The following is a 103462-nucleotide window of genomic DNA, read 5'->3' as shown; positions in this document are numbered from 1 at the left end:
GACATATATATGTATGTTTTACCTCTGCATTAATCCAGGCATATGTGAGGTTGACTAGCAGGTAACAGTTGTCTTCGTAAGGGTGCCATCCTCGAGGACAATATGAAGCTGATCTCTCTGAAAAAAAAAAATGACCAAATGACAAATTTAACCATTATTTAGAGACCAGATGGACGCTCAGGTAAATCTCTAAAGATCAGTGTTTGAAAACAGACATACTGTACAAACATGAAACTGCTTTACTTTTTATCAAAAGATCAAAAGAACATTTTTAGGTAACACAGTGCACAGATTTTGTCATACATGGGTCATCAACAGTGCAGGGAGCAGGGAGGGAACACAGATTGTTTTTTTATCAACTGTGATTATTTTGTGGACATCTGTTTCTTCTTGCATTTTAACGGTTTGTTAAATCATATTACTGTTGTATATGGTGTCCTGCAATGAGCTTACGTGGAGCGATGTCCCTCAGTATATCCTCCAGTGCAACATCTGCAGCAACAAAGACACGATACGATGCTATAAATACGTTTGGTGTTCAGGAGACGCTTATGAGAGAAGTCATGATCAATGAGGATGAACCCTCTGCTCATTATTGTCCTCAGCTGTTATATTTGTTGTTAATAGACTCTGACCTGGATCTGAAAGTTCAGCTGTCTCTTCCTGCACATCATCTTCTTCTGAAACAAAGTGAGAGTGAAAATATGACTGTGTGGCCTGAGTGCCCCATATCCCAAAATGTCCCTACAGTTCACAGACCTTTAAAAGTTTACATAGAAGACAGAGTAGAAATCAGGCAAGTAGACACTGACCTGAGGCAACAAGTTCAGCTTCCTCCTCTTCCACATCTGCTACTGCCACAACTGAGAGGAAAAGAGGAAACAATCATTACTGTTAAAGAAACAATCCACGACCTCACTATAAAAAAAAATATCTGAAGAGTTTCCAAGTATCAGCAGTGAGCTGGGATCATAATTAATGTTTGGAGGTACTGAACACATGCAGCTGTAAAACTCAGCATGTTGCTCTGACTGCTGTGCAGCTGTAGACACTTTAAACAGAAGGCACTGAGTGACAGGAGGTCAAACAGACACTGACCTGGATCTGAAACATCAGCTCTCTCCTCAGGAACAACATCTTCCACTGGAACAACTGAGAGGAAAGACATTTTTTATGTGTTAATGACAAGAGGTTGTTGTCAATATTTCTTCTATCACTATGACTGATAGATAATAACAATAATAATAATAATAATAATAATAATAATAATAATAATAACAATAATAACAATAACAATAATAATAGTAATAATAATAATAATAATAATAATAATAATAATAATAATAATGTTCAAGAGACACTGACCTGGGACTGACACATCAGCTCTCTCTTCTGGAACATTTTCCACTGGAACAACTGGGAATACAAACAGTACAATTTGGGAAATGTGGAACATGATCAATACTTGTAACTACAGTCCCTCATCTTCGGGAACGTGCCATACTGCATCAACAGAGCACCTTTAAAATATGAATTTTTTTGTAACTCAGGACACTTTAAGACATGAGAGACTGTCCCTACAAGAAAATAAAGAACATCTGTTGTTTCTTCAAACACAGAAAATCATCCCATGTTTACATTTTCCTGACAAAAACCTCTTGTGATTGGTGGTTTGTTTCGGCATCACTTGAGACAAAACTTTGAGTTTAATCTTGACAAAAAAATTTTCTGAACCAACCGTACATCGGCCTGAAGGGCGTCAGATCATATGAGCTGGTTTTTGGGAGACACTGACATCATATTTCGCTTTGAAGTTGTTTGTTGTTTGGAGTCTAATGATGACTTTACCTGCTGCAGTGCTGACAGAGAGTGTGACACAGAGAAGAGAGAGGAGCAGCTCAGTCTTCATGATGAACATGTTGAATGTCTGGAGGAAAATAGAGAACCAGGATTTGCACTGTGTTGTGTTCAGTGTAACATTTTCTGAAAAAACTGATGACTGTACAAATATTAGTTAGTTATTAGCCCAAAGTTACGGCTACACTTGAAGGCTGAAAAGAGAAAGCGATCAGAGGGGATGAGAGCGTTTAGAAATCTGAACAGGTCTTACCTGGTTGAAGTCAGCGTCAGCTATAATGACCATGAAAGCTTGCTCTGCTCTTTATATACTGTCTTTCAACACAGACTCACCTCAAGTGTCAAGTCCTCACTACAATCACCGGAACAAGATAAGAGCTGATAAAAAAGGTTTTCACCACAGTTTACCTGAACTGATCGAGGTTGTGTTTGTGTGGGTGTGTGTGGGTGTGTATGCGTGTGTGTGTGTGTGTGTGTGTGTGTGTGTGTGAAAGAAGGTCAGTGTATATAGTTGAATCACTGCTTTACACAATCCGGACTGCTGGGAAACAATCCTGTCATTTCATAAAAACATCCTCATAAATAACAAACTTACTGTAAAATGAAACAATGACAAGAACAAGAGCTAGGACCATGACTTCCTGTACGAAAGTAAGAGCAACAAACTGTTCAGAAATTTCAATAGAATAAAATGTACTATATTAAAGTTTTATGTGATGCAAAGAGAATTTCAACAAATATAACTAAAGTGCTTCTCAAACACATTACCTGCCATAACTTTAAGGTTTGAATAGCTTGTTTTTGAGGTGTTGGTAACTTTGAACAGAGCCTCGGTAGCTGTTTCCACCTGCTTGGGGTCTTTGTCCTGAGCTATGCTAATCAACTCCAGGTGATCCACATGGCAATTTTCCATCCATATTTAGAGCATTTGAAATTAACTTCTAGAAAATAGTCAAAAGAAAACAAAATGTGAAGTATTATATGTTTCCATCTACTACTGTGGTGTGAATATGAGTTCAATTTTTGATGGGTGGAGCTAATTCTGCAGTTGGTCCCATTAAACCATTGCAGAAAAAGACAGAATGAGATGGCATCATTAAAAGAGCTCCAGTCAAAGCTCAAGCAATGGAAAACATGATGGAAATATGATTTCTGTTTGTTTCATGTGTTAATGTGATGAAGGTTGAAGTCTCCTCATCGCTGCACACAGATCTGATGTTTTTGTCTCTTCAGTGGAAGCCTAAGTGACATTCAGGTCACATTCTTCAAGAATTTCCAGGGTTTTCACTCTGTTTTTTTATTCACAAATTGAACATGATGAATAGAGACAGATGGATGGAAACACTTCCAGACATGAGAGTGTTGCTGTATCTCATACTCTTAGTTGTTTCTCAAAATGTCTTTTAATCATTTTATGGGAAACTGCAGTGGTTTTCAGCCTGGGCCAATTTTACATGGCTGATTTTCTGATTATGGCTCATGGTTTTATGGTTAACTTTGCCCTGTAAGAACCTCTGTTGTGTCTTTGGTAAAAGAGGGTACATCAGGGCAGGCAGCCTCTTGAAGCTCTCCAAGTAGACTTCAGTTTAAAGGAAAGCATGTTAAACACCACAGTGTATTTATAATAGACTACATGGGATGTGCTCAAAAAAGACTTAAAGACTGAAAAAAGATTTTCAGTTGTTGCATTTGCTTTCTCCTCTAAATGTTGCCCAGTAGACTATTTTAGTAAGGCCAGTGTGTCCTGTGTCTCAGCTACCTTTGCGAATCAGGACAGTGTTGGACTCAGTGGGCCTCAATTGGACAAAAGGACAAATGTGAACATGTTCATGTGTTTAGTCAGAGGTTCTGACTCACTGTTTCTTCACTGAAGTCACCCTGCAGTAAACACTGCAGTGCTGCAGAATACACCTTCATTTACGCTACATTTACAACCCCTTCCTGCTCCTGCATACTGTGCTTTGATTCAAAGCAATAAAGTGTTTGTGGTGTTACCTCATGCTATGAAGTGTAAGTGTATACACCCTGCCACTCCCTGCAGCTGACCTTATTGGGTCTGGCCGCACGCTGTGTCCCTCCTCTGTAGCCACAGCCAGTAGCTAGCTCTCTCTGCCTGCTCTGCTAGCTCCTTGAAGGCCCTCTGCAGACTTGTGCCCGTCGTTCCAGCAGCACGGAGAAGTCGGATCGCCGACCTGCCCACAAAGCCCCCACACCCAACTTTTACCAGGTGGGTGGACATGCTCCAGCCTGCCTTTCTGCACTCTGCAGGCAGATTTATGTACTTGAGCCTCTTGGACTCATGCGCAGCTGGTATTCCTTCCTCCCAAGGAACAGTCAACTTGATATTGAAGACCTTCTTGGCACCTGTGGACCACATCATGATGTCTGGTCTTAGAGTTGTCTGCATGATCTCAGTTGGAGAGACCAGCTGCTTGCCAAGGTCAATGTGCATTTCCCGTTCCTTTTTCAGGAGTAAGCAGCGATCTTATTTTGCTCGCTGCCAGCTTCTGCTGGATCTCTCCTGGTCTGATGAACAGAGTGCTTTGTGATTGGCTGTCATCTCAAGTGACAAGATGTGCTGGAGTTCTGCTTTGCATTTTCAGCACAGGGGACACTTGTTTTTGCTCCCGAACCATTGGGAGAGGTTTTGCGAACAAGGAAAAGTATCATATGCTGCCCTCATTTCTCATGCTTCCACGTAGGAAAGCTACGTCACAAGCACCACCCATAGCAACCCATGCAGATAAATTGGTGATGTCTGGACACACAAATCCCATCTGATTCCTTGCAAATAACAGTACAGATAGTCCATCTTAAAGGTCTGATCGTGGAAGCAAATCTGATTTGCCTTCAGTTTGAACCAAACCATGGTGTAAAGATGGTTCCTGGTGAGATATTAAGTAAAGTATATAAAGTATATAAAATATCAGTGAGACACGTAGCCTTTGAGTAAAAGAAGATTTGTTGAGGTTGTGTGCCCATTTCACCGATTGTGTCATTATTTTTGTCCACACAGCTTTCCACAAAATCATTATCAAATGCACATTTAGAAACTTAAGTTTACATTTTTATGATTGATGGATTTTACCATTCTTTTTATTTTGATTCAAGCCATCATTTCTCTTTTAATGATTTTTTTTCATTTTAACATGAATTGTAGAGCACTTTGTAAAGCCTGTTTCAGTATGAGCTCTAATGGAATTATTTATCACTCCTATGATGATTACTGATGATTGAGATTTTGCACAAGAACACAATGATGGCTTGTACATACAAGTGATGAATTAATGGTACAGGCCTACAAATAACCACAGCTGTATGTAATGACTGCTGTTCAGAACAGTTGCATCACAATCACACACATGTGCCCAGTTCCACAATGACTGAGATTCATGAAACAGAATTAGTGTGACTTGAATCGGATGAAAAGAATTTCTGCCTGCAGTTTTATCTGAATCTATATTTTTTTAATCTGGCCCCTGATTTAGACTCTGTATGTCTCTCAAGATGCAAATGGAAGTTTATACCATCCCCAGACCAGCAGAGGCATTTATCTGCAAGACTGCAATGCAGGGAAATTTTCATTTCCCTCAGCTTCAAACTCCTATTGCACTTTGAACCTTGTGAATTTCTTTACTCTGCAGCCAGTAGCTCTTAGTAGCATATCAAAGGTTTTATTTTCTGTGATCTTTCATACCACTTGTAGCACCAACACCATGGATGAAAGCATTAGTCCTGAGCCGTTTCTACAGCACATTTGTTGAACTGCTTTGATAGAAGCCTGGTAAACAATGAATTCTGCTTTCTGAACCACGACTGTTGGTGACTTTCCTCTGTGACAACTCAAGTTACTCTCCAGACTACAACTGGACTTCAGCAGTCACTGAGTCACAGAGTAAAAGTGTGTTGGAATTTGGGTCGATGAGCAATTGACTGTTAATTGATTATCATGTGACTGAACAGGTGAACATATTTCAGAAAAGTGGTTTCTTCTATAAGAGTAAAACATGTTTTTGTGTGATGTCCCAATCACGTCACAATGGTTGGATGACACTGCAGGTGTTGGCTGCTTTTACTGAACTTCCTGTTTCTCTCGTCGTGCACCTACAGCCTGGAATAACATGCAGAACAATCTAAAGCTTACCTCATGTTTATCCTCCAATTTCAACTTTTAATCCCATTTGTTTTATTTCACTTCTAGCTGGACTTGTTTTCGTTGATTCGTCTGCTTTAAATATTAATTCCATTATTAACTCATCATTACAGTTTCACTGATTTGGCTTTGTAATTATGCTTATTAACCATGCTTCCTTGTTGTGTTTCTTGGTGTCCAGGATCTGTTCTTGTTTTTTACCCAGCGATACTGTGAGATCTCCTCAAGTTGCCAGTGGACCATTCCACCTCGCCCCTCTCAGAGTGGTACATTCCTTCCCGGTGGAGTGGCGCAGCCGCTGCTCCTCTGTGGATGTGGTTCCAGTAGTGAGTTGAGTTACTACCTTTGTCTTTGCTCTTATGTGCGTCCATTGAACTGGAAGTACTTTATGTCACAGATTAATACAGTCATGTTAAGTTAAAGTTCATGTTTGTGATGCGGACCTTCACCTGTGCAGAACTTTTGCGTAATTGTACTACATTCAGTGTGTCCTATCAATCATTTCATATATCAAAGCTATATGTGATCATATTTAATCTAATAACATTACACGCTGTTTGCATTGGTTCTATTTCTAGTTTACCCTAATATTTAATGATTCGTGTAAGGCATATAGCTGCAATGATATTGTTGAATTCTGCCTACCTTGAGAAATAAGCTGTTGTTTGTTTGCATTCTTCCTACATTTATTTCTTTCACACACACATACAAACACAGAGACCCATGTGCAAACCTACACACATAAAATAATCTATGCAGACACCCTGTCAGGACTTTTTTTCAGCATTAAAGTTGTCTTCAGTGCAGCCTCTGCACTCTTCAGTGGTGGCTTGTGATTCCCTGGAACCCGAGTAGATGGAAGCCGCTGCCAGACCTTCTTTCTTTGCCAACATAAGATAAAAGATGAAGGAATGATGAATTTAACACTTGAATCAAAGTAAACATCGTCCTCGTGGTTCCTCCTTTAGTCGCCTCCTTGTGTCGCAGCGCCCTCTGCTGACCAAACGTCTTCACAGCACAGCGCTGCGTGAGCTGGAAGCGTCCAAACACTCCTGCTTCCTGCGTGCGCTGTCCTCTCTCTGTACTATATTTGACGTGTTGGTGCGACAGGGAGTGAGAACAGAACGAAGTCATTTTTTTTTCAGTGCTCCTCAGCCTATATAGCAATATCCTCTCTACCAGGATTTGTTCACAAAGTGGTGATCCTCGCTCCATCCTCGCTTGTGAACGACTGAGTCTTTCCAGGATGCTCCTTTCATACCCAATCATGATACTATCACCTGTTACCAATGAACCTGTTTACCTGTGGACTGTTCAAAATAGGTGTCTTATGTATATCTTATATGTCAAACAGGATTAGCAAATGGTCACATTCAGTTTTATTTATGTTTTACACAGTGTGGGAGCTTTTTTGGAATTAAGGTTGTAAAACCACACGGAATTAAAAATGAAATAGAGAATGGATTTCTACTCATTCAAGTTTTTCCCTGAAAATATTGAATTTAATGACAGAAATTCGAAAGAAATCACAGAACTATGTCATGTGTCTTAAAGCGCTTATGTAAAGACTTCTAGGATTAAAGATATTTCATGGATGAGATGACAGGTGTGTCTTCCATGGAAATGGGTGACTTCCGGTCAGATGAGCGTAATCCAGTACTCACATTCCTCAGCGGGTATCTTATTTGTAAACAAAGTTTGTGTTTTTATTTAGCTTTACTTTGGGTACCTAAAAATGAATGATGTTAAAGCAAACGCTTTCAACATCTTTTATTCTGTTGAAACCACAGTTTTACCGTGTTTTGCATTGTGGGCAAATTTTTTTGTTCCAGTTCGTTCTTTACATCCCTTCGATAGCTCAGTTGGTAGAGCGGAGGACTGTAGAGGCTGGCACACTGAAATCCTTAGGTCGCTGGTTCGAATCCGGCTCGAAGGAAAGCTTTTTTGTCATGGTTTTCGAGGTATTCAAAAACTCTTTCGGAAGACCGTCCCATTAATTACGTTCTGCTCTTTAGGTTTGCCTTTCAGTATATTGTCATAATTTATTAATTCTCAGTCATCAACTTTAGAGAAGTGTTATCATGATGATGATGACGATTTACAGGCCTGCACAAAATCCTGCCACCTGTGTGTACAGCTTTGTCCATGGCTGCTACAATTAAAACACAACGCTGACGTTTCATTCATTCTTTATTTTTTTCTCGTATTAATCACTCATACTCCAGCAATTATTTTGCAATATTTACATTTTGCCTTTTTTCATCAGTTTTAATGCTTTCTCCCATACCAGCGCCTATGATCACCCCTTCCCCATCCCCCACCCCCCAAAAAACAAAAGAAGGCCCTGATACACTGATGTTTGGAGATGATACTGCCTTCAGAAGGGATGAGAACTGGTGATGGGAAAGAAATCCACATTTAAAGAAGGGACTAAACTGAAATTCTGAGTTACTATTCATAGCTGTTTGATCCATTGCTCAAATAGTTTTGGACACTGCACACCATGGATCAAAGCCTTGAAATCAACCATTAGTCTCGTGCAAAAACACTTGGGCTGACGTTAGTGATTCATCTTATGAGCCGTACAATAACAAAATCATGGCCACATCAAACTCAATTCATCCGACTCAGCAAGTCATGAGAAATAGTGATAAAACTGGTCATGACATTTATTTCAGTTTCTCATTCATTGTTTAGAAATCAAAGCCATACTTTTAAAGACAAAAAGACAAAGTAAAAGCAACATAAGGGACTTACAGATGATATGTAGAAAATGAAAGTACCTCAGAGAAGAGCGAGGGTACCACAGTTTGACTTGCTACCAGAAATTCATTACATTTCCCACTCAGATGAAAGTCTATCAAATTCCTCCTTTTCCAAAGAAAAGATGACGCAAATCAGCTTAACTCCTGTACAGAATAAAAAAAACGACATCGTATTTAACGACACTGTCCTTGTAAACCAATTGTAACAAATGTAAAAGGGCATTATTAATACAACATAAATGTAAAAAATGAAAAAAGGCAATTTACTCTATGATAGTGTCACAAAAAATGCTATTAAAAAGCAAAGGCGTAACTATATTTCACATTAAACACAACATTATAAAGAAATTGCAGTACAGAGAGTACCATCATCATCAGAGCTGAAGGACGATGTGATTCCCACAGAGTACCGAAAATAATACCCTAAACTGGGAGCATGTTGGTAATAGAGGTACACAGATTCTCTTTCTCTTTCTCACACACACACATACACACAGATACGTCTTGTAACGTCATTATAGGGGGTCATTTACAGACCCAACTCAGAGACTGGGCAGTGAGTTGATTATCAGTCAGGAGGGGTAGAGATAAGAAGAGGTGTTGAGATAAGACGCTACTTTTTCCTCTACTGAAGCCGCAGATTTAAGGTCTCATTTTGTGCATCTTTTACAATCTGAATTTGCAGTCACACTGTTCCTCTGGCACAGGCGCAAAATAACACTCCTCATGGTATTTTGTCCTAAAAAAGCTGAACTACAACAATATTTATTGACGTAATTAATATCCTCACAGGAATTGCAACATCCTTACATTGCTGGTCCTCGATTGGCCGACACAGCGGCCCGTGTGATTTAAATGAGGTCAATCCAGAGTAAAGGCCTTCTGGTTCAGATGCTGCAAGCTGATCTGATTGGATGGATTTCATCTATGCTCAAGTGACGCCAGCCAATCAGGAGCAAGTGGAGTTGTGATCTGTTTCCTGTAGTTCCTTTAAAACTGGATTTGTGGACTTGAAGTTTAACATCCGAAGTAAGGAGGAGGAACGTTTTAGTCCTGAGGAATTAACAATCCCACACTGGCCAACTAAAATGGATTTGAATATTGAGGGTTTTTTCTTCTCCTCAGTGGTACTGTGTGTTTGGGAGGACCAGGCCATGGCCTCTGTTTCAGGGTGACCTCTTGTCCTCTCCCTCCCTCCCAACCTTCCAACCCTCTGCCCAATCTGAGGGATTTTCTGGCTGTGAGACGAACCCCAGGCTCTTGGTTCATATCTTTTGGGTTTAAGCAATGACAGTGAAGCTCATTCAACTTGAACTAAACACTTAGGACTTGAAGCAAATCCTCAGCACTTAATTCTGGGCAACCCCAAAAATGCTAATCAGCACACATTTTTATTTTCATCCTCATTTTTTCTCCTGTAGACAGGATACAACAGCATTTGCATTCACTGAACCCACATGAACAGTCAAAAGGGAGAAAAGTAAGAAAAATAAAACAAAGATAAGTAAGTAAATACTGGTACCTGTGTATCTAAGGTTAATTTGTACCACAGTGGCTCAATCGTAAGACTCCAAATAGGCCCAAATGACTCAGCCTTTGATTGGTCTTTTGTCATTTCACACTCAGGCATAAACATACAGAGCCCCTTTCTCCAAGGTCATATAAAAACTCATCAAGTCAACAGTAAGAGGTAAAGTATGGAATGATGTTAAATGAGGATTATAGTAACAACGCTAAAAAAGTAACACATGGGTAACTCATAGTAATATTTGGATTTGTTCCAGGATCTTGCAGGCTGAGGTGCAGTTTAAAGTATCACCACAAGAGGGAGCAACAGCACTAAAGTTCAACCGCCAGCAAGCAGGTGGTTTGAACAAAGCCAGCACACAGTCATTCTGTCCTTCATCACTCTTGGTTTCTTTGTGTTCCACGTGATAGCTAAAGTACCTGTTAAGTACAAGTTAATTTTACTCTACTCCTATCCTAGACAACATTCATACACCATCTTTCTGTCTTTCTGCTCCATTATTCCTGCTCCCCTTTCTCCTATCCCCTCCCCCACTGCTCCAGCTCCTTTCTCTCTTTGTCTTTTCTCTCCCAGTTTTCATTAAACTGCTCTAAAATCTTACCATCTTTTCTTGGTTACTCTTTACCCAGTAAAGTAAACTTGTTTTTGTCCTAAACATTAGTACCGATTCATTCTCACTGCTCGACATTTAGTACCTGGCTGTGTATTGAGTCTTTAACCATGAGTGCCATCAGTCTGTGTGGCTTGTCTTTCTGTGCTGTAGCTTCCTCAGACTGCCTTCTACTTCTGTTGATGTGCTTGCTTGAAAACTGTGAAATTTGGACAGACTCGCACTGACAAGCGAACCCAGCGCGGTGACTCAATCACCATCTTGAAAAGTGGTAACCTCTGAAAAACAAAATCAATGTTGTCTATAACCCGAAACGTCCCCCCGCACCCCTTTAAGTGCTGGCAAAGAGAGTGTGTCTCTGTCTAGGGCCTCCTCTTTTTCTCTTCCTGCTGCTGCTGCTTCTTCTTCTCATGGGTAGGCCCACCTCTTTCCCTCTACTCCTCGTTCTCCCTGTCACCCCTCACTACTCTCACAGGGATGTCTCCTCTGCTGCCCTGGTTGTTTTTCTGTTCACTTTTCCATCAGTCCATCATCCTCTGTGATGCCCTGGGCTCGGAGCTCTTCCAGGACATTATCGAGGTGTCCGGGGTCGGGGAAGCCATGGCCCGTCAGGTTGGAGCCAAACTCGGTCTTATGGTGGACCTTGAAGACGGGACAAAAACGAAATGAAGTGAAGGTGAAAAGTAACCTGATGTGTATCACAAACTCAGTCAGTCAAAAAAAAAATTTGTTCTGGAGTTACGGTCTTTTTATGCACCTCGTTCCAGATGACGGTGTCAGACTCTCCTGTAGTGCTTGAAGTACCAACTGAGAAGATCAACCTGCGGTCCCAGGCTACCAGGAGCAGTCTCAGTACCTGTCGACAGTTAGGGTAGAAGTAAGAACAAAAGGTACATTTGAAAAAATCCTTTAAATATACACCTGGATTAAGAATGAATATACGCAGGTTGTGGGGTGTCTTGTTCTTACCTTGCGTCCTTTCTCGCTGTCTGGGAGGTAGCAGTGTCGGGGAAAGCCTCTGGCAGTGAAGGGCTTCCCTGGGTTTGGGTGCTCTGGTCCCTGAAAGCAAAGGGAGAGGATTTTTATTTGCAGGTACTCATGCTGATCAAACCAACTGTGACCATGTAACACCACATGAGAATAAAACAAAGCGTGTTGTACCTGAATGCCTGGTGGTATGTTGTAGATGATGCGTATGGTTTTGCAGTCAAGATGTCCCGGTAGAGAGTGAGGGATGACGTGGTACTCCATCTTCCCTGCCGGTTGGTTGCCTGTCTTTACGCCGTAGATGGTTTTACAGGTGGGACACTGAAGACTGAGCAGAGAGAACAAGACTGAGTGATTATTTGCTAAAAAGATGAGAGACAGTGAAGGGTGATCTCCTCTCTGTCGCTAACCTACCTGCCGTCCTTGTTTCCATTATTATACATGGCCACCAGACACTGGAAATGGTACTGGTGTCCACACTGTGCTAGTCGCCCGACCGACTCCGCCCGAGACACAGGCCCCACTCCTGGACCCTTATATCCAGATGGACCCCCCAACGGCTCCATACAGATGGTACAGTCCTAGAAAAGACGAGGAAGGGGAAGAAAAAGAAAACCCACTGTGAAAACCGAATCCGTTTATTATGAGACCCACACGTGTCACATGAATTAGCACTACGAAAGATACAAATACTGTTCATACCTCCTCTGGTGGACTTTTTACTTTCTGAAGGTACTTCTTTACCACCTCCTCTGGAGTTTTCCCTGCAGACAGACAGGACAGGGAACAGAAGAAGGTGGAGGATGAATGAAGCTGTTGATGTTTGTGTGACACCTGTTGCCAAATCATTTCTTCAACTGACAGCATGGATGTAGCTCACTCAGCAGAAAAAAAAAAAACAGAGAGGCCTTGGTCTTCTGTGGTTGGTCTTGACTTGAGTGCTTACCCTTGCGAGCCTGTTTCTTGGTGGTCTTCCTGCAGCAGTGGCCAAAGCCTGGCACAGGTTTGATGTCGCTCTTGCTGACAGGTGGAGGATGCAGCACGAGTTTAGGAGGCCTGGTCAGACACACGGGCAGAGCGGCAGCACTCATCAGGATACCTGTGATCCCTGAGACACAGCAGAAAAACACAGTCTGGTTAAAGGAGAAACCTTTTTCTCTCCGGTTTCTTGTAAAATTCTCTAAAGATTGAAGTTTTTTCTATCTGCGACCAGTAACAGCTGGTTAGTGAGTACATGGTCTCACCGGCCAGTGCAGGATGAACAGGACTGGATCCATTGAGGTTCTTCACGGGGACGGTGGGCACACTGCAAGGCAAGACACAAACTATTCACTTCAGTGAATTCCTACAGCGACTGTCAGATCCATCAGACACAAGGGGCTGGCAGATATCCACCTAATAAACACTTACTTTGAAAAACAGATGACTGTCATTTTCACACTGAGAGGTCACAGTTAAGAAAACCGAAATTCCCACAAAGGCAAAAAAAAAAGAAAAAAAAAAGACAATAAGTAGATGAGACCGGCTAAATAAACAAGTGTCCTGTCAAATCTTTGTCTTATTCTTACGAGACGTCCTCTTTCTGTTACGTATCTGTCCCGCTAGCTCGCCTCTCCTCTGTTTGTACCTCCCTGTCCGACAGTGTGTGACTTCATCCAGCAGCTAGAGAGCGAATGAATAACTGCGCCCAGCAGTGTGTGTGTGTTTATGAGAGCTAATCCATGGAGTTTCCATCTGCTCAGTGCGCTCAAAGTGATGGACGTCACACAGCTGCTTGCTGGGGATTACCTGCCTCGTCACAAAGCCCATCATCATCATCATCATCATCATCATCGTCATCATCTGAGTGACAAACACACGTCTCACACACACACAGACTCAATCATTAACAGAACTTTACAGTTTCCAGTGTTTGATGAAAGTGATTTGCTGATGTTTATTCGGACATTTGAGGCTTACTCATAGTAATACACATTTCATGCTAAGTCTGGATATTCAAAGCATGCTGGTGGCCATGGTCTGAGTGTTGCAGGTTATGCAGTGTATGTGGCTCTGTGCATTCACAGTTTTTCCCACTGAAACTCTGAAGGCAGGTGAAAAACTATTCAGCTGTCAGCTGTATGTGCCAACACAGCCGTTCAGCTGGGGTCAGTGGCAGGTTAGTCCATTGTAGACTACACTCATAGACCTGGAGGGTCCTCAGGCTGTGGAATTACAGTCTTCACAGCACTGGACTATCCTTTGTCTTCCAGACATAAAGCGACTGCTGAAGGGGAGGAAATAAACGCACATGCTGAGGATGTGTGCAGTGTCTGATGACAGATCAGCTGTTAACTACAATCACAGACTGGTCAAAAAGAAATGTGTCAGTGTTGCCACGTAAGCAAATAAGATCAACTCTTATCAAGGGTGGAATGAAGCTGTGACTCGGAACACACACAAACACAGAAAACCTGTGAAGACAGGTGCATTCAAAGTAGCACATCCTTCAAGACAGATTAGAAGGAGCAGTCTCCACGACAGGCCTGCACTACACCGAGCTAATGAAGGGGTCGCAACCGAACCCGTCTTATCATTCAACCGCAAACACAATCACTCATGCTAATAGACTGTAGGCGGTGTGACAGGCAGCTGGTCTGAGTGCAGCGATGATCTGCTGTTGGTTTAGCTTTAACAGGCTTTCTGTCAGTGCACTAAGCTGCTTTCACTTAACCCCACTCAGCAACACATGACAACATGTGAGTCAATGACTCACTGGGATGCGTTTGTGTGTGTAAGTCTAGTGTGGGTTAGGGAAAGAGTACGAGAGAACGACTTTGTGTGTGAAACCGGGTGTTACTTCACACACTCGGAGAGAAAAAGCAAAACATGAAGTGCGAGTAGAAGAAGAGTAAACATACAGAGTGAGGGGTAAACAACAGAAGTCAGTGATGTAATCTGCCATGTCCCACATATACATACTCCTGTTCTTGCCAAACAGCTGATCATTCATCTCTCACCAGTAATGACACATTGCACATTCATGAATAACCATGCTTCATATTGTACAGTCATTATATCAAACGGGGGAATATTTCCCACACCTCGATACTAACATTGGCTAATGGTTGACTGGTCGTACTGAAGTAATCTGGCACAGTTTGTCTGTTTTGCCAAGCTCATTTCTCCCATGTTTCATTGCGCCATAAACCCATTTTTCATACACACAGGGCTTTAAGGATACTGAGTAACCAGCCGGTTGGAAAAAGTAGGCAGCCTGGGCTCTGCTGTGAAGAGTGCAACGTAAATAAAGATCTGCCATCATTCATTCATTCATTTATTTATTAAGCCCATAAAGGTGTGTGTGGTGTATGTGGGAAATGCAGCACTTTCAGTGGACTTTTTCATGCTTATTGGCACAGCGGCCCTGCTGCTGTCGCTGATGTTTTCCAGTGGTGTCTGAGCAAGAACATCTAATGAGCACGTCCTCTGTCTGTGGACTCAATGCAATTCTGAATGTCTCTCATCATCAATTATTTTGTTAATATTAATCAAACACTGAAGACGACTCTCCGCTCTCTACTCAGCAGGACACAACCTCTCATCTGAGTACGTGCACACACAGTCATAGAGAGCGAATGACTGGCAGCTTTCTCCATCATCATGCTCATAGAGTTTTGACGTGGAGGCAAGTGGTCATCAAATGTCTCAGCTATACACCTGTACAGTTTTGTGACTGCATCATGCACGGATCTGAAGCACGGCCGACAAAGAGTCAGCTCTACCTGTCACCAATGTGGAGGCTACTGACAGCAGACAAGTCTTTTATGTCCAATGATTGTTTCAGACTGTACGACATCAGGCCAATCACAGCCCAACCCGACAGTCAAAGGGCATCAGGAAAATTAATGGGTGAAAAATGGGGGGCAATGAATTGTTTCATCCCGTGCAGTGTATCACAGTGGACGGCAAGCACCCAAGTTTCAACCAAGTATCAAAAATGTGGCTGCCAACACATCTTAATCACATCACATTTCCATCTACGTTGCTCCGATTAGTCCGAGCTTCGCTCTGTAATACCTGCGCTCTGCTGTCGCATGCACTCAAAGTAGTTTAAGATCTTAAACTTGTCAACAAAGACAGACAGACAGCTTCCTCTGTTATAAACAGGCTGCCTGCTGATGACGGATGGGAAACACCTATATTAGACCTGTACTGGATCGAGTCAATGAGTGATGATGACAGTGATCTCACACACAAATACACACACATACTAATCACTTGTTGCCAGTGAGCGGATATATTAATATTTAATAGGCTGCTGCGTTAGCAGGGAAGTCTTTACAGTGTGAGGTAAGAGAGAGGAGAGCGTTGAGTCAAGTCTGATCCTCAATAAGCTTCATGTAGCTCATTAACACACTTTCCTGCTGCCCTACTGATGTGCTGATGATACACACACACACACACACACATATACACACACACACACGCACGTACATACGTACATGTATATATATGTATACAGATACATATATATACACACACAGCCCGAGAAACAGGAAGCCAGGCAGCTCTGATGGAAATAAAAGCAGTGAAGAAGAAAAGAGCCAGAGATTCTTTTAAAAAGGAAGATCCCGTGAGGGGGAAGGGCCTGAAGGTGACTCCAGTATCTTGACCCCCTGCCACCTCAAACCCGCCCTCCAGCCCTCCCACCGGATCACACACTCCCTCAGCTTTGTCTCAAACACTCCCTCCGACCCTCCGTCCCCCTGCTCCTCTTCTTCCCCCAGGCCCAGATGGACATCAGCTGGACTGATTTAGACACCAGACAATAACACACTCCCACACATTCTCACACACATATTGTCACACGCACATAAAGCAGCACCCACAACCTCACACACATTCCTATGGACTCACACACGTACTAATGATGTTTCAAGCAGCCTTAGTGAAAAATAATGTGGCAGAAAGTGGCAGACAGGTCTGCTGCTGTGGACCGAATGTGTGACATTTCTGAAAATCATACTAAATTTTAAATGTGAGCTGGGAGTTTGTTTTGTTGATCACCAGAGAAGGCTGTGCATTTGCAGAATGGAAGATGACAGGGTTGACAAACAAAATGTGAAAAAACAGCGGACAGCAATTCAAAAGTGGCTGTGGATTCACCTGAGTGAAACTCACCAAACTTTTTCTGAACATACTGAGGGACAGCAGACAGTGGAGACTGTTACTCTGGGAACAATTTGTCAAAGTCATACCTGTCTGTCGAGGCCTGTGTCACAGCTGATATGTGTGTCTTTCTAAACTTGTCTCATTCTTCTCATTCTCCTCATGCAGTCAAGGATGTCGGTTTTGTCCGAGGTTTCAGTCTGCATACATCTCTGTGTGTCTGTGCTTACAGCTCCCTCTACAGGCCACACATGATCCAAATAAGACTCAGAGCTGGAGTCTGCAACCTGTTGGTGAAGTGAACAGGTGCCACCACATCCTCATTTCTGCTGCTCTGGTCTGATCTCTCCCACTAATAAGTCAGACCTCCTCTCTTTCTCACAGCCCTTCCTGCTTAATTTGCTTTTCCTCACTAGTCTGTCTGTGCAGCCCCCTCCCGTCAACACACCAGTTTCTCCCCCCACTCATTCATTCCCTTTGTCTCGTTCCTATAATCCCCCACTGGAGAGAGAGTGACAGCACACATTCTTCACTACGTCTCCCCTTAGGACTGTCAATATTTACTTTTACTGTGTGTGAGAGAGAAGGACAGTGTGTGTGTGTGTGTGTGTGTGTGTGTGTGTGTGTGTGTGTGTGTGAGAGAGAGAGCATATATTAAATGCCTTCACAGCCAGGCATCTGTGTGTGTGTGTGTGTGTGTGTCTGTGTGTGTGTGTGTGTGTGTGTGTCACCTCCATCTCTCTCTGTCTAGTGTTGGCCTGATTTCTTGCACCACAGTGTGATCAATCTTTGACAGTTTGCTGACTCGTTTCTTTGTCTTGCACCACCCCCCACCCAATTCCCATAAGCCCTTGTCTTCGGTGTTGTCTGAGTCTCAGACTGTCTACACACACACACACACAGACACACACGCACACATTAATGTATCTGCAGACCCCCTCCTCCACTCAGAATTGTCTGAGGCTAACAACAATGCTGACTGGACCAGTACTATTGTCTACCTCTTCTCCATTTGAAAAATATTCCCATTATGAATATACTGCTCGATCAGCACTGGCATCTATATGATGGGGTATTCCACCACATCCACCCCCTCTAAAAACCTGCCTTCCCTAATAAATGCTATGCGCGTAAGACTATAGTTAAGGCATCTTTACTAACTAGGAGAGTTAAAACAGCACAAAACTCTAAAGGACACTAAAAGGAAGCCGAGTCAGAGAGATGAAAAGATTGAGAACTTGTGAAAATCCAAAAAAAGACAGTAGTACAGAGGAGTAAAGGAGAAAAAGGGACTAAATGGTAAGCAAAGAATACAGAAAGGGCTGGGTAGAGGGGGAAGGAGAAGAGAGCAGAAAGAGGAGAAAACTAGTGGAGGCTCAGCATTGTGCTGCTAATGCAGCCCAGACTTGGGTAATCCAACAAAGGTTACTGTGGAGACCAACAATGAGGTTCTGAGGGGCCCAGGCTGCTGAGACGCGACGGGAGAGGAGGGAGGAGAGGAGCCAGGGAAGGAGAGGAGGGGGCAGGGAACAAGTGACGGGGTTGAGGGAGGGGGATACTGCCAAGAAATCTACATCTCAAAACCATCTGACCTTGCTTTCAGTTTGAAAGTGATTGTGTGCCAGAATCCCATTTTTCAGCCTCTGGAGCTGAACTAAAACTGAAAATGCATCACTTCCTGTGCAGCAGCAGGCTTTTCACCAGAACAGAAGACATACACCTGCTCTAAACCAACAAACCGGTCAGCTTTCATGAAATGGCTTTAGTCCCTGTTCTGTGACATCATGGAACTTTGGAAAATGTCACTATGAAATCTAGTTTTTCTTTCCGGTGTCAGTACTGAAGGATCTGTTTGAAGAAGCTGAGCTGTGACTGGAAGCTGATTAAAATCAGCCTCTGTGGGTAAATGAGCAACATTTTCCTTTCCTCGGCTTGACTGTGAAGCACGGGGAAGCCAGAAAAGACAGCGTCAGTCAGCAGCTGCAGGGTTAAATTAAAGAGCCAAAAACACTGAGTCTACAGTCACAGCTCTGCACTTCAACACAGGGGTGCTTTCAGCTGAATGCTGACGCTGCATGGCAACACGCTCGAGTATGTTTACAATGTTCACCATCTTAGTTTAGCGTGCCAGTATGGTAACATTACCTCATATGCCTGAGCCGGTGGGACTGACATTGGTTTTGCAGATAACTGGTCATTAAGTAGTTGACAAATTGAAATTCTGCCTTAATGGGGATCACAAGGGTAGGGTGGGCTTTATCCTCAGACAGACACAGACAGACATAACCATCCACAGATCAATACAGCAAGCATGAATACATGGTTACAACAACTGAATCCAAGCAACTTCTTGAAACAGACCCTCTTACACTGGATATCAGGGACATGCAAGACATCAGGAGGAAATATATTAACAGGGAGGGAGTTAATAGTTAATAGACTGAGCTGGAAAGTTTTAGCTCAGAACAAAGTCAAGAGAAAAAAATAGTAACAGTAGTAAAAGAGAGATGATGGAGGAGAAGAGAGGAGGTTAAGGGCTAGAGAACAATTAGAAAAGAAGCAGGAGTTCAAGGGTACTTGGGGGGGAAAAAGAGCCAGAGAGTGTGTTAAAGCTGAGGGGAGAGCGGTGGGGGAGGAGTGGGTGAGGCTCGCAGTTTTTTTTTTTTTATACAGCTCATTCACCCCCAGGCCCCACATTCACAGTCATTTGCTACTCGTCAACAGTGTCAGTGGTTAAATGTCTTTGTGATTGCAGTGTACTACTTCTAACACTGTCGTGCCAAAACAAGAAGACCTCAAGCTGCACTGGAATACACAGGATCACATGACTGAAGTCGACAGCAGCTGCAGCCTTTGGAAATACACCTGACTGGACTTAGTTTGAGGTACACTGCTGGCACTGAAGACAGGGTTATCTTTAAAGTGCTGTTTTGGCATCTCACCATGATTGTTCCCCATAATGAGATTCTCATGGTTACTCGTTTGCACATTTATAATTTTTGTTTGTTCACCTCTTAACATTTAAGCAAGTTTCAATTCAACAAAAGAAAATAACATAATTGTAGACACATTCTTCTTTGCGTTTCCTGAATGCCACTCACACAGAGGATCAATAACATATCAATGCATCGTGCCGACTGTCAACAAAATGCAAGCAGATGCGCAGTGTTGTGTTTTCCAAGAGAAATGGACAAACAATTAGCGGTTTGTTGAAGTGAAAGGCAAGCCAGTGTGATCAAAAAAAGGCTAATCTCGGGTGTCATTGCAGCTACAAACATGCTAAACAGCATTAAAGGTAACGCTCTTCAGTGGAGTTTGGATGTCCAACAAACAGCTTTCACAAGACCACATTCTGACAGAGACAGTGTTATTCAGGCAAGTTTGTGGTGAGCGTGCTAATAGCTAAGACGCTGAAACCTCATTTAAGAGGAGCATTTGTGAAAGGAGAGCCTTGTTGCTGCTGTGGAGCGGCTAGCATCAGACAGAATAAAATTGTTTCAAAGTGTCTGTGTGATCTTGCCTTCATGGTGGACGTTACCAAGAACCACTCAGAGCTGAACCTCAAGCACCAGCAGCTTCTCAACTCTCTGCTTTCAAATGTGAAATCATTTGAAGTGAGAGTGCAACTGGAAAGAGGAAACACTGTGCAGTTTCCTGCTCTGCAAGAACAAAAGCCTGCACTGACATCTGGATGTGGTGCTGAGGGTGAAACTCCAGGGATTTGGTGACAGGTTTCAGATCATTAAAAAGGTTAACAAAAGGAACTGAACATATTTGCTGTTTAATGTGGAACCAGCTGCTGTTCTGACAGACTACAGCACAAAATCACTGAGCTGCAAAGCAACGACCTGCTGCTACGAGCAGCTCTTTTCAAACCTGACTCTTGCTATGACTCAGACGCCTCACCAAAGAGAAGCAAAAAAAACCCCAAAAAAACTCAGGTTTCCCAGTGTCTCTGTCATCACGCTGACAGATCAACAGTAGAGTCATTTCTGCCACTCAGTAAAAATTAACAGCTTACAGTTAACATTATGTGATAAGCACAAGCAGCTAAACACTGTACGGTGTAAATATGAAAACATGTTTCACAGTTTACAAGTGGATTGCTGCCTAGCATTAGCTATAGATTTAACTACAAACATACAAAGAGTTTCTCAGTTGCTGTGAGATCTGACTTGCCACTTATTTGTATTCAGCATTCAGTAATATTCAATTTACAGTGATGCTGATGGGCTTGCACCCTGTGTTAAAATCTGAAAGGACGCTTTAATCTTACTTATCGATGTGTTCAGGGGATCGCAGGGAGCTTCTGCTTCATTCAAAAAATGTGTGTATATTTTATATTTGTATATTTTTTAAACATTTTGTCTCCGCCACAGAAACACGAGGCAACTGCTATGATAAGGTTGTCTGACATTCATTGACAGCAGTTAATTATTGGTTTGATTGATGGTTTACGGTGTCTAATAATGTGTGTTTGTATTGATAACTGCTGGTGGCTCATCAGGCTAATTATCAGCTGATTGTCTCTAACGGCAGTATGCAGTAAATGGTTTCCCTTTGTGTGTGTTTTTAGACTACTTTCCTAAACATATTGACATATTGTGGCCACATAATAGCGAACATGTCTCTGTAGCCTCCCCTTGAGAAGTTCCTCATCAGTGTGTTCAATGTTTGACATGAAAAAAGTTTAGTGACTGCTCTAATTATCTCAGAATCAAACGCTAATAGTTGCATGGGTGCTGAAACTTGTTCAGTTTAATCTCGATCATCGTTAGCCCATTTATAGACTGGATTTTGTAACTGAAATATAACAATAGAAATGAATGAGTTCTTCACATTTAAAAAGTCAATCAGACAGCATTTTGTCCATAAGTCAAACATTCAGGTTATGTTTGAATATACTCAGAACTGTTTTAAAATACGCTGACTCCTGATTGTTGATTGGATACCATTGTGTCTTCAATATATGTAATCATCACTTATTGTTTCTGCACCCTTTGGCGACCTACATTTTTGCTGCGATGCCCCAATAAATTTCTATTTCCAAAAAGCAGCCTTGCCCTGAAAATGGCTTCATTCCAGGCCTGCAATCATCACATGACTCCTGATCTCTCCACAGTGGCTTCCAATTTGAGATGGTTACGTGGACCCCTAACAGAGCTGCCCTCTGCTCAGACCTTTGCACTGTGCATACCGCTGTATGCATAAAATAGCTTTAGAGAGGGGGAGGTACTGCTGACCCATGGCCTTCACATTCGTTTTCTTGTCCTCTCCCACAATCCCTCCTTCCCTCCCCTTCTGCTCTACAGATGCCACTTCACAGATGGATAGCACACAGAGGGCTGTGCTGCTGACTTCTGACACAGACCAATGGGGCACACACACACACACACACACACACACACACACACACACACACACACACACACAATCCAAGTAAACAGGTACAAGGTCAGTTCATAGCTTCAAGTTTGGCCTTACTTCCATTTTGATGACGATTCCGTGAATTGTCATTAATCTACTTTTATTGTTACTTAACATGCATTTGAGTCTGCGTTTCAAATCCTACGATCACTTCAGACAAGCGAGTTGAGGGTCGTGAAGACTGAATCTCATTTGTCTCCCTTAAAATTCTTCAGTCTTCTGCCTGCTCATCTGTCACCTCATGCAGCATCATTCACTTTTGCTCAATACACCAAACGCTTAATTAAAGAAATGAGCAATTCGACCCGTGACAGGTCTGAAACCCCAACATGTGACCAGAACAACAACATATACAGAACAGAAATTTCCAATAGGAAGGACTGTGAGTCACACTTCTGAAGTCACATCACTCACAGTCAGTGCAGAGTAAGAAATGACTCATTACAACACCAACAATTATAGTAACACCTTCTGACGGGTGTCACAAGGGTTGTATGCACAGTTCACATGTGGTTATGTGTGTATGTATTAGTGTTGCATGCCCAGGCGTGCATATTCGTATGAGTGTTTCTGCATGTTTGAACATGCAAGTGGGCATGTGCAAATGTCAACGTGCTGATGAGCAGTTGTCAAGAGCATTTCTCACTGCATGTCTGTACAGACTCTGTAAATGTTTGTGACTGTCATAGGGCTGCGCAATATGGGAGAACAGCCAGTATGAGATACACTTTGTATACTGGGATGACAATATGAGATGCAAATACATGTTCAGGCTCAGCCTCTCATATTTTGAACGCCTACAAAAGACTGTCTGCCTGCTGTGTAATTAAATGACTTAAACATCTAATGAAAAAATAATAGTCAATCCAGTCAGCTATTGCTTGCACCTTGTTCTGATCTCTCAAATAAAAAAAGAGTGCCACAGAACGTTGGTCTACATTTAGACGTAGACCAACAGTTGATGACTCTAAATCTGAATTTAGAAACAGCAAAGTGGAGCAGGAGCTTTAGGATGTCGGCTGTTCTGATCCTGCAGCTCCTTGTGATGTTGACTGTGGGAATTCATATTGCAGTCAAGATAAAAATATGGTAACTGATGCAGCCCTGAACTGCACCATCATCACCTTCATCTACCTGACACAAGGTAAATGTAAAAGGCCTTTAATGCAGCTACTGGTATTGCTTGTGTCTTCCACAGTCAGAGGTCTTGCTGTGTGTATACTTTATTTACTCACCCTGATGCTATGAGCGCTCTGGACTGGGCCATTGCAATCCTCTGTAGCGCTGGTCTGCTCAGCCCAGCTAAGCTCGATCTCTGTGGCAACGGGGCATGGCACACTGTTGCTGCAGATGATGGCGTGCGCTGTGGCTTCATCACCAATGGCGATGGAGAGGGCACAGGAGAGGGGGGCGTGGTCACGCTGTTGGCAGGGGAAATTAATGTGGCTGTTGGCACCGATTCATTGGCTGACGATGAAGAGTGCTTGGCCGGAACAGACGGAGGGTTCAGATTCGGGTTGGATGTTGGAGGCTGAGGAGGTGGGAGGGATGGTGGAGGCGGCCTGTTGAAAGACGAGGAGATACCCAGAGAGGAAGTGCCTGCAGTGAGGGCGGCCAGCGACTGAGCAAAGAGCTGTGCATTCTTTCGCGGTGAGGCGGTGTTTTTGGAAATGGCGAGGCCGTGTGGCAGCGTCTGATAGTAGTTGGAGTTTGAGTTTGAGTTCTGCTGCTGTCCTCGTCCCAGAGTGGCTGATTTGGATGGGCTCAGAGGTTTGGAGATGGTGGGTACTGAGTTCTTGGGCCGCTGCATGGTAAGTGAGCGTCTACCTAAAGTCTGTATCCCTACTCCTACTCCTCCTCCCCCTGCTCCTCCTGTATTGGTCTTCACACTAAGGACCAGCATACACTGCTGGCAGGAACAAGGCTGACCCAGTCCAGTAGCCGGTAAGACCCCATTTGGGTAGAGAGAGCTTCCAATCCCCAAACTGGTTCCCGACACCCCAACACCCAGCAGGGCTCCTGTCAGGCCTCCACCTGCTCCTACACCTCCTCCTTTGGGTACTGGTAGAGGACCAGACACCAAAGGGTAGGCCATGTCAGCACGTCTCTGGATCCTCCGACACCTCTGGCTCTGTCTGTTCACCTGAAAAAGGACAGATAATAACATTAGGTTCAGCCACTTCTGACTGCTAGTTCATTATGAGGTCATCTCATTAGGAGGACACTGCAGCTTCAGAGATACATATCACTGATTTGGTAACAGAATTAAAGATATGGAAGAGTTTTCAAGTTGCCTTTGTCTTTGATGGCCATGTAAAGGATTTAAACACACCTGTGTCATGTTCTTAAAATCAATGAGATAGCAGAAGCCAAGAGGTGTCAGGTCAAGGCAGGGCTGCTGGCGGTTGTGGGCATTCTCGATGGCGATGGCCACCTCCATGTCGTAAGGCGTCCACGTACCCGCATCGTTCTCCCACTCCCACTGCCAGCCCTGACCCGGGGCCGAGCCTGGGTCATAGAAACTCCTCCGCACCGGACGGATGGTTCCTGAAATAGAAAGAGGAAGAAAAAGAAAAATGTGTGTTAATTAATTACTTTGTCCCAATAGGTTTACTCAATAGTTAACCAGGAGCCTCTCCACCAGATAAAAGACACAAGGTCTTCGAGGCAGAGCAAAGCTAGTGCGGTGGGAATACTGTACAACTGAATACACACATTGTGTAGTAATGCCAGTAAAACCAAGAGATCAAGAGACAACAAAGGGATAGACCTGGTGAATGAACTTTGCTCTTTGGTCTCTTAACCCCATCATATGGGGTTAAGAGCTGCATCCTGTACAACCAGAGGCTCTGGGCAGACTTAACCTGCAGGTACAGCCTGCAGGTCAGAGAAGCCACATGCACACTGGCTAAAACCACCACACTGTCACAGAAAAGTCTGAGTGAGAAAGTCAATGAATGAGGCTGCTCCGCTTCAACAATTAATATTTCCTTGATGTTCAAGAATATGCAGATGGAGTCTGCTTTTATTTACTGAGTTACATGTTCTCTGACTGAAGTCACTTAGGCTATATGCAATATTCTCATTCTAATAAATGGACTGAATGGTAACAGTAAATGCACTGATTGAACATTTGGGGTGTGGATTCGCTCTTTGCTATGATGGCTGAGGGTGCTGACAGCATCATAGCACATATTCCTCTTTTCCGTTCAACTCTTCAGTGAATCCTTAGAACACTGGAACGAGAACAGATTTCTTAGTGTGATATCTGAATTTTCCACTACCTCTAAATAAACAGGCTGCTTGCAGAAAGAACGGAGACACAGAGGGTCCGAAAGAGGGACTTGGCAACATGTGTATGCCACAAATAATGGTCATTAAGGAATGATGCAGCCTTTCTAAGTCGATGCATGATTTTCATTAAAATACTTGGATGAGTGGTTTTAGCAAATCCACCACAATAACGTCACAAAGGGAAGGGGGATGCCAGCCTTGTGATCCTGGGCCCTGCAGCACACTGAGTTTGATATTTTGAGGAGCACTTATTCCATTCTGCTCTTTATCTCACATTCATATACTCGGATACGTGTGTCTTCACTTTCACCACACTTCAATATTTCACTGACTACCACACTGCTAATAACCATCTAAGCACACCAGAATACATCATTAAAAATGCAAATATATAACCAGAACACAACAATGTCTCTGTGTCCCAGCAGGGCAGAGGGGTGGAAGGAGGGTCTCCAAACCAACCAACCAGAAACTACCTTAGTCTCCAGGGGTTACAGGCTATTAAGTCAATACCAGGACAAGGAGAGGAAGCCGTGTGTGTGTGTGTGTGTGTGTGTGTGTGTGTGTGTGTGTGTGTGTGAGAGTGACTGAGAGACTAGTACAAAGAGGTGATACTGGCATCAACACACAGACATCAAAAGGATGGAGCTGAATGGACAGGGGGCTGCATTTGTTTGGTGTGGACAGGGACAGAGACAGAGAGGGAGTGAATAAATAAATTGAGATATCACATACTGTATTGTTTGTTGTGTCTATAGTTGTACAGTAATTCATTTGCTGGAGGAACACCGAAAAAGAAGATCCTAAGTATATGATACAGGAAGAGACAGACAAATATACAGAGGGGCTCTCAAATGTGTGAGACAAAGACAAAAAGAGTGTTTGTGAAAATGCATGATCCCCTCCTCCTCTGCTCTCCACTTGACCCGCTCATTACCACGAGAAATTAAACCTCTCTCTCAAACTGCAGAGTGAACGAGTTCGTACACAGTGAGACAGACAGCAGACTGCAGTCAAGCTGCACTGCTGTCTGTCTGCTTTCAGGTCCAGGCAGGAGACAGCGGCCATTTTTCAGAGCTTACGTGATGCCACAATGCTGTTTCTTTAAAGTTTGCTTAAACTACAATGACACTGGATGCCGACTGTGTCTCATTGTTTTACACTATTGAAATTCTTCAAAATGACTTAACTTTGACAGCAGAGTAAATAAAGCACAGAATGGTTCATTTTTGCTCATTATTCTCAATCTGCTATGATGTGCAGACTTCGGTCTTTTAAATCACATCGCGTCTTTTATGCTACTTCACCCTCAGCGAACTACTTCACCTGATGGACCTGCTGTGGAGACCCCATCTATTGCAATAACGATGTCCACCCCAAGAGGACAAAACCACATGGGTGCTCTTTCATAATCTCTCCATTATGCTAATAATAAAAGAAATAATGTGCAGCATTATTGATCCCTCAAGGGATTCTCTTTGTGCATGCATGAATACAGCAAGAGGCATAATGGGAAAGGCAGCTGTTTGTCCACAAAGATGGTCAAATAGCATCTGTGCATTTGGTGTGTCTTTAAGCTTTATCTGTGCTGGACTCTCTTAAACAGGCCAAGGTCTTATCACAAAGAGGACAACCTGCCATTGTCTCTGAACGTGGCATCAACACTTGCAATGAGGATGCTTGCATGTGTATGTACACATGGGTGTTCTGTGTATTATCGGACGCTGCTGATTCATTTTCAGAGAATGAACACAGTGAGTTAAGCTTCCAGCCTACAGCAGAGATGCGGTTGTGTTGGCCAATGCACAATAGGCATAAAATAGCCTACAAATAGCATTCGACATTGAGATTGTCGATTTAGCATGGTAATGCACAACAAGGTTGCAAATAATTGAGGCAATCAAGAAGATTTAGCGAAGACTACACCTGCTCCACCGAGCTAGAGCTTAATGATTTTAGCCGACAGAGGATAACAGGCTGTTCGTAAGCTTAATAAGCTTCCTGTAATGATCATCTCCCCTTAGAGTCCTGCTCACATGGTCATAATTCTGGTGTTTTTCACAAGAAACATGAGGCACAATTGCTGAACTTAACTGAACATTTATTTAACACTGATGTTCTTGTCTGCATTGTTTCTGTTGGTTTTATGGACTGCTGTGTAGGATTTAGGGAGATCCATTGGGAGAAGTGGAATATAGGATTGATAAGTATGTCTTCATTCATGTATTATCATCTAAAAATAAGAATCGCTCTGCTTTCACTATGTTAGAATGAGTTCTTAATATCCACAGAGGGAGCGGGTCTTTTTCCACTGAGTCCCCCATACTGCACCACCATGTTTCTACAGTAGCCCAAAGAGGACAAACCAAACACTAGCTCTAGAGAGTGCCTTGCATGTTTTCAGCAGCCACTGTAGGTTCTCTTACATGCTTGGAATGGGAGGGGGGACATGAGGAGCATTCAGGTGGTTCCAATCTGCAACCTCACTGCTGGATGCCAGCGAGTCAACACACTGGGCCTTTAAGCAGATCTGCAGTGCTCTCTCTGCAGTGCACTTATTTTAAATGAAAAATCTATCAACGAAATAAATGTCCACAGGTAATCAAAAAAACATGAATGAAAAATTAAGTTTCAGTGCACTTAACAACAGCATTTATCAGCAGACAGCAGCATCTCCCCGGTTTCTGAGAGACAACGAAAATCTGGAAAGTAACATAAATCTATAGAAAATAAATAAACAATATTAGTGCACACAGAAGAACCAAGCAGCATCTGTTTTCAGTCCCACTGAACATTAATTTAACGATAATGTATTATTCACTTGAACGCAGAAAAACATTTGAAAATAAAAAATGTGCATTGTCTTTGACGTGTGTCTGAAAACGCCAGATCAGCCCTGATGTCTATCACTGAATGTCTTTATAAAATTCAGTGTTTGTGCTTACAGTTACATTCATTCAGTCATGGTAGGTGGCAATTCAGAAAAAAACCGGCAACAACTTCATAACCCAAAGACTCCTCTCAGTCTCCTCCAAGTCTCACCCTCAACTGTTCTCCCTTGAAGCTGCTGAGCACAGGAGACTGGGCGTGTGTCTGTGTAATTGTGTGTTTATGGGAATGTAGGTATGCTCAGGTGTGTCAGATAAAAGGAAGCCTTACTGGCTCTGACAGTAACGGCTGTAGGAACGAGTGTTTCTGTGTTAAACACAAATTAGTGTGCCTAACGACGCAGCAAATCATTTAATACTGCTGCTCTCTCTCAGCACCACACCCCTTCAACATGTTTCCTGTTAGTCCAGGATCAACACAAGGCGGGCTGCTGCTTTCAGATGTCACAGCTGGAATCAAGTGCAACAAGTCTGGGTGTGGCCACAGCGGATTTCTGTGTCAGACCTTCTGTGTGTTTTGGGAAAAACAGCCTGTTTCTGAATAAGCTTGACAAACAGACTTGTGTCGCAGTTGTATAGTTTAAATGTAATCTACCACTTTTATCAATATTCAAATGTACGCTGAGGATAAACGGGCCTCCCGCCACGGCTGAAGCACTCAAACTCCAGCAACAAGCAGATTTATCTATATGCCAGCAAGATGGATCTGGAGATGGCAAATTAAACGAGCAGCTCCTCGACAGTAACTATTTCACTTTTAACCAGCACAGAGGCGACGTGCCGCTGAATACATACACTTAACAGCCGCCTCGTGTAAGCGAGCACCTGCCTCGAGCATCCAGGCATCCATGCATGAATTGTTATGCAGTATGTGTGGTGAAGAGCTGGAGGCCAAAGTAAACATGTGAAATACGTGCGAACATCAGAGAGCACACGCGAGAGAAATGAAAGTGTGTGAAATGTATGAGGGGGAGAGAGAGGACAAAGAGGCCTGAGGCAGGTGGAGAAGGAGACTTGCCATCTGGTCTTTATTGTTCTCTACCACTGCTGACCCCTCCCTGCACGCACGCACACACACATGCGCACACACACACACACAGCTGCAGACTGACCACCAGGCGAGCACATGTTAGGGTGGGGTCATTGTTCATGCATGGCGGGAAGGTGTTGGTGTCCCTCCTGCCTGGAGGTCTTTCTCAACACCACTCAGCCACAACCTAATGACTTTGCTTACATTAACTCTGAGGTAAAAATCAATGGATGCCATCTGAAGAGTGTCCATTCGCTGTGTAGGTGTGTACATGTTCCTGAACGCTCACTGTTAGAACATCGCCACTGAAGCTGGGAGCTTTCATGTGTCAAACACGATGGTCCAGACAGTCACAAACGTTGCTGTAAACTTGTGTCTCAGCAGGGGAAAACACTGGAAACAGAAAGTTAGCGACAAACAGGAACATACACAGTCAACTTGTGATCCTCAAACACTTGTTGATCGTCCCAGTGAGGTTAACCACAGCAGGTCAAACCTCTAAATCTTGTTCAGGATTGTGCTGTGCTTACTTATTACCACGCAGTTCAGTTTTGTTCACCGTGAGCAGCGCAGATTGGATTCACTGCCAGCCGGAGGTTCATGAATCATTCACTTTTGCATAATATCATCAAAGCAAGCACAAGACGATGTTGAAGTCAATGATTCCACGATTTACAGGAAGTCAATCTGAAACTCTTTTTCTCAAAAGCAAAAATACCAAACAGCTTCTCCAATCTGAGAATCCGGTGCTTTTCTTCGTCGTATTTGATATTAAACTGAAAATCTTTGTTCCTTTTTTACTGTTGAACAGACAGTATGTGTCACCTTTCGTTCATTCTAACAAGTATTTTTCACTATTTCAAGAATTCTAAATACCAAAGAATTAATCAAGAAGAGAGAGAGTCCACTAATGAATCAATTAAAATCATTTGTTTTTAGAGTTAGAGCGATCACACAAAGTTCCAGTGAACCAAAAACAGCAGGTTTAATATCAAAGACCGTCAGACATGTGGAAGGAAGCTCTATGACGGGTTCATCTGCAGAATGCCAGATATCTATTTTCATAAATCATGTTTTTAGTGTGCACTTCTGAAACATCCTCTGTCAAACACAGATGTCCATACAGACGGATGAGTGAAAACACATAATGAATGCATATGCTTCCAAACAGGGCCAGAGGGCTCACTGAATGAATCCATGAGCATGAATATGCTGTCAGCCATATGCTGTGGCCTTCGCAGCCACCAGACCGCAAGCCAACTCAACACCTATGGGAGTGACAGTGCCTTCTGCTGCTCTCATCAAAATACAAGGGGCAATTTTTCAAGGACGAGGGTTCATCCTCCCAGTGGAGTTCACAGTGGCCGCACACCCTTCTGCTGTTCTTTCAGCCATTTGTACATACATTTCTAATTCTATCCAAGAAAAACGAAGGCCAAATTTGAGAAAATACCATTAGTTGGCAATGCAGGAAAGACAATATGTTGGTATTTTAATGAGGTCAGACCTCAAAAATCTATATCTAATGAAACTGCTTTGTCAATGGAACTCAGTAAGCTTCTTATACAATTGTAGAGAGACGTCTACCTCTGGAGGGACAACCTGGACAGTGGACCATCCAGCTGCTATCACAGTCACAGTGGTGAAAACAGAGTAGGGAGGAGCACTTGATGCATCAGTGAGAGGAGTGAGAGGGGTGCCACGAAATTCGACACACTGGACATTTTCCAGACTTCTACTCCCCACACACACCCACACACTCATACTCGTTCTGGGCTTCCCTGCCCATGCGACTCTCCTAAATCAGCCACGAATGTTCACCAGAACTTTGTGACCTCATGCCTTTGTGACTTAGCATCCACCCATCAGAGGAATAACAAGCTTTTCCTCACCATCTCTGTCATGTTTTTTTTTTTTTCTCCGTTTCTCGCCCCTGAAAGCTTGGCGTGTCCCAGTTTGAACCCAGAAGGATTTGTGTCCTGACCCGGACCATGCCCGAGGAAAATCGGATGAAATTGCTGCTATTTTACTCATGATAACTTAAAGCACTTCTCGGAAATATTCCTTGACCTCTAGCTCCACTTCTCCACTCATCATCCTCAAACGGCCCTGAGTCCCCATGAGCAGCGCAGGGATGAAGGATGGGGGATGGTTGTGAAAATGATTCAACTGATATATAGTACGTGGGTCTCTATCGAGGTTTAGTATCGAATGTCATTTTTTCCCCATTCAAACTTCTGCTGACGGTTTCAAGCTTCAAACGTCTGTTGTCACATTTTCTAAAATCAACACCCAAAAAACTTTCTCAAACAAAATCCTTAATTTGAATGAAGTGATTAAATGAATCAGGCATTTGGTGAATTCTGACATCTGGAGTTACTGGAAACTGGATGACATGAGTCACATGAAACACTCCTCCACAGCCACCACTGGAATCTATTTCTACAAACAATCTAACACTGATAGTGTGGCCTAATCTTTATCTGCAATTGTACAGAAATAACGGGGTTAGACAGAATGAACAGACATAAAACAAAAGCACTCAATGTCAGAGTTATACTGAAGCTTTGAACCATTTGGTCCAGCCCCACCAGCAACAGAGAAGCTGAACCAGTGGGATCATTTTCCCAAAGGTTACATTGAGGAGGAAGAGGAGCCAGAGGACAAAGCAGGAACGCGACAGAGGAGAAGAACATGGAGACGGAAACAGAGAGGACAGAAGGTCAAGCTGGCCTGGAACCTTCTTTATCAACCTCTCTCACACAGTCCCATCTCTTCCTCGGCTTCAGATTCTACTTTCCTCTTTTCTTCATCACCAACTTCCCACTCCCTTCCTCTTTTAATTTGTTTCTCTTTCTGTCTGATATCATCTCTTCTGCTGATGTCCCTTTTTCTTCTTTTCTCCACTGACTTCAACTTTTGTTTCTTTCCTACATGAGCTCAAACCCTCTTCTTTGAGTTCCATCCATCCACAGCTGTATTTCCAAATGTTGGGACAAATTTACAGCAGCTTCTGGGATTGAGGTGTGTTTCCATCACTGGTGTGGAAGTGAATAAGTCTTCCTGGACAGAAAAAAAACAACAACCTTCTTCATCCTCCTGTAGAACTCGCTACTTAGCTACACCCATTATAAAACGTGACAGATAAGTAGCGTTTAGCATGGATAAAGAAGCAGCTATTCAGGTTTTTTGTCAACTCTTTAATAAGTCATAAAGGTAGGCGTGTAATGGTGCAGACTTACCCCAAACTAAAAAAAAACAGTAGCTCCTACAGTTCCCATAATGCAGCTCACTAGACAGACCTTCCCTGCCTTCTACGAGTCCACTTCTTTCAGTCCACACACCTGCAGTTTGCACCACAAACCACGCTTTCTGCTCCAAACGTTAAAGTCTGAAGCCCAAGCAGAGATAACCCTGATGACATCATGGAGGTTATTTTGCTTTAGTGTAGAAAGGTCCCTCCAGAGCCACAGTAGACAGTATACCAGTGTTTTCATGGGCTGAGCAGTACTCCTCATGACAGACTGAAGCTCATATGTAAAATCAGAGGAGAGCACCATTTCTGTAACTGTTGTGAAAAACGCTGCCTGCTTCAGCGTCGACTGAAAACGGCAGACCGGCGGATACATCACTCGCGATTGATTGGTCGGGGCAAAACAAAACAAAACACCTCCTCCCTCCCAACCACACACAGGCTAACATCGCTTTCTATCTAAAACTCACACCTTCTCCGGCACCGCTGCTGTCTTTTCATGACCATTCCTTTTTGTTGCTTTTCATGTCTTTCCCTCCTTGTGAGCCCCTCTAAACCCAATCACATGAGAGTCATCAGCCACAGGTAATCCTCTGTGTGTGTGTGTGTGTGTGTGTGTGTGTGTGTGTGTGTGTGTGTGTGTGTGTGTGTGTGTGTGCGTGTGTAGATTTGGTGCTTATGCCTCATCAGAGCTTCACAGTTATGGATTCGATCTGGCTATGGGCAGAAACTGTGGCTGCTCTGTTTTGAGGGTGTGTTAGGGGTGAGTTCAGCTTTGTTTTTGGGCTGTTGAAAACGAAGGAACTCTCTAGACTAAGAACTTGTGAGGCAATCTGTTGCTTCCTGTAACTACAGTGAGATGCCTGATACAGCAATGAAGCAGTGACAAAAATATCTATTGTTGTCTTCACATGCTTTCAGACACAATTTATCTGCAGACTGTGTGTGTGTGTGTGTGTGTGTGTGTGTGTGTGTGTGTGCGTGTGCGTGCGTGCGTGCGTGTTGCGGTGCAGGCAGTGAGCGGTGTCCCCCCGGAGGCCTACACAGTAACCCAACACGCAGAGTTTCACAACATCAGCGCAGAGAGAAAGGGCTGCGCTCTGACCCTCCACCCTCTTCATCGTCTTTTCTCTGGGTTTCCTTCCCACTGCTTCCTTGTGATTTATGATGTGACCGCGTAGAACACAACAGACCAGGCAGCCGCCAGCATGCTACCTTCAAGTTAAGTTCAAGTTAGTTCTTCCAATCAAGAAACAGAGTGATTTAAATGCATTTGTAGAATAAAAGATGCTGAAAGATAATCATAATAACAGTAACACGCTTTAGTTCTGATCATTCTGGAAAACTTTTCATGGATCTGCCTCGACAGCTGGATGCAAAAAAAGATCCTGATTAAGACCAAAACCCATCTTTAATGTGCAGTGTTATAAGCCAAATTATCCACCATCATCCCACTTATCTAGATGAAAGTCTTCACACAAGCCTTCATCCTTTCATTCTCCCCTGTCATCTTTTTTTCCAGTCACATTCATCTTCCTCCTTTCTACATCATGATTTTGAAGCCGTCTCATTCTCTCATCTTCTTTTCTTATTCTCCCTCCAGTAATATCCTTCCTTGCTGTTTAACTTCCTGCTGCCGTCTCCACACTTTGTTCACCCCTCTCCCCTCTGACTTTGTCATGCCGCCTACTCTCTTCAGCCCTCTCTGTCTTTCTCTCTACTTTGTTTCACCTTGAAAGAGTCCAGTCCCCTGAGTTTTGGGTTCAGAGTCAATTTTCAGCTTCATAGAGTGTGAGAGAAAGAGGGTGATGGAGGAGAAAAGAGAGAGATAGTGAGAGACAGATCAGGTGGACCAGAGGACGTATGACATAAAGCAGAGGCTTCACAGCGAAAGAAGTTGAGACCATAACTTTAATGGTAGACGACAAAGAGAAAAAAAAAAGTATCCACACCTCCACTCCAGGAAGCACTGGCTTTGAAACAGCACACATTGATGTAAAGTCACATAGTTCTTATTAAACGTTGTGCAAAATCTACACTGATACAATTTACATAAACATAACTCTATGCGTTACATTAACGCTCAACTTGGACTTCTTTCTGAAAAACAGTACTGTGTTTCTAACAATAACAGACTTGTGTATATATATTTAAATTGTTATTTTATATGCTCTTATTTTAGTAGATGTGTCATATTTTAGTAGATGTGTCATGCACCAATTTCACCAGAAAAAATTCCTCGTATGTGTAAAAGCATTCTTGGCAATAAAGCTTTTTCTGATTTCTGATTCTGATTTCTTCTTCTCTGTTAAGTTAGGAAAACAACAGTACATGTAAACACCAGCACAGTCAAATCAATTATCACAAAACAATGTCTACCTTGATCTCCAAACTACCGATAAAACAAGGAATCTGTGTGTGTGTGTGTGTGTGTGTGTGGATGTCCTCCTTCACACATCTTAAGAACCGTTCAACTGATCCACTTCACACTTGGTGGGTGTATTGCTGGGGGCGCAGGGCCATGAAGATTTGAATTAGGTACAAATTGGGCACTCGACACATTCAGCATTAATATATTTTGAATATATGCGTGAGGTTTGGTGAGAATTCAGGGCTTCTGAGTTACTGTTAATGCAAAGTTTTCTGACTGCAGCAGCTTCAAATTAAACGCATTAAACTGGCAAAACAGGGTGAGTTTTATGAAGTAGTCAGAGGAAATGCAAAATGTTTGACACTGACCGCTACTGCATCAAAATGTGTCTAAAACGAGCTCATTTTTGTGAACCAGCTGCTGTTGGCAGACTAATGCCGTGTGCATCATCTGATCAGATGATGGCAGCTCACACAATGATTGAAGAAGGGTCAATTATTTGACTTTTTTTATTAAAACATTTCTGAAACTGAAATCTTAAGAATTACAACTTTGACACTCTCCCTCAAAGGCATTGGTTATACCTAACAAGGTGCCAGCTACTTTAATGTGCTGGCACAGTGGTTATGATGCTAACATGAGCTACCGTCAATGTATGTCAGACTATCATCTGTGACATAACTCGGGACAGCTATAGCCTCAACATGAATTCATTAAATCTATCAGTAGTAATGTAAAGTTAAGCAATTAGCTGACAAAAAGTCTGGAACTGGTGACATATTGTATTTTTGTGTGTTTTTTTTTGTGTGTGGGTCTGCCAGCTGCATCTAGAACTGTGCTAGCTGCATCGCTTTGCAGGTCCATGACATTGAGAAGGCTGCAAGCAGCAATACACGAGAGGCCAAATAATCAGCCCACTCTGAACAGGCACGTTTTGATCTGGTGCTGCACTATTAGAAACTAAAGAGGAGTGATGAAGTTTTACAGCCGTTCCAGAGTCATACTACCATCGTACTTCTACAGGAACTGATGAGTCAGCAAGCTTTCCTACAGGCAGCACGTTCGCATGCACGTCCGTAACAGTCACCCACTGCTCTTGAAGCTGATTTCTTAAACCCCACATAAACACAGAAACACAGTTTTCTAAAGCTATGCACATGATAAGAGCACCTGCACGACAGACTTCAGACTGAGGTTGACAGAATTCATCAGTCATGCCAAAACACCACGTGAGTTACAGCAAGAGCAGACATTAAAAAACCCACCAGGAAGCATCTCATACAGTATCGTGTAAGTGTGGATTTAATGTGGTTTCCTGATAAAACCTGAAGGTCTCTGTAACCATGTGTATGTAAATGCAGTCAGTGTCAATGTTTGGTTCCACTCTACGACTCTAATACCCCTTTATTGTCACCACAATCCATCCCCTCCCCAGCGTCTCTGGAGAGTAACCCATCCAAAACCTGCCCCCGCCTCTACCGTGACCCTTATGCCCCAGGGCATTGTGGGGGTCTGGGAATGTGTCTCCTTCAGCAGGACCAGCTGGGACAAGAAGAGCAACATGCTGCAGGAGCAGCAAAGACGCCCTCAAAGTTTGAAAAACACCCCTCAAACAAACTGATGACAAGTCAGTCTTTAACGTTCCTAAGAAACAAAAATACATTTAATATAATATATAAAGCTGAGCCCCTCCTCACATTAGCTGAAGTCCCTTCTCAACTCCTGTCTCATGCTAAACTACAGAAGACAAATCCAACCTCAAACCCAATTCAAGAGACTATTCCGTCTTCCGTCATAAGCAACCATGGTAAATTTCATATGTTGCTGGAACGGTACCTGCTGGTTCTCTCTGAATTCATATTAAGGGCTCGGCAACAATCATATGCTTAATTTGACTTCCCTAATATGAATATATTGCATATAATATCAGAGGGATTCTGCTCAGAGGCTCAGGAGCTCTCCTCCGACCACACCTGACAGTGCAGCACGATGGAAGAATTGAGAGGGACCTGGGGGGAGGATAGAGGGCAGCCAGTTCAAAACTGTACATCTTGTTGCTTGCTGTGTTAAAGTGGTAAAATCAGATGTCCTTCTCACAGACTCTAATGCTCCATCAGTATGCAAGCCCCAAGAAGACTGAGCGAGCCTGTCTGACAGGCCTAAAGCCCCGTGTGCAGCCGCTTCATTTCCAAGTGAGAGAAACCGAGTCGGAGACACGTTACAAATACTTTTGTAAAAACCTGTCAAGCTCTCTACTCGGTATTGCTTTGGCATCTTCAGGCTAAATGCATTATGGAATGCACTTTTTGAACCTGTATAACTCTGAATATGCATTCTTTTAAATACATATTCAGTGCGGTCTTACTGAACTCACCGACGGTGAAGCTTTCAGAATATGCCAGTACTGTACTTCAAGTGGTCAGTTCATCTAATTAAAGAAAGATGAGAAAAGATGAGCTGAGCTGATCCAACACTAACAGCTGATGGGCTTCAAACATTTGTATAATATGCAGATGGGAGATTTCAGAACTGAAACTAATGTGACGTGATCAGAAAGACCGTATTTCTCGACACACCGGCGTGCAGAGTCAGTGGGAGAAACAGTTTCAGCTCAGAGCTCCACTAATTCATCTGCTCCTGATGTTTGTGTGGCTTGAAAAGACATTATCCTGACAGCTGGCCGCCCAGCCGCCCTCAGCAGAATCCCCTCACTGTTCAGGCAACTCCCAGGACTTCACCTCTTGAAAGAGGACACTTTAACAAACACAAACCAAGAGTGCAAATTACTGCACTGTGAGACCTTTTCCAGTCGTCACCTTTATACGTGCAATCATGAGATTCACTACAAGTCACAGTTAGGATGCGGTATTAGTGTAACTATTAGTGTCACAGTTTATGGGACTGCCCAGACAAAACCTCCTTCATCTTTCTTCCCTTCATCTTCTACTTTACCGACCTTGCAGCAACCAACGACATCAGACCTACCAACCCCTCCCCATTGCCTGCAAGGTCTGCTCTGCTTCTCAACACCCTCCAACTTTCACCTCCTGTGTGTGTGTGTGTGTGTGTGTGTGTGTGTGTGTGTGTGTGTGTTTGTCACAACCAAGAAACACATCTGTTCAACAAAATCCAACAATGGTGGAGGAGCGAAAGTCAGAGAGAGAGAGAGAGAGAGAATACAGACTCCTCAATTATCTCACTCCTCCTGCAACAACCACTCCCACTCCTTCCACAGCACCCCCTCTCTCACACACACACACACACACACACACACACACACACACACACACACACACACAGCTTTCTGTCTCTCCCATGTCAAAGCCAAAACCGAAAGGCCCTTGGGACTTTTGCGTATTGACGAAACTACACACTTGCACAAGAGAGTGGGAGAGGAAGGGTGAGAGACCCCGGGGAGAGGGAGACAGAGGGGGGACAACTGGAGTGAACTCTCTGCTCATTAGGCCTTGAAATATTCCATTCTTCCCACAGAATCAAGGTCTCTCATTCTTCGTGTCAGGAGTGTGGAGCTGCAGCTGCTCCACGCCATCATACTGTTGAATCTCAACACAACACAGCCACCACACACATGCACGCACGCACACACAAACACACACACTTTCTTTGCGTGTCGGATTGACAGAAGGTCCACCATACTCTAAACTTTGAAAAGGGACTGAACCAATACTTGAGTTTACTGAGCAAATCAAGGGATTACAACGACTGTGTAGTCAAACAGAGTTTGTGTAAAAACCAAACTAGCAGCTATTGTGACGCTGCTTTCTCGTGTTGTTGTTGGCTTGTAGTCACCGATGTCATTTCCAATCAATGATCTTTTGACCTTCTTTACACACGTACATTCTATAATACGCCATAGTACAAAAAGGCAATATTTTCCTGCCTCGAGAACTCCATCCAGCCTGTATGCTGTGTTACTGCTGAGCAGAGGTGAGGAGAAAAACTAATTCAAGATAGTACTTTTAGAGAAATTCATTCTCCATAACGCCTCTGCATATTTCAACAGACTGTTCTGTGCTGACTTCATCCTCAATGTTACCTAAAAACTCGATGCTGTGATCTAAATATGAGCAGAAAAAGAGTGTGGCCACTTTTCTCTAACAATTCAAAATTAAAAGGAAAGCGTGTTTCCTGGTTATGTCACGGCTTCGTTTGCAAACGTGATGACTGTTACACCCCAACAACTGCAATTATGACAAACTGGACAACAAACAACATGCTACCTGCTTCTCCCATAACTCAAACTCCACAGTGATCAATGTTAGTTTGATTTAAAGGCATAACTGATCATTTTCAACAAATCCATCCATGCTGATTCCTGCCTTTGCTTTCTAATCAACCCCAAATCACAAGCAGCACCTCCTCTGTGCATACTGTACACGAGCCGCTGAGAACAATCCAACTTTAGTGTAGCTACACTGAAAATAGCCAGATGAGCCATTTTACATTTAGACTAAAATCCGAGACTATAGAAATACAAAGTGCTTTACTGTGAAAACACAGAGTGGGTGTCTCTTGCACAAGACCCAAATAACCTTGCCTGGTCAACATCTGGTGGACAACAGCAGCATCACAGGGCAGAGCAACTCAATCTCAAATAACATTCGCAATTTCTGATATCAGGGGTTCAGTCAGCAGAGACTACACTTCTGCACACACAGCATGGAGACACAGCGGTGAGTTTTTAGGTCAACAGTGATTTAAGGCGTGATTGTTGTTAAAAAGCCAAGACTGATGAGCAGCAAACCCACAGATGCCTCAGAAGCAGACTGTTAATGGACAACACCTGAAGGTGCTGCGATGCCATTTCAAAGGCAGTCATAGCACAGTTTTATGTCTCTGATCCCTCGATAAAACACCCAAACATGACAACTTCGTACAGTGCCAGCACCTTCCCCGTCTTACCTGTGTCCTGTCTGAACTGGTGCATGGACTGGAGGTCTATGATGTACGGCGAAAGCCGGCTGTCCACCTGGCCGAGGACCACGCTCCCTCCGCGGGGGTCGCTGCTCCGGATGGCCGCCTCGATCTGGTGGGAGACGGCGGGGCTGTAGGGCCGCCACCGACCGTGTTCGTTCAGCCATTCCCACACCACAACGGCAGAGGCCAGGAGCATGTTGTTACTGTTGGCCCTGGAGAGAACAGAAATGATGAAATACCAAGAAAACGCTCATTTGTTCGCTGGAAGTATCGCTCAGAGATGAGTGCAGAGAGTTTGGCTGGCAAAACGCAGCCTGTCTACTGGAGGCAGAGGCCAGCCTCACAGCAAACAGCAACACCATTCCTTTTTCATTTCGATCAGCTTTAATCTGGACCTTTCCGGGGGTCTTTCCCCCCGTGATGAATGAGTAAAGGCAGACTGGAGCCCAGAGTGAAAACAAAGCCTGGTTTTTTAGCTTACATGGAGCCGCGGCTGAGCTAACGCCGGCAGAAAGCCACACATTCTTCTACAAAGACCCGAGCTCCTCGCATGGCCCAGCGGAGAAGGAAACCACGGTCCTCGCCCGTCTGCCTTCGCTGAAACACCGCAACACGATGTTAAAACAGTCCCCAAGTGAAAAGACAGTGAAGCGGCCTAAATGTTGTGATATATAAAGGCTGGTTCTTGCTCCAGACACACCGATAGCTCCTCCGGCGGGTCGCTCCTCTCCACCAACGGCCTCACGTTCACGGTTCTTGCCGTCGTGTCGTGGGGAAAACGCGTTTAAAAACAAACGTTTCGGTTCTTATTTCTTGTACAGGATGAATTAGACATGGCTGCACATAAACCCCGACCGAACCAGGCTCGGTGGGACACGGATAGCTCCAGCCAGTGTGTGTTTTCCTCCCGTAGTTTGGGGCGTAGCAGACTGAAATGTTGAGAAAGTAGCGCAACCTCAGTCGTAACGACTCTCTAACCCGGGTCACATCAGAACTAACCCGTGTCACATCAGAACAGGTTCAGCTGGTCTGCATCACGGGAACACAACACTGGAGAGACCTAAAAAGCAGTGTGACTAAAACACTGTTCAATATGCATTCGATGCTTTTCTGTGTTTTCACATTGATTTTAAAGCGATTGGACACTTTTCCGTACCCGTCGTCTATCAAGTTGTGAGTCCAGAGCTGATCTAAGAGCAGTCTCACAGCGCTGACTGTTCTTTCTTAACTTGGCTCATATGGTGTGTTTAAATGCCATCTTCACCACTGCGCTCAAAGCGTCGGCCCGACGTCAAACATTACCTGCTGATAGGAACTTCTGGGTCCGCTCTCTTAGGCCAAGAGACTCGTAACAAAATCCCGGATCCTCACAGACCTCCTCCTGAATGAAATCGACCCTTTCGTCCTGTAGGCTCCACCATGGCTCTTTCTTCCTCTGCCTCCAGCCCAGGTGGTCGCACAAAGCCAAATCCCCCTTCTTTCTTTTTATATAAAAAAAATACAAAATCCAAACAGAAGAATTAGATCCCTCCCTTACAAATTAAGGGCAGGAAAATATTACAGCCATGACGCGTTGATTTAAAACTGCCATGTTTTTCCTAATGCTATCCTTTGGCGTCCATCTTTACCCTATTCAGGAAAAACTTTGAGTGGGGCTGCAGAGGGGACTAGGAGGACAACGGCCCCCCGGCTCCTGCTCCTCACCACGCCTAGGAACCCCCCTGGTGATGGTGGGCCGACAGCCAATAGAAAGAGGGGCCCCAAAAACATTTCAAGCTAAGGGTCCCCCTGTTGAACTAAGCAACATCACCGTCTTACATTTAATATGCCTTCATTTAACCTATTTGATATACCTTTCTTTGAATTTTGTCTATTATTTTTCGCCATCATTAATTATAACAATTTCACACTTGCGTAGGTGAAATATGATTAAAGACATGTTGTAATTCTGGTAGTTATGTTGTAATGACTCAATTTTTCTTGAGATCTTGTTCAAATTCAGTGGCAGGCAACTTCTTTTGCTGAGTCTGGTGTCAAGATTGAGGCGTTTGCGACGCAGGAAGTCTTTTCGAAGGTGGTCGCATGCTGCCACCTGGTGGACATATGAGGAATGTCATCTACTTTGTCGGCAGGTTCCAGTTGAAATAAAGAAAGTAGAATGCAGGTGTCTGGGTAGTTCTTGAAAGCGCTTGTACAATCTAATGTCGTCAGTTAATGCCAACAGATGACAGGTGTGCTTGTAACTTTATTATTGTGCCGTTATCTATTGACAGTTCAATATAGGCTCTTACGTCGCCCCGCTGTGTTGGCCTTCTCCTTAACAATAACATAAAAAGAAATACCTCGCAGCAAACGTGTAAGAACACTTAGTAACCTGTGACGTCGACAAAGAGACACACAGGCTCCATAGCTCAGGGGTTAGAGCACTGGTCTTGTAAACCAGGGGTCGCGAGTTCAAATCTCGCTGGGGCCTAAACGTTTTTCATTCATCGTGGTACCTAGCGGAGGTTTTTCGTGATCGATAATTTAGCTATGACATAGCCTTAATCCTTTGAGAGGGCGCCAATGTCTCTTTCCCCAATAAACGCTGTCAATGCTGACAAGTCAAATTTGTACAGACTTGTTATTCCAAATAATTGCTGTTACTTTAAGAACACCTTTTCCTGTTCTAAATGGTTTATGCGAATAAAATACAAATGTAAAGTTTTAGAAGTGGGCTAAGCTACTGTTAGTCTTGAAGTTGTCCTTTGTGGGTTGTCTCAATTGAAATGGTGCATTTTTGGAATGGAAATAAATAGAAAAGAGGACGGTAACAAGCTGTACCAATTCTCTGCACTTGCAATGTTAACACTAGCAAACATATCATAATATTAAGTATTTACTCAGGTTATTCAGTAAGAGCAAAAGCTTGTTAACTTTCCCACTGGTAAGGTGGTGTTTTATTAAGGTGAATGTAAATAACTACAAATCAATTTTGACACATTATTCTCCTTAGCGGTCTCTGGCAGCGCAGACCAGAGCATCGAGTATCGCTCTCTAATTGTATAGATACTCACGACTTTGTCAGAGCCCGGATAGCTCAGTCGGTAGAGCATCAGACTTTTAATCTGAGGGTCCAGGGTTCAAGTCCCTGTTCGGGCGGTGAGCTTTTGCATGTACACCGTTTCTCCTCTCCAAGATTAGGCAAAAAAAATCAAAGTGAATACAAAAAAGGCCAAACGTTTTTAGTGGTTTATATACCAAAATGGCAGCTTTTCAACTCACACTTTGTATATATGGTCTTGCAAAGCTTATAGTACTGGACTTATTAGCACATGTGAATATGTTCAAAACAAAGTTATAACTCTTCAACACTATTCAGTCTACAATTTGACCCTACATTGACACTCAGAAGAAAGATGCAGATTTCATTACAGGTCCTTTAGCAACAATAACATGCACAAAAGAATACAATTAATATAATACAAGAAAGAGCAGGAGTGACCAAAACCAATCACTAAACAAACTGGTCAGGAGAGCTGGCTCTGTCCTGGATTGCCCTCTGGACACCACTCCACTCTACAACTCCAGCATCATTCAGTGTAGGGTTGTGTTGATGTTGTTCTCACATCACAACATCAAAAACCTACTTTTTGCAGTACACCATTATTTATGTTAACATATGCTAATATTATTCTATTTTTATAGTCTTCGGTCTATAATTTGCAGAGCCTCCACAGTTGTTTTTTTTTCTTTTTATTGTCCATTTGTTCTACTTTTTTTCTATCTCTCGTTTTTACTCTTTCCCAGCATTTACAATTTCCCAGCATGGAATGAATTACGTTAAGTCATTGTATTGTTAAGGTGTAAAATGCTAGTAGGATTCCAAGTTTGCATGGTTGACTGACCTCTTGTGCACAAGTGGTACTCTGCTCACTGTGCACTGAGTTGATAAAGAATAATTAATAATTTGGGACAGTAAAGAGCATATTTACCTTACAAAAATAAAACAGCCCAAAGATTGGTTCACTTTTTTTTGTTTTGTTGTGTTTTTTTTTTTTTTTTTATTAGAAACATCTTGTCGGCCAAACTGAACCTTATGATGAGCAGACTTTGGCCCATGGGCCTTACTGTGGGCAGCCCTGTACTAGAAGCAACTGACATCCCTGCATCGACCCCATAGACAGAAAACATTGTTTATGTATTGTTGGAAGCCGTTTCATCTTCTTTTTAGGTGTTGTTTGCAATATGGTTCTCACTGGTAGTCTGCTTGTTTGACTTGGTTTTCCAGTGGGTGATGCAAACAGCCAGCACCAGAATCAGCAGTCCAAAACTCACAACCATACAGTACCAGTGGTGAAGGAGAAACCAAGGCGGACCTGAAGATAAAACTGAAGAATAGAGAGAGACAAAATGAAGATGAGGCTTTTGTTTGACTTTTTTTACAGCTATCTGTGAAAGCTGTATTTAATGAAATCAGATTTCATTCTCAGATAATGACACTTTTCCTGAAAATAGCTGCTCTGCATTTCCTCTGGCTGTATTATGAAGTATATTATGATAAGTGTTGAGGGGGCCATACTCTTAGCCGCACTGCTACTATATGCTGCTAAGTTGTGCTTAGCCAAAAGTCACCTTTTTGGATTTGCAGTTTGGGAACTGCCATATAACTATAAAACACAATGTGAACTGCCCAGGTCAAGAGAGGAGTATGTTTGCTACAGCCTGAGGATGCCTACACCTACAAGCCAGATGGCTACTATGAGCTATAGAAGGATGCATGCATGATACAGACTGCAAATGAGCCATGGCCATTGCACTACATTCTTTCAACAAGCAATTGTGCATGACAAAAGAACAAGGTCTGGATTGCCTTAATCACATTCTGTACATTACCTTTGAATGGGATTGGTGTATAAACATATCTGATGAACTTGTGTCAGAATTACCAGAGTGCAAAATATATTCTCTTACCCTGAAGCGTTGTTCCCCTTCCAACTGTTAAATGTGTGTTCACATTAGCAATACAGTAGTACATCCCAAGGTCGCTCTCCTCAACAGTAGTGATCCTCAGTGCCAGAGATCGGTTCATCAACCTCACTGAGAAACGAGGGCTAAGCTGAAACCCTGAGAAAAAGGTTGCACTCAGTTGAAGGCATATCAAATAAGACTAGCTCTTGTGTAATTAGAACTTGCAAAGCTGTTCCTCCTCCCAAACTCAGTCAGTCTCCTGGAAACAGCTGCAGGTATGCCAAACCCCAAACTGCATTTTCGGAGGAGTCAAGTGACAAGCTGCTATTTGTCCAAGCTTCCAATCAAATCCTCAATCATCTCTGGTCTGTGGCACCATCTTGACTTTTTGTTATGAACTGAGATGCATTACAAATTTGCCACTTCAATAGTTTGATGTAGTATGCAGGTTACTTATAAATTTTATACTCACTACAGCCTTAGTTCAGTTGAGTGTTGAACTAGAGTTTAGAGCAAATCAGCATTTGAAATCATGAATTACCTTGGACTGGTTTTCCTTCTCTGAGGCTAGCACAGAGGACCACCGTGGGAGTGAGATCTGGTTGATGCTTAAGCCATGTTGTATCATAAAGGTAGGAGATGTTGCAGCCCAGTGTGACTGTTGAACCGAACAGGACATGTTGGACCTCAGCAGCAGGCACAAACGTCACCCAAAACCCAGCCATGGTGATAAACACTAGAGGGCGGCAAATGGACAGTAACTTTAAAAAAGTATGCTGAGTTTAATCTTTGAAACATTTGAAATAGATGTGGATAGCACTATACTGACATAAAAAACAACATTATTAAGTAGGGCTCAGTCTGGGGATATCTCTCCTGGATCCTTTAAATTTCATTTTACTCCTAGTCTACAGTCTACAGCTATGCTAACCCATTTTAACAAAATGTTAGTGGTGAAAAAGAGAAAAAAAAAAGAAAATCCACTTGAAATCATTATCTTACTTGATAGATGGAAAAACTGTCCCTGCCATAGTTGGCCCTCGTATTCTATGAACTGTGTTTCATTCTCTGTCATCTGGTCCTTCTTACACTGTAATTTTGTATGTCCTTGGGCTGGCCTGGGTTAGCCTACATATTAAACATATAATATAATACATGTATAATATGTAACCTGTTATGAGCAACAACAAAGTCTTGCATCCTGATATGGGGTTCTTCTGTGTTTAATCAACACACTTGATTACCATGGTTGATCAGATTTTTTTCGTTATGTTGCCCAAAGCTCTGGATCTCCATTCCTAAGTATTGTAAAGTTAGCTAGTCCAGCCTTGTCTTCCCCTTCTTTATTTTATTGGAATCTCTTTTAGAAATGATATAATAATAAATGATTATTATTACGTTACCATCAACGTGCTCTTGTTTAACATTTGTAATAACCAAATAGAGAAACAGAAAACTGAGCCATCCTGTTGCTACCACCATAGTCAGAACAAACAAATCAAGCTATGACTGCGTCATTGTAATCCTCACTCGCTCTCTCATGTCTCTCTCCGCCTGCCGGGCTCAAACTTCATCTAAGAGAAGTGAAAAGTCAAATTTCCTCAACTATAAATCAGTTATTTTCTGACTGGCTATCCAAAAGTATAGGATATATTTACTGCTCACCAACAAAAATTGTCGTAATCCAGAAAGACTTCATTTTCCTTCTTCTCATCTTTGAGGGAGGTGCTCTTATGGTCTGACCACAAAGACTTCCTTTTCAAATGCCAAGCCATAGTTACTTCTATGTTTTGACCAAGTCTCTTTACCTGTAACATCTTTCAGTTCGGCTATGACACAAGTTTTCCATTTTGCCAAGCTCCAAGCAGTAATAATTTCATTTTAATCTTTTGCTCTTTTTAAATTATCTTCGTTGTTCCATCTATGTAATTACTTTTGGATTGCTTCACTTTTTTAAAAAAGTCACGTAGATTTATCTATCATCTTTTTTGTATGAATTAATCTCCAATTGTCTTATTGTCTTGATATTTACTGTCTTAGGGACACATGTAATGAACAGAAGTGTGCTATGGGAAGTAAAAACCACAAATAACAGGTAGTGTAAGAGCACCTCTGAGAACAGAACTGCAAAACATGTCTCTCTGGTAAATTATCCCAATGTGTATTGTGTTCTAGTTAGAGAACTTATAGTTTAAACATGCAACATGTAAGAATGTGAATTAATTAATTAATGTGTATTAATCACTTTGAATTTGCCAGTGTGTGATTGATTGTAATGTAACTTAAAAATGAAATCTCCTCAGTCTTTCTCTGTTGTCTGCAACAGCCTGTGGACTTGAAATGGATTCTGCTAAAATCCAAAGGACATGACATTTTGCACAATCCTTAGTGCTTTTCTTCTGCTGAAAACTGTGCAGGAACAGCCAAGTTAGCTTAGAAATAAGTAATGTCAACAAAAAACAGATCCACCACAGTCTAACACTAAGTCCAAAGTCAAAGCTAACATTATTGCATGTAATATATATTGATATTGTGGTTTTAGCTGGCTAATGTCAGCTAATATTAGCTTATTTGCTAATGTGGATGATTTGCTAGCTTGCTAACATAGCAAGCTAGCAGAGACTGGAATATCTCAAACCAAAATGAGCATCATATCAGATACCTACTACCATTATTACTAGGCCTACATGAAGGAAAGTCCTCAAAACCCATAACACATGATTGTGCAAACTTTCTGAATTTGGTTACAAAATCATTGCAGATGGACCAACTTAATATGAACCACAACTCTCACCAGGTAGGTGAGACAGGTCGTAAAACATGAGAAAATATTGTTACCTTACCTGTGGAAAAATTAAAACAATGCTTGAATTCTGTCTTTTTAAAATTACATTATCAGGTTACATTTTGTCTACTTCAGTATTGTGACAACCCAGCTTGTCTAGGCTGCTATATTATTTTCAATGAGAAAGAAAGAAATACTGTCCTCCAATGCTAATAAACAGTGCTTGCAAGGAAGTGAAAAGAACAGTCTTGAAATGTATGAATGATTCATATTATTTAGTAAGTTTGCCAATAAAACAAACACATTTTTTTTAAATAATTATCATTACTAGATAATGTCTTCTAAAATCAGGTCAAAGACCTTTCAAATGCCCATTATCCAACTTACTGCCAAGTGCCAACCATTTCTTTTCCATCAAGCTTTGGTTCAACTAAGTCTATAGGTTCTTGACCTTACTCACAAAAAGCTCCTGAGCATTATCAATCTACATTTATATAACATTAGAATCTTCCTGTTTTAGTTGAAGGCATCAAGTTCAATTGACAATTTGCACAAATGCGTTGAAATTCAACTTTGTCCAGGACAACAGATAACAATGAAGACAGACAAAAGGCTTCATATTCACAACAGAAACAAGCACAGAACAAGTTCAGACAGAAGAGCACTGCATTTCTGCAGCAGCCTTTCTACAGTCAATTGACTCAGCTTCTTTGGTCTATCATTGAGGCAGTCATTTTCCCATGAAGGCTTATAAGCTCTCCCCACTGCCCTGCAGGAACCAACTACCTGACTTTGATGAGAGTAGATCTTCTGATTCTGATTCATGTCTCATTGAAAATATTAACTATACTGTTGTGGTTTGTCTGCATGTTGATGTCACTACTAGGTTAAAGGGTTAAATCACTGTAAGGGGTGAGGAATCACAGTAATATTTTCAGAGTTTTATTCACCCAAAAATTAAAGAAACTGTTCTATAAAAAAAGCAACAAAGAGGTCAGTTAAACAGGACAAAGCTAAAAAAAAAAAAAAAGAGAACTGAATGGAACTGAACTGAAGCGGTCTAACAAAGACAAAACTAACCTAACAGACTGACCACAAGGGGAAATTATACCATGGCTGATGAAATAATATTAGAAACAAAAGGGGTAACTCAAAGACAAACACTACCAACAAACTGCACAATATAACAGCCAAAACATTTAGTCTTTCAGTATTGATATGTTGATAATGAAATATAACAAAGGTACCAAAAACTAATAAACTATGAATAAATAAATAAACTAAATCTTGAACCAAAATTCACCTTCCCCCCAGGCACTTGGTATAGTCTGACTGCTCACTTCCTGCTCTACTACAAGGTATAAGGTGTAAGTGTGTGTGTATATATATGTGTGTGTGTGTGTGTGTGTGTGTGTGTGTGTGTGTGTGGCCATGTATCATTATGCTTACGGTAAGTGTCCAGGAAATGAATGTAAGTTCACTGAATGTCCAAAAAAAATGATGGAAACACAATTGTGTGTGTGTGGGTGGGTGTGAAAGAGAGCGAGTGCAGAAAGGTGACAGACATCTAAATAAGTAGCCGAAGCCACCAAAGCAAAAACAAGCAAACTTTTTCCCCCCCACTTACCTTTGATTATAGTATCTAACCATGGTGATTGTGTTTCTGAGACATCTTCCTTCATTCCATTATAATGGAGGTAGAAAATAGACCTTCTTTGTGCCGTTCCTGATCACATCTTAAGTTAAAATTTTAGAAATGAAAAATTATTTGAAAATGGCAGGACACAACTATGTAGTAATAATAGTACTACTGCTCCTAAGACTAATCGTAATCATATTACTAAAAACACTTATTTCTTAAAAAGTAATTACACTGCGTTTATTATTATTATTATTATTATTATAGATCAGTGGCAGACATATCATCATCATCATCATCATCATTATTATTATTATTATTATTATTATTATTATTATTATTATTATTATTATTATTTATTTTATAAAGACTTAATTTCCCCGGTGTGGAATCAATAAAATCTTATCTTATCTTATCTTATCTTATCTTATCTTATCTTACCTTTATCCTGCTTCTTATTACCAGCTGTTACTGGACGCCTAATGACGTAGGAGGTTAAAGGTCACTCAGCGACGACAACAACAACACGGAGTTTCATGCTGGTTAGAGGAGCATGAGGCGAACCTGAACAGCTGTGCTTGTTGTTGCTGGTTAGTTGACGAAAGTACAACAAGAGCAATGACAGCCATAGTTGTTTGTGTATAAAAGCTGCTTCTCTTTCAAAACTATCGGACTGCGAACTGAGATAGGAGCAGCTGGATGAAGAAGCGTTGACAGGTGAACCGCTAGCATTAGCATGTTTGTTGGCTGGCAAACCAGCTGTCACCGTGATATTAGCTCACATTTGCAGCACTTCTAAGCAGCGGGCGGGTTTCCCTGAAAAAGAAGCAGTCTAACAAGCCAGCAGTCATGTTGTGGCCATAATGTTAAAGTATTTAAAGTATTTAAATTAGCCTCTACATGTGCTGTCATGTTCAGTGATGTTGCTCTGGCTGCCAACTGACTAACTAGCATGCTACCATGAGAAGTTAAGCTAATGTTAGCTCTCTCGAAGCATTTGATACTGAGACGTCTCTATCTTGAATAACATGAGATAAGTAACAGTTGACGCTTCATAATTTCAGACAGGGCTTAGAGCCGGTTTTCAAGGTCTGTTTTGACTTCAAAGGTGTAGCTGTGTCGTGTGTTTCCAACACAACTACGTAGTGAAGCCTAAGCTAATGTTAGGTTTTGGGTGGGCCGAGTGTTTTGAGCTTAGACTAGGTTAACCCAAAGGTTTCTCAAACATGTTTTCAACACGGCTACTGTAGCTTGATTTGGTCTGCTGTGTTTAACCACAAGATATTGCTTAGATGGCGGGTCAGCTGTTGACAAACTGTGGTCAAAGACCTTCAGTAGATCCTTTTGAATAGTCTGGAGGTCTTCAAATATAATGATAACCACTAAATTCACTTTAATCAGCAGGATGACAAAACAAATGAAGCTGAAATCACAGGTTACTTAATCTCTCTTGTACCACTGTCACTTCTGCATGTACAGTCAGTGCTCTTATACAAACAAATAAAACAACAAATTTGCTCATTGGAATAAAATGGGTATTTCTAGGATAATAAATACCAGTTATCATACACTGATGTTGGATCGGGTAATATGGATAAAACTCTTCCATCACGTACGTTTTCTGGAAATTCCAATGAGAAAGTGATATTATAACACAGTGGAATATCTGTTTTTCACATATCTGACAAATCAAGGTACATATAACTGTAATGTTTCTGTAATATCTAACTATCAATGTAGAGCAGGTTACAGGCCTGTTGGTCGCATATTGCTCAGGAGATGTGGATTTATCATTGTCGTACAGCAGTGCTGCATTCCTCATTGGAGTGAAAGTGCTAATGAGCCTCTGGGTGAATGAGACACAACAGACTGACTGCAGTCTCTCTTTCAGGATGGCAGGAGTGTTTGACATAGACTTGGAGACTGAAGACATCAGTGATATAGAGGTCTGTATCCCCCAGTCAATGACAAGACTACTGCTGAGCAGTTAATAGCTGAAATACTCAAATATATAGAAAATATAGAAATAAAAATCACTTGATTTGCCTCAGTACAGCTGATTCCTGTTTTAGGCACATTTTGATTGCATAATAATTTTCTGTGGTAGATGAAAGGCAAGCTTGGATACGTCACCATGAACACTGTTTTTCTTTGGCTTGTTCCTTATATGTAGGATGATGTCTGTGATTTCACTGTGGCAGAACCAGAGATGTAAGTTGAATTTACCGTTAAATCTAACAAAAAGGATGCTAGTCAACTACAAAAATTAATCTATATGTCCTGCTATTTTTCTGTGTCTTGCTCATCCCAGTGTTCAGACGGAGGAGGTGGAGTTGACCAGTGAAAGTGTCAACAGAGACAGTGAGAGAGTAGGACCTGACTGCTTTGAGCTTCTTACTGTGCTGGGAAAAGGAGCCTATGGAAAGGTGTGTGTGTGTGTGTGTGTGTGTGTGTGTGTGTGTGTGTGTGTGTGTGTGTGTGTTGGGTGTGTTGGGTGTGTTGCATTACTGATTGCACTACTTTTGCTTTACTTTCACCAAAATAACCAAAGATTTACAACTAGTTTTGTTATGTTACGGTTGTATTACAGTTTGTAATAATAATGTTGTCTCCTAGAGCCTCAGCATAACCTGATCTTTACGGTAATGTTAGCTCACCATATGATTGCTTTTGTTAGGGATTTTGCTAACAAGCTTCATCAGATGCGTTTTTCCGACTTGCATCTCTCATGAAATAGATTCACTCGTATTTCTAATGTTTGCGGCTGTCTGCACCGGCTCTGTGCAGGCTCACACCTCAGCTGTATTTGTTCTCTCTAGTTAGTTTTATTAAAAGGTTGACAGTGTCGTGAGCTGTTGAATGCTTAATAGCCAGCAGTCACTATTTTCTCAAAATCTTGTCAGCAATGCAGCATACTACTTTGTTAAAGGTGATATGTTATGTTATATTACATTACATCATACTTTTGCAATGCATTACCCCCAATTCTAACGTTTGTTTAAGATAACATCTTTTCCTGAACTCAGTACACTCCCTCTCTTTCCACAGACTTTTTCCCTTGTGTTTTTATTCATAATTGTTTAGAATAATAGACCCTAGAAAACAATACAAAGTAATATATTAATTGTAAACCTGCTTTAAGTTGTGTTGAAGTTTAATATCAATTGAACAGAAGGAAAAGAAATTATCAGCAAGGTGTTGATTCAATTTTCTGCAGCAGCCAATGTTGATTCTTAACAGGGTAGGTTTTTCCTTGGAGATACGTCTACTGATAATCATTTACTACTACCACAGATACTGTAAACATTATGCCATGATAACAACTGTTTGTGTATTTTTTTATTTTTTTTGTCAGGTTTTCCAAGTGAGAAAGGTTCAAGGTGCTCAGACGGGGAAAATATTTGCCATGAAGGTCCTGAAAAAGGTACTTTGTCACAGCCCACAGCCTCCACCTAAGATAAAGCATAGTGTTAACAGTACATGAAGTTATTCATCTCTTTCCTTTTATTCTTTATGCTTTTCCACACCATCCTTTATCTTATTTGTTCTGCTATTTTCCCCCTTCTTTTTCACTTTCAAAACTCTACTGTACTCACTAATTAATTTGTTCTCTAGGCTAAGATTGTGTGTAATGCTAAAGACACGGCCCATACACGAGCAGAGCGGGAGATCCTGGAGACAGTGAGACACCCGTTCATCGTGGATCTACTCTATGCCTTCCAGACTGGGGGAAAACTCTACCTCATACTGGAGTGTCTGAGTGGTAAGACAGGCACTGTCTTTTAGCATTTATGGCCATAAGTTTGTTTGAAGAAGAAGAGGTGAGAAGAAGAGGTGGATGGAGAAAAAGAGGGATGAACAGAGAAATTGATGCAAACTTAATTTTCTAATGCCACTTAGCTGATTAACATACTTATTGTTGTTTATCACCAGGAGGGGAATTGTTCATGCAGTTAGAGAAAGAAGGCATCTTCATGGAGGACACTGCTTGGTAAGTACTCCTACAGTAATGGGTAAATGCTTGTACACTGTTTGAAAAACCAGTTACACCTGCAACTTAGCTTTTTTTTTAAGTTTAGGTCAGATAAGCCTGCCTTTTGTTTATAGTATGGACTTATTTATGTCTGTGTGTAGTTTCTACCTAGGAGAGATCACATTGGCCCTAGGCCATCTCCATTCTAATGGGATTATTTACAGAGACCTCAAACCTGAAAACATCATGCTCAACCACCAAGGTAACGCACCACATGCTAAAAATATGATCAATACAGGACATTGTTATCAAATGTTGAAATTTAAGGCTGTTGAAAGTCACACTTTTACTGTCTAAAAATGCAGAATAATCCTAAATACATCTGAGAGGGTTGATGGAACTTTTGGCTTTCAGAATTCATATGTGATCTGACATGTGACCTTATATCACCCCCAAATATTCCCCATTTGAATGCTTCAGTTTCTGCCCTCATGAATGTGAGCAGTGTGTGCTTTGTTTGTGTTTCCTGTTCTTTGTTTTGCATTGTTGAAATATTGAAACATTTTGTGTGATGGTGTTATTTCCTCTTAGTTCTAATATAAACCACAGATTAACCACGGATAGCGTTACTTCATTCTGTGTTTTCTTCTTCAAGGACACATCAAGCTAACTGACTTTGGCCTCTGCAAGGAATCAATTCACGATGGAACTGTTACACACACCTTTTGTGGCACCATAGAGTACATGTGGGTAATACTGCATTCACTCTTAACATAAACACACATCTACAGTTCACACACACACTGCCACACTCCATCTGTGTCCACCTGTAAAACCGGTTCCTCCTATTTTCTTGTTCATCAACCGTTCTATAGGAATAAGAATGTGTAATGCTCATGTTGATGCAATAGTATCTCTTGTATTATAAGATACAAGAGATACTAACATCATTTACACTGAACAAAAATATAAACGCAAAAATTTTTGTTTTTGCTCCCATTTTTCGTGAGTTCAGAAAACTAGTCAGTATCTGGTGTGACCACCATTTGTCTCACGCAGTGCAACACATCTCCTTCGCATAGAGTTGATCAGGTTGTTGATTGTGGCCTGTGGAATGTTGGTCCACTGCTCTTCAATGGCTGTGCGAAGTTGCTGGATATTGGCAGGAACTGGAACATGCTGTTGTATACACCGATCCAGAGCATCCCAAACATGCTCAATGTTGCTCAATCATGTCTGGTGAGTGTGCTGGCCATGCAAGAACTGGGATGTTTTCAGCTTCCAGGGATTGTGTACAGATCCTTGCAACATGGGGCCGTGCATTATCATGCTGCAACATGAGGTGATGGTCGTGGATGAATGGCACAACAGTGGGCCTCAGGATCTTGTCACGGTATCTCTGTGCATTCAAAATGCCATCAATAAAATGCACCTGTGTTCGTTGTCCATAACACACGTGTGCCCATACCATAACCCCACCGCCACCATGGGCCACTCGATCCGCAACGTTGACATCAGCAAACCGCTCACCCACACGACGCCACACACGCTGTCTGCCATCTGCCCTGAACAGTGAAAACCAGGATTCATCTGTGAAGAGAACACCTCTCCAACGTGCCAGACGGTTACGACGACGAACTGCAGTCAGGTCGAGACCCTGATGAGGACGACGAGCATGCAGATGAGCTTCCCTGAGACGGTTTCTGACAGTTTGTGCAGAAATTATTTGGTTATGCAAATCGATTGTTGCAGCAGCTGTTCAGGTGGCTGGTCTCAGACGATCTTGGAGGTGAACATGCTCAATGTGGAGGTCCTGGGCTGGTGTGATTACACATGATCTGCGGTTGTGAGGCCGGTTGGATGTACTGCCAAATTGTCTGAAACGCCTTTGGAGGTGGCTTATGGTAGAGAATGAACATTCAGTTCACGGGCAACAGCTCTGGTGGACATTCCTGCAGTCAGCATGTCAATTGCACACTCCCTCAAAACCTGCGACATTGTGCTGTGTGATAAAACTGAACATTTCAGAGTGGCCTTTTATTATGGCCAGCCTAAGGCACACCTGTGCAATTTTCATGCTGTCTAATCAGCATCTTGATACGCCACACCTGTGAGGTGGGATGGATTATCTCGGCAAAGGAGAAGTGCTCGCTAACACAGATTTAGACTGATTTGTGAACAATATTTGAGAGAGAATGGTCTTTTGTGTATATAGAAAATGTTTTAGATCTTTGAGTTCAGCTCATGAAAAATGGGAGCAAAAACAAAAGTGTTTGTATTTTTGTTCAGTGTATAAACTTGAGAACATAAATGCAGAATTGTCTAATCTAATTTTGTAATCCCTAACCCTACAATTGAACCATTTTACCTGGCCCACACACCTCATACATTTTCACAAATTTTTATGTTTGTATACGTCTTCTTCTCTGCCAGGGCTCCAGAGATCTTGACCAGGTCAGGTCACAACAGAGCAGTAGACTGGTGGAGCCTAGGGGCCCTGATGTACGATATGATGACGGGATCAGTAAGTTAGAACTGTGTGAGAGAATAGATAGTGATGGTAGTTTCCACTTTGTTCTCTTTAATTTTTGGTTCTCGTGGTGTGTCATGGAAAATAAGACTGACCTGCCGGTCAAAGAAAAACTGTTTGTGAGCAAACAGCTCTATTACTGAGAACAGCCTGGACAACGTTACGCCTTCCAATCCTTAAATTCTGATTGTTTTCCAAAACTCCATTTGAACGCTTATGTCATTATGAGAATGCAGACTGAGGAGACAGTTTTTCTAGACTTCACAGTCAAGGGGACATCCTTCAGCTTAGGTATTGTATTTAGGAAGAAAAAACGTGAGGCAAGGAGTACTTACATCACATGTAGACTTTCAGCTGTTGCATTGGACTGTTGCCATCTCTTTAATCTCATGTTAAATAGCACTGGTAGTTCTGACTTGAACATTACTGCTATATTGTGGCCTCAATTACTCACTGTACCCATTTTTAAAATCCACAATACAAACAGTGCAGTATTTGTTTATTTTTACTAAAATGCAAGAATATGATAAGAATCTTTAACATTTGGAACTGTTTAACGCCATGAATAACTGTGTTACTGTATCGTTGAACAAAAGATACAACATAGGCTTCATAACGCTCTGAAGGCAAAGTTCAAAATGATTCTTTTGTCTTGAGTAAGTCTTTGTTAACATATCTCAAGTAACAGAAACTTTAAATCAGTCAGAGAGTTTCAGACCAATGTCCTATCCAATCCAGCAAATTTGGAAAGCTGCTGTGTTTATTTCTTATATGATTTTTTTTTAAGTAATTCAAGAAAGAAAAAATTGTAATTAGGTTGATATTAAAAAAACTAGAAGGATGTTGTGCTACGACCAAATAATCAGAAAAGTTTGTGGACTATGTTTTAGCACATAATAACAGCAGTAATCTATTAGCGGGTACATTTTTCTAGTGCTAAGACAAATATGCCTGTAAAATAATGCAGTACAACCCAACATGGCTTATTAGTGAGGCTGTTTGTCTCTAGTGTGGTGATGTACATCCCTACTTACAGATTAGAGAAGCCAGCAGTTTTGATCTCTGCTACCAACTACTGACTCCCTTTTGTGATTCTCCTCTAGCCTCCGTTCACAGGTGAAAACAGGAAGAAGACCATCGATAAGATATTGAAGTGTAAACTCAATCTGCCCCCATATCTGACCATTGATGGCAGGGACCTCATCAAGAAGGTACTGTAACATACACACAAAAACACAGACACAGATGATGTTCAGATGATGCTTCAGAGTTTTTTGTTATTTTGCTGCATTTTTGTTTTCACATAAAACATTTTGTACCTTTTTTAATCACCCACAGACAATATTCAGAGTAGATAGCAGTAGATTCTTTTTGATTTATGGAAATAGCCTTGAGTCATTTTTATTCTCAGATGATATTTGACTCTACAAAGATCACATTTTCAAAAGCGCACATATTCAAAAATGAGAAATTCCATTTGCCTTCATCAATCATTTATCATTGTCTGTGAGACTTCCACCCTTCCATCCACTCTGACAATGTTTTTGATACGCTTTTTCTTCTTCATATCCACCATTCATGAGTTTCCCCTTTGTGGAGCTTAAAATGCACTCGGCCTCATTTTACCACGGTGTGGTAATCTATGACCACACTACAAAATAAAAGATGGATGCTAACAAGTGTGGAAATTATGAATGTTCTGTCAATTGTGGTATGTACTGTGGGTCTGCAAAAGGTTGCAGATGCATGCTGATGACCAAAATAAAAGTATTCTAGATTATTCAACCTCTGTATTTACATCTTCATTTGAAGTCTGCTTACAAAATAATGAAGATCAAGATAAAATCGACATTAAATTTAACATCATCACATAGTAAAAATCAGAAATGTCAAACTTCATTTGACATAATGCTATATTTAGGGCCTCCTCCTCCTCTGATAAAAGCATCTGTCTGTCCCTCTCTATTTTACTTGCATTATTTTCTAGGTATGAAATCAGAAAGAATATTCTCAAAATTATTAGATTTTTAAAAAAAAAAACAAAAACCCAATCATGAATCCTTATAGTGACCTAACTCCGTCTTTTTTCAGCTGTTGAAGAAGAATCCAGCCCAAAGACTTGGCTCCAGTAAAGCAGACTGTGCTGATATCCAGGTAACGCACTGTGATAACTCTGTTTTCACCAGTGAAATACTGAATATGGCAATAGTGATACATTATATACAGAATGCAGTAGGAGGTATGGCATGAATACAGTGTATACAGGCTCTCAACGAGTTGCAGAGAAGCTGTTTCTCATCCTGCTGCTCCTCCCAGTGGAGAGGAAGGCAAACAGTCTGTGGCTGTGGTGATGCAATGGGTAGCTTTCTCCACCCTCTGCAGTGCTGGCAGAGACAGAGGCAGAGTAGCTGCTCTGTCTTACTCTAATGCAGTTGCAATGATGCTAGTGAAGTTTACCAGAATCTGAGCAGATAGTTGAACCTTCAACCTTGTCAGGAAGAAGAGGTGAGTATTCTTGACCAGGGTCAAAGTGTTGAGCATCCAAGAGAGCTTCTTGGAGATGTGGACACTCAGAAACCTCTGTCCTGTTGATAAATGGTCTTTCTGATGTCCACAACAAGCTCTTTGGTTTTCTTGGTGTTGAGGGTCAGGCTGTTGTGCTGGTGCTGAAATTCCTCCCTGTAGGCAGACTCATTGTTGTTATTGATGAGGCCAGCCACAGTTGTGTGGTCTGCAAACTTGACAATGGTATTGGAACCATGTACAGATGTGCAGTCGTATATGAAGAGGGAATAGAGAGGACTCAGAATACACCCTGAGGGTTTAGGAGGTGTGTTTGTCTAACATAACAGACTGCAGAGCGCCGTGGAGATGGCGTCCTCTGTACATCTGTTCTGGCGATTGGTAAATCAGGTGAGGTTGGATGAGCTAGGACCAGCCCCTCGAAGCTTTTCATGACTATGGGAGTCAGTGCAACAGGGTGTAAGTCATTCAGGCATGATGGAGGTGGTGTTGAGCTGCTTGGGGTACAAGTTGAAGTTGTCAGTCAAGATTCTTCGATCAGCTGCCCAGCACAGGGCCTCAGCATGCATTCAGGGCCAGCAGTGCTTTAATGGTGCTCAGTGCAGGACACATGTTGATGGAGGTGGATAGTGAGGGGCCAGTGGTCTGCAGGGAACACATCCTTGACCGTAACATTATTGTGACAAAGACAGACGAGGTGTTAAGTGCCATTTAAGGATTTGTAATTTACACTATTGAGAGGACGGTGACAGGTATGATACTGCTTTTAGGTGAGGAGAAAGTGTAGAGTGAGTGGAAAATTGACTAGAGGGATATGGTTGAAATGCTGTCTAAGTATAAATAAAACCAGACTATTTTTTAAAAAAAAAAAAGAAACATGGATTCACAGTTCCCCTGGTGTCCAGGGACTATTCATTCACCTGAAAATGAGGCCCTTTTGTTCCACTGCAGAAACATCCATTCTTCAGACACATCAACTGGGATGACCTGCTGAACAAGAGAGTGGAGCCGCCATATAAGCCACAGTTGGTAGGTCATTATGTTATCCAGTAGCTTGTTAAGTTAATATTATTCTTGTTATTGTGGGCTAGTAGAGTTTGTTCTCAAACACTGCTCTCATTCTTTTCTGACTTCTTTTCTTCTCCTGTCTTTCTCTCTGTAGCAGTCGGACGAAGATGTGAGCCAGTTTGACACCAGATTTACGAGACAGACGCCAGTGGACAGTCCAGACGACACATCACTCAGCCACAGTGCAGAGCTCGCTTTTGCTGTGAGATACTTTTCTACATCAGACTTATTTATTTATTTTTTGTTTAGTTTATATTCAGGCTCCAGAAACAATACCCTAGTGAAAATGAAACCTCAAATTCAATTCCAGTAATTAATTAATACCTTATAGTAAGTGCACTGTTATCCTCAATTAGGAATGTGTGGGATTAGTTAACCAGTCAATCAAACATTGCTAATGTCAGTCTGCACCAGAAATACTAGTCAGCTACACTTGTAATTTTTATTATATATATATACAAATTTAAAATACAGGATAATGTGCAGTGTACAAAATGGTCATCTGGGTTGCCATTATCTGGCAATTAGATTGTTTTAACCGGGAAAATCTGTTGATGTGAAAATATTCTGGCTATACATGCTGTTATCCCCCCTGCCTCTCAGTTAGATGTGAAACTACATACAGAAGCGAGAGGGCGGCTGGACATCAAACTCGGTGAACTAAGCTGTAGTGTAGTGTGAGTTGGTAGTGATTGTTGGAGCAGTGGAAAGACAAACCAAGAAGGATTGTTAAGTTTTATTTTGTTTCTGTCGAGTTTGAGTGTGTGTGTTTTGTGGTGGTAAAATTAGTGTTTCTCTTAATGGAGTCTGGTGACTTTGGCAAGAGGATTATAGTGGATGTTTTTGGTTAAACAAAAAGGATTTTACTCTGTCAGACACTTAGACTGATAACCTGCACCTGTCAGTGGCAAAAAACAGCACTTTGGACTTACAGTGCGTTCTGTAAGTATTCACACCCCTTCACTTTCCCCACATTTTGTTATGTTACAGCCTTTTTCCAAAATGGATTAAATTCCTTTTTTGTCTCATCAGTCTACACACAATACCCCATAATGAAATAATAAACCCCATAATGAAATGATGGCAAAGTGAAAAAGGTTTTTTAGAATTTTTTTGCAAATTTAATTAAAAATAAAAAAAACTGAAATATTGCATGTACAAGTATTCACACACTTTACTCAGTACTTGTTGAGGCACAATTGGCAGCGATTACAGCCTCAAGTCTTCTTGGGTATGACGCCACAAGCTTGGCACCCATTCTTCTCTGCAGATCCTCTCAAGCTCTGTCAGGTTAGGTGGGAAGTGTCGCTGCACAGCTATTTTTAGGTCTTTCCAGAGATGTTCAATCGGGTTCAAGTCACACAGTGAAGAAGGTTTTTTAGAATTTTTTGCAAATTTATTAAAAATAAAAAACTGAAATGTTGCATGTACATAAGTATCCACACCCTTTGCTATGACACTCAAAATTGAGCTCAGGTGCATCCTCTTTCCACTGATCATCCTTAAGATGTTTCTACAACTTGACTGTAGTAAATTGATTGGACATGATTTGGAAAGGCACACACCTGTCTATATATATGCTGTTGACAGTGCAAATCGGAGCAGAAACCAAGCCATGAAATCAAAAGAATTGGCAGTAGACCTCAGAGACAGGATTGTATTGAGGCACGGATCTGGGAATGGTACAAAAAAAATTTCGCAGCATTGAAGGCCCCGAAGAGCACAGTGGTGTAATTCATTCGTAAATGGAAGAAGTTTGGAACCACCAGGACTGTTCCTAGAGAAGTCTTCCAAGACACATGGACTGACATAGAGTGTGATTCATAGTTTCAAGTGGCTCTTATGTACAGGTTTTTTTTCAGACAGTGTTTAAACTTATAGATGCAATGCTGACTAGTCCAACTTTAAATGGAAATAAGCCATATGGAACATTCTTAGTTTTACAGTGACCTTATCCATCTATGACTGACATTGAAGAAATTATCATTTTCCAACAGGGTTTCACCTACGTTGCTCCATCGGTCCTAGAAAGTCTAAAGGAAGGCTTTTCATTCGAACCTCGAACACGACCTGTACGGCGACACAACAGCAGCCCACGCACACCCATCAGGTAACACACAAAGATATTTTTTGATTCTCTGTCAGTATCTTTATGTCTTAATTTAGCTGTTATGTAATCAGATGAAATAGCCATGACTTAAGGGACAGAGAACTTCAAACACTATTTTACAGTCGTCCTTGCCAAAAACACTAGTATTATGAGTAGGATGTCTTCCTGGGATCCAGAATTATCTGAGAAATATTTTAAGACACCTTAGGTACAGGTGCAAATATGTCACAACAATAAACACCCACACAAAAAACAGCAAACAGCAACAGCAAATCACACAAAACCATACAAAAATATGAAATCAAACCTGTTAAGCCACATGTCAACAAATGTATCATTTATCACCAGGCACCAGAACACCTTTAGTGTACAAAACAAATTGCATTAGATGTCAATAAATACTGTATCACACCAGGTGGTGCATGAAGTCCTTGATTTATTAAAATAGATGAAACCTTTTTTCTTTTAATTATAATGACATACAATTAATGCTAACCATAACCACAATCTATAATGACATCAGCCTTAATTTGATTGCATTATTGTGCATATACGGTTTGTACTGTTCATCACATGCAAGCCCCCAGCCCCAGTGCGACCACATGTGCCAGCAATCAGTCAGGGAACGCATGCATTCAGCATATATATCAACATATATATTTCCAGCATATCAGCTCAAGGTCTTTATGGGTCCAAAAACTTATGTCCGAACCTGAAAAGACCGGGAAATGTGCTACCTGCAACCAAACTGGACCTGTCTGTTGTTTGGAACTGTGACCCAGACCCATGCTGATCTAAGTTGTCAAAACAAAACTTTAACGTCAGTGGCCTTTCTCCCCTGTGCCCGGCCATGACTCATATTATCCATCGTCCTCCTTTTTTATTGAATTATGCCCTGCTAGCTATGACTTTATTAGCTCCTCTGGAAATGTTGGCTGTGGAGGTCTTGCTGTCATTTTTAAAAACGTCTTTAGATGTTGCCCAATTGCTTTTAAATACTTACCTTCTCTTTTGAGACATTTATGTTCAGAATTCACGGCTCAGATCTAATCTGATATTTGTAGTTAGTTACCGCCTGTTTTACCCAAATCCAGATTTCCTGCCTGGAATCTTTGATTTTATGTCCATCATTGTGGTAAATTATAGTGGAGATTTTAAACATCATGTTGATGATTTCTCAAACAGATTTGTAATGAGTTCTTAAGTATTCCAGTCTTTTAATCTTGCTCAACATGTGTCTGAGCCAGCTAAGGCCAAACCTTAGATTTAGTTTTTACTCTGGGCCTCAATGTCAGCTCTCTTATCCATGTTCATCCATGAGTGCTGTTATATCCTAGTAGCCCAAGAATTAGAAATGATTTAGAAACTTTAAAAAGTCTTATGGAGTGTCTCTGAAAGACTAAGAAGATAAAGGTTATGATAAATAATTTCATTTATCTTCTTTCAACCATCTCATATTTCTTACAGCTTGTCAGTCTTTTTACATGTCTGTGCCAGCTGGAGGCATTATGTCTTGGGGTTATCTATCTATCCGTCTCTCCGTCCCATTCTCATTAATGCGATACCTCAGGAACACCCTGAGGGAATTTCTTTGAATTTGGCACAAACGTTCACTTGGACTCAAGGATGAAGTGACTAGATTTTGGTGGTCAGGAGAGCTCCAGTAGCTCACCTGGTAGCGCATGTGCCCCATGTACTAACAATGTACTAACAGTGTGTCCTCACCGCATCATTACCACATCCCCACACATTCGGATGCTGAATTGGTGACACTAATTTTGGGTGCCCACCTTGAAACTGTGCTGATTCTATAGATCTTCTGTGCTGCTGGGATGAGGAGGTGTGTGAAGCATCCTCGCTTTACAATTTATAGCTTCTTTACAGCAGCATCCATATTTGAAGCATTATAGTCCACCACAAGCTCATTGGTTCTGCTGATATTGATCTTCAGGTGATTGTTGTTGTACCATGTGATGAAGCTCTCCGTCAGTCCTCTGTACTCCTCTGTAAAAATAGTCTCTAAGTGAAGACAACACGTTTCTCACTGGAGATTATTCACAGGAATAGTGATAACTTCCATTTTGCCCAAAAATACACTTAATACCTTTCATCAATTCCTTTAAAGTCTTCACTACATATATTATCTGAGTCTAGACAGACATGGCTGTAAACTGCAAGTTGACTGGTTTTTGGAGGTATACAACTACAGGGTGGTTATTCCAGTTCTTTGTCTATTTCTTTCAGTCCTCTGAAATTTTCCCCAGCTGGACCCTTCAAGTCCAGTATTGATGGAGAACCAGACCTTTTCTCTCCAATCATTTCACCAGCAGTTCCAGTTCCTGTATCACTGGAAAATGGAGCTGCCAGTCAGCCAATCAGGACGCCTGCAAGGAACAAGAAACAGAAAGGGCATCGGAGATGAGGCAGAAATCATCAGAAAGCCAGCCAAGGGTCCAAGACCTTGGTCAGATTCACATTTTTATAGTATACAATCAACATTGACGCACAGACCTGAAGTGTTTTGTTTTTGCTAGTGTCATGCATTTCTGAAGTGGTTTAATACATACTGTTTTACATGGGGCTTACTGTTCAGGACTTCCTGTTTGTGATATTAACTACCTACAGGTAGATCTCTTTGCACCAGGTTACTGGATCCACATGGAGTTTTCATGCTTTGACTTTTTGAAGGCACATTGAAAAACTTCAGTTTTATCATTTGTCTCAAATGGACATTGTATTGTGTAAAGCTTTATGTTTCAGCTGGCTTATGTCTGCACTTGTATTTCACACTGTGGCACTAATATATGGGAAACAATGACTTGTATAACACTATTTTCTACAAAGTGCTAGAAAGAGGGTAGAACCATAGATTTTTCTCCACCAACTCACTGAATTCATCGTCATGAGTCAAGGTTAGGTCAAAGATGGATTCATTGGTAACAGTTTTCCATTTTGTATGTACATGATTGTACAATTACAGCAAAGAAAAGCTGTGATGTCAAGTGTTTTGGGTTTCATTAGTTTCAAAGTTTAATGAGTTCATCAGAGTTTGTGCAAGGAGGTCAGCTATCACAGGCACACTTCTTAATTACACAACTGATGAAGGATCACTTGATTGAAAACCTGATTCTTTTCCATTGTGGAACTGTGAAACTGACCTTCAGCTGTCAGGTTATCAAGTAACTTTTGACTCCACAAGCTTAAAGTATTGTTGGACTGCATCATATAGAAGTCCACTGAATGAAATGCTATATTGCACACGAAGATAATGTATTCAGTGATGTCAGATTTGATCCTTAGTGATAATTTCTGTCTGAAAAAATGCTGACATTCATCAATATTTGTCATTTCTCTGAGGTTTCTTAACAGAGTCTTCATGTTTTCTGCCAAAGCTTTAACACAACCTATCCTCATATTGTACAAACGGACCAATCACACTTCAATAGAGTGCACTTAACTAGAGATATGCTGTATTTATTCATTTGAGTGAATACAGAGGTTGTAATCTTCATGAAAATAGCCCTTGTATGATATAATTAATATAATTAATACAATGCACTGTCAAAGCAGGCTGTTAAAAGCAGTACTCTCGCAAAATAAATGATGATATTGTATAAAAAGAATATTTTGGGGTACAGAACAAACCTATTTTCACACATAAAACTTAGGTTAAATAGTATTGTCCTAGACATTTTCAAGTGTCATTGCCCAGCATATCCCATAAGGGGTGAGGCCGCATTAAGTTACTGCAGGAGTTCTCTGCCAAACACCAATGCAGCACTTGGATGGATCACAGAAGGTTGATTTGATAGCAAAAATCTTTCAGATTTAGATTTTTTTTTCTCAGAATAAACGATTTATTGATTGAGGTAAATCAAACCAGATCCTGATCCATGTCACTGCAATGGCAAACGAAGAATCTACTGATCACGTGTTCAATATTACATCAATAAATAATGAAATAAGTAACCATATGAATATATGCAGACAAAATATGTTGTAGAACCATGAAATCGTGAAATATTTCAATAAACCTTTGGCTAAAATAGCAGCATGCTTCTAGGATGGTAACGGTCACCACTCTGAGACCACATTTGGATGAATATACATGAAATTTTGTAAGGGTGAACCCTAATGATTTTTTTGATCCCCCGATTTCTCCTAAGAGCCACCAACAAGTCAGTTTCCACCTATCCAGGGATGCATCTTGACATCTGCTTGATGAACTGTCAGAACGTTTTATTCAGACATTCGTGCATTTCAGAGGATAGCATTTGTGGTTTTGAGTGAAGTGTCAGGACAACTAGTGGATGGATTTCCATGAAATATGCACACACAGCATAAGCACAGTTTAGTGATCCAAAAACTTTTCATCTGGCACCATCTTCAGGTCAGAATGTTACTACTACTACTGCTACATTAGTCTTTGCTGTAGTGCAGCATCACCAAGCTGCTAGCATGGCTTTAGACCTGTTAACGCACATCTGTGTTCATTGGTTGTCTGCTCATTCAGACAGTAAATGGCGTTATTGGAATAAAACAGACTTTGGAAGAAGAATGACCAGCAAAACACTTCTTAACAATGATCTTTATTTTTAAGCATTTATTAAGTGATTCAGATCATTATGTAACATTTTTTAAATTCATATGATTATTTCATAACATTTATTTAATACTGAACACATTGTGTCTCCAAGAAAATCAAGCTGCCTTTTTCTTTTCTCTCAAAAGGAGATTGATGTTTTCCTGCTCCTGTTAGCAGGACTCCCGTGCTCACAGCAACGGGAAACTGACATAATGTCAGACCAGTTCTTCTTCCACCAGCCTTCCTTCACGAGCACTGGATAAAGAGTCTGTTCATGCTTGATGCTGAGCTGTGAACAGACAGCGTGTCTCACCACTGTGTGAATTATTCTATGTATTACAGAGAAATGGGTCTCTTCACACTGCAGTTTGTTTCTGTAATGGCACTGTAACCATATAGTGATGACGAAACTGTGGTACATCATGAATTGTAAAAAAAGTATTTCTAATGCAAGATCAAAAAGACAGAGGGCTCTGTTGTTTTTTTGTTTTTTTTTTGACTCATATCCCAAGTTATCACACTCATCATGAACTTTGCACCTGGAACATCTGTGAATTGTATTCAGTTTTCTATATTTATTTGCATAATGAATAATAATTGTGGAGCGATAGGTACAGGGTTGGGAAACTACACCTCCAAAGTTCATGGGAAATTTATGTTCTAAGCATTGAATTCTGAAAAATCTAATGAGTGGATTAGTTTATTTTTGTGAGGGTTGCAGATTGTTTTCTTTTTTGTGGTGTTTTCCTTTCAACTGATGAATGTGTAATGAATAAAACAAACAAACAAAAAAAAAACCTTTGTTCATTGCTGAATTGTATTGAGAATTTTATTTATTCAGCTTTTAGATCAATTTTGAAATGGAAACATTTCTGATGGGTGGATGAATACTTTCAGTCCAAAGAAAATGGAGGTTCATCACAGCACACATTCTTTCTAGATTTCCATCAAGACAGAGGGTCTAAAGTCACAGTGGGTACCACATGTAATAACACCACAAGTGACGTTCTGCATTTCTTAGTTCCCAAAGCAGTGACTGAGCCTTTGAAGGCAACAGTAAAAAACATTAAAAATGAGCACCTTGTCTTGTTCTTAAAATCCCCACTTTTGATCATGATCAAAACTTGATCACATTTCAATTACTTCCATCTTCTCAATACGATGGTAGACATCACAAATCTTCATTTAGCTGTTGCTTTTATCCAGACTGACTTTGTTTCAACAATAAGGAATACAACCCAAGATTTCATGAATCACTTCTGTACATCGAACTTCATTAAATATGCTCTCTTGCTTCAAGTGCTACATTTAGAACAATAAACAAATACAAGATGGGAGAAAAAGTTTTTTCCAATTTGCAGTATGAACAACTGAGTTTCTGAGAATGAGCTGCAGCGGATCGCACAAACAGGTTCACCAGCTAGGAGCAGATGTCGTGGCACATGATGACGAGCCTGGACCAAAACCTGCATGGAAGGTGAAACCTCAACAGCAGGTTTTGACAATGATGGCAGTGAAGGACAGTCAGTCAGGTCCCTCGGAGTCCAAGCCGGGAACACCAAAGAATTCTCAGTAGTAATGGAGAGGTCATGAATGTGAGATTTCAGTCTTATCAGGATTAAGCTCCAGGTGGTGTGCAAACATCCACTGTTCTGTATTTACTTTGAAACATTTTTTTCATTAACTTTACAAATATTTTTAATATGCTCTACAAAGTCATTGCACCTTTAGGTACTTATCAATACTTTAGATTAACATCAGATCATATGACTATGTGTACTAATCCCTTCAACTTGATGGAGCATTTTGGTGTCTTTCAGTTCATTGTTTTGATTGTACGGCCCACAACATAATTGTTTCTGTTCACTGTGATCCCAGTGTATGCTGTTACTTTCAGAAATCAGAAATCACAAAAAGCTTTATTGCCAAGTACGATTTTACACATACAAGTAATTTGTTTTGGTGAAGTTGGTGCATGACACATCTTCTAAAAATAAGCTATTAAAGAAGTAAAAAATTTAACAATATAAATATAAATACACAAGTCTGTTTTTTTTTCTTTTTTTCAGAAACACTGTTGTTTCAGAAAGAAATCCAAGCTGAGCGTTAATGTAACGTATAGAGTTGTGTCTATGTCAATGTAACAAGATGAGGCAGAGGTGGAGTGTGAAGAGTGTCGGGGGGGTTCCAGGCCTTGTTGATAAGGCTGACAGCAGACGGGAACAACACCAGACTCAGCAACAGACAGACAAAGTAAGCAAGTAGCTGGTGAATATAGTAGAGAATTTAACAGCTTAGGGGCCAGAAAACTTGAGATGCCGTCTTGTATTTAGTCAACTAGCAAGCTAAAACTTATTTACTAAAGAAGGAGGTGACTATAGTGTGGCGGTTATCTTCTGGAACCTCCAACGAAGTGATTTGATGGGCTTTGATTGGATGTGATGTCATTTACTTTGATGTTGATTGTCTTCACATCACTGGACACTTCTTCTTTGAAGCCCCCGGCTGATGACCCTGCAGCCTGCACAATGGCACTGTCGAAGGTGCGACAGGCAGAAACGCCAAGCAGGCAAAACCACCACCTGAGCTTATATCTTCACATCACTGGACACTTCAGGCAGAAACGCCAAGCAGGCAAAACCAACACCTGAGCTTGTATCTTCACATCACTGGACACTTCTTCTTTGACGTTCTCATTAAACAGGAAGCCCCGCATGTAGTGGCCACGCACTGCATGCTCCACTGCGAGGCACTTGTCGCAAAAAGGATGGATGACGAGTTGAATCAGGTACTAAAGGAAGTTATACAAGTAGTGAATTTTATTAACTTTGATGCGATACGATGTGATTGATGTAGTTTGATGGTGATTGTTTGGTTTCAAATCACAGCAGATCACTTGACATCACTGGACATTTCTTCTTTGATGTTTTATGAGGCTATGTCATGTGATGAGCTTTGATGTGATGTCATCTTCTTTGATGTTGATTGCTTGATTTCAAATCACCACAGATTACATGACATCACTGGGCAGGTCTTCTTTGATGTTTTATGAGGCTGTGTGATGGGATGGGTTTTGATATGATCTCATGTGCTTTGATTTTGATTGTTTATTTTCAAATCACATCATTGGATACTTCTTTGATTTTTTATGAGATTCTGTGATGTGATGAGCTTTGTTGTGATGTCATCTGATTTGTTTTGGTTGTTTGTTTTCAAATCACATCAGATTACCTGACATCACTGGACGCTTCTTTGATGTTTTATGATGCTCTGTAATGTTAGGATCCTCTTTGACGATGATACTTTGGTTTCACATCACATCACATCATATCACGTTACAGTTCATCACACTCCATCAAAATGCGCTGTGCTGTCCTGTGATGTGATATGCTTTGATTAATGTGAGCAGTCCATATGGGCCCAATGAGGAATATATGTGGACTAAGTGGACATGGGCTATAATTTGGTAACACTCTGTGGGCCCCATAAGGGATATATGTAGGCTGAGTGGGCATGGGCTTCATCTGGAAAACACTCTGCATGTCCCATATGGTTTTAATAATATGGGTCCCATATGGGAACCCCAGGTGGGCTGACTGTATGGGTCCCATAAGGAATGTATGTGGGCTAAGACGACATGAACAGGAACCAGGTAACATTATCTGGGAACCATATGGTTTCAGTAACATGAGCCCCACATGGGAACCCCATGTGAGCAGTCTGTATGGGCCCAATGTGGAATATGCCTCCAACTTTCAATCCTAACTCTATATCAGTGTGAATAAGGGATATAATATGTAACGCAACAATAATTTTTTCAATGCTCTCTGGGTCTCTGGGACGCAGCTTCAAAATCACTTGTTCTTCCAGGAACCAGTGACATCACTAGGGGCTGAAATTGGGATAGGTTGGTACCTTGAAACCGAGGGGTGTGTCTAGTGAATTTCAGCCTCTTGCCCCAAGGCTTTCCTGAGCTTTGTCTGTGGTCTCTTCACAGACCAAGGCCCGTTGTGTGGATGTGCCAACATCAGTTCAATTACAGTGAAACTGATCAGATTTGAATTGATGATTTTGCTGCCGAAATTGCTATTAGAAATTGAATGGTGTCAAGACACCAGTACTGATGCAGATGCACAATTACAGTAACAGAGTGCCAACATCGCTGTGACTGTTTGTGGAGGATTTACCTAAACAGACAACAGCATATAAAGTCCAGCTACAGAGCTGTGAAAAACATTTGGGACATTCGTGCTTTGGCATGGTATGGGACAACTGGGACAAAGTGTGAGTGCGCCCTAAAATGCCTGTTTTTCTTCTTCTTCTTCTTCTTCTTCTTTTTGCTGGGTCTGTTTTGTGCTGAAGCAAAAACACACAGGACCAACTCCGCCGTATTTGCCTCCTCTCAGGGATTGATTGTGTGCAATTTTTGGTGTTGAAATCATGCTAAGGAGCCTATTAGGGTAGGTGCATTTAGATGCATTAGAAGATCTTCATCACAAGTAACAAACTAAAGCTCATACATTAACTGAACGAAGATTATGAAAATAAAAAAATATATTTCTCACTAAAAATTTCTTTATCAATTTGCAGATCACATTGTGGGGAAAAAACACACAACACAAGTAAGCAACAGTTCTGTGGGGCAGGAGCACCCATGGAATGGCCAGGTAGCGGCATGAGGATGATTGCCTACAACAGCAGAATATCCTTATGCCACTGGAATAATAGATAGTAATAAAAGACTTTTTAAATTCTAAACTTTCACAGTAATAATTTTATTTCCTTACTAGCTAAAAGATACAGCCTAATAGAGAAGAATTAATTTAAAAATAACAACAACAATAATAATAATAATAATAATAATAATAATAATAATAATAATAACAATAATACCAATAATAACAATAGTGATTATAATAAAATCTATTGTTTCAAAAAATATCATTGTTTAATTTTTTAAAGTCAATTATTATTATTTTTCAGGAAAAAGGCAAAGAAAACAGGTTAAGGCTTTAAATTTAATTATGTTTCTTAAAAACACACTTTCAGAAGATGGACTCCTGTCAATTTTCTCTTGCGGCTGTCGTGGCCCAGTCTCAATCCAGTGTCACCAAGTGTTGTGGACTGTATTGCTAAACGCTACAGAGAAGCTCGTTCATACCATGGAATGACTCACCTCAAGGATTGACAATTTACAACCGGAGGTGAGGGATTTGAGAGCATGTAAGTGTGGGACTGAGTGTGGCGGTCGCAGCTCCCCATTTCCTGGGGCTTGTCAGCAGAGCCGGGGGAGTTTGTGCGATTGTTGTGAGTTTGGATGCAGGTCCACCTCCAGGGACTTCCGGATGGACGATGGCATGAAAGGCTGGTCTCTGCAGCACAGGCTCCAGGGAGGATACGGCGACAGGGAATGGTCTCCGCGTGAGCGTGGGACCTGAGACACCACTACTGGCTTCTCACCACGGTGGCTGGATGGCGAGGGGCCGAGGGGGCCACACTTGGCAGAGGAACGTCAGCTGCAGCAGGGAGTGAGGTTTCTATCTCCCTCCCAACGATCATCGAGACCCGGATGCCAGTGAAATCACAGGGCCAAAATGACAACTCTCCAGTAGCAATTCCGGACTGTGATGTCGGCACGTCAAAGGCTCGTCATGCCTGTGATGTCGCCAAGTCAACGGCTTGTCATCCCTATGATGTCACCACGTCAATGGCTTGTCATGCCTGTGATGTTGCCACGTCAATGGCATGTCGTTCCTGTGATGTCGCAACATCAAAGGATAGCTGCTTTGATGTCACCACATCAAAGGCTATGGACACCACCAAGCAGCTACCTTGGTAAAGGACCAACGACGCAATTTCAGTTGTCCAATGTCACCACATCAAAAGCTTGTCATGCCTTTGATGTGGTGACATTTAAGCCAGCTAGCCTTTAATGTGCCGGCATCAAAGGCATGTCATCCTGTTCATGCGTGCACATTAAAGGACTGAAATCAAAGGATACCTGGCATTAATTACAAAGACTTACTTTGATGTCACCACATAAAAGGCATTATCATGCTTTGTCATGCTTTTGATGTCACAACATGAAAGGCTAGCTGGCTTTGATGTCGCCACATTGAAGACTTGGCATGCCCTTGATGTCAAGATATCAAAGGATAGCTGGCTTTGATGTTGTCACATCAGCGACATGTCATTACTTTCATGTTAGCACATCAAAGGATAGCTGGCTTTAATGTCGCCATCAACAGCTAGCTGACGACATCAACGGCTAGCTGATGTTGATGTCGGGACATCAAGGCTGATGTCGTCCCTTTGATGTCACAACATCATTGATTTTCATTGTTTCTTTTCAAATCACATCAGATTCAATGACATCACTCGAAATTTCTTCTTTAATGCTTTATGAGGCTCTGTGATCACTGGACACTTCTTCTTTGATGTACTCTGTGGCTCTGTGTATTGATAATGAAGAAATGACCACAACAATGAAGCAGGGTATAATAACGTTGCTTCCCAAGCCAGACAAAGACCACCTTTTACTGGACAATTGGAGACCGATAACGCTGCTCAATGTTGACTATAAAATCCTCTCACTAATTTTTACCAGACGGTTAAGAAAAGGTTTAAGTGAAATCATAAATGAAACTCAAACTGGTTTCATGACTAATCGTCATATAAGCTGCAACATTAGGTTTATTCTTGATTTAATAGATTACTCTGAATATGTTGATTCAGACGCTTTAATTTTATTCTTAGACTTTTATAAGGCATTCGACAGTGTAGAGCATCAATTTTTATTTAGATCACTTCAATCTTTTGGTTTTGGTGACATGTTAGTCTCCTATATCAAAATGCTCTATAAAGATATCAGTAGTTGTGCCATGTTATTCCCCAATACTACCAAAAGATTTTCAGTTTGCAGGTCGGTCCGTCAAGGATGTCCCTGCTCTCCATTTCTCTTTCTTATAGTTGTTGAATTGCTTTCAATACACATTCGACAGAGCAACGTCTTTCAAGGTTTAAAGATATTTGAGAGAGAGATTAGGATAACTCAGCTAGCAGATGATACAGTATTATTTTTGAAAAATAAACAACAAATAGAGACAGCACTTAGGATAATAGACACCTTTTATAATGCATCAGGTTTAAAACTTAATTAAAAAAAATGTGAAATATTATGTCTATGTAACACCAAGGAAACCCTAATGTGTAAGATTCCAGTTAAAGAAAGTGTTAGCTTTCTTGGAATTCACATTTCTAAAAATCTTAATGATCGTCAAATAAAAAACTTTAAACCCAAAATACAAAAAACTAAAAATATATTCAATATGTGGCTTCAAAGAGAATTATCTCGAACTAGGAAGAGTTCTTCTAAGTAAAGCAGATGGTATCTCTAGGTTTGTATATCCTACTCTCTCTCTCTTTTTGTCCAAGAGCCTCTTTGTAAAGAAATAAATAACACCTTAATTCATTTTGTTTGGAAAAACAAAACCCATCAATAAGAAATGTTTACATACTATTGATATATTCCAAGAACTATTTAGAGAAATGTAATTTACCTTGCCTGTTCATTTTAGAACAAAAAGAACAGGCATTCTAATGGTAATTGTTTCAAATCACATCAGAGCAATTAATTTGATGTTAATTGTTTGGTTTCAAATCACATCAAAACACATGACATCACTGGACACTTCTTTTTTGACCTCTGTCACTCTTTGATGTGATTGGCTGTGACGCGATATCATGTGGTTTTATGTTGATTGTTTTCAAATCACTTGACAGTTCTCTGTGCTTCTATGATGTGATGAGCTTTGATGTGATGTTATGTGGATTGATGTAGTTTGTTTTGTTTCAAATCACATCAGAGCACATGACATTAATGGACAATTCTTTATTGATGTTCTCTGTGGCTCTGTGATCTGATTGTTTTTGATGTGCTGTCATGTGGTTTGATGTTAATTGTTTTGAATCAAACCACATCAGAGCACATGACATCACTGGACACTTCTGTTTTTATCTCTGTGGCTCTATCATGTGATTGGCTTTGATGTGATGTCATTTTCTTTTAATGGTAATTGTATTGATTTAAATCACATCAGAGCACATGGCATCACTGGACACTTCTTTGATGTTCTCTGTGGCTCTATGATGTGATTGGCTTTGATGTGATATCATGTGGTTTGATGTTCATTGTTTGGTTTCAAATCACATCATAAGACATGACATCACTGGACACTTCTTTTTTGATCTCTGTCACTCTGATGTGATTGGCTGTGATGCGATATCATGTGGTTTTATGTTGATTGTTTGTTTTCAAATCACTTGACAGTTCTCTGTGCTTGCATGATGTGATAAGCTTTGATGTGATGTTATGTTGTTTGATGTAGTTTGTTTTGTTTCAAATCACATCAGAGCACATGACATCAATGGACAATTCTTTGTTGATGTTCTCTGTGGCTCCGTAATCTGATTGTTTTTGATGTGCTGTCATGTGGTTTGATGTTATTTGTTCTGATTCAAATCACATCAGAGCACATGACATCAGTGGACACTTCTTGTTTTTTATGTCTGTGGCTATATCGTGTGATTGGCTTTGATGTGATGTCATTTTCTTTTAATGGTAATTGTTTTGATTCAAATCACATTGATTTGGCATCACTGGACACTTCTTTGATGTTCTCTGTGGCTCTGTGATTGGCTTTGATGTGATATCATGTAGTTTGATGTTAATTGTTTTCTTTCAAATCACATCAGAACACATGACATCACTGGACACTTCTTTGTTGATGTTCTCTGTGGCTCTGTGATCTGATTGTTTTTGATGTGCTGTCATGCTGTTTGATGTTGTTTTGATTCAAATTACATCAGAGCACCTGACATTACTGGAATCTTCTTTTATTGATTGCTGTGGCTATGTCATGTGATTGGCGTTAATGTCATGCCATGTCATCTACTTCGAATGTTGATTGTTTGGTTTCAAATCACTTGACAGTTCCCTGTGCTTCTGTAATATGATGATCTCTGATGTGATGTCATGCGGTTTGATGTTGATTATTTGGTTTCAAATCACATCAAAAGACATGACATCACTGGACACTTCTTTGTGACCTCTGTCACTCATTGATGTGATTGGCTGTGATGCGATATCATGTGGTTTTATGTTGATTGTTTATTTTCAAATCACTTGACAGTTCTCTGTGCTTCTACGATGTGATGAGCTTTGATGTGATGTTATGTGGTTTGATGTAGTTTGTTTTGTTTCAAATCACATCAGAGCACATGACATCAATGGACAATTCTTTGTTGATGTTCTCTGTGGCTCTGTGATCTGATTGTTTTTGATGTGCTGTCATGTGGTTTGACGTTAATTGTTTTTATTCAAACCACATCAGAGCACATGACATCACTGGACACTTCTTTTTTTTTCTTTCTTTTTTTTTTTTAATCTTTGTGGCTATATCATGTGATTGGCTTTGACATGATGTTATTTTCTTTTAATGGTAATTGTTTTGATTCAAATCACATCAGAGCACATGGCATCACTGGACACTTCTTTGATGTTCCCTGTGGCTCTGTGATGTGATTGGCTTTGATGTGATATCATGTGGTTTGATGTTCATTGTTTGGTTTCAAATCACATCATAGGACATGACATCACTGGACATTTCTTCTTTGATCTCTTTGGCTATGTGATGTGATTGGCTTTGATGTGATGCCATGTGTTTTGATGCTAATTATTTTCTTTCAAATCACATCAGAGCACATGACATCGCTGTACAATTCTTTGATGTTCCCTGTGGCTCTGTGATGAGATTGGCTTTGATGTGATATCATGTGGTTTGATGTTCATTGTTTGGTTTCAAATCACATCAAAGGACATGACATCACTGGACATTTCTTTTTTGATCTCTTTGGCTATGTGATGTGATTGGCTTTGATGTGATGTCATGTGGTTTGATGTTGTTGTGATTCAAATCACATCAGAGCACCTGACATTACTGGAATCTTCTTCTTCTTTGATCGCTGTGGCTCTGTCATGTGATTAGCTTTAATGTCATGTCATGTCATCTACTTCGAATGTTGATTGTTTGGTTTCAAATCACTAGACAGTTCTCTGTGCTTCTGTAATATAATGATCTCTGATGTGATGTCATGTGGATTGATGTTGATTATTTGGTTTCAAATCACATCAAAACACATGACATCACTGGACACTTCTGTTTTTTTGTTTCTTTCTGGCTCTATCATGTGACTGGCTTTGATGTGATGTCATTTTCTTTTAATGGTAATTGTTTTGATTCAAATCACATCAGAGCACATGGCATCACTGGACACTTTGATGTTCTCTGTGGCTCTGTGATGTGATTGGCTTTGATGTGACATCATGTGGTTTGACATTACTGGAATCTTCTTTTTTTTGATCGCTGTGGCTCTATCATGTGATTGGCTTTGATGTGATCTTATTTTCATTTAATGGTAATTGTTTTGATTTAATCACGTCTTTGATGTTCTCTGTGGCTCTGTGATGGTATTGGCTTTGATGTGATATCATGTGGTTTGATGTTCATTGTTTGGTTTCAAAATGTAAATATACTGTAAATATAAATAAATGTAAATAAATGTTGTGCAATATTGCAGTAGTGCAGATAAAATGTAAAGTATTGGTGTTGTGAGGTTGGTGGATTAACTTTTTAAGTTGCTATTGTATAGTGTGATGCCTCGTGGCAGGAATGATTTCCTGAAGTGGTCCTTGTGACAGCAGAGCTGGAGCAGTCTATTGGAGAGGGAGCTCCGCTGTCTGTCCACAAGGTGGTGAAGAGGATGTTCAGGGTTATCCATGATGGCTAACAGTCTGTCCAGTGTCCTCCTCTCCACCACCTCCTCAACAATATAGCCTTCCTGATCAGTTTGTTCAGTCTGTTGGTCTTGTCGGCTCCAATGCTGTTCCCCCAGCACACTACAGCAAATAAGAGTGCACTGGCAACAACAGACTGGTAGAAGATCTCCAACATCTTGCTGCATATGTTGAATGATCTGAGCCTCCTCAGGAAATAGAGTCTGCTCATCCCCTTCTTGTAAACAGTGTTGATGTTAGTTTTCAATCTGTTGTCAAGGTGCACTCCGAGGTATTTGTAATCCTCAACCACTGTGACATTCTCCCCCAGAATACGCAGTGGTTGTGTGGTCGTCCTGTTCCTTTTGAAATCAGTAACCATCTCCTTGGTCTTGGCCACATTAAGCAGCAGGTGATTTCTGCCAGACCATTCCACAAAATTGTCCACCACTGCTCTGTATTCCTCCTCTTGTCCATCCTTTATACACCCCACCACCGCTGAATCTTACGAAAACTTCTGTAGGTGGCACACTGAGGAGTTGTACTGAAAGTCTGAGGTGTACAAGGTGAAGAGAAAAGGAGACAGAACAGTCCCCCGTGGTGGTCCTGTACTACTTTCCACAGTCAGGTAGTCAGTAATCCAGGAGATTGTGGTCACGTCGACTCCCATCACTCGCAGCTTCTCACCCAGGAGCAGCGGCTGGATGGTATTAAATGCACTGAAGAAATCGAAGAAAGTGATCCTCACAGTGCCACCGCTACAATCCAGGTGGGCGTGAGCACACTGCAGCAGGTGTATGATGGCGTCGTCCACACCCAGATGGGGTTGGTAGGCGACCTGTAGAGGGTACATTGATGATTTCACCTGCGGTCGGAGGTGGGCCAGGACCAGCCTCTCCAGCACCTTCATCCTGAGCGATGTAAGGGTGACGGGTCAGTCGTCGTTGGGGCCAGATTTAGATTTCTTCTTTGGAACAGGAACCACTCAGGACATCTTCCACAGCACTGCGACTCTCTGCAGGCTCAGGTTGAAGAGGTGACCCAGGATCACCGACAGCTGGCTGGCACAAGTCCTCAGGACTCTGGAACTAATGCCATCAGGTCCAGCAGCTTTGCCCAAGTGCAGCTTCTCCAGCTGTCTTCTTACCTGGCCCACAGTCAGGTAGGGGATGGTGCTAGTGGAGGGGGTGCTGGAGTTTTGCCTCCAGCTTCCTCCTGTAGGCATCTCTGCTCTGCCTCAGCTTCTCCCTCAGCTCGTGTTGCACACTCCTCAGATCTTTTTGTCCCCTGACCTGAAAGCTTGTTTCTTCTTGTTCAGGAGACTTTTCAGTTCAAATGACACAATGAATGTCTTTCAAATGACCAAACATAACAAATTAACCTGCAGTTATTGGTCAGATTGGTAGGATCTTTAGGAATGTGTGCAAAGCCTGAATTTCCAGCTGTACCACCTGGAAGGCCTCAACAGATGGTACCATGACTGTGAAGCTGCATCTCTGGCAATCAAACCTCTGTCACTGCTCAGCTACACAGGGGACCTCGTTCACTGAGTCGACATCTACAGTGTGTACAGTGTAAACCTGCTTTTTACACTGGTAAGTTTTCACTTTCTATCATAATATGTTTTTTTTTTTTTTTACTTATCCATAAATTAGAATAATCCTCTTTCAAATTTGTTGAAAGCTAATTTTCCTCTTTGTATTCTTGTCTGTCCAAGGGGAGCTAATTGGTATAGATTACCTATACTGACAGGAACAGCACTGCATGATGTAAAATCCTGATTCAGAGGAGACTGACAAGATGCTGAAGGACGTAGGTGCAGAAGAGGAATGGGTAGATGAGGGCTTTGAAGATATTGGCTTGGACCACACTATCAGGCCTACTGGACCTGTCCTCTGGCCAATCAGCTGTCACCTGGGCCTGGTTCCGATATCACTCCAGCAGCATCTGAGCAACAACTAATAATTATTCCTGTCACGTGGTTTTATCACACTGTCAGTTAATTTTCTGACAATTGTAAAATTTTATTGTATCACATTTTCCTGATTGTGCATGAGTGCACAAATATGCCACCACCATCACAGCCCTGTGGTAGACCCTTCTGCCATACAACAAGTAGTGAGTGGCATAGACTGCACAGCACCAAGTTTGGCTAACAACAGGATGACTGTGTTCTAAAGAGAAACCTGAATTTACACCAGGTGTGGAGAGCATGACACGTTGTGTCTTAGGATCAACAGGATCCCTTGCCCAAGTGCCAGTCTGTTATCTGGTAGACTCTCTTTGTCAAACTCGATAACATCCATAATAGCCCCCCAAAAAAACAGGGCAGTTATGCCCTGACAAGATGGACTGTTGTCTTTTGATTCTCAGAGACTACAGCAAGATCAGGTGGCACGGTGGCATGGTGGCAAGACTGTCGCCTCACAGAAGAAGTTCACCTGGGGTATCCTCCCCCTGATTCTTCTTCTTCTAAAAATCAGACAGCTGATCCTGGGTATTGGTACAGTCATGCAAAACACTACTCTGCAGTTACATATGTAAGTGTGAGAGAATTGAAGTGTATGTTATGTAATAAATTTTAACTACATTTCTAAAGCAGTACTTTTCACTTATGTCTACTAAGCATATCTTTAAAATCAGAAGTCAAGTAAAGTTTTCCTTTTTGTAAACTCAACAGATAATGAAAAGAAAGGAACAGAACAGTGTTGTAAATCGTTCCATGTTGTTTTCAAGCATGCAAACTCAGTCATGTAGACAAGGCAGTTGCATCATTGTAGTGCTTTCAATACTAAATCCATTAGTGGTTAATTCAATTTTTCTGAAACAAGTAAAAATATGAATAATTCTTTAATGTATGCTAGTCGGAAATAAACGTGTGTGTGTGTGTGTGTAGTTACATGTGTAGGTGTGACCACTGGGTCTTACAAATAAATAACTAAATAAAACGTAGTGGAATTTTAGCTTCCATATTCAGTAACTACGTCCTTTAGAGCAGAAATACACATATCAGTACCATGTTTTCTTTTAAAGCCAGGCTGATTATCAGTGGTGAGAACAAACATTTCCAATCTTGTTAGCAGGCTTCTCTCCAGCACTTTAGAAAGAATACTGGCAAGGGCAACTGGTCTATAATTATCCATGCTATTTAGTTTACCAGGTCCTTAATGACAGGTTCTAACAATACAGAGGTGATAGAATGTAGAAGGACACGATGAACTTTGAAACAAATATATATATATATATGTGTGTGTGTGTGTATATATATAGATATTTCTTTCGCACACAACAAACACTTCTCCTTGGATTAAAAGAAAAGACAGTGAAAAATATAGTACATTGCATAACAAACATAAAACACAGGTAATAATGTTACTGAAAGTGTACTTACCTTATTGGGAGAGATCAGATCAAAAACTTTCTCTTTCTCACAGGCTGCATCAAAATAAGCAGCAGTATAACAAAATGCACCTCTATGTAACACACAAACCAGCAATTCGCCAACACTAACCCACCTAGTGTGAGCGGATCCATTGCGGAATATATGATCATAAATCATGCAGATATCCAAACCACTTCTTGGACCAGTGACGTTTTGAACGTCATCTGTGACGTCACTCGCCCTCAATGACTTGCGCTTCACTAAACACTTCTGGGATTTCTCGACACACGCTTCGAAGTCGGCACAGTACATCCCATCACTATAAATTATACATCAATGATGGAACTATGGCTAAACAAACAATTAACAAACATGGTTAAATCTGTAAGCAATGTGACAGTGATGGTGATAATGGGGACCATTATCACCATCACTGTCACATTGTGACCACATAAATGGTGTGTTCGCACCCACTTAAGTCAGAATCATGAAGGTCTAGACAGGAGAGTGTTAGTGTTTAAAGCTGTTAAAGCTGCAGCATGTTGCTTATCCACAAAATCATTCCGTCCAGGTTAACTGTTATGGATCTTGTTCTCATGTTTACAAAACGGCTTACTAGAGGCATGTTATATACAGCACATTGTTCAATACCATGTGGATTTTAACAGTTCAAATCAACACCTCAGAACTTCCCCTGGTAATTCAATATTATTTAACAAGATGTCTGTTACCATGGAATACCTGTTCATCTCCTGAGTTGAATTTGTCCAATCCAACTTCCCTGTATTTGCATTAGCTGTGACACTTTTGCTTAAAGTGTTATGGAAGTTCTTGATTGCTTTACAAAAAATGTGTAACCCAAACATCATAAAAACCTTGGCTACACTACCTTGGCTGAGGGACGATATTTGGAATTTAATGAAAGAGAGAGACAACACACTAAAATAATCTCTAAAAACAGGACTCACTAGTGACCGACATATCTTATTACTTAATGATAAAGTTGTTAAACAGATTTGTAAAGCTACAACAGATTTTTTTTTATTAAAATGATAAATGAAGCAAATGGAAATGGAAAATTGATATGGGAAAACATAAACAAGTTAATAGGACGAAACAAGAACAAGAAATCCAATGATGCACAGCTCCAGGTGAGTGGTACTCTAACGATTTGGACATTATTGTCCGAATATATATGGGGTAAGGCGTATTCTGGGATGCATTTATTCCCCTAATATATTTGAAGCCTCTTTGTATTCCGAATTGGTGGCTGATTTGTCTTCTAATACATCATCTCATAGTTTTGGGTGGGGACCTGAATGCCAGTCTGGAGCCAGAGCTGGACCAGTGTCCTGTGAAATCCACATGTCCATCTAAAATGGTGGTAGCTACAAAGGTGCTAGGCATTATTTGAATTAATTTGACGCCTGGAGAATATTCAACCCAAAACTGAAGGACAACACCTTCTTCTCACGCCCACATAACCCATTCTCAAGGATTGATTATTTTTTTTACCTCAAGGCAAGCATTGGATAGGATTAGAACATGTAGTATAAAGTATGTAGTATGATCATGGTATTAAAATTGTTGGGGATCTGTTTGAGGGTGATAAATTGTTGTCTTTTGAACAAGTAAGGGCCAAATATGGTGTACCATCTCAACATTTCTATGTTTTCACCTACCTTTGCTGTCATGTATGTTCTCTGTTCTGTGTCTGCTTTAAAAATTAATTTAAAAAAAAAAAAAAAAAAACATCACTCCACAGACTCAGCCATTTGTTATTTTTATGAGAATATCAAAGGTTCAGTAGACCAGGATGGTTATGTAGGAGCTGTTTTTTTGGACTTGAAAAGAGCGTTTGACATGATAATCCATGATATACTTCTCTCTAAATTGTCATATTATAATATCTCTAATGGTGCCCTCTGCTGGATGAAATCATATCTGTCAAATAGAACACAAGCTGTATCACCTTACCTCGGCTGCTCAGTTGGGGTTCCACAAGACTCCATACTGGGTCCAATTCTGTGTAGCCTCTATGTCAATAATCTACCCAAGGTCTGTCCAAATGTTAAAGCACAACTATATGCTGATGACACAGTATTATATATACATGCAAAATCAAAGCAAGAAGCTGCTGCAACACTGTCTGCAGCTATGGTACCCATATCCCGCTGGCTCAAAGAATCAAAGCCTGTATACACACTATGATATTTTTTCACATAACTTATTGCTGTACAACCTGGTCACACACAAGAGCAAGCATGTTAAAACCCAGCAAGACTCTCTTTAGGAAGACAATCAAAGTTCTGGATAGGAAAGCTCCTCACTTCCATTGTTGCAATATTATAAAGAATAACATAACATATAACATTCTCAACATGGACAGTTACCAAGCCTTCATGGATGCATGTCTTGTTTTTAAAGTTCAAAAGGGGCTTGCACCACCACCGTTAAATGATTTCATAAGGAAAAAAACAATAATGGGATAAATACTAGAGTGTTAAGTAGGGGAGTAAATTCAGTCAAATCGTGGTGTCTGTAAGAGGTACACAATCCTGGAACAAGCTATCGGTACACATCAGGGACTGTGACAACTATCTGACATTAAAAAAAAAAGTCAAACAATGGTTAAAAACAAACCAGTTATGCACTCACACATAATACAGGTTTCCTTTCTGGTGTCCTTTCCCTGCCTTTTAACTTACGTACTGTATCAAGTCCATGATCTTAACTTCTTGCATGAGCATCTGCTGCACAGTAATTAAACCAAGAGTTTATGTGCCAAGCTTCACTAATACAAGTAAAACTTCTCAGGCAGGAACATTTTGCTGAATAAAATAAGACTGGTGTCATTACAAAACTGCAAGTGTTTTTTCTTTCTTGCTTTTTTTTTTTTTTTTTTTTTTCAAATAATCAGTTGTTATCTGACAACTCAGAATTCAAAGCCCCAGTGACAAAAGCACAGGTTGAACCACTAGTCTATAGATATTTATGATTGTAAATCATAAATCTCTGACCCAGGGGCACTAAAACTTGTCCAAAACTTAAAATCGATGGTGGGCCATGGATCAAAAGGAAACACCTGTTGCATTAAGATACAAAATGGTAGTAAATTCCCTTAATTGACTGACTTTCTGCACAAATGTCACTCAGCCCATATGCTCAGATAGTGATAATGATAATGAAAAACAATAAGGATCCTATATATTAACTATTCCAAAGTATTGCCACTCCATCAGGTACTCTACTCTGGACTATTGTTGTGCTGAGATCAGCAGACTCCCCAGCACCATGAAATTAATGTATTGTGTTCAGTTTATCCAGGCCTTGTTTGTCAAGCCAAGTTGCATCTCTTGAAGGCACAGGATGTGACACTCTTCAAGAAGTACCAAACTGCCACACATCTTGTTTTATCTGCAGCACTGTCAGGCCACATACTTTTTATGATGCAACTCGGATTTTACTTTTCCTCTTTGCTCCATAGAGGAACTACTGCCTGCTGATCTCTGTCACATCATCATGAGGCACATTACTCTTCTTTGAGCTGAGGTGTCCTTCTGGACCTAGCAAGACACCTTTAGTGCTTCTACGCCGGCATATGTCTTGTAATAGCTTCAGACTAAAGACCCGGTTAGCCAAAGCTGAGACTGTTACTTTGTCACATTCAGCAGTGACATAAAATGAGCTGGACCTGCTATGTATCGACTCAGTCTTTCAACACACAACCTCCCAACCCAGCATCAATGCCTGGATCAAACTTAGGTGCAACTACACTTACCAACATTATTTGACACCTTGCATATTTCAGTGCCAAGTCTGATTATGCCAGTCTTCTTTCGCTCATGTCATGAGTGGAAGAGTTTTCAAGCTCTGACTTCCAGCAACATGCTTGCCTCACCACCATGCTCGATGTGGGAGACCATTTGTCCTCAGATGCGATACAACAGAGCCAAAGCTGTAGCTGTTAGCTGCCCTGGATTGTCGGTGGTGTTGCTGGTTATTGTTGACATCTGACCGTTGGCCTCAACATCAACGGAGTGGATGGTAGGAGGGCTGCATCACTTCATCATAGCAGTCAGCTGGTCATCAAGGATGATATTCACCACCCTGAAATTCTCTCAGACATTTGTTTTAGTTTCAAGGGTTCTTTTTCAGACAGCACATGGGGAGGGAACTCACCCAGGTAGTGCCAGGTAAGGCTTAGTACTTGCTCTTACACTCATTAAGCACTTTCAGGTATATTTTATGCTGTTGATATCTTTTTGTGCACTGTGTGTCCCCAGCAAAACAATGTCATTGGGCCATTCAGCAGTTCTTCTTCCACTTTACCTTCATTAGCTCTGAATATCACCAGTTTAAATTTGAGAGAATGCAGCACCCACAACACAGTGTTGCATCAGCTGGCATCTTAAATATTTTTAACATGTCCTAAATACTTAGTGACTTTATGTCCAAGATTAATAATTACTGTATCTACAGCAGATACGGTAAATGCAGTCATACGCACCTTCAAGGATAAGCAGCCTGACTTCACTGACCTTTACTTACTGATTAGCAGCCCATTTGTTTAATTTCAAAACAACCGAAATCAGCAGGTGCTACTGAGGTCAGTGACTCATGTCATTGCCACAAAACACAAACAAGTCATCCTAAAACACTAAATGCAAACCTCTAATTTTCACTTTCACTGGCCAATTGCTGCTCAAGTTCACAAACATACTGTCCACTGAACTCAAATCACTGATACTGTATTTGAGTGCTGGTTTGGGTTTCTTCTTGGACTGTTTAAATTCCTGGGAGAAATACAGCATTTCAACAGGGTCACAGTGACACTCAAATGCATTTTGCTTTCAACAGCTTCTGGGAACTACTTCAACAAACACTGATAAAATGAGATCTGAATGCAAACATGCTGATTACTTTATCACATGCAATTTATCACAAGTACACATCAGGCTGAAATGCCTTGACATGATGGGGGACTATAAAACCAAACAATTTAGGACATCCCTGTAGAAAACGATCTCTCATTCACTACAACCATTACAACCAGGTAAGGCTTTTTACTCTCTTCTTCACCTCATCTGAACCATAATATGGATTGAAATGAATTTCAAGTGCTGAGAACTTTTCTTCAATGGCAGGAAGGTGTTATTCATCACCATGAAGTCGTCTCTTGTCCTCTGTGTTCTCCTGGGTGTCGCTCTTTCTGTCAAGGCTGCATCATGTATGTAAACTGGAAATCCCTTACATTAGTCTTGTACATAAACTCCCTTATCTTGCTCTGTTCCACACAGCTGTGTCTATAAAACAAACACAAGTTTGGATTTAGCAAGAAAGCTTGAACGAACATCAGATTTTCTTCTGCAGAGATACAATTCTCCACATGCAGCTCCAATTACAGTTCAGTGCAGTTTTAAAGCTGCACCAATCAATATTCACGTGATGATCATATTGCACTAATACAGACTTTGATTCTTTCCTTTGCAGTGCCTCATGCTGTAGAGGCTGTCACAAACCCAGTCACTGTGACCGAGCCATACAGCGACACCACTTTCACACTGACCACTGTTCAAAGTACATCAACCTCACCATTGACAACAGCTCAATCAACAACAACAACATCAAACTCTCTCTCACAGAGCCAGATCATGTGTCCTTCTGGATGGGAAGTGTTCCAAGGACGTTGCTACTACTTTGTGAATGAGGGCATGACTTGGCCTCAGGCTCAGGTAAACACTGAGACAGCAGCACCAAACACACACTGTGTAGAAAACCCAAGGTTAATGATGTTATTATTCATTATTGTATCCTTTACATTAATTTCTTTGACACAAACACTGAATGTATTTTACATTACAATGCTAGATTAGAGCAAGCCATTAAAGCCACACTACAGCATGCTGATTAGTTTTCCATTTTTTAAGCCACTGTTTTCCATAAATGCTAATTATGGAAGCCAATTTCCGCCATGAAAAGTAAAAAAAAAAGTAAAAAAAAAAAGACTAAAAGTAAGGATAAAATTTGCTAATTTTTAATTCATAAATCAAAATTCCGATTGATAATTTGGTCATTTTGAATTTGATAAGAATTCTCACTATCTAGTAATTTGAACCTAAGAAGCCATAATTTTGACCCCAATGACTGGCTTGGCTGGTCAATTATTACATTTATTATTATTATTATTATTATTGTTATTATTATTATTATTCCTACTCAGAACTGCGTGTGCACAAAAATATTTTGAAGTATATGCTTCAAAATATTTTAAATTGTAGGTTACTCTCCATTTCAGACCATACAACTGACTATTAATTTTGCAGTCTTGTGCAATTACTCTGGCATTGATTCTGTACTTTCCATTATTATCTATTTAAATATTATTCAATTATTATTCATACTGTAGTTATATAGTATATATATAGTATAATGTGATTCACATATTTACAGTGATCACTTCAATAACTGCACACAGCTGATACAACAGTTGAATAATTGTTAAATCAACATAATAATAACTAAAATAATTCCACAATATAATGGCTAATGGTCTAAAAATTTTCTTTGCAGTTCTATGGTCTGAAATGTTGAGTTGCCTATAATTCAACATATTTTGAAATCAGCATCTTGCTGTGCACATGTACATTCTAAGCTGCAGTGCAGCGCATGAATTGTCATTAAAATAAAGTAAAACAATGAGAAATTGAAAAATTGAAAGAATCTAGATAAATCTTATTTGTCTACAGTAGGTGGCAGTAATGCCCCATATTTGGCTCCAATCTGCCAGTGAAACACAAAACAAGGAAGTGAGCAGCCAAATTAGTGGCTAGCCTTGGCATGGTAGTTACGAGCTGAGCCAGTGCGTCGTAGGTTAGGTGAGTTACTACCTTGGATGAATGAATAGTCAGCTTCTCATTTTCCATCGCTGGCCCAGATCAGTACCTGGCTTCAACAAGAACAAAGCCTCTACCGACTTCTCAGTATTCTTAAATTTGTCCATTATCCTATGCCATTGTGTCACACCAGGTAACCAACATTTTCCTGGGGCACATTGAGGTTATTTCCTCAGCTTGGTTTGTCCTGTGTGCCGCAGTGAAGGAGAGGTGCAGTAAAGAGTTGGTGGCAAGAATAAGTGCATCTGAGGTGGTCTACTGCCTGCCTGTTGCTACACTGAAGTAGCAATAGAAGTCACCAGAGCGATATATCATGTTTCCAGTACAGATGAACCTTAGAAAAAGACAATGTTTTTCGTTGTGGTTTAGTGTGTTTTCACTGGATAATCGTGAGTGCTTGTTTTAATCCCACAACTGACCACCATCTAAATTCTATGCCGGGAATAGTCTTTCTATATTAAACATGGCCTTGGCCATGCGCACATCAGAGAGGCCCACTTTAATGTTTCTTTCTGTCCCTCTGTCCTCTTTTCCTCCACCAGTCGAACTGTGCCCTGCTCGAATCCATGTTGGTCTCCATACACAGCGCTCAGGAGTACAGTTTCCTCCAGCAGCTCAGCATCAATAATGAATATCTAAATGCTTGGCTGGGCGGTTTCTACTTACAGGTACAATCATGGTGTAATATTATTAGCCATGGAGGTAGTAATCTTCAGCACCACAGAGAAATAAAGCCATTAGAGACAATCGAAAGAAAAAGCTAAATTGTTTAAACAATTTCTGGAATATCACCATCATCAAGTTTTGAGATGAATTCCAGATGGAGGTGATGACATTTGATGACTTATGATGTGAGGGGAAAATCAGACAATTTGTCTATGGTCTCTGTACAGGAGTCTACATTCCTCTGCCTTTGTGAGGACTCTTAAGAACACATGGAATTGCTAGAGCCACTTGTGTCATTTTGCTTTCCATCAAAGTAAGAGTTTTTAAGAGTGTTCCAGCAGTGGTCAACTCATTTTACTGTGCAAACACAGCTCCCCCCTTTCATTCCTTCTTGAAAAGGTTGGCGTTATGATATTTGCGCATATCCAAAAATTTTTTGATATTCAAGTCTTTCATAGCGTTTGAAAGTCGCTGTTTCTCCTGAAAAGAAAACTGTTGGCTGGTTGCTTTGTGTACAATGCACAGAGCTGACTTGCTGTAAACAGGCAGGAGGCCGTGTGTTGCAAACTGCAGTAAAACCCCAACTGAGACACATATTCTGAATGTGCTATATACATGTTGAAAGAATGCTCCTAAAACCCAAATGATATGGACATATCCCACATGTCAAAAGATGCTACATTCAGATTCAGGCCTAATTCGTTATATCCACACACAATATGCGGTTTACATGATCCATAATTCAGAATATTGACATGTTCGGAATAATAAAGGATTACTAGTGTGCATGTAAACATAGTTGGCACTAAGCCTTGTCACATCCATTCAAAACTCCTTGCAAAACAGAATCAGATAAAAATGAACAGTTCAATGTCAGACCCCCACAATGAAAGTCACTCCATTCAGATCACTGCGTTAGGATTATGGGTATTTGCTAACACATAAAGAAATAAAGACAAACTTAATATTGAAGTGCTTTTTGCTAGTTTTCAGAGCACTTTTGCAGCTCAGTGTTATGACTGTTAATGGAGTGTTAGCCCAACAAATATTACATAGAAATAATGTGTGCTCATCAAGAGATGTTGCTATTTGATATTTATTCCTTCATATTTCAATTGTTATTTTAAGTTAATCTCCCCTGTATAGCAGTGCACTGATGATGAGCTCATGCTTTCTCTCTAGGACCAATGGTTATGGATTGATGGATCCTGGTTCTACAACAACACCTGGAACAATATCTTCCTAGACAGCAGCAACCCGTGCCTAATGCTCAATGCTTTTGGTAAGAAAAACACACATAAATGTCCAGGGAACCTGATAATACAGTGTGTAAGTGGGTTTTCTACAGACTACAGCAGTAAATTGCCTGATGGCCTGTGGCCAGTAGAAAGCAGAAAACAACTGTAACTGTCTGATAATGGTTTAGTTTGTCCCACACATGGACTTCATTTTCAGATGCAAAAATCAAAGCCTTTAGTGAGTTTTATTATCTGCACAGTTATGTAATGCTCTGCTCCATCAATCTCATGGCATTTTTTCTAAACTTCTCTTTTCACAGAGGCATGGAACAATTTCCCATGCAACGCTGATGGTTATCCCTCCATCTGTGTGAAGAACTCCAATGTCCGTAAGTCAGCATTTTTTTTCTGCAAGACATAAAAACATTTTTAATATACACACACTTATTGACCTTACTTTGCCAAGGCATTCATCTCCATTGCCATCTTCATGGCAGTGTCATGAATCATGACACTGATGTGATTGGACACCCTCACAGTTTGGTTAATTATCAGAATAGTTTGAACACACATAACATGTCTACCTAGAAGTAGCGAGCAGCAGTAGAAAAGGAAAAGAGAGCCAGGGTATCAAGTGAAAAGATCATGATACTCCCTGCTTTGCTTACATTCTTTTGCTGATATCCTTGTTTTTTTCTGCCAAAAGCTTCGGAAAGTGGATTCTGGATACTGATAAATCACAGGGACTGAAATTAATGAAAGAAACAGAAGGCTACCACCATATTTGTATCACTTTTATCATTTCGTGGTACAGTGCGAGCATGACCTCCAAACAGCACAAGCGTTTCTGCTGTGTCTGTGACTGGAAACTTGGTATCAGAACTGACAGAATATGGCAAAATCTGTGACCTGCACAGAGTATGAGCAACTGACAGAGAGACTTGCACAGCTTGAAAAAAAGATTGCAACGCTGCATCAAATATGTGAAAATGAACAATTGATTGACTCTGTAGCAGCCTTTGTACAAGGTGCTGAAAATGGAGACCCTTGTATACACAGGATTACTTCAGCTGTGGAGCATCCTAGCACAGATTTGACTGACATGCTGCCCTTGATGTGTCCTAACTGCAGTGGATCAGCTGCCTCCTAAACCAGCCTTCCCTAATGACACTTCTTACTGGCAGAGCAGTGGCACTGGACCAATCAGCTAAAACCCAGCCTACATAGTAATGCACTCACCAAATATAGGCTGATATCCAACCTTCCATTCATCAGTAAGATACTGGAAAAACTAGTTTCGGTGCAAATTAACACCTTTCTTAGAGAAAGAAACATACATACTATTTTCTGTCAGGCTTCAGAACATGTCACAGCACTGAAACTGCTCCAACTGAAATAATCATTGACCTCAGACTAAATTCTGATGAAAATAAAGTCTCAGCTCTTGTTCTCCTTGACCTAAGTGCAGAGTTTGATGCAATTTACCTTTATATATTAATCAGTCGTCTTGAACAGCTGGTTGGTGTTTCTGGCTGTGTGGTTAACTGGGTTAAAGCATATGTCAAAGAGAGAACGTCAGTGAGTCTTGGAGATCATGTGTCTGAGAAACATGACATCTGTTTTGGGGTTGCACAAGGCAGCTGCCTCGGCCCATGACTGTTCTCACTGCACATGCTGCCACTTGGAGACATCATTATGGAACACAATGTATGTTTCCATAGTTACGCAGATGACACACAACTGCTGTACATCTGTGCTGAACCAAATGATGCTGCAACTACAGACTCCATTACTAACTGTCTTTTGGCAATAAATAGATGAGCAATAATTTCTTGAAGTTAAATGAGGGCAACACTGAAATCCCACTAGTTGGCCCTAAAACAAAAAGAGAAATGCTGTTTAATAATCCGGGGAAAGAAAAGTCACAAAGAAAATCAGGGATGCAGCCTTTGTCAAATACACCTCAAAACCCTGGAACAAACTAGCTACAGACATTAAGGAAGCAGCTCGCTGAATATTTTTAAAAGAAAGCTAAAAACTCTTGACTATAGCTGTTAACTAGCTATGACTTCCTGATACAGACCTGAAACTTTTCACACTGCTGCAGTCCTTTTAAAATGTTGTATTTTACTTGATTGTATACATTTTATGTACTCTATTTCTACATGTATTTTCTTCTTATTATTATTATTCAGTGAGTTTCATTTTCCATCTCATCTTCCATTAATTTTCTATCCTTGTTTTTATGTTCATTCTGTCTTTTTATGTGACGCACTTAGCACATGTAATTTCTTTGTTGTAAAGCACTGTCAGCTGCATTTCTTTTATGAAAAATAATGTTATTATTATGATTATGTAACGTGTACAGCATACATAACTTTCTTTTCACTTGACGTTCACAGCATCAGAGATGGTGTGTCCTGAAGGTTGGCTGGGGTTCCACGACCGTTGTTACTACTATAACTACATACCTCTGACCTGGCCTGAAGCTGATGTAAAAACACAATTAAATTGTTATTGTGTGTCTCATATCCAGATTATTTGCAAATGTAACTAGATAAATATGAAGTCACAGAAACAAGAAATTCATAAATTCAATCATTTATTTATTAATTTATTGTAGACACCATTTTCTGTTGTTATCTTCACATTAGCGAGTCAGACAGTGCCCATTTCTTGTTTTTGCTTTGTAATCATGACTGAGTTAGCTGGATTTGATGATTTGACCCAAACCTGGATTTTTCAAATCTTCAAAACTGTCTTAAATTTATGTCGAGTCATCACCAGAGTAACAAGTCCTCAAGCCCAAACCTACACAAGTACAGGCTTAGTTAGCTTGATAATGACCACAACTTTTCAAGTTGAATCCCAAATGTAATGTTATTTTTGAAGAACTAAGTTGGCCAAAGATCATTTTAGCCAGCTAAGATTGTGTTATCCTGGATTAGTTAACAGTTTTGAAGAGTGGGAGCCTGCACTATAGATTAAAATGAAATGATGACTTATGAGGCTAAAGTGCTGAGTTTCAGCTTTAATTTAAGGGTATATACATCTCAGAGCTGATTAAAAATGATAGCCCTTTTTTGTTTCTTCTGCATCTAATAAAAAAAATCAGTTAATTGAAGGTTTCAAGTCATCACACTGTTGAAAAATTAGTTCAAGTCTAACAAAGCAGACTCTTGTCCATGCACAGCTGACACAGTCAAACTAAGTCTCTCACTCACTTCATCCTTGTCTTGTTTTGTCAACCTCTGTCCCCATCTCCTGCTCTATTCCATGCTCCATCCTCTGTCTCCTTTCTCTCCATCAGGCTAGCTGTGCTAGTCTCGGTGCCCGGCTGGTCTCTGTCCACAGCCCTGAGGAGTATTCCTTCCTCTATCATCAAACCGCTGTTAATGGATTCTCTCCAGCCTGGCTGGGTGGATTCTTCTTTGATGTGAGATGACTAAACAACACAGATTTTCTATGTTGTACTGTTTATTTTCAGAGTTTAATAGAAGGTCCCTGCTCAGCAGTGACACTGTTTCTTTACTGAGCAGGAGTGTCACAAAATATTGTCATTTGATGCTTCATTTCGGTACGAGCATTGGTTTTTAATAACCCATATCAGTAGATTCATAATGCTAACATATCATTTAACATCACTGTAGCATAATTGTACTTTGTACAGCAAGGGTGGCTCTCACGAAAGTTTGCCTTCTTGCATGTATTCTCCACACCAAGCTTGTCTCTTTTTGTATGAATTAAACAAATGAGATGAAAATGAAAATAATTTGAGCAAACCCATTATATTTAGGGGCGCCATCTGTTGGTAGAATCAATGCAGTGTCCCCACCATGTAAAAGGTAATGTTTCGCTGTCTCTCTCCAGGACCAGTGGATGTGGCTCGATGGCTCCTGGTTTTATCAGGGATTTTTTACTAGGGTGTCTTCATACAGCACTGACCCATGCCTTTCAACATACCATCGTGGTAAGAAAACACACTTAGACAGTCGGAGGTTTCTTAAAACAATCTGTTTTCTTCCCAATATGTCATGTGCTTCTGGGCATTTCTAAAATCAATCTCTAACTAGCTTAAAATTGAATGAAGTATATCTGTGAATTATCTCTAATTCTTTAAACTGGTACAGTATGGCTTTAGCCATTTCTGCATAATGTTTGCAAACAACAACAACAACAACAACAACAACAACAAAAAACCCTTTTGTTTCTGCATAGAACATGTAAATTTTTGCAATTTTAACATCTAATTCTTTCTCTTTTTCTTTTTACAGATGGTTGGAGCAATTTCAACTGTGGTCAAAGCCTCCTTTCATTTTGCGTGAAAGATGCATTTTAAATCTGCGACCCACACAGCACAGACAGAGAAAAGGAATATTTTCAGTCAAGTACACATCTAACTTAAATGTATTCTTACCAGAACTGAAAAGTATCTGTCTGCAAATTTTGAAAAGAAATTAAAAGGTCATTTGTCCTATATCATGTAGTTGTATTTGTCAATTCTTATACACAATAAACAAATGATTCTTATCTGTAGCCCACGCACACCCCAGCCTCCCAACCTCCCAACCTCCCAACCTCCCTGGAATTAAGCTCCAAAAGACAAATGAGTTATTTTTGCCACCACTCAGCATCTGCACCATTGTCACAAACTGAGTCCTCAGTTAATTCAGCTGTCAGTTCCAAAGTCTGCCTGGTTTAACAGAGTTCAGAGAGCTCACCTAGCATTAGTATTAGTGCAGCTACCTGTTCTTTCCACTGCTGAGCAGCTGATCATTCAGATACTAAGTTCACTCACTTAATAGCATGTTAACAACATTTGCTAATTAGCAATAAACACAAAGCATAGATGAGATAATGGGAATGTTATCAGTTAAGAGGGAATTTGGTGATTAAACCAAAACAATGAACAAATAAAAATTAGAACCTGACGATGGTGCTACGTATAAAAAAGTCATAGGATCACTTTTAGAGAGGAACAAAAACCAAACTGGTGGACTGACCAACTGACAGACTGATATTGCAGTGCCCTAAAAACAAGCTGCTAGCATGGCTAAAAGCACTGAAACGTCTGCTGTCCAGGTGCCAAGAACATGGCCTGGCTATGTTCATCCAAATTCAGCATGCCTGACAGCTACCTGTAAGAGCATCAGTCAGGCGGAAAGTGTAAACACAGAATACGTCTATGTTAATGGGCTGTATTTGAGTGCTGGTGATACATTCACTGGGATGCTACATAAAAAAGGTCAGCAAATTAACTACTAGCTAACATCAAGACTTTAAAGACACAGAGTCTGAGCTTAAACCCGAAGCCAGCAACACCTTTCAAAAAAGTTGGCACAGTGGCAACAAAAGACTGAAAAAGTTGTGAAGTGCTAAAAGAAAACATTCGGTGGAACATCTCACAATGAATGAGGTAAACTGGCAAAAGGTTAGTAACATGATTGAGTGTTAAAAGAGCAGCCCAGAGAGGCTGAGTCTTTCCGAAGTAAAGATGAGGAGGGGTTACCACTCTGTGACAGACTGAGTGCAACAATTTCTGTTTCTTTTCTCTTTTCATTCTGTTTCTTTTTACATTTTACACAATGTCTCAACTTATTTGGAAACACACACACACACACACACACACACACACACACACACACACATGCATATATATACATTGGTACTGTCCAGTATTCCAGGATTCTGCCAAGTTTCTGCAAAACAGCAAACATGACACTTCCTGATATCCCATTGTCAACTGATGTGGGAGCGGAGTTTGCAAGTACAATATCTTTATCACAGTAAAAATTCTTTTTCTCTGGTGTCTTCCAGAATGAGGACCCACTGGCAGAGAGATGGCTATAGACAAAAGTGTTCTCTTATGTACCTTACCTTTAAAAAGCACTTCCTTCTGTTCGTCTGCAGCTGTTTGACTGGTAGAAAATGACTCATTGACAACTTACCAGTGATGAGTCTAAATTTAGAGAGTGTTGAATATGAAAAGTTTCTGTCATAACTAGACATTCAAAGCGTCTTGTTGCAGCAGCACTATAAGAATAATAAAATATTCCTCCAGGTCAGTGTACAGAGTAGGAGCAATGCATGAGTTATTTCTCTTCATCCTGTAGGAGAAGCAGCCCTTTATTAGCAGTGTTATGGCGGCATCTCCGTGTCGCTGTGCAAAGAATCTCAGAGACAAAGTCATCTTGCCTCATATTCTTTCCAAGGCCCCACGGGACAGACGAGCAGAAGCACCTCAGCGAAGCAGCAGTACTTATGTTCATAGACAAATTTTATATCTATTTATGCATTTAATAAGTGGAACATATATTTAAAATCCATCCATCTGGATAATGGAAAGTATATTTAAAATCTATTTGTCATTTAAATGGTGGAAAGTTTCCAGTATGTTTTGTAGAGTCCAGATTTGTATGTGTACTTCTTGCAGTTGTCCAGCGGATGGCACTGCTTAATTAAATAGTAATTGATCACCCCTCTTGTGTATTATTGCTTAAGTAAATGTTCATTGACATTGGTTGTTTTTCCAGGTTCAGCAGGTGTTGCAAGTCACAGGAACAAAAAATTCTGAAACAAGGCTCCAGACGCTCCCATGGCAGGACCTGAAAGCTAGCTGTGACTATGCAGAAAGGACCAGATCTGCATTCTGACAATCTGGCTGAGACTCATCTTTCCATCCTGCCACCAAACACTGTTGGGGAGGCGAAGCTCAAGGGAGATTGCAACCTCAGGCCATCTCCCACGCTCCAGCACCATGTCAAGTGCTTCCTGTTATTGACCGGCACCTTCTGTCTGTCTGCAGCCTGCTACAGTGCCTGGACCTTTACAGATGATGGCCTTCAGCCTCCCATTACTTTCAGCTATGCCGCCATCAACTTGGACATCCAGTCAAGCTGTTCCTCACACCACTCAACAGTACAGGCATAGGAAATTCACCATCACATCTTCAGACATTGACATTTACATAAATGTTGACAGCTTTGATAGACTTATGCACACAGTCCTCGGCACTGAGCCCAGGCAGTAGGCAGTGCGACTCCAGATCCAGCAGAAATGTGAAGACATAACATATCACCACATTAAACACTGCTACATTTACCTTCTTGACAATTGCTAGGTTTTTGTTTAGCTTTTTTTTCTTTTCTTTTTTACCAAACAACTAACATGTTTTGCTTGTTTGCTCAGAGCTCTGTCCTTCACCGTAGGGCACAGTGTGTATCCTTACACTTTTTGTTTTCCATTTGCTGAGTCACTGGTCTTGATTGTTAGATAACCTTACAAACTGATGCAGGATCTGCCACAGAACTTGCATACAAATAAGAACTGCACTTGTATCTCATCCAACCAGCAGAAAAGTGAAGAAACTATCTGCTGAGACAAGAAGGCAAAATCAATATTTCGCAGAATAATACAAAAGAGTTTAAATTGGTTGCATTATATATCTCAGAAATGGCTCCATATCATGACAGTAGACCTTCGTCATGTCCAAGAACTTCCTTTTGATAGGTGAAATGAAATTACATGTCTGGGCTATATATTGTGTGCAATCAGAGTTGAGTGTGTTCCTGCCAGAAACACTCACAGGCATGTTGAATATGATAGCTGCTTTCTGTCATTTGACTTTGGTTTATTTTCTTAATAACAAACTCAAATGAGGAGATATTTGAATGAAACAACATACATTTTTTTGACAACACTTACTGCTGTAATGACATGAAATATATTGTATTTTACAAAGGGAGTTGCTCTTTTTCTTAATTATTTAACATATTTCAACACAAGGCAAGGCAAATGTATTTGTATAGCACAATTTATACACCAGACAGTTCAAAGTGCTTTACAGAAGCATAAAAATAAATTAAAATCATACATTTCAAAGAAAGAAAGAAAGAAAGAAAGAAAGAAAGAGATTAGAAGAGAGTAGAAAAGTAAAAATATTTATTAGCACTGATAAAATAGAGAACATGTACATGGATCTCAGCCTTTTGGGAAATCGCGGTCTGCAAGCAGTTAGCTGCAACCACCCGTCAGAATGAGAATGCTTGACTTACGGTTACACAGAGTTTCATTTAGAAATGTGCAGCTATCTGATTGGTCAAAACAGGTGGGGAGAAACTGTGGTTTAGACTTAGCTCTCCCTTCGTTGGTGCACAGGCTAGTCCTAGCCTCTTGGCACACAACCCATCCAATCCATAGGAGACAGCGCCCTGAAAGAGAAGATGGCTAGATCCTCCTCTATATGTAAATTAGGTGCTACCTGACACGAGGTATGTTGAGTTTCATTTCTGTGTAAGTTCTAGCTAAGTTATGTTTTCTGAGGTTACTAAAGGTCATATATGTGTGTGTAGCTTAAGGTTGCTGGAGGGCATGTTGCTTGTGTGACCATGTGTATGTAGCTTATAAGGAGATGAGAGCAAAGTATGTAAGTCTAACAAGACCAATAGTTTCTATCTATCTATCTATCTATCTATCTATCTATCTATCTATCTATCTATCTATCTACCTATCTATCTATCTATCTATCTATCTATCTATCTATCTATCTATCTATCTATTCTGCATGGTTCTTTGAAGATTTAAGCCACACCATTTTCATGAAATGGTTTGATGTTTTTTTTGTTTGTTTTGTTTTGTTTTGTTTTCTTTCTAATATCTGTACATTGTACTGTTTTACTGTTATGGAATTCAGTAATTGTTTGCTATTGTGACTTGTTTTCTTACACATCTTTATTCTTTAACAAAGTCTGTATGCACTCAGATTGAACCAGGATGGAAATAGTGTGTAGTAGTCCCTTCTCACCAGCTGGGGGCAGTACACAATCACTGTAGTTTTAGCTTGCATGCTATAACACAGGAGGAAGAATACTGAGTGTTCGGTCTCAAAAACAGTGTATTCCAATTGCCAAATGTTGAATTAAAACTTGTTTTTAAGTAATTCTAATTTGAAGTTAAAGAGGAAGAAGTGCTCCCTGTGTCTCTTGTCTCTTCTCTCTCTCTTTTTTTCTTACTTTTTCTTGCAATATATATATATATATGCAATGTCTCAATTCTTTTCCAACTCCAAAATGTCCCTCTTCTTCCTGTCATGTCCTCCTTTGTCTCTGTTGCTCTTTCTCTCAGGTAGAGACATACATCTGCTTTCCCTCAGTCAGTAAGGACAGCTGGTGTTATCAAAGTTCCTCAGCACCAGTTGCTTTGTCCGCAGCATTACACCACATCCAAGTGCACGAGTCTGCATGACATTTAATTGCAGGGACTTTCTCATATGCAGTATGCAATTTTATGTATAGATATAGACTTTTTTTTTCCCTCTAGCAGGGAATCTTTACTGCAAATGTACTTTCCCTTACACTGAAAGTGCTTCACCCAGAACAAACAAATCATATAATCAATGCATGGTATATTTGAACTCACTTTCAATAGCATTCAACATTCAATAACAGCATTATGTCTAGATGTCAGCAACCACATATGTTGCTCACAAGCAGTTAAATTGCTCTGTCCCACGAGAAATGAAGTGAATTCAAGTGACCCCTTTCATATTGTACACAAGAGCAGTGGAGATGATACCCTTTATCAGCAAAGTCTCTGTGTTAGTAATTACACTGAGATCCTTTAACTCAAACCACTTCTTAACAATATGCATTGGTAATGAGATTTCGAGGGCATAAGGAGTAAAAACAACTTTAAAACTGATCAAACATGAAAGCCATCAATTAATTCAGATCCCGAACAGACTGACTGAATGCAGAAAACCCATTAAAACCCAATTAATATAAAATGTTTGTTGGTCTCAGCCAATGAAAATGAAATTGTTCCTTTTAACTAAGTGAAGTGTAACTTAGGTGGCACGGTAACACTGTTGCCTCACAGCTAGAAGGTCCAGGGTTCAATTCCCGCTGTGGGCGCCAGGGGCGTGTCCTCCACCATGCCTTCGGTGCCTGCTGCTCGAGGAAAAAGGGCCTTTCTGTGTGGAGTTTGCAGTTTGGAGTTCTCCTTGTGTTCACCTGGGGTATCAGAGAACTGGGTCCCCGGGCGCCGCTGTCGGCTGGCAGCCCACCACTCCGGGTCTGCCGCAGAGGAAGGACATGCTGGGATGGGTTAAATGCAGAGAAACAAATTTCAGTGTGCAGTTTCCCTCTCCGTAACTCTGTGTGTGTGACTAATAAAGGGATGTCTGTTGTGGTCTCGAGTTCTGTGCATGTTTTGTCTCCTGCCAGTATTCCCCCCCCCCCTCCTCTCTGTTCTCGCTTTCTCCTCTCACTCTCCTCCTCTGCAGCGCTGGAGTGTGGAAGGAGGCGGGGCCGATCTCCGTGCCCTATCCAGGAGACACACCTGAGCGGCATCAGGTGATCAGCCGCGGCCTACTTCAGCCAGCCCATCCACCTGCTCAGTGCTGGAAGATTTTCCTAGCCCTGCGCACACGTGCCTCGCCACGCTGTTCTGCCTAGCCTCCTTCCTCGCTTCCAGCTCCAGTGTGTTTTCGAGTGCTTTTGTCATTTTTCTGTTTCGAGCCGTTTTTCCCTGTCTAAGTGATTTTTGGTTTCTTACATTTTTCGAGTATTCCCCGCAGTGGTGATTTTGTGTTTGCCTTAGTTTTTTGTAGAAGATAGTTTCGAGATCCTCAGTTGGTGTTTTTGAGCCTGCCTTGCCTTTTTCCCACGTAGTGGAGATTTTCGTTGGTTTTGCTTTGTACTTGGTGCGTTTCAATAAACTGTTTTTATCCTGTCTCTGCATGCAGGGTCCTGGCCGTGTTTTTGACGTACTGTAACAATGTCTTTCGTAACTAACTGATGACTGTCAAGATTTGCCGTGTGTAATTTGCCAGGTGACACGCAAAAAACAAAATGGAAAAATTGTATTTCTATCCCAGCGTACCATCATGTAAACTGTGCTACATTTGATATGTATCTAGCTCGTTAACTTCTTAGCATAATGACTGGAAACGGCAAACCTGGCTCTGTCCAAAGGTTAAAAACTCTGCCTACATTAACATTTTGCGTCTTGTTTAATAAGCACAAAACAAAAGTATAAAAATGACCTGAAAACCTCATGGTGTTGATGTTAACATAAGCTGCCTGTAGCGTTATATTTAGCATACAGACACGAGAGAGGCAATAGCTTTCTAAAATGTGAAACAGAATTTTTAATTTATTTACTTATTTATTTATTTCAATTACATGTTAACTCACAAGCTAATATAGCCGACTGGCTATCAACAACAATGTAACCTAGCTAATTTCTGAAAATGGCTGGTGATTCCATTTGAAGAATCAGGAACATAACATTTACTTTCTCACCAACTAACTGGAAAAACTGTCACCAGATTAACCAGGTCTTAAGGAGGACTGCCACTGGATCATGTGACATGGTGTAATTAGCTCATCTCTGTCCTCCTTTATATCCATGTGCCTGCATCACCTGAGTCTCACAGTCTATTCTTAATCACGGCAGCATCTATATTCAGCTCTGCCCTTAATCTCAGGGTTTATGTCAGGCTGAGTTGACAAAGAAATGTGCCTCAAATAGCACATTAGCATGCAAGCTTAGTGTACACCATTTTATAGTTAGCTGTGTGTCCCTGAGGTCAGCTCTCAGTGGAGCTGTGCCTGAGGTGACAGCGGCTGTGTTGCTGCAGACATAAAGACCAGCGTTAATGTAAATTTATGCCATTTATTTTCATTAAAACCTAACTTTGCTCAGATAAAAATCACATTTTAATGGGGATGAATTGCCACATTTAACATATTACTATTACTGCATTGATTGGAGTGCATTTTTACATTTTACCATATATAGTAAAGTGAGAATTGTGAAGAGAGGAACTGGTATAATGTACTAATATAATGAACCTTCAGGTGTTCTCATTTCACTGTCAAACTGAAATTTAAGTCACAGTGAGGGTGATGGCTGGTGTCGAGCTAATGGAAAAGTATGGTCACACTTCATTTTACAGTGCAGTGCTGAAACTCGGCTTCCCATCCAGTGATTAGAATCACTAACAATTCCAAAGCAATTCCTAATTTACTGATTTCTGTCTTTCCCGAGAGAACAGCAAAGTGGGACATGGATGAATTGTTGAAACTAGAGACAAGTTCAGAGGTTGTACTTGCTTGTACGATTATTTGGGTGGTATTCCTGTCAAGACAGCCTCATTTCCTAGACAGAGTTCTATATCACAAAATACTGACTCAGTTTTCCTGGCATTCGCTTCCAATGTGAATGGAAAGTATTACTGTAACAAGCGTGACAATGCTTATTCCCGTGAGGCTGTGACTACGTGGGCTCATATCTGGAGGTCACTTCTTGAAAAAGGGTGAATATCATTTTTCAGAGGAAAATAAAAATTTCTGACTCACAGTTTGTTCAAACTCACCAAATAATAGTATAATCTGACAAATGTATCCACATTTTGAGCGATATAAAGAACAAAAAGAAGAAGAAAGGAAGAAGAAAGAAAGAAATGGTAATATTTCTCCTCTGTAAATATTTTAATTTATTTCAGATTCTTTGCTGATAAACCTGTATTGTACCTTGGTTAATTATTATTACTTGGATTATTCATTTATTCATAAAGATGTAGGGGTTTGTGGGGTAGGGGGTGAATGTGTGTTCAAAAATGAAAATTGTTCTGAGAATCATTTTTAAATCTATTGAAACTGACCTGTTAATATAAACAGAAATATAATATACCGTATGAATACAATTTTCAGAAAATAATGCTAATTTTGTTCAAAAATAACTAAACATGCTGTTTGCGCTTTCATTTTTGCAACATCTTGTTTGTCTGCATCTGTTTACTGCAAGGCAGTTAACCAATAGTACACATCTGAAGGTATTAACCTAGTTCTCAATTGTTTTCTCCGGTTGCCTCTTTTAGACTTTCTGTTTTAAATACCCTGCTACATACAGGGGTTTCATGGAACTGGAACCACATTATGTCACTGAATTCTTGACTGCTTGTTGTTTTTTGAGGCTTCTCAGCTCAGGTTTAGTAGACCAACTGTACAGTGTGTGTTATATTAAGTGGTGATCCATGCAGAGTTTTCAGCGGCCCAACAACATCTTCAATAGTTTTTTAACGGTTTGCTTGCTTTGTTTGCGAATCACAACTTAAATCCCACTTTCATAAAATTCCCTTTCCTTGAAGACAAACAACTGTTTGCTCATTGCACATCAGTGCTTATTATTAGTGATATATTTCGTGCTTTGCGTGAATAACCAATCAGATCTTCAGATGTGTTGATGGATGTCAAATAAAGCAGTAGCATCCTGCGTGTTGTTGTTGGTGAGTTTGTGTATTCGACACTATGATAAGCAGAAGAGTTAGCATGTCAACTTAAAGTCGCTGGGACTGTTCAGGAAAATGCGCTCTGGTCATTCAGCAGCAGCTTATCCAGTACGGACTGCTTGCAGTAATGCATCAGAAGTGCAACTTAACTAACTTTGTCTATTTGGTAACAGCTGCCAAAATAAACCGGACGGGAAAGTGTGATAAGATCATCTGCAGTGGATACACGGCTGAAAATCACTGATCAGATCAGTGATCTGTTCATAGTGAAACTATGTTGGCAGGCTGTGCAATGGTCTTAATCAGTCAGCAGATATCTAATCTGAATGGATCAGTTCAGTGAGACAAAACATTCTCAGACGGCATTTTGAAATACTCGCGTGACAAATGAAAGTAAAACCCAACATGAAACCCCTTGGTAAGGAGCTATTCCACCACAAGCCACCAGAACAGCTTCAGTGCTTGTTGTCATCGATCTCTAACTCACTGATACTTAACTGGAGGGATGAACTTCATTCTCCCAGAAGATATTCCTTCATTTGGTGTTTTGTTGATATGGTGGAGAGCTCTGTCAGACACTTTGCTCCTACAGGGGTTGAGATCTGGTGACTGTGTGGGCCGTAGCATATGATTCACATCATTGGCAAATTGAAGTAATTCAGTGAGTCATTTTGTTTCTCCACACATTAATTCAGGTTTTTGATTTGTCACCTGTTACAAGTTTTCTTGTAAACAAA

The 103462-nt window shown here is 40.9% G+C and overlaps 2 protein-coding genes and 3 non-coding genes across 7 annotated transcripts; 4 read left to right on the top strand and 1 right to left on the bottom strand.

The window, feature by feature from the left end:
- Positions 1-7857: 7857 nt before the first annotated feature.
- Positions 7858-7946, top strand: trnay-gua (transfer RNA tyrosine (anticodon GUA)). The gene is given in 2 exon segments: positions 7858-7894; positions 7911-7946. It is a non-coding gene; the product is annotated as a tRNA-Tyr (tRNA).
- Positions 7947-8182: 236 nt separating this feature from the next.
- Positions 8183-41685, bottom strand: LOC143319531 (E3 ubiquitin-protein ligase DTX4-like). 2 transcript variants are annotated; one of them, XM_076728593.1, is made up of 12 exons: positions 41555-41685; positions 40238-40464; positions 24811-25025; positions 23714-24621; positions 13145-13206; positions 12847-13008; positions 12603-12664; positions 12315-12481; positions 12075-12228; positions 11883-11972; positions 11671-11769; positions 8183-11555 (listed from the first exon to the last, which is right to left on the bottom strand). In XM_076728593.1, the coding sequence occupies exons 2-12, from the start codon at positions 40446-40448 to the stop codon at positions 11424-11426; spliced, it is 2262 nt and encodes a 753-aa protein (XP_076584708.1). In that variant the 5' UTR covers positions 40449-40464; positions 41555-41685; the 3' UTR covers positions 8183-11423. The 2 variants fall into 2 exon arrangements, with proteins under 2 accessions (XP_076584708.1, XP_076584707.1); XM_076728592.1 differs by lacking the exon at positions 41555-41685 and adding an exon at positions 40734-41215.
- Positions 41686-42652: 967 nt separating this feature from the next.
- Positions 42653-42725, top strand: trnat-ugu (transfer RNA threonine (anticodon UGU)). Its single transcript has one exon. It is a non-coding gene; the product is annotated as a tRNA-Thr (tRNA).
- A 595-nt stretch (positions 42726-43320) lies between these two features.
- On the top strand, positions 43321-43393 carry trnak-uuu (transfer RNA lysine (anticodon UUU)). The gene has a single exon. It is a non-coding gene; the product is annotated as a tRNA-Lys (tRNA).
- Positions 43394-50123: 6730 nt separating this feature from the next.
- On the top strand, positions 50124-67212 carry LOC143318904 (ribosomal protein S6 kinase beta-2-like). 2 transcript variants are annotated; one of them, XM_076727427.1, is made up of 16 exons: positions 50124-50343; positions 51518-51572; positions 51800-51837; positions 51938-52052; positions 52982-53050; positions 53242-53389; positions 53560-53617; positions 53761-53861; positions 54255-54345; positions 56033-56123; positions 57233-57340; positions 58221-58283; positions 59604-59681; positions 59815-59922; positions 61718-61830; positions 64075-67212. In XM_076727427.1, the coding sequence occupies exons 2-16, from the start codon at positions 51519-51521 to the stop codon at positions 64250-64252; spliced, it is 1413 nt and encodes a 470-aa protein (XP_076583542.1). In that variant the 5' UTR covers positions 50124-50343; position 51518; the 3' UTR covers positions 64253-67212. The 2 variants fall into 2 exon arrangements, with proteins under 2 accessions (XP_076583542.1, XP_076583543.1); XM_076727428.1 differs by lacking the exons at positions 61718-61830; positions 64075-67212 and adding an exon at positions 60596-61326 and having other exon boundaries at positions 50144-50343.
- Positions 67213-103462: the final 36250 nt, after the last annotated feature.

Source organism: Chaetodon auriga, chromosome 4, assembly GCF_051107435.1.
Source record: "Chaetodon auriga isolate fChaAug3 chromosome 4, fChaAug3.hap1, whole genome shotgun sequence".
Lineage (NCBI taxonomy): Eukaryota > Metazoa > Chordata > Actinopteri > Chaetodontiformes > Chaetodontidae > Chaetodon > Chaetodon auriga.
Note: the sequence above shows the minus strand (reverse complement) of the source record. Positions and strands in the feature narration are given on the sequence as shown.

Coding starts and splice junctions, on each gene's coding strand:
- LOC143319531 (XM_076728592.1), bottom strand. Junction 13,009..13,144: donor TGTTCATCCTGCACTGGCCG/GTGAGACCATGT, acceptor GCTGTGTCTCAG/GGATCACAGGTATCCTGATG. Junction 12,482..12,602: donor TAAAAAGTCCACCAGAGGAG/GTATGAACAGTA, acceptor CGTCTTTTCTAG/GACTGTACCATCTGTATGGA.
- LOC143318904 (XM_076727427.1), top strand. CDS start 51,519: ATGGCAGGAGTGTTTGACATAGACTTGGAGACTGAAGACATCAGTGAT. Junction 53,862..54,254: donor CATCATGCTCAACCACCAAG/GTAACGCACCAC, acceptor TTCTTCTTCAAG/GACACATCAAGCTAACTGAC. Junction 59,682..59,814: donor CGCCATATAAGCCACAGTTG/GTAGGTCATTAT, acceptor TTCTCTCTGTAG/CAGTCGGACGAAGATGTGAG.